Below are 107180 nucleotides of genomic sequence, written 5' to 3'. Positions count from 1 at the left end.
TGCTATGTTGTTGTCTTAGGTCTCTCTTTATGTAGTGTTGTGGTGTCTCTCTTGTCGTGATGTGTGTTTTGTCCTATATTTTTATTTTATTTATTTTTAATTCTAATCCCAGCCCCTGTCCCCGCAGGAGGCCTTTTGCCTTTTGGTAGGCCGTCATTGTAAATAAGAAGTTGTTCTTAACTGACTTGACTAGTTAAATAAAGGTGAAATAAATAAAAATAAAATATTCACTTGCGTTACTTCCTGTCCCACACTCTCTCCCTCTGCCCTTTATTCGTTTCAAATCTCTCTCAATTTATTCTTCCACCTTTCGTTCCGCCTTTTCCCATATAGCTTTTCTTTCTCTCTCTACTTTTCCCACAACTAGCCCTAAGTCACATTCCTCTTTCTTTTCATCTCTCAAGCCCCCTTTCCCCACCTTTTTCCACTAGAAAGCCTTTGGCTTTAACGTATAAATTCAGCATCACTGGGATATCGTTTTCTTTTCCCTTCTCCTCAGTCCCCCTCTATCTCAATACTCTGCTAGTCAGCAGGATCTATAATGCACCATGCTGCTTCTAGTGTGAAATTAGCTGTGTGAAAACACTCTAATGCGCACACACACAGACACACACACACACACATGCTCTTTATCGGTCTCTCGTACACACACACACACACATGCTCTTTATCTCTCTCTCGTACACACACAGACACACACACACACATGCTCTTTATCTCTCTCTCGTACACACACAGACACACACACACACATGCTCTTTATCTCTCTCTCGTACACACACAGACACACACACACACCCAACGTGTATATATCCAAGTGATCATTACTCACTGATGTATTTATATTACTTGTATTATTAAGTGTTATTACTTTTCTATTATTTCTCAATTTTCTTTCTCTCTGCATTGTTGGAAAAGGACCTGTATGTAAGCATTTCACTGTTGTTTACGGAGCATGTGACAAATAAAATGTGATTTGATTTGACAGACATATTTAGGAAGCATTACAATGACATTGGCTAATAAATACTTTATAACATATTCATATTCTATCAGGGTATGCACGCAATTATCGTCAATCATATATGCTGTCTTCTCCTAGCTGATAATTGTTTTTGTACTGCCAAGAGAGGACTGGCTCCTCCTATGCTTAGTGAGCAATTTCACCAATCTGATCTGTCTATTCTAAGCGTCTTAGCTAAAACCCAATGGTTAAAGTGCATGTTTTGTTTTATGGAGTCAAATCACATTTTCAAAGTCCCTTGGCTATACTTATTTAAAAATATTCAAAATTGCCATTTCTAATATTTGCATCTCTACTAGGCTTATATATCACAATATGGCATTGACCTGTTATGTGAGAGCAAGTGTCATACTATGGATTATGGATTTGTTGTATAAGCCTCCAGTCTGAACTCTCCTTCACCCGTCCCTTGTTATTGGGCGGCCCTGTGCTCTCTCAGGTGATAAGCTGTTTAATGACTGTCTAATTACAGTAAGGTAGCGGAAAGGTCAGGCGATTAACAACAGCTGTCACGGCCGATGAAAGAAGTGGACCAAAGCGCAGCGTGGTGAGCGTACATTTTCCTTTTTATTTAAAATGTCGCCAACAAAACAACAAACGAAAGAAACAACCGTGAAGCTTACAGGGCTTTAGTGCCACAAACAAAGTTAACTACCCACACTGAAAGGAGGGAAAAAGGGCTACATAAGTATGATTCCCAATCAGAGACAACTATAGACAGCTGTCCCTGATTGAGAACCATACCCGGCCAAAACATAGAAATAAAGAAACATAGAAAACAAAACATAGAATGCCCACCCCAAATCACACTCTGACCAAACCAACTAGAGACATAAAAAGGCTCTCTAAGGTCAGGGCATGACAACAGCCTCGTTAGGTCATCTTGACATCCTGCTACTGTCATCCACCCAGATATTACTGTCACAGGATGCATCCCAAGTGGCACCCTGTTCCAATGTAGCATAGTGCACTATAAAGGCCATAAGGTGCCATTTGGGATGCAGACACACTAACAGGAAGACAGGAAGATAGTCAGTGCCCCTGGCTGCAGACTGGCTGGCCTTTCCGAGGGGCCTTTCTGAGGGGCCATGGTGGTGAGGGGACAGACTGACAGACACAGCCTTCACTCACTTTCTTATCCATAGTTGTGAAAGTCAACCCATACCTCTGGTGCTCCCTGCCTTTCTCCACTCTCTATCTCCTCTCTCTCTGTTTTCTCTTCTCTTCTTCTCTCTCTGTTTTCTCTTCTCTCTCTCTGTTTTCTCTTCTCTTCTCCCTCTGCATCTTATTGTCTCCCCCCCTCCTCGACTACTCATTAATTCACTCTGACACAACCATAATGTCCTTCCCTCCTTCCCTCCACCACCCTAGACAGCAGATATGTTCTCCCCTCCTTCCTCCCATCTCTCTCTGTCCTCCTCTCCTCCATATCTGCGGTCAGGGGTGTACTCTGTCATGTTGAAGGGTCTTGGTTGAAATGTAATTAGCTTTACACATATTTCATAGCAATTCCTAATGAGAGTGGTAGGTTGATGTCATTAAATCACCGAGGATTGGACTAGAGAGTAGCCTAGTAACCATCTCCTCCTCCTCCTCCACTGTGAGATATGGATACCCAGTCACAGACTGGAAATAGACTGTGGTTAGGATCATTATCTTTCTATTAGAGAGGAAAACAAAGACAATCTATTCTGATTTTCCAGAATGGGGCTAGTATCGAACCGGGAAAGACAAGAACCCATAAAACAAAACAATGTCTCAGAGGTCCATCTTTGAGTACATCAGAAAGCACATCCGTGTTTTAATGAAGCACTGCCCTCCGATGCTCCCCGTTGTTTCTGATGTAACTGACCTTCCTATTGATTTTGTAATGATGTTATCTGAAGCTGCTCTTGGCCAAAACCACTTTAAGCTTGCTTCGCTATATTTTCAGTATTTCTCTCATGTCCTTAGAAACAACCACTATATCAAGCCTTATGCGTTTTGGTGTGTGTGTGTGTGTGTGTGTGTGTGTGTGTGTGTGTGTGTGTGTGTGTGTGTGTGTGTGTGTGTGTGTGTGTGTGTGTGTGTGTGTGTGTGTGTGTGAGAGATAGATAGATACTGTTATTGAAATTGACTGTACATACAAGAAAAATGTAGAAACCGAGCTTATGCTTAATCCATTCATGATCCCTCTTGAAAAATGAAAACACTCTTATGAAATCCTCACAGAGTTTTACCATAACCTAATAAAGCCAATAGACAGACGATATATTGATGAAAGATTATGGTAATGAATACTATAACTGCATATTCAGCAATGGAAAATGGAAAAAGCTATTTTAAGGTGAAAATGGCAGGATGTTCTGCGTCGCGTGAGTAGTCTTAGAGATAGGCACGTTAACAAAGAATGTCTATCAAATGCAACACTTGGAATTATGTTGTAATACATCAAATTGAAGCTGACCGCTCAACTATTCAAACAATATGGATTTGTTTAATAATTTATGAGTGGGTGGGAAATTATTTTATGCTACTGTTAATGCATAGATGCAGATTTAGTGGCTGCATTTAAAATGATACAAAATCTTTGGAGAATGTAACTACAGCCATTTTGTTGAATCATGGAACACTGTATCAGGACTGCTTGAGTAGTGCGTATGAGTCTGTGTGTCACTTGTGCTTCCTCTCCGGCCTCTAGGTCACCAGGCTGCTCGTTATGGCGAGCACACCTGTCACCATCATTACGCACACCTGTCACCATCATTATGCACACCTGTCACCATCATTACGCGCACCCACACGTCATCAGACTCCCCTGGACTCCATCACCTCCCTGATTACCTTCCCTATATATGTCACTCCCTTTGGTTCCTTCCGCAGGCGTTGTTGTTTCTGTGTCAGTTTCATATCTGTGCGTCGTTCGTGTTTCTTGTTTTGTATTATGTTACGTTTATTTATTAAAACACTCACTCCCTGAACTTGCTTCCCGACTCTCAGCGCACATCGTTACACTCTGGACCCTATTAATCTACAGTATGATTTTGGTGAATATTGTATCTCGTGGGTTGTTATGTAAACTTGTAAATCCAACAATATTAAATTCATTGTGTAAAACTTTATGGATTGAGGCTTATTTTCAATGGAAGACAATTGAACCCCCCCCCCCCCCCCCCCCGGTGTGACGCACAGCAATAAGACACAATCATCACTCATCAAACACTCTCAGATCTCCTGTTTTACAAGGACTACCACCACTGTCTTCCATAGTATTCCCTATGGCCCTAAAGACTTAGCAAGGCAGCAAAAGCAGTTCTATAAGTGAGGGGCTAGCCTTAAAGCAGAGGATCTAAGAATTACATAAGGACTGTACAGCTCTCAGAGTTATTATGACAGAGAGTCCAGTGGTCTTTTGGGAGATAATGTAGGCCTATATTGTCTCCCCCGGTTCCTCTGGTTATGTAAGGACTGTCTTGTTTACAATGGGTTAGAGTTGGGTCGGTTTTAGGGTCAGAGGAATACAAGATATGGAACCTGATATACAGTATGTAATCAGAACTTCATATTCAACTATGGACAATCTTTTTATTAATGTGACTAATTGTAAGATGCTATGTGTTTAGGTGTTTTTCTATCCTTTTGTTACCTTGTAGATGTGTAGCCTATAGTATCCCAGCCCTGCTCTAAGTGGTCCGTCCCCGGCCTTCACTGCTTGTCAGCCTGATGAATCTCTGCCACGTTGACATGCAGGGTGGCGTGCGGCGCTGAGGAGAGGGCCAGACATCGCCCGTGTCATGCCACTGCAACCTTGCCAACCCGTCAGCGTGTGTGAGAGGGGGCGAGGGCGCCAAGGAAGGCTGGTGTTTGGTGTGTGCTGCTAAGATCTGCTGCTTCCTATTAGGGCACACTTCACTTCCTCTCAGCCACCCCACAGCAACTGCCTCTGTCTCTCTTTCTCTGTCTCAGCCTCTCACTTGCACTTTCTTTGTCTCTCTCTTGCTTTCACTTTCTCTCTCTCTCGCCCTCTCCCTCTCCCTCTCCCCCCCCCCCCCTCCCTCTCTCTCTCTCTCTCTCTCTCTCTCTCTCTCTCTCTCCTGCTCAGTTTGTCTCCTCTCCTTTCTCCTCGGTCTCTTAATGACCATCTCACCGCTTCTACCTTTTATCATTTGCTCTCTTCTTTGCTTATCACCCTCAATGAAGTTACCCTTAACGCTCTTTGTTCTCCTCACCTCTTTCTCTCTCTCTGAACACCCTCTATTGGTTCCTGTAGTAGTGTCCCCTCCCCTTCCTCCCTCCTTCTCCCCTGTCTTGTGGCCCACCCCTCCCTGCTTCTCAGCTGCTCCCCTGAAGACAAGGCAGGAGCACTCAGGCAGAACATCCAGCTTGTTCCCAGCTCTGCAGCCCTCTAACCCTCTTCCTCCACCCCTCTCCTCCTCCTCCTCCTTCCCTGAGTTGTCCTTTAGCCCTCTACTGCATCCTCACACTGCCCCTTTCTTCTCTCCTCTACCCCTTCCTTTCTTCATCTGCTCACCCGTTACTTTCTTCCCCCATTCCTCTCCTCCTATTCCTTTAACCCTCTCTCCTCTTCAAACCGTCTTACCAGCAACCTCCTCCTCCCTCTCTCATCAGCACCAGGAAACATGTTTTGTTTTCATCAGGGTACATGTAACATTGATGGTTATGTACATGTTTGCACATATAGTTTTTGTTTCTCTTTGTTCTATGCACACATTTGATCATCCATATTAGATGCTGCCCTGCAGTGTGTTGCATCATATGTATTTTTTAAGATAGATGATAGATAAACCTAAATGGGCATATTACTGGGATAGTTGTAATGATTTGCCAGTTGGTGAATGTATTGATTGTTATTATGAAGATGTTTTTGATCATGGCGATGATGATGATGATTACGTTTGTGATGAATGACACGGTGATGGCGAGGATGATGATGATAATAAGGATGATGACGATGACAGAGATGTTTATGATGATACTAGTCTTGATGATGATGGGTATGGCAGTGATGATGAGGATGATGATGAAGATGACGAGATGGCTGCTGATGTTCATGATGATACTAGTCTTGGTGATAATGATGATGAGGACGAAGGCCATATTGCTGATGGTGATGACACTGGCTGTCACAGTGGTCAGGAAGTGATGGTGTCCCCCGGCCATCTGTCTACAGATTAATCCTTGCTGCGCATAGAGATATTACTGCCAGGCTTATCGCCGTGGCAACCGGCCCTCAATCCCAATTCAGCATGGCGATATCAGAGACACACACATACACACACAGACTGCACACACTTTCTCTGTTGACAGTGCTGCTGCTTAGTGCAACAGAAATGAAAGAGGAATACACACACACAAATGCACACACACACTCACACCGAGGTTATAATAGTTTTGTGTTTTTCTATTTTTTATTTAAGTTGACCAGAGCTAGCTGCTATCCCACTAGTGCCAATGCGAAAGCCATAGGATTTTGCCGAATATTAAAGGTTGTCCATAAAAACACACAGTAACTGTAGTACACAACAACCCCTCAACGTGACCAAAACTAAGGAGATGATTGTGGACTACAGGAAAAAGAGGACCGAGCACTCCCCCATTCTCATCGACAGGGCTGTAGTGGTGCAGGTTGAGAGCTTCAAGTTCCTTGGTGTCCACATCACCAACAAACTGTCATGGTCCAAGCACATCAAGACAGTCGTGAAAAGGCCACGACAAAACCTATTTGGCATGGGTCCTCAGATTCTCAAAAGGTTCTACAGCTGCACCATCGAGAGCATCCTGACTGGTTGCATCACTGCCTGGTATAGCAACTGCTCAGCCTCCGACCGCAAGGCACTACAGAGGGTAGTGCGAACGGCCCAGTACATCTATACCAGGTAGTGTCAGAGAAAGGCCCTGAAAATTGTCAAAGACTCCAGCCACCCTAGTCATAGACTGTTCTCTCTGCTACCACAAGTCTTCTCAAGTCTACCTACATGTACATACTACCTCAACTAACCGGTGCCCCCACACATTGACTATGTACCGGCACCCCCCTGTATATATTGTTATTTTTTACTGCTCCTCTTTAATTACTTGTTACTTTTATATCTTATTCTTATCCATATTGTTTTAAACTGCACTGTCGGTTAGGGGCTCGTAAGTAAGCATTTCACTGTAAGGTTGTATTCGGCACATGTGACTAATACAATTTGATTTGATTTGGGGGTAATTTTATGACAGGCTGGATGTGTTTTGAGCATTCTGAGCCCAAACTGACATCTTTCCAATAAGTAGAATAGTAGAAAAACAACTTTGTTTTAGTTGTCAAAGTGGCTGAAGCAGTCGTCTCTGCCTGCTGGTCGCTAGGCTACCCGAGAAAGCATGCTCATGGGAAAGGGGTAACGCCCACTTACACCGACCTGAACCGTGACCCTTTTTTTCAATGGGAAACTGCCTTTCTGCTTCATCTCAATTCCTCCATAATCTCTGGTGATATCTAGTGATAGTGATGCACAAACTAGATTCAGTAGTTTGAAAACCCCATTGAAAACCTAGATTGAAAGTTTAGGGGAAAAGACTAAAACTGAACATAATTCATATGCTTTTTATTGATAATAGTTTCAGTATAGTTTTAGTTTTTCCAAACTTGTTTGTTAATTATTTAAATTAATTTAGTTTACTAAATTGTTTTTTCACGATTCGTTTTTGTTTCAGTTTTAGTTTCCTTTAATAACCTTGGCCCGCACACACACACACAGCATTCTCTCCTCCCTTTCCCTCGCTATTATCACTGATGCCATTAGTGCGAGCAACGATTTGGAATTGTTATTATTTTTGGTCAGCTTTATCATTTCATCAGCAGCACATTTTGATGTGTCATTTGATATTATGCTTTTGTTTTTCGATTCCATTCACCTGGACATTCTGACATCTCAGTATCCCATCTCTCTCTCTGTCTCTCATACACACGAACACATACATTGTTCTAACATTTTGACACCAACATCCCTCCAGATAGGGCTGCACACTGTCAATCACCATAAGGTCAAGCTCAGCATGTGTAACATTCAAGGTTTTATTCAGTCTTCACATACAGTACACAAGTCAGAAACAATGGTTAAGAAGCCTTCAAATAAGGTCAGTTGGATATAAAATGAAATCTGCAGTCAAAACAACAGATTTTCCATTAAAAATCACAAACAAGTGTTTTTTTCAATTTCTTGGCATATTTTTTCACATCCATGTAGATGTTGGAGATATACAGAGCTATGATGAAACAATTAGATGTTCTTCTACAGCTAATATGTTTCCCTTTCTGCTCCTTAAGAACAAGTATACCTGACGTTCAGTCATTTTAGTACCCTGTGGTTGCAACTGAGCCAAATATAGACATTACCTGGTCCTCAACACACTCTCGTACCCGAACGCGTTCTTGGTATTATTTTTCATGACGGAACCGTAACAACCACTCCTGTAAGGTAGCCGAAGTTCATTTTACAGTGCAGCGGTGTTGTTGATCAAGAATCAAAAGCTTTTTGTAAATCGTTTGACTCTAGCTCGCTAACTATGCTACTTTATGACACAAAGGGCCACTGTGTCAGGTGAGGGGACTGCTGCGGTACACGTAGGCTATACGAATTAGTAGGCGTTTTCCCCACACTAAAGCTTCCCTTCTGAAAAACCTCACAGCCTTAGCCCCCTCCTCACTAGATCTAGTAGCTCTCGGTTGAATGAAATGACCTCATCACTATTGATATCATGAGAGATTAAAGGGTTGGAAATTGCCCCCATAAACGAAATAAATATGCCTAATCCAGCTCGATGTGGCTGTCTGTGTCGACTACATCAGCTCCGTGCATCGAGTGCACTTCTAGCACGTCGAAGCCTCGGACTCAGTGTGTGTCATGTCCTTCACATAAAAAGACAGAGCTGGCTTCATCATGGCTCCGACTCTCAGAGTGGAGAGTGGGATGCTAAAGGAATGTAACAAGTATCATCATTCGTGGGGGGACGTCATGTTTGCTGTTGCCTTGTGTACATATTCCTGAGCAAGAGTTCTGATGTGTTCGTCTTTCAGGCTAGTGAAGTTGACGGCACCGCGTATCACCCATTGGCACAAGGATAAAGGTTTGATTAAGTCCTTGAGCAACAAACATGGGTCACCACGTTCTCTTAGGGAGATAAATATTGGGATAGCGGTATGTTATGTTTTTGTTTCTATGGTGAAGGGGGATGAAGGAGACCAAGACACTGTCTGTGCTGAAACTATAAAGCCCTTGTTTATAAAACTTTCAACACAGCCGGTCTCGTTAAAATGTTTAGACGGGTCCCTTTGTCTCAAGAGTGAGCGGTGCCAGACTTGATGACGTAAACCTGGGTCTGTTACCTCTCCACACCCCCCATGCCACTGGTTTGATGCAGCCCTACATGTGAGGTTAGGACAGGTGGCGCTGGTGGTAGTAGTGCGCTAGAGTGACGGTACAGCAGGTATTTAAAAGTGTCACAACCTCCAGGGTTTGCTCTCTGCCACCACAGATGGTGTCCGTTCCTGCCAATTGGAAGAGTTGTGAGCTGTCTGTAGGTCCTTGCTTCCATCTCCTAGAAAATAGTTATCTGAACTTGCCTGGGAAATTACCTTCTTCCTTGTCACTGATTCAATACATCACAGGATGAGGGTAGATTAGCACCAATGTTTCAGGCTAGAGGGCTGGTTGAGGCTTGGATACAAGAAGTTATGTAATAATACTAATGTGTGTACTGATTGACAATACTTTATGTGCCCGTTTGAGCGAAAGGATGCAGGTGTTGTCTGATAGCGTTTAGAAAAGTTTGGTTGAATTAGTTGTAGAAATATGAATAAAAACCGAGTTTTAAAAGATTGCTAATCATTTAGAAGTGCATAATTCCTGAGACTGTCTGTATGATGTGCAGTAGCCCTCAATGTGTTGACCTGAAGCAGAGGGCTACACAGTCCCCATAATGTTACTGTGTCTTAGTGCTTCACTGATTCTTTCATCAGAGCTAATTAATTAGATCATAATTCATTTACATTATTCTGGAATGTTGTGTCCTCTATTTTGTCAATGTAGTGTTTATTTACCCTGAAACATTTGTCTTACAGTACACAAGTATAATTCAGAGTATCCACATCTTAAGTGTTGTTATTTAAAATATTTTTTATAGCAGGTAATTCAAAGTATCTCAAAATGGTGGTAAAAAAAACTGCAGGGCTGAACCCTACGCTATTCCGTTTAGAAATGACTAATTGAGTTGGTACTGACTTGTAAAAGAGTTGGAAATTAGAGATTCCTGACATCAAGACTTAATACACGTTTTATCTCAACAGCTTGGACAACGACTAAAAAACCTCTTCTTTTTTAAGATAGAGTTTTTAAAAACAGGCAGAAACATGCTTATTCTAGCCATTGTACATGCCTTAAAAAAGAATACATTTGAAACACCATGTCATTTGCATATCACTTTGGCAAGGGAAGGATACAACACTAGTGCATTACATCTCAACACACCGCCCCAGTTTGCACATTTCAAATGTTTTGTTCTTTACATAGGAAAAAAACTACTTTTTCGATTTGTCTTTCAATTACATCACTGTACAAAAAAAAAGAGCAACAGACAATAAAATGAATCCACAAGCCAGAAAAAAAAGGAAACAAATCAAGAAAATAAAATTGCATAATTTTCACATATAGACTGGAGACCATTGGACCGCTAGAACCCTGTGAAGTGTTCACTTTGGGAAGTATTCACTTTGGGAAGTGTCCTCATCCCAACCCTGTTATATACCCCTCAATGAGACCAGACAGGAGAGCAGTGGTGAGCAGCCAGAGAGCAGAGACACTTGGGGACTGGAGAGTCCTGTATATCCATACTATACTTCTGGTTAACCTTACCAAGCCCTTTCTTAAAGAGAAGGGCCCAGGGTCATTTAAAGAAAGCCCGGCCTTAACCTCTATTATTACACCCTCTCAGCGGTCTTCTAGGAACAAGGCTCCTCCTCATCCAATCCCACGGACATTCAACGAGCTCTGAAGAAGGGGACTAATTCTATACTAGAGATTACCGAATAGTATCAGAGGGTGAATCACAGACAAGACTGAATGAATAAAGAGTCTTCTTTGGCCACTTCACCAGTCACACCTCAATAAGACTATACCACTACGTCAGTAGTGTGCTCAGTGAGGATAGAGAGGAGGAGCATGGATAGCTGGACTCATACATAGAGATACAACTCAAGAGGCTGATTTCATAGAGCCCCAATGCTCTAGAAGGGAACAATTTGTCAGCCATCTTACATGGGGACAGTTCTGAACCGTTCTATCTCCATAAAGTTGTCTCTTGGTGTTTGTAATCCTCTGTAATTGAATGACTAGCAAGGCCTTTGTTTTTAGAGGCCTTTGCTCTGTCTGAGTGATGTCATGGCTTTCTGTTGTTCTGTTTAGGACATTGTTCATTTCCTGTTCTTTTCAAACAAATGTGCAACTAAAGGCTTTGTGGCTTTCCATATTCCACTGGTACTGACAGCCATATTTCCTCTCCCATGTCTGTTTTCTCTGCTTGGCTTGCGTCATCTAAATTTCGAGTGGTGTGAAATGCATGCTGGGACTGTTCCTCCCTGTCCTCCCCTCTCGGCTGGAGTTGGTTTGGCCCGTGCCCAGTCGGTGTCACTGTAAACCAAAACATCTCCAACCTGAGCAGTCTACTCTGTTTTATAGTGTACCCGACGCAAGTGCCAAAAGAACACGTAGTGTTGATGTCAATGTCTACCAGCAACTCCCCTCTCCCTCTTCTCTCTCCTGCTCCCTACAGAGTGTTTCAGAGATTACACACTCCAGGCTGTGTGTCCCTTGGCAGTGCTTGGGGTGACCCCCATTACAGGGTTCCCATATGATCCTAGGGTAGAACACCAGGAGAATATTCCGGCCCAAGCATTTCCACTCAAGCAGAACCATGCTGATGGGGATTCTCTCTCTGGATGGGACATAAACCAAGGAGCACACACGCATGCAAGCACACACACACAGGCACCGTGTACAGTATGGTGAAGCACCTCGCTGGTCATGTTTGGCCTTCTTATTATTTCATCGCCATGGACACTACTACTGCTTAGTGTACAAACCACTCCCTCAATATATCCACAACAAGGACCCCCCCCCCCCCCCCCCCCCCCCCCACCTCCACCTCCCATGTCTGGCCTCACTGCAGGGTCAAAGGCCATTGTGCTGTAAATGTGGGATCCCTTTTAGAGCGTACCACTATTGTAGAAAAGCTGAACCCTGTCTTAAGTGGCGTTGAGCGAGTGTGTTGGGCTTTTATTGCTGGTGCTACAGAGCTTTTCCCAACGAGAGTTCCTTTCTCTCTCCCGTCTGTCAAGGATCATGGTGCAGCGCTTATTGTCCTTGGTACTTTCCTCAATCTTTTCTTTGTCTCTTAAAGGCATGCCTGCTGATCACCACATATGAGAGAGATGCAGCACAAACCAGTAGATGAACATGTTCTCTGTCAGGAGTACAATTCATGACAACACTTTGTTGCTTCTAGAAGCACTGCTTGTGTACATGCCTTTTTCAAATACCTCATGCGATCCTCCTCTGACACAAATTTAGTTCCATCGATCGGAGGCAAAATGCTTTGAAATGAACCTAAACAAAGTACCCCCATGAAACCCAACCATGTTTTTTTTTGCCTCCCCTCCCTCCATGAAGACAAATACATCTATTTTGACATACTCTCTCAACTAAAAGAGGAAATACTATGCAGGAACTTTCAAACAAGAAGTAAATCCAAAGGATGGTACCAACTTTGTCACGAAGAGAATAAATCAACTCATAATAATGATATCATAAACATTTAAATTAGTAATACAATGATCTGGTTCTTCTCCACAGAGATTGCAAGGAGAAGGTTCCTCTTTTACTCTCTCTTATTCCCTATTTCTCTCCCTATTCCCTTTTATTTTTATCTTTATTTCAGTCAGTCACAAACACACGCAACACATTGGAATGCTGGAGAGGTGTTGGTGGGGGTGTTGGTGTGGAGGGGAACGGTTTGTGACTGTGGAGGTATCATTTATTCGTGACCTCCTTGGGTTTATCTCTAAAGTTTACACCGAGGAGAAGAGGAGAAGACATTACTGTCATCCACCCTCAGTCTCAATGGTGCAAGTGCCAGCAGTGGAGAAGTAGAGAAAAAATGTTTTCAGTATTCCTTCATGGTGTTTGTGTTAATAATTGTTTGCCAGGAGACAAAATGTAAACAGCAGTTTCTTCTGGCACCAGCTCCAGGAGTCCCGAACACTGGCTCTCTCTGTCATCGTAATCTTTGGAGACCAGCTTGAGAGGAACATCATTCTCTCTCCACACCAGCAAAGAGGGGATAGAAAGTCGCCACCGTGTGTGCTGCTTGTGGAGAGTCGGATCATCATTGCGACAGCTCTTCCGCTCCTTCTCAGTTAACGACCCCTCCTACTCTCTTCATCATGGATGACATAAGCCAGAACAGCATCATGACATAGCCTACCCTTCGGTCCCCTTCTCCACCCCACCGCCCCTGGCCCGGAAACCCTACAACAGCCAGAAGCCTCTCCTTAAAGACTTCCGTACAGCACTTTGGGAACGTCCCAATAAAAAAAAAATCATACACATGACAAGGTATGATAAGAACAGGTGCAGCTGGTCTCATAATAAATAAAAAAAATACAGCAAATATTCCTTGGCAGCTTTTTTTCACCGTCCTCCTCCTCCTCCTGTTTCCATTGAAACTGTAAAAAGAGAGAGTGGAATGGAGTGGTCGTCCCACTCGTTCCCTACCCTGCCCCTCACTTACCCAGCGTATAGCCCTGTCTCCATCAGACGTAGGCGGATTCGCTGGACTGGGTCCTGCCCATGTTGGGGGGCTGCGACATGTGGGTCATGTCCTTCTTGCGGATCTCGCAGATGGACTTCCGGCGGGCCTGCACGCCCCGGATGGCTGCCTTGATCTTCTTCCAGCCCAGATGGTTGAGCTCTGCCAGGTTGAGCAGCACGCAGATGCCGCTCACGGCGAACATGAAGACCAGGAAGACCGTCTTCTCGGTGGGCCGCGACACGTAGCACTCCACCTCCTTCACGCAGGGGTAGCGGTCGCACTCGAAGATGCCCGGCACGCTGAAGCCGTATAGGAAGTACTGTCCTACCAGAAAGCCGATCTCCAGTGCGTTACGGAACACCACCTGGATAATGTAGAAGCGCGAGATGCCCTCCTGCTGGCGCTGCTTGGACTTCTTGCCGTGTGTGAGCCCCCGCGGCGCGTTGGGGATCTCCTTCACCTCCATGCAGTCATGCTCGTCCTTCCCGCCACCGTCGCCGTGGTGCACCAGGATGCCGTTGATGTTACGAAGCTTCCTGGTGCCGCTTTGCCCGTAATCCGAACGCTCCAGCAGTGGGTAGAGGAAGGAGTAGCGTCTGTCACGCTGCTTGGCCGACTGGTGCACAGAGTAGGTGATGAAGCACAGGCTGGGCGTACACACCAGAATGATCTGGAAGACCCAGTAGCGGATGTGGGAGATGGGGAAGGCCTTGTCGTAGCAGGCCTGGTTGCAGCCCGGCTGCAGGGTGTTGCAGATGAACATGGTCTGCTCGTCCTCGTACACCGTCTCGCCAACGATGGCCACGATCAGGATCCGAAAGATCACCACCACAGTCAGAAGAATCCTGTATGAAAGAGGCACACACAGAGAGACAGAGAGCGACAGAGAGAGAGAGAATAGAAAATACATATGTGTTACAGTTAACAACTGGAGGGAGTGGTGAAGAGAGAACGGATAGTAGAAGACCAATAAAACATATTGGATTAAAGAGACTGAAGTAGCTTTGGGCACAGCAGGAGCAGGAGAGAGAGAGAACTTGGATAAGAGATGTGGAGTTGTGGGAACGATGAGTAGTGATAGTTAAGGATGCCACTGTTCCTTTAGATGAGGTAGAACAAGGGATTCATCTAGAGCACATTCATCTGCTGAGCACAATATCTACAGAGCATTCAGAAAGTATTCAGCCCCCATTTACTCTTTCCACATTTTGTTATGTTACAGCCTTATTCTAAATTGGATTAAATCGTTTTTTTTCTCCTCATCAATCTACACACTATACCCCATAAAGACAAAGAAAAAAGCAGGTAGATTGATGAAGAACAAAAATGATTTAATCAATTTTAGAATAAGGCTGTAAAGTAACAAAATGTGGAAAAAGTCAAGGGGACTGTAACGGGCTTCCTCCTTCTCTTCATCCGAAGAGGAGTAGCAAGGATTCGACCAAAATGCAGCGTTGGAGTTATACATATTATTTATTACAAGGAACAGACGAAGACGGAAAAACTCTTGAACAACAATACAAAACAACAAACGAAGTAGACAGACCTGGACTACGAACTTACACGTAACGAAGAACGAACGAACCAGTACTGACTACAAACAAAACGAACGAACGATACAGTCCCGTATGGTGCAACAAACACAGATACAGGAAACAACCACCCACAACAAACAATGTGAAAACACCTACCTTAATATGGCTCTCAATCAGAGGAAATGAAAACCACCTGCCTCTAATTGAGAACCATATCAGGTCACCCATTAACCAACACGAAACACATAACATAGACTGCCCACCCAAACTCACGCCCTGACCGACTAACACATACAAAATAACAGAAAACAGGTCAGGAACGTGACAGGGACTGAATACTTTCCGAATGCTTATAGTTGTCTATAACCTCTACTTCACTCTTCCTATTCAAGTTCAACCCATATCCTAAAGCATATCAAACCAGACTTTCCAGAACACTGCACTTTGTTCTCCCACCATCATTCACCTTTTGTGTACAGGAAGTAAGCACAGCATGTATGAAATACTGTTAAACCAACTTAAAATACAGTATCCAAAAGTATTGCTTTTGGCCAAGTGAATAATTTAAAAAATCTACTTTTACCGTCTATGTCAAGTTTTTTTGCTTTGTCATTATGGGGTATTTTGTGTAGATTGATGAGGGGGGAAAGAGTGTAATACATTTTACAATGAGGCTGTAACATAACAAAATGTGGAAAAAGTCAAGGTGTCTGCATACTTTCCGAATGCACTGTATATTAGAGAAATAACAATTATTACGTGAATATTTTTTCCGTGCTACTTCCAGTCATTTTATCTCCAGCGCAACAGTCATTTAAAACAGGGACATGACACATCACTCTGCTTCATGGTCTAATTTTAGCGTCAGGCTCATTTAACACGTAACCTTCATCTCAGTCCCTGCTACAGTGGATCTTGCTGTAATTAATTTTGTAACACACAATCTCTGTCTTCCCATTTTTCCTTTCCCCTTAGCAACCGATGACACTATGCACCTTGTCTGCGGTTTACGTGCTATTTCTGTGCGTGTGACAGAGGGGAGAGAGAGATTACTGTGGTAGTGGGGGTGTGAAGCAATTCACTATGATTTTTCAGTGGTGTGCTTAATGTGACATGTTGAGACGTATGTATACAAGTGTGTGCGCTGCTTTTCTATAGCGTAGGGCTACGATTTCATTTTGTGAGTGGGCTTCAGAGGCACCCTCCTTTTTCACTGTCAATTGAACTCAGACACTCTCACTCAAAGCTCTCTTCTCATTCATTTTTCATAAAAACACAGCAGGCATTTTTAACGCCAGCCTTTTGTGTGGCGTAGCCTGCAGCTCTCGAAGAGTTCAGAGCAATTCACACTTGAATTGAACCTGTATTATAAATGATCATTATTACTCCACGGGCGCAGGGCACAGATTTACCCACCTGCGTCTGACAATACCAATCCATTGGTCCTGGAACTCATTAACAATATTGTGATAACTTTTATGAAGTGATGACGACAATAGAACAAAGTGGGATTGTCACCTTAGTTGCCAAATAGTTCGATGCGGTTCGGCTGATGTGGGTGAATTGGTAACCTACCAATCGGAGCGGCTTTACTGGCCTGCACATGCCACAGCTGTGGTTTCAAGGGGCATATTTCATCTGACCCAAAGTCAGCGCTACTCACATGTAGGCCTACCTCTCATCATAGACAGAGACTGCAGAGGTTAAAAAAAATTATGCCCGGAAATAAATAATAATAATAATTTGAAATAGACATTCTCCCAATCCGCCCACCTGTAATCTGATGTGTCGGATGGAAATGCAGTAGAGAAAAAATGAAAATGCTTTTGCCCTTGTCGCCAGTTTAGGACTGAGTATTCACTATAGCAGTTCTAGAGCATTGTGCCAGCTAGCGCACTGTATCAGTCACAGGATGTGAAAAACTATTAGGTACAGAGGAAAAACATCAAATTACTGTCGAATTAGTTACAGACAGGGATTAAAAGTCACAAAAAAATGCAGGAGCTAGAGATTTCCTTGAATAAAATAAATGCCATGAGAGAACAAAATCTCATCAGGGAGAATGAATTATATAATGGCTTCCACAGGCAAACCCACAACCTTAATCTGCACCAGTGCCAATGTAGGATTCTTGCATTAGGCCTAGTAGTTTGTTTAATGCCATTGAATAGCTTTAGATTATCTATCCCATAACCCCCACCTGCTTCTTCTCCTCTTTTCCCTTTACTATCTCTCTTTCTGTCTTTTCTCCCTGTCTTTCTGTGCTCCTGCTCCTACCATCTAACTCCCTCCCTCCCTAACCCCCCTCTCTTTCCCTCCCTATCTCTGCCTGGCACTGCAACAGAATACGCTCCAAATAGAGACTATTTCTCTTTTTTTGGGGGAAGCAGTTTTGCTACCATTGTCAGCAGACTCTGTTTAACATGAAAAGGAAATCTCCTTTGTGAATCTTGCAAAAACGTCCAAAACTATCTGAGTAGTCCTCCTGTCCTCCCCCTCAACAGCCTGTATTTGTTTGTCGTTAAATGAACACCCTGTCTGTGTTTTCATCCAATCCCCAGGGATTACGTCAAAACATTATGCCCAGAACCCAAACTGCTTCTTTTAATTGGATCATGGTTTCTCTCTCAAAAGTTGATGACAAAAGCCATGGGGAGGTTTATTTGTATCTGCAGTGATCAGTAACTGACAGTGTGCACCAACATGTGAAATTATACATTCTTTTTCGGAGTGAAGTGTTGTCACAACCGTCCGCGCACAAACCACTGAGCGGCTTGCATCGTTTGCTTGCTGAGAAGAAAATACAGAGATGCCATTTGAAGTGATGCTGCTGTACCATTGTTGTTATGGAGGAAGAACAGCCCCTGTTATACCGTACGGTCATGAATGTCGCTCTTCCCAACAGTGATTCTTTATGTAACCCCTGGAGATAATATGTTGATTGAGGAAAGTGGGTACGAGAGGAAGGGGGGGGGGTCCCTGGTGCCTTTACCCGCAAACCCCCTCCCTCCCCTTCTCTCTCCCCTCGCACCCAACTTCCTCTGCCAGTTACCATGGCAACAGCCGATGGGAAGAAAAATGAGAGGTGCTCATGAGCTCTGATTCGAGCCGAGGACCAGCTAAAGTGAAGAAAGGCAACTTAACTACCCAGCATGAGAAAAAAACACCAGCAATAACAATGCTATCAAATCATACTGGAACTGTCTGCTGTCATCTGTGGATGGAAGCCAGATAACAATCATTCCACACCCAGGAGAGAACATCTCTCACAACCTGTTGTATAGAATGTTGCAGACATGGTTGATCTATGATGGAATCTTATTGATAACCACGAACACGACCGATATATACTAATATAAAAAGACACTAGAGAAGTGTATGTGTTCCATCTGTCTTATCCAATGCATAGGCTCCCGAGTGGCGCAGCGGTCTAAGGCACTGCATCTCAGTGCAAGAGGCGTCACTACAGTCCCTGGTTTGAATCCAGGCTGTATCACATCCGGCCGTGATTGGGAGTCCCATAGGGCGGCGCACAATTGGCCCAGCGTCGTCTGTGTTTGGCCGGTATAGGCTGTCATTGTAAATAAGAATGTGTTCTTAACTGACTTGCCTAGTTAAATAAATAAATTGGCTAGGTCATGTTATTAGAAAGTATTCCAGTCCTTTTCATGAGGTGATGGTTGAAAAAGCGATCCATACAAAAGAAGCTGTGAAGAGTCAAAGCTGGCTTGTTTGCCCTATGATTTAAGCGTTCCCCATGTGATACTGCCGTGTAATCCTCTTAAAGGGCTCCCTCTTTCCTGGCGTCTGCTGCTGCTTTACCTGGCCTCATCCCTTTAACTCTCTCTATAAAGTATTTCCCTGGCTTCCTCATGCCTGTCTTGTGTCAGGCTAACAAGGTTGAGCATCAATAGGACCTGGTTGACTTGACAGCAGGCCATTTGGCACCTAGCCCACAGCTACAGTACGTCTTGCTTCAGGTGAGGTCAGAATCTTGTCCGTTTAGCCAATAATGTATCGACTCTCCCCAGAGAATGTAGCCTATTTCCTCACACACACACACACACACACACACACACACACACAGTGTATGAAATCATACACACACATGCTTACACACGTACTGTATATAAAACATCACCATCAGCACAGACACACTTACATTAATACACAGCCACATACCAAGTCAAGCATACTTACGAAATACATGATGCAAATAGTTTGAAATAATGAATAGAGAGCACGGGAAGAATACAGGAATGTCAGACATTACAGACACAATCAGCTTTCTAACGCTCGGCAACAGCTGTGTGTGTGAGTGTCTTTGCGTTTCTGTTTGCTTGGGTGTGTCTGTTGGCTTGTGTGTGTTTGCGTGTGTGTGAGTGTGGATGGTACTCTTTTGGCAGGGGAGCGGTGCCCCTCTGCTCCTTCTGTCACCGACTGGAATGTGACAGAGATGGAGGAGGTCCAGGATAGCCCTCAAGACCGGAACACACCCTCTGTGACAGAGCCAGTACACACTGCTCAGTGCTAAGTGTGTGTGTGTGTGTGTGTGTGTGTGTGTGTGTGTGTGTGTGTGTGTGTGTGTGTGTGTGTGTGTGTGTGTGTGTGTGTGTGTGTGTGTGTGTGTGTCACTGGGTGTGGGTTTTTGTGTGGTTTGGTGTGAGAGATATAGAGCCAATACTGTATGTGTGTGTAGATGGGTAGAAGGTAATGATCCGTGTCTGTGTTTTTTGTGTGTCTATATAGGTCTAAAGTCTATGCCGTACGGATGTAAATCTCATTTGTAGACCTCTGACGTGAGACAGTACCACTATCCACTTCTCATTAAGTCCTACCACTGGCCTGAAAACAAACACAATATCCCTGTGCAGCTGATCAGTACTGAGAGACAGACTGGGGTCACGGCACACTGGTGTCCTCTCTCTATGGACACACACAAGGGCACTAGAGTGACTGGAGCTGCATTTTGTACTGATGATTTAATTATACACAGCACAGCCGTGATTAATCCCTATTTACCACACGAGTAGCTCCAAGTACACTCACAGTCTCACGGCAGTCCTTTACAGAGTCACAGAGACCTCCACTCCACAGTAATCAACTGATAACGGTATAGGTGTGCTGTAGGGCTGGTATCGTCATGGCAACACAGCCATCAGAGTAGAGTGCTGGGTTTGGGAAGGTCATGAGGTGTGAGCTGGGAAGAGAGCAACAGTCAGCGATCGGGATGGGAGCACGGCTATAATCCACATTTAATCTGCTGTTTTGGACAATCCAGTGTGGCCCATGCCAACGCCAAAACACAAATCACTCTCAGTCACACATGCTGGAAGCATTCTCCACTGACTCCCAGCCACACATGGTTAGCACACACTCCTCTATCGCTCCTAAATTTATTCTAAACATGTACAGTACAGAGAAGTACTATTAATATATTCTAAACATGTACAGTTGAAGTTGGAAGTATACATACACTTAGGTTGGGGTCATTAAAACTCGTTTTTCAACCACTCCCCAAATTTCTTGTTAACAAACTATAGTTTTGACAAGTAATTTTTATAACAATTGTTTACAGACAGATTATTTCACTTATAATTCACTGTATCACAATTCCAGTGGGTCAAAAATGTACATACACTACGTTGACTGTGCCTTTAAACAGCTTGGAATATTCCAGAAAATGTCATGGCTTCAGAAGCTTCTGATAGGCTAATTGACATAATTTGAGTCAATTGTAGGTATACCTGTGGATGTATTTCAAGGCCTACCTTCAAACTCAGTGCTTCTTTGCTTAACATCATGGGAAAATCAAAAGAAATCAGCCAAGATCTCAGAAAAAAATTGTAGACCTCCACAAGTTTGGTTCATCATTGGGAGCAATTTCCAAATGCCTGAAGGTACCGCGTTCATCTGTACAAACAATAGTACGCAAGTATAAACACCATGGGACCACGCAGCCATCATACCGCTCAGGAAGGAGACGCGTTCTGTCTCCTAGAGATGAACGTACTTTGATGCGAAAAGTGCAAATCAATCAGAACAACAGCAAAGGACCTTGTGAAGATGCTGGAGGAAACAGGTACAAAAGTATCTATAGCCACAGTAAAACGAGTCCTATATCGACATAACTTGAAAGGCCGCTCAGCAAGGAAGAAGCCACTGCTCCAAAACCTCCATAAAAAAGCCAGACTACAGTTTGCAACTGCACATGGGGACAAAGATCGTACTTGTTGGAGAAATGTCCTCTGGTCTGATGAAACAGAAATAGAACTGTTTGGTCATAATGACAATTGTTATGTTTGGAGGAAAAAGGGGGAGGATTGCAAGCCGAAGAACACCATCCCAACCGTGAAGCACGGGGGTGGCAGCATCATGTTGTGGGGGTGCTTTGCTGCAGGATGGACTGGTGCACTTCACAAAATAGATGGCATCATGAGGATGAAAGATTATGTGGATATATTGAAGCAACATCTCAAGACATCAGTCAGGAAGTTAAAGCTTGGTCGCAAATGGGTCTTCCAAATGGACAATGACCCCAAGCATACTTCCAAAGTTGTGGCAAAATGGCTTAAGGACAACAAAGTCACGGTATTGGAGTGGCCATCACAAAGCCCTGACCTCAATCCTATAGAACATTTGTGGGCAGAACTGAAAAAGCTTGTGCGAGCAAGGAGGCCTACAAACCTGACTCCTGAACCTTACACTAGCTCTGTCAGGAGGAATGGGCCAAAATTCACCCAACTTATTGTGGGAAGCTTGTGGAAGGCTACCCGAAAAGTTTGACCCAAGTCAAACAATTTAAAGGCAATACACTCAATTAGTATTTGGTAGCATGTAAACTTTTGACCCACTGGGAATGTGATGAAATAAATAAATAAAAGCTGAAATAAATCATTCTCTCTACTATTATGCTGACATTTCACATTCTTAAAATAAAGTGGGTATCCTAACTGACCTAAGACAGGGAATTTTTACTAGGATTAAATGTCAGGAATTGTGAAAAACTGAGTTTAAATGTATTTGGCTGAGGTGTATGTAAACTTCCGACTTTAACTGTACAATACAGAGAAGTATTCTAAACATGTACAGTACAGAGAAGTATTATTAATATATTCTAAACATATACAGTACAGAGAAGTATTATTAATATATTCTAAACATATACAGTACAGAGAAGTATTATTAATATATTCTAAACATATACAGTACAGAGAAGTATTATTAATATATTCTAAACATATACAGTACAGAGAAGTATTATTAATATATTCTAAACATATACAGTACAGAGAAGTATGCAAGGACCCCAGACATTATGATTCACGAGACATGTCACATCAAGATTGATGTGTACAGTTAGTGAATCAATGTAAAAAAATAACAAATTGCTAGTTGTGCAGTTCAGTGTGATGAACGTCGACATTTTTGGTGAAGGTTGTGCATTTTAATGCTTGTGTGTTTACCTGTTTATAGTTGGAGGGAGAGAGAGAGAAAGAGAGGGAAAGAGAAAAAGAGTGGAGGAGAGGTCAGTGACTGGCCGTTGAAGGGCTGTTAATGAGGGTTCAGTCCATGAGTCAGCGCTTATGACTTCCAGGGGTTATAAATGACCGTAAGACTCACAAGGAGAGAATAGAATAGACACAGTGTCCCAGACCACTCTTAATTATTATCTTATTAACGCATGTCAACAACTCAAACAGTCATGGAGCCATAGATTCAGAGAGACATACCATGGTTTGTCAAAGATTAAGTAAAGGCCTCATCGTTTAGGCCTCTCCACAATAGGACAGTGAGTTTTCTTTATCTTACTTAGCAAGAAGCATATGAAAGGTTGTATCAGTTTGTTAGGAGCCTTTTCCCTTTGTTCTAAGCTTCCATAGACTCATAATGAGATCCACTGACTATACAAAGGCATCAGCGCTCTCGCTCTATCTGTGAGAGTAAGATGGATGAAGTGTCTGTGGGTATTGATTTGCACCTGGTGCAGATCATATCTTTCCCATACATCTCTGACACATTGTCTTATACCGCCTCTCTCAATGTTTATCTATTTTAACAAGGTCTCTCTCTCTCTCTACGGATAGAACTAGAAGGCCTTGAGAGGGAGGGAGGGCGGAACTGAGACACAACCTGCATCTTATCATTCTGCTGCAATGTTTGGGCTATAGGCATGATGAGGGCATGGGGAGATATGGCATTAGTGTGTGTGTGTGTGTGTGTGTTTGTCCACTGTGTCCAACGTTGTCCCTCAGGGCTGACAGCAGCAGCTGCTGTGTGTGGTTGAGTCAAAGTGATAGAAGCTGATGAGAGAGCCAGACAGCTCACTCACACACACACACACACACACACACACACACACACACACACACACACACACACACACACACACACACACACACACACACACACACACACACACACACACACACACACACACACACACACACACACACACACACACAAATACATACTTATTCACGCACACAAACACCAGTGAAACACCTTACACAGACCAATAAGGGACAGACGCCACACTCCCTCCAACACAGATAGACAAACATAAACAGACACTTGTGAAACAGATCCTCATCTGACTCACAAGTTCGCCCCCCAACACACACACACAGTCATACAGCCAGATGGCCGGCCAAACATACAAACACAAGCGTAAGCAAATTGCAATGCGGATGCTATATTTACTCTTACACTCTCAGGCAAATGTTTACACTGCCAAAACTGAGTAAGTCACACACTGTTAGCAGCCAAATATGAATAACCGCATGCTAAATGTGACAATGACTTCACACTCCACCTAACACATGTTATCAAATTCACGTATCTTCCCATTAACTATTCAGCATTCAACTCACCATGCTGCAGAGAGAGAGGTCATTTGACTGGCAAGAATATACTGAATTGATTTCCACTCTTTCCAAGTAAATTGTGTTACAAACATTTGGGACATGTATTGCACACACACACACACACACACACACACACACACACACATACACACACACACACACACACACACACACACACACACACACACACACACACACACACACACACACACACACACACACACACACACACACACACACACACACACACACACACACACACTGGGAGAGAGCAGTGGTTCATGTGTCTGATCTCCTTAGGCCTCAGATGGGAGCATCACACCTTTTGTCATCACACCTTTTGTGTGCGTGTTTGTGTGCGTGATTAAGTGTGTGTGTGACTGAACTGTCTGGCTCACTCACACAGGCCTGACAGCTGCTGCTGTCAGCCCTGAGGGACAACGTTGGACACAGTGGACAAACACACACACACACACACTAATGCCATATCTCCCCATGCCCTCATCATGCCTATAGCCCAAACATTGCAGCAGAATGATAAGATGCAGGTTGTGTCTCAGTTCCGCCCTCCCTCCCTCTCAAGGTCTTCTAGTTCTATCTGTTTAGGGAACGAGAGAGAGAGAGAGAGAGAGAGAGAGAGAGAGACCTTATTAAAATAGATAAACATTGAGAGAGGCGGTATAAGGCAATGTGTCAGAGATGTATGGGAAAGATATGATCTGCACCAGGTGCAAATCAATACCCACAGACACTTCATCCATCTTACTCTCACAGATAGAGCGAGAGCGCTGGTGCCTTTGTACAGTCAGTGGATCTCATTATGAGTCTATGGAAGCTTAGAACAAAAGGAAAAGGCTCCTAACAAACTGATACAACCTTTCATATGCTTTTTGCTAAGTAAGATAAAGAAAACTCACTGTCCTATTGTGGAGAGCCCAACGCTAGTGTGAGGCCTAAACGACGAGGCCTTTACTTAATCTTTGACAAACCATGGTATGTCTCTCTCTGAATCTTTGGCTCCATGGCTGTTTGAGTTGTTGACATGCATTAATAAGATAATAATTAAGAGTGGCCTAAGAGTAGTCTGGGACACTGTGTCTATTCTATTCTCTCCTTGTGAGTCTTACGGTCAGTTATAACCCCTGGAAGTCATAAGCGCTGACTCATGGACTGAACCCTCATTAGCAGCCCTTCAACGGCCAGAGTCACTGACCTCTCCTCCACTCTTTTTCTCTAACCCCCCCCCCCCCTCTCTTAAGATTCCTAATCATCTGTTGATTGTTTACCCAGCTGTTTGGGGGTACAGTAAATAATCGAGTGGAGCCGTCACATCTGGATTAAGCCAGTCAGATAGAACCCCATTGAGAGAAAAACACTCAGTCTCTGAATGTAACAACTGTGTATAGGATATCTTTCGGCTTTTTCAAAGTGACATGGTTTATCCAAACACTCATCCATACACCCATACACAAAAGACAAGGGTTTATCTGTGTGGCTTTAACAGTGGTGACAGGGAGCTTAGCGTTAAAGGATCGTAAGGATGAGTAATTGGAATAATGGAAAGAAAATAAGAAACGGCGAGAGAGGAGGAATGGGTTGTGGGAGGAAAGGGTGAAAAGAGAGATGGGTGGGAGATATGGAAGGAGAACAGAAAACTGGAAAAATCAAGAAAGAAACATCCAGTGGAGAGGAGAATACGGGAAATGAGAATATATTTGCATCGAAATGCATTTGTACACATTTTTATACGCTGTGGTGCATGTTGATAGACACATTTATTGGCTGTAGGGCAGGGGTCAGCAACAGGTGTCCCGCGGAACCAAAACCGACCTGCATAAAAAGGTTGGTCCCCCAACGTTTTTTGGGGGGTGGATTTTATACTGAACAAAAATATAAAACGCAACATGTAAAGTGTTGGTCCCAAGTTTCATGAGCTGAAGTAAAAGATCCCAATACTTTTCCATACGCACAAAAAGCTTATTTCTCTCAGATTTTGTGCACAAATTTGTTTACGTCATTGTTAGTGAGCATTTCTCCTTTGCCAAGACAATCCATCCACCTGACAGGTGTGGCATATTAAGAAGCTAATTAAACAGCATGATTATTACACCTTGTGCTAGGGATAATAATAGACCACTCTAAAATGTGAAGTTTTGTCACACAACACAATAATACAGATGTCTCAAGTTTTGAGGGAGCATGCAATTGGCATGCTGACTGCAGGAATGTCCACCAGAGCTGATGCCATTGAATTTAATGTTAATTTCTCTACCATAAGCCACATCCAATGTTGTTTTAGAGATTTTGGTAGAACATCCAACTGGCCTCACAACCGCAGCCTAGGTGTAACCTAGCCCAGGACCTCCACATCCGGGTTCTTCACCTGCAGGATCGTCTTAGACCAGCCACCCGGACAGCGGATGAAACTGTGGGTTTGCACAACCAAAAAATTTCCACACAAACTGTCAGAAACAGTCTCAGGGAAGCTCATCTGCGTGCTCGGCGTCGTAACCGACTTTGGTGGGCCAATGCTCACCTTTGATGGCTACTGGCACGCTGAAGAAGTTGGCTCTTCACAGATGAATCCCGGTTTCAACTGCACCGGGCAGATGGCAGACATTGTGAACAGAGTGCCCCATTGTGGCGATGGGCTTATGATATGGGAAGGCATAAGCTACGGACAACGAACACAATCAGTTTAAATATTGCAGATAGATTGTAGCTTCCATCAATGTAATTGTCTGCATCATTTCCAATCCCCCATATACATTTTTTGTAAATATATATACAGTACATTTGGAAAAATATTCAGACCGCTTGACTTTTTCCACATTTTGTTACGTTACAGCTTTATTCTTAAACGGATTAAATAGTTTCTACACACAATATCCCAGAATGACAAAGCAAAAACTGTTTTGTTTTTTTACATTTTTGCAAATGTATATAAAATCTGAATCTGAAATATCACATTTACATAAGTATTCAGACCCTTTACTCAGTACTTTGTTGAAGCACCTTTGGCAGCGATTACAGCCTCAAGTCTTCTTGGGTATGACACTACAAGCTTGGCACACCTGTATTTGGGGAGTTTCTCCCGTTCTTCTCTGCAGATCCTCTCAAGCTCTGTCAGGTTGGATGGGGAGCATCGCTGCACAGCTACAGTTGAAGTCGGAAGTTTACATACACTTAGGTTGGAATAATTAAAACTAGTTTTTCAACAACTCCACAAATTTCTTGTTAACAAACTATAGTTTTGGCAAGTCGGTTAGGACATCTACTTTGTGCATGACACAAGTAATTTTCCCAACAATTGTTTACAGACAGATTATTTAACTTATAATTCACTGTATCACAATTCCAGTGGATCAGAAGTTTACATACACTAAGTTGACTGTGCCTTTAAACAGCTTGGAATATTCCAGAAAATGATCATGGCTTTAGAAGCTTCTCATTGACATAATTTGAGCCAATTGGAGGTGTACCTGTGGATGTATTTCAAGGTCTACCTTCAAACTCAGTGCCTCTTTGCTTGACATCATGGGAAAATCAAAAGAATTCAGCCAAGACCTCAGAAAATAAATTGTAGACCTCCACAAGTCTGGTTCATCATTGGGAGCAATTTCCAAATGCCTGAAGGTACCACGCTCATCTGTACAAACAATAGTACGCAAGTATAAACACCATGGGACCACGCAGCCGTCATACCGCTCAGGAAGGAGACGCGTTCTGTCTCCTAGAGATGAACGTACTTTGGTGCAAAAAGTGCAAATCAACAGCAAAGGACCTTGTGAAGATGCTGGAGGAAACCGGTATAAAAGTAGCTATATCCACAGTAAAACGAGTCCAATATCGACATAACCTGAAAGGCCGCTCAGCAAGGAAGAAACCACTGCTCCAAAACCGCCATTAAAAAGACGGACTACAGTTTGCAACTGCACATGGCGACAAAGATCGTACTTTTTGGAGAAATGTCCTCTGGTCGGATGAAACAAAAATAGAACTGTTTGGCCATAATGACCATCGTTATGTTTGGAGGGACAATGGGGAGGCTTGCAAGCCGAAGAACACCATCATGGCAGCATCATGTTGTGGGGGTGCTTTGCTGCAGGAGGGACTGGTGCACTTCACAAAATAGATGGCATCATGAGGATGAAAGATTATGTGGATATATTGAAGCAACATCTCAAGACATCAGTCAGGAAGTTAAAGCTTGGTCGCAAATGGGTCTTCCAAATGGACAATGACCCCAAGCATACTTCCAAAGTTGTGGAAAAATGGCTTAAGGACAACAAAGTCAAGGTATTGGAGTGGCCATCACAAAGCCCTGACCTCAATCCTATAGAACATTTGTGGGCAGAACTGAAAAAGCTTGTGCGAGCAAGGAGGCCTACAAACCTGACTCAGTTACACCAGCTCTGTCAGGAGGAATGGGCCAAAATTCACCAACTTATTGTGGGAAGCTTGTGGAAGGCTCCCGAAAAGTTTGACCCAAGTCAAACAATTTAAAGGCAATACACTCAATTAGTATTTGGTAGCATGTAAACTTTTGACCCACTGGGAATGTGATGAAAGAAATAAAAGCTGAAATAAATCATTCTCTCAACTATTATTATGACATTTCACATTCTTAAAATAAAGTGGTGATCCTAACTGACCTAAGAGAGGATTTTTTTACTGGGATTAAATGTCAGGAATTGTGAAAAACTGAGTTTAAATGTATTTGACTAAGGTGTATGTAAACTTCCGACTTCAACTGTATTTTCAGGTCTCTCCAGAGAAGTTCGATCGCGTTTAAGTCCAGCTCTGGCTGGGCCACTCAAGGACATTCAGAGACTTGTCCCGAAGCCACTGCAGCATTGTCTTGGCTGTGTGCTTAGGGTCGTTGTCTTGTTGGAAGGTGAACCTTCACCCCAGTCTGAGGTCCTGAGCACTCTTTAGCAAGTTTTCATCTAGGATCTTTCTGTTCTTTGGTTCGTTCATCGTTCCCTTGATCCTGACTAGTCTCCCAGTCCCTGCCGCTGAAAAACATGCCCACAGCATGATGCTGCCACCACCATGCTTCACTGTAGGAATGGTGCCAGGTTTCCTTCAGATGTGACACTTGGCATTCAGGCCAAAGAGTTCAATTGTGGTCTCATCAGACCAGAGAATCTTGTTTCTCATGGTCTGAAAGTCCTTTAGGTGCCTCTACTATAAAGGCCTGGTTTGGTGGAGTGCTGCAGAAATGGTTGTCCTTCTGCAAGGTTCTCCCATCTCCACAGAGGAACTCTGGAGCTTTGTCAGAGTTTAGCTGTGCAGCCAGCTCTAGGAAGAGTCTTGGTGGTTCCAAACTTTTTCCATTTAAGAATGATGGAGGCCACTGTGTTCTTGGGGACCTTCAATGCTGCAAAACTTTTTCGGATCCTTCCCCAGATCTGGGATCCCGAGTGGCGCAGCGGTCTAAGGCACTGCATCTCAGTGCTAGAGGGGTCACTACAGACCCTGGTTCGATTCCAGGCTGTATCACAACTGGCCGTGATTGGGTGGTGCACAACTGGCCCAGCGTCGTCTGGGTTAGGGTTTGGCCGGGGTAGGCCGTCGTTGTAAATAAGGATTTGTTCTTAACTGACTTGCCAAGTTAAATAAAATAAAATAAATAAAAAATGTGCCTCGATACACACCTGTTTCGGAGCTCTACGGACAATTCCTTCAACCTCATGGCTTGGTTTTTGCTCTGACATACACTGTCAACTGTGGGACCTGCCTTTCCAAATCATATCCATTCAATTGAATTTACCACAGGTGGACTCCAATCAAGTTATAGAAACATCTCATGGATGATCAATGGAAAACAGGATGCACCTGAGCACAATTTCGAGTCTCATAGCAAAGGGTCTGAATACTTATGTAAATAAGGTATTTCATCGTTTTTCAAAATTTTATTAATTTGCAAACCTTTCTAAAAACCTGTTTTCACTTTGTCATCATGGGGTATTGTGTGTAGATTGATGAGGGAAAAAGAGAATTTAATCAATTTTAAAATAAGGCTGTACCGTAACAAAATGTGGAAAAACTGAAGGGGTCTGAATACTTTCCAAACGCTCTGTATACATATATATAATATATATATAAAATAATAGTGAAGACATCAAAACTATGAAATAACATATATGGAATCATGTAGAAACCAAAAAAGTGTTAAACAAATCAAAATATATTTTAGATTCTTCAAAGTTGTCACAACGCTATTATCAAGGAAAAAGGTGGCTACTTTGAAGAATCTCAAATATAAAATATATTTTGATTTGTTCAACACTTTTTTGCTAACTACATGATTCCATGTGTTATTTCATAGTTTAGATGTCTTCACTATTATTCTACAATGTAGAAAATTGTAAAAATAAATCAAAACCCTTGAATGAGTAGGTGTGTCCAAAATGTTGACTGGTACTGTATATACACTGCTCAAAAAAATAAAGGGAACACTAAAATAACACATCCTAGATCTGAATGAATGAAATATTCTTATTAAATACTTTTTTCTTTACATAGTTGAATGTGCTGACAACAAAATCACACAAAAATTATCAATGGAAATCAAATTTATCAACGGAGGTCTGGATTTGGAGTCACACTCAAAATTAAAGTGGAAAACCACACTACAGGCTGATCCAACTTTGATGTAATGTCCTTAAAACAAGTCAAAATGAGGCTCAGTAGTGTGTGTGGCCTCCACGTGCCTGTATGACCTCCCTACAACGCCTGGGCATGCTCCTGATGAGGTGGCGGATGGTCTCCTGAGGGATCTCCTCCCAGACCTGGACTAAAGCATCCGCCAACTCCTGGACAGTCTGTGGTGCAACGTGGCGTTGGTGGATGGAGCGAGACATGATGTCCCAGATGTGCTCAATTGGATTCAGGTCTGGGGAACGGGCGGGCCAGTCCATAGCTTCAATGCCTTCCTCTTGCAGGAACTGCTGATACACTCCAGCCACATGAGGTCTAGCATTGTCTTGCATTAGGAGGAACCCAGGGCCAACCGCACCAGCATATGGTCTCACAAGGGGTCTGAGGATCTCATCTCGGTACCTAATGGCAGTCAGGCTACCTCTGGCGAGCACATGGAGGGCTGTGCGGCCCCCAAAGAAATGCCACCCCACACCATGACTGACCCACCGCCAAATCGGTCATGCTGGAGGATGTTGCAGGCAGCAGAACATTCTCCACGGCGTCTCCAGACTCTGTCACGTCTGTCACGTGCTCAGTGTGAACCTGCTTTCATCTTTGAAGAGCACAGGGCGCCAGTGGCGAATTTGCCAATCTTGGTGTTCTCTGGCAAATGCCAAACGTCCTGCACGGTGTTGGGCTGTAAGCACAACCCCCACCTGTGAACGTCGGGCCCTCATACCACCCTCATGGAGTCTGTTTCTGACCGTTTGAGCAGACACATGCACATTTGTGGCCTGCTGGAGGTCATTTTGCAGGGCTCTGGCAGTGCTCCACCTGCTCCTCCTTGCACAAAGGCGGAGGTAGCGGTCCTGCTGCTGGGTTGTTGCCCTCCTACGGCCTCCTCCACGTCTCCTGATGTACTGGCCTGTCTCCTGGTAGCGCCTCCATGCTCTGGACACTACGCTGACAGACACAGCAAACCTTCTTGCCACAGCTCGCATTGATGTGCCATCCTGGATGAGCTGCACTACCTGAGCCACTTGTGTGGGTTGTAGACTCCGTCTCATGCTACCACTAAAGTGAAAGCACCGCCAGCATTCAAAAGTGACCAAAACATCAGCCAGGAAGCATAGGAACTGAGAAGTGGTCTGTGGTCACCACCTGCAGAACCACTCCTTTATTGGGGGTGTCTTGCTAATTGCCTATAATTTCCACCTTTTGTCTATTCCATTTGCACAACAACATGTGAAATTTATTGTCAATCAGTGTTGCTTCCTAAGTGGACAGTTTTAATTTCACAGAAGTGTGATTGACTTGGAGTTACATTGTGTTGTTTAAGTGTTCCCTTTATTTTTTTGAGCAGTGTATATATATATATATATCAGTGGCAAGAATAAGTATGTGAACCCTTTGGAAATACCTGGTTTTCTGCATAAATTGTTCATAAAATTCGCTCTGATCTTCATCTAGGTCACAACAATAGACAAACACAGTCTGCTTAAACTAATAAGACACAAACAATTATACGTTTTCATGCTATTGAACACACAGTGTAAACATTCACAGTGCAGGGTGGGAAAAGTATGTGAACCCTTGGATTTAATAACTGGTTGACCCTCCTTTGGCAACAATAACCTCAAGCGAACGTTTACTGTAGTTGCAGCTCAGACCTGCACAACGGTCAGGAGGAATTTTGGACCATTCCTCTTTACAAAACTGTTTCAATTCAGCAATATTCTTGGGATGTCTGGTGTGAACTGCTCTCTTGAGGTCAGGCCACAGCATCTCAATCGGGTTGAGGTCAAGACTCTGACTGGGCCACTCCAGAAGGCGTATTTTCTTATGTTGAAGCCCTTCTGTTGTTGATTTACTTCTGTGTTTTGGGTCGTTGTCCTGTTGCATCACCCAACTTCTGTTGAGCGTCAATTGGCGGACAGACAGCCTTACATTCTCCTGCAAAATGTCTTGATAAACTTGGGAATTCATTTTTCCGTTGATGATAGCAAGCTGTCCAGGGCCTGAGGCAGCAAAGCAGCCCCAAGCCATGATGCTCCCTCCACCATACTTTACAGTTGGGATGAGGTTTTGATGTTGGTGTGCTGTGCCTTTTTTACCCCACACATAGTGTGGTGTGTTCCTTCCAAACAACTCAACTGTAGTTTAATCTGTCCACAGAATATTTTGCCAGAAGCGCTGTGGAACATCTAAGTGCTCTTTTGAGAAACTTCAGACGTGCAACAATGTTTTTATTGGACAGCAGTGGCTTCTTCCATGGTGTCCTCCTATGAACACCATTCTTGTTTAGTGTTTTACATGTATGGTACTCGTCAACAGAGATGTTAGCATGTTCCAGAGATTTCTGTAAGTCTTTAGCTGATACTCAAGGATTCTTCTTAACCTCATTGAGCATTCTGCACTGTGCTCTTGCAGTCATCTTTGCAGGACGGCCACTCTTAAGGAGAGTAGCAACAGTGCTGAACTTTCTCCATTTATAGACAATTTGTCTTACCGTGGACTTACCATGGACCGTGAACATCAAGGCTTTGAGATACTTTTGTAACCCTTTCCAGTTTAATGCAAATTAACAATTCTTAATCTTAATTTTGTTCGAGGCATGGTTCACATCAGGCAATGCTTCTTGTGAGTAGAAAACTCAAATTTTGTGAGTTTTTTTATAGGGCAGGGCAGCTCTAACCAACATCTCCAATCTCGTCTCATTGATTGGACTCCAGGTTAGCTGACACCTGACTCTAATTAGCTTTTGGAGAAATCATTAGCCTAGGAGTTCACATACTTTTTCCAACTTACACTGTGAATGTTTAAATTATGTATTCAATATAGACAAGAAAAATACAATAATTTGTGTGTTATTATTTGAAGCACACTGTGTTTGTCTATTGTTGTGATTTAGATGAAGATCAGATCAAATTTTATGACTCATTTATGCAGAAATCCAGGTAATTCCAAAGGGTTCACATACTTTTTCTTGCCACTGTATCTTTTAAAATATATATTCCTTTATTTTGTTCCCCTAACTGTAACAACCCATCCCCTAATTGGAGTAAACTAATGGACAACAACACCTAGGCTTCTACTTCCAGCTTATACATACTATATACATTTTATGGACATAATGTATTTTTCTCTTCTTTTTTTATCCCATCCTTCAGCTACCCTCATCCCCTCCCATCTATCGCTGAAGAGCATCCAGTTTTGCTTTCTAGTTGGCATATATGTTGACTGTGCTGTTTCACAAAAATTCTGAACCTCTATACATTTTACGGACCCAGTATATTTTACATTAGTTAACTTGTTGTTTTTAGTCCCACCCTTCAGCTCCACTCAACCCCTCCCATCCAGTTTTGATTTCTATTTGCCATATATTTTTCAACTGTCCTGTGATGTTTCACAAAAGTTCTGAACCTTTCCAATTGCATTTTATTGATGGCAATTTGATACCGGGACGAGATTCTGAGGCCCATTGTTAGGCCATTCATCCGCCGCCATCACCTCATGTTTCAGGATGATAATTCACGGCCCCATGTCACAAGGATCTGTACACAATTCCTGGAAGCTGAAAATGTCCCAGTTCTTCCAGATATGTCACCCATTGAGCATATTTGGGATGCTCTGGATCAATGTGTAAGACAGCGTGTCCTAGTTCCCACCAATATCCAGCTACTTTGCACAGACATTGAAGAGGAGTTGGACTACATTCCACAGGCCACAATCAATAGCCTGATCAACTCTATGCGAAGGAGATGTGTTGTGCTGCATGATATAAATGGTGGTCACACCAGATACCGACTGGTTTTCTGATCCACACCCCTATCTTTTCTTTAAGGTATCTGTGACCAATATGCATATCTGTATTCCCAGTCAATGTGAAATCTATAGATTAGGGCCTAATGAATATATTTCAAAGATTGATTTCCTATATGAACTGTAACTCAGTAAAATTAACAATAAAATATTTTAAACTGTTGCATGTTCCATTTATATTTTTGTTCAGTGTAGTTTTTGGTAAAAATAAGACCAGGAATTCAGCAGAAAAAATATGTAATTTAGGAAGTCTGTTCCCAAGTATTCCCACTAATACAAAAAAGAGACATATATATATAGTGTACAAATTATTATTATTTTCCAGCCCTCTGACCATGTCTCAATGTAATCAAGGTTTATGATTATGTATTTCAAAATAACAACCGACCATTCGCTCTGATCTAGTTGCCTACCCATGCTGTAAGGGGAATAAGCGACTGTAAACACTCTAGGGGCCAATGTATCTGAAATGAGGACGGTAATAAATAGACCTGTGGGGGACTCCGCAATGATATTACCCTGAGGCAAGGCACAGAGTATGCCATGCCATGTAGGCTTGCTCCTCTACCTACAGTGCTTTGCAAAAATGTTCATCCCCCTTGGTGTTTTTCCTATTTTGTTGCATTACAACCTGTAATTTAAATTGGTTTTTATTTGGATTTCATATAATGGACATACACAAAATAGTCCAAATTGGTGAAGTGAAAAAAAAAAAAAATTGTTTCAGAAAATTATTTAAAAATATTTTAAAAAGTGGTGCGTGCATATGTATTTTCTATGATGCCCCTAAATAAGATCTGGTGCAACCAATTACCTTCAGAAGTCACATAATTAGTTAGATTGCACACAGGTGGACTTTATTTATGTGTCACATGATCTGTCACATGATTTCAGTACATATACACCTGTTCTGAAAGGCCCCAGAGTCTGCAACACCATTAAGCAAGGGACACCACCAAGCAAGCGGCACCATGAAGACCAAGGAGCTCTCCAAACAGGTCAGGGACAAAGTTGTGGAGAAGTACAAAATGGGTTGGGTTATAAAAAAAATATCTGAAACTTTGAACATCCCACGGAGCACCATTAAATCCATTATTAAAAAATGTAAAGAATATGGCACCACAACAAACTTGCCAAGAGAGGGCCGCCCACCAAAACTCACGGACCAGGCAAGGAGGGCATTAATCAGAGAGGCAACAAAGAGACCAAAGATAACCCTGAAGGAGCTGCAAAGCTCCCCAGCGGAGATTGGAGTATCTGTCCATAGGACCACTTTAAGCTGTACTCTCCACCGAGCTGGGCTTTATGGAAGAGTGGCCAGAAAAAAGCCATTGCTTAAAGAAAAAAATAAGCAAACACGTTTGGTGTTCGCCAAAAGGCATGTGGGAGACTCCCCAAATATATGGAAGAAGGTACTCTGGTCAGATGAGACTAAAATTTAGCCTTTTGGCCATAAAGGAAAATGCTATGTTTGGCGCAAACCCAACACCTCTCATCACCCCGAGAACACAGTGAAGCATGGTGGTGGCAGAATCATGCTGTGGGGATGTTTTTCATCAGCAGGGACTAGGAAACTGGTCAGAATTGAAGGAATGATGGATGGCGCTAAATACAGGGAAATTCTTGAGGGAAACCTGTTTCAGTCTTCCAGAGATTTGAGACTGGGACGGAGGTTCACCTTCCAGCAGCACAATGACCCTGAGCATACTGCTAAAGCAACACTTGAGTGGTTTAAGGGGAAACATTTAAATGTCTTGGAATGGCCTAGTCAAAGCTCAGACCTCAATCCAATTGAGAATCTGTGGTATGACTTAAAGATTGCTGTACACCAGCAGAACCCATCCTACTTGAAGGAGCTGGAGCAATTTTGCCTTTAAGAATGGGCAAAAATCTCAGTGGCTAGATGTGCCAGCTCATAGAGACATACCACGAGACTTGCAGCTGTAATTGCTGCAAAAGGTGGCTCTGCAAAATATTGACTTGGGGGGGGGGGTGAATAGCTACACACACTCAAGTTTACTGTTTTTTTGTCTTATTTCTTGTTTGTTTCACAATAAAAAATATTTTGCATCTTCAAAGTGGTAGGCATGTTGTGTAAATCAAATGATACAACCCCCCCCCAAAATCCATTTTAATACCAGGTTTAATACCCGGCCATCCTACAATCTAAACTTGATGCCCTCAATCTCACACAAATGATCAATGAACCTACCAGGTACAACTCCAAATCCGTAAACACGGGCACCCTCATAGATGTCATCCTAACTAACTCGCCCTCCAAATACACCTCTGCTGATCTCAGCGATCACTGCCTCATTGCCTGCATCCGTAATGGGTCTGCGACCAAACGACCACCCCTCATCACTGTCAAACGCTCCCTAAAACACTTCTGCGAGCAGGCCTTTCTAATCGAGTAGATGAGTAGATGATGCCTGGCTATTCTTTAAAAGTGCCTTCCTCACCATCTTAAATAAGCATACGCCATTCAAAAATTTTAGAACTAGGAATAGATATAGTCCTTGGTTCACTCCAGACCTGTCTGCCCTTGACCAGCACAAAAACATCCTGTGGCGTTCTGCAATAGCATCAAATAGCCCCCGTGATATGCAACTTTTCAGGGACGTTAGGAACAAATATACACAGGCAGTTAGGAAAGCTAAGGCTAGCTTTTTCAAACAGAAATTTGGAATGTGGCATCGCTCCCGCGTGTGTTGATGCTAATGCAATTAATGTGATTCATGTTGAAAAGCAGCCAGTTTGTTTTCGTGTCGTCCTGAGGGAATGCACAGTGGCATCACCAGGGGGAATAAGGGAGCCATGATGCTTCCTTCCTTATTCCCTCGCATCTTCAGACAGTGACCAATGAGGAGCCCCACAGTATAAGGACCAATCAGGGACTTGTGCTCAGGGGATTTTCCAGTTTCCACAATGTTTCTAAACAGCAATGATGCCAAGGTCAGATGTCATGTCATGGAGAGCCATCACTGTCAACCGCGGCTGAACAATAGTGAAGGCAATTGCCAGATAACATGCCAGCTACTTACAGTACAATCTTAGAAAAAAGGGTTCCAAAGGGTTTTTCATTTGTACCTATAGGAGAACCCTTTTTGGTTCTAGGTAGAACCCTTTTGGGTTCCAAGTAGAACGCTCTGTGGAAAGGGTTCTACATCGAACCCAAAAGGGTTCTTCAAAGGTTTCTCCTATGGGGACAGGCAATGAACTCTTTTAGGTTCTAGATAGCACTTTTTTTTCTAAGTGTAACAGTGGATGATAAGCAAACATGACAAAATGAGTCAGCTACAAAATAGCTGCTTTAACTCGAACTCTAATACTCCTCTTGCTTATGTTTATATTACCATCTTACCCTTTCACACTATTGTCAGAGAGAGAGAGAGGACAGTTCTTACACTGATACTGTAACCATAGAAATAGAACTACTACAAGACACTAGAATGGGTAAATCAGAACATTACTTGAATATCGGATAACCATTCTAGTAATTACATTTCTATGACTGTAACCAGCCTCTTCAGACTGACGCGATGACGCCTGCCTCTGTCAGAGTGTGAATAACACTTTGCTCTCACTCCTTCTAGCGTGGGTGACTAATTCAGATGATCAGTGTGGATCATGAATGAGTAGGGGAGGTGTGATCCTTCATAGCATCACTACTGCTACCGGATACAGGTTGACTGGTCCGTCTCCTAATGGAAGCACAGATCCGTGGAAGCCAGGGGTCAGGCAGCTTTGGCACTATGCATAATATACTGTAATTCTGTAGCGCTAGTTCTGGAGGAACATTCATATAGACATAGCGATGGACACACTGATTATGATAGTGTTATGAATGTGTTATGAAGTCGTTATGTAGGTACCCTTCAAATAATGTGTCACCCTATAATGAATGTACTGAATAGTTGATAATGTAATGTATACACTCAAAGTATCTACTCTTGTATGACAAATTATGGACAGCTAGCTATATGGCCCAGTACTGTATTATGAGGTAGCCTACAGTCGATACTGGATGTTGGTTTTAATCTCTGTCTCTCTCTAGGCTTACAGTAGATTTGGCAAGACATGATTTTGTGATGAGAAAACATCAACAATGACTGACAGTGACAGCTCTTTTGTACTTCGCTGAGCTGCAGTTGCACTTTTAAGCCTCCACTGCATTAGGACAACCAATGACCTAAGAACCTTACAATTCATTTGTGATATAATTCAAAACATACACTACCGTTCAAAAGTTTGGGGTCACTGAGAAATGCCCTTGTTTTTGAAAGAAAAGCACATTTTGTGTCCATTAAAATATCATCAAATTGATTAGAAATACAGTGTAGACATTGTTAATGTTGTAAATGACTATTGTAGCTGGAAACAGCAGATTTTTTTATGGAATATTCACAAAGGCCCATTATCAGCAACCATCACTCCTGTGTTCCAATGGCATGTTGTGTTAGCTAATCCAAGTTTATCGTTTTAAAAGGCTAATTGATCATTAGAAAAACCTTTTGCAATTATGTTAGCACAGCTGAAAACTGTTGTTCTGCTTAAAGAAGCAATAAAACGGGCCTTTAGACTAGTTGAGTATCTGGAGCATCAGCATTTGTGGGTTCGATTACAGGCTCAAAATGGCCAGAAACAAATAACTTTCTTCTGAAACTCGTCAGTTTATTCTTGTTCTGAGATATGAAGGTTATTCCATGCGAGAAATTGCCAAGAAACTGAAGATCTCGTACGTTGTGTACTACTCCCTTCACAGAACAGCGCAAACTGTCTCTAACCAGAATAGAAAGAGGAGTGGGACGCCCCGGTGCACAACTGAGCAAGAGGACAAGTACATTAGAGTGTCTAGTTTGAGAAACAGACGCCTCACAAGTCCTCAACTGGCAGCTTCATTAAATAGTACCCACAAAACACCAGTCTCAACATCAACAGTGAAGAGGCGACTCCGGGAGTTGCAAAGAAAAAGCCATATCTCAGACTGGCCAATAAAAAGAAAAGATTAAGATGGGCAAAAGAACACAGACACTGGACAGAGTAACTCTGCCAAGAAGGCCAGCATCCAGGAGTCTATCAAAAACAAGGACATTTCTAAATTACCCCAAACTTTTGAACGGTAGTGTATATGTAATATAATTAAATAATAACTCAAAAGCTCAGATATGAAGGAGATTTCTCTTTACTGAGTAACAAAATGTACATCCCAAAATACACCCTATTCACTTGATAGTATACTACATTACTTATGACCATGGTCATACGTAGTGCACTATACACTGAGTGTACAAAACATTATGAACACCTGCTCTTTCCATGACATGAACTGGATCCAGGTGAAAGCTATGATCCCTTATTTATGTCACTTGTTAAATCCACTTCAATCAGTGTAGATGAAGGGAAGGAGAAAGGCGGGTTAAAGAAGGATTTTTAAGCTTTGAGACAAATGAGACATGGAGTGTGTATGTGTGCCATTCAGAGGGTGAATGGGCAAGACTAAAGAGTGAAGTGCCTTTGAATGGGGTATGGTAGTAGGTGCCAGGTGCTGTGGTTTGTGTCAAGAACTGCAACGCTGCTGGGTTTTTCCACGCTCAACAGTTTTCCGTGTGTATCAAGAATGGTCTTGACACAACTGTGGAATCAATGTGGGCCAGCATCCCTGTGGAACGCTTTCGACACCTTGTAAAGTCCATGCCCCAACGAACTGAGGCTGTTCTGAGGACAAAAGTGGTGGTTGCAACTCAATATTAGGAAGGTGTTCTTAATGTTTGGTATAGTCCGTGTGTAGGGAATAGGGAGACATTTGGGACGCACACAAAGCCAAATGAGCACACTTTCCACGGCAGTCTTGGAGCGTTCATTTATCTTTATGCAGATGTCAGGGAGGACCAGTGACCACACTGCCCATAATGAGGACACAACCAACCCCACAGCCTTCTGCAGAGACTTCCCAGAAGACACCATAGCAAAGGAGACCACTTTCTGCTGCATACAGCTCTGAGAAAACACGCTCTCTGATGCCTTCTACACTTAGGACATGACACGCTATCAAAGAGTAAGAGAGAAAGAGAAAGTGTGAGAGGGTGTGAGAGAGCAAGGGAGAGAGAGAGAGAATAGAGTGAGAGGAGAGAGTGAGAGGAATGGACTGGGCGAAAGTCAAATGAGGTCTCTGCATCCTCGTGCTGTTTCAAACTCTGACAGCTGAAGCCCCTTGGACCAATGGTATCTCTCCTCTCCCCGTTCTCCCCCCTACATTCTCCCCCTCCCTCCATCATACATCCCCTCACTTTGTCCACAGGATTAAAACAAAGCCTCTCAGCTTCTGATCAGCCACTTTGGACAGGAAGCCACAGACTCAATCAGACCATATTTGCAACACATAGAGATAACACACAGAGGGGAAGGTTCATTGAGAGCCTCAAACTGACCATGCAGAAGAGAATATCCTTGCAATAAGACCCCTATCCAATACCGAGCCTACAGTATATTCTAATCATCCCCATCAAAAGCGATGGAGGATAGATAGAGTGCCCTTTGCAGGCAACACCAGAGACATTTATTAACAATCTGCCCTTTTAAAATGGTAATGTAAGTTCTTATTTTATTTTTGTATAATTTTAATGTTATGACCATTGTGTTTGCGATTGAGCCTTCGGAATGGAATCCAAAGACAAAGTGAATGACATTAAAGCTTTTGAATGTAATGTAATTTAACCTCTAGATCAGGTAAATTCAAATCTGGACTTTGAAGCCAGTTCCACTACTGATTTTCAATATTTCCCTCTAACCAGGGACTGATAATGACCTGGGACACCAGGGTGCAATTCACTATCAGGTAAAACACAACCGGCAGTACACTGGACCTGCAGGCTCAGATTTGAATACCCCTGCTCTAGATATCAGTATGCTGCTTACCTTCCGATCATGGTGGAATGCTGCTGGACAGCAGCCTCCAGGAGGCGCTCCAGGATGGTCCACTCCCCCATGATGGCCGTGGTTCCTCCTCTGGGCACTGGAAACCCGCTGTAGGCCCTCCTTCGGGGCTTCGAGGTGCCCTAGGCTCACCTTCGTCTACCCACCGGAGGGGAAGCGAGAGTGCTGCTGCTGGGTGGGACTGGGGGCAGAGGGCGTCCTCTACTACAGCTCACTGGGCCCCCATGGCTGCCTGGTGGATATCCATGGACCCTGGCTCCACCCCCACCGCGCTGACCTGAGATGACTGGACCGGTGCCGGTTCTCTGTGTGCCGGTTCTCTGTGTGCCGCCGTGCAGACGCGCGCGCACGTACAAGCACTGTATCTGGTGGCAGAGTTGGTGTCCCTGTTTCACTTGTTCTGTCCTCACGTGGGTTCTCTCTCTCTGTGATCCTGCCCTCTAGGTGTACCTGGCCTTTCTACCTATCTCTGTCTCCAGCTGCCCTGCTGCTTTCACACACACACACACACACACACATACACACACCTGCTCGCTACCACAACACACATAGAAGAGCCTCACACTCTCTCCCCAGCTGTCGTAATCCCTCAGCCACTGTGCTGTGTCTGGTAAAACACAATGAAACCAGACTCACACACTCTAAACGCCCTGCCATGCACTGAGACTTACAGTGTGCAGGAACAGTGATCCATCGCACCCAGTCTCACAAGCACACTTCACGCTCACACGCTCGCACATTGTCCTCAACAGTCAAAGATCAGCGTCTGTCTTCTCTCTCCACTCCTCCCTCATCCTCCTCTTCCCTCCCTCCACTGTCTCTCCTCCGTCCTCTCTCTCTCCTTCCCTGTGGCTAGTCTTGTGCTTCTCTGCCTCTCTCTCCACCTCTCCTGAACAAGCTGCTACCTACCGCTCTCCCTCCACATTGTCTAGTTTTCTGCTTCACCCTCCCTCTCTCATCTCTCCTCGTTCTGTTCACACTGTCAGCAGAGTAGTGTACCTCTCTCTCTCTCTCGTTTACTCGCTCGCTCTCCCCCTCTCTCACTCTGGCAGAGAGCGAGAGTGAATTGCTGCTTCGCTTCTGCTCGTAAGGAAGGCTCCCCACTGGTTTCTCTCAGCGTGCTAGAGGAATAATAGCTCTTCTTCTTCTCCTCCCTCCCTCTGCCTTCATCTTGCTCCCCTCACAGTTTGACTTCACACTCTCTCCGTCTCCACCTGCCTACTCACTCTCTTACACTCTCGGTCTGTCTGCAGGCACACGGCTCGTGCGTGTCCAGAGGATTAGAGAGGAATCATCGCTCTGCTCCTCCCTCCATTGCTCTGTTTATCCCCTCCTCTCTCTCTCTCATCTCTCACTGTTCCACTCCAAATACAACACAACCGACACACCAACCATTTTCCATTATCACTCTCTTCCAGTCTTGCTTTTCATCCATCCCTCCATTTTTCCCACCTACTGGTGTGCTTGCTCTACCTCTCCTCTCACCTTCTGTGTGTACACAGAGCGTTCACATTGACAACTGTGTTTATTGGCACTGGCATGGTGTTGGCGGATGCAAATGTAGAAGACTTGTCATGGTTACCTTTGCTGTTATGGTCACTCTCAAATGCACAAACACTTGCTAATTCTCTGGTGGAAGACGAGGGAGACGAGATATAGCAGAGATATTCGACGTTTGGAGCAACGTGGGAAAAGTCGAATGCTGCAGTGACTGTGAGAGCCTGTTGGATTTAGAGTAATTTACTCAGGTGATGCACCCCCCTCTCTCTTCAGGATCCAGACCCGTATCCTCCCAGATGAATACAGACGTGGGACTGACTTGTAAGCTAATGTATTGTACACAGTTCATATCACTATGTTACCCATCCTCTCACATTCAAGAAAGCATCCACTGTGAGGTTCAGGTGAAGACCATAAATATCTCCCAAGAGGGTCTTTGACATAATCATGTCCTGAGCGAGTGACCTATGGTCAGTACCAGTGCAGTCAGTAGGGGAAGGGATGAGGTATTCACCTTCACTATTCATGTGTATTTGAGAAAGGACAGCTCGAAGACTGGTATATAGGACTATAGGTGAGAGGACTGATGGTTGCTGACTCAGCACATCGATGTGCTCAGGGAGCCGCGTCGAGACACACTATAATGAAGTGATGCAGGTGAGCAGTGGAGAGCGTTCATAATGTGTAACGCTCTGCTCCACTCACGGCACACCATTGTCATCTACCTCATGCTAATGCAATCTGGCTCCATCAACGGCTCGCACATGTAGTGAGGGAGAATAGGAGAAAAACATGAAAACCATCGCTCTCAAACACACACGGAAATCTGTACACTCAAAATGACTGAAGGTCATGGGGAACCAAGATGGCTGGTAGCATTGATAGATTAAACGAGAACATTATTGTCCATTGCATTGTGAAATAGCCATAACATAGATATGGTTTACTACAGGCACAGTCTCAGAGGCACCAGTGTGTTGAGTGTAACTACTGTGAGTAGGGGCAGGGCGATGTGGGCACCGGAGGTTGCCTGGCTGGAAGGCACAGGGATTAGCGGTGCGGGGAGGGATCAGAGGCGGGCGGTGGGCCACTCTTTAGGTAAAAGATTACATTTGCACCCCGTTTAAGGGATAAGCAGCTTTGTCGGAGCTCCAGGCACCCACGGGACACTTCCAAACTGCCTGGCCAGGGGTAATTAAGGTTTAAGTAATTAAGGTTTAAGGCCTCCCCTCCCTGTCTGTGTCCTCCTCCTCCCCAACTCCATATTAATGCCCATGATTTTGGAATGAAATGTTCAACAAGCCACATACTTTTGGCCATGTAGTCTAAATTATATGGACTCCGTGTGAAATAATAGTGGCTGACATGAGTTTTGAATGACTACCCCTTCCTCAGTCCCCCATACATCTGTAAGGTCCCTCAGTCAGGCATTGAATTTCAAGCAGATTCAAGTACAAAGACCAGGGAGCTTTTTGACAGCCTCAAAGATGGGCAGTGATTGGTAGATGGGTAACAATAAATCAGACATTGAATATCTCTTTAAGCATGGTCAAGTTAATAATTATGCTATGGGTGATGTATTAAACCACCCAGACACATCAAAGATGCAGTCGTCCTTTTGAACTGAGCTGCAGGACAGGAAGGAAAATGCTTAGGGATGTCGCCATGATGCCATTGGTGATTTTAAGAGTTGGCTGTGATGGAAAACTGAGAATGGATCAACATGTGTGACTCTACAATAATGACCAAAATGACAGTGAAAAATATACAGAATAAAAAAGATTCCAAAACATGCATATATATGTATGCAACAAGGCGCTAAAGTAATACTGACAACAAAAACAGCAAAGGAATACACTTTTTGGCCTAAATGCAAAGCCTCATGTTTGGGGCAAATCCAACACATTACTGAGTAACTGCCTCCATATTTTAAAGCATGGTGGTGGCTGCATCATGGTATGGGTATGCTTGACATTAGCAAAGACTGGGGAGTTTTTCAGGATGAAAAGAAACAGGATGGAGCTAAGCACAGGCAAAATCATAAAGGTAAACCTGCTTCTCACCAGACACTGGGAGATGAATTCACCTTTCAGCGCGACAACCTACAACACAAATCTACACAGGAGTTGCTGACCAAGACAGTGAATGTTTGTGGCCAGGTTACAGTTGGCTTAAATCTGCTTGAAAATCTATGGCCAGACTTCAATTTTGTAGGCAAGAATTTGGAAAAGAACTGCCAAATATTGCACAATACAGGTGCACAAATATCTTAAGAGACTTTTCCAAGACTCACAGCTGTAATCGCTGTTAAAAGGTGTTTCTAACATGTATTGACTGAGGGGGATGAATACTTACCTAATCAAGGTAGTTTTGTTTTTCATTCATCTTAAAAAATATATATTCACACTTTTACAGTATTTTGCGTCGACAATGGACAAAAATGTACAATAAAATCCATTTGAATCACACTATGTAACACAAAATGTGAAGAAATCCAAGGGCCGTGTACTTTCTACTGCCACTGAATAATAAGTTTGAGCCACTATTTTCGCAAAGGTCACACGACAACCAAGATATTTTCATATACCACAAGCACCATGGATACACTGTATGTAAACTAGACCCTTTTAAACATTGCTTACAAAAATATTTTACAATTTCAACAATGTATTGTTTTTTAAGCTGTTGAATAGACTTCTGGTGCCAAATTCAAATTTCATCTAGAGACTTATGCTTGTGGTCGAGAGACAATTTTAAGAAATCATACGAAACTTCTTTGCAATCATACTAGACACCTTAATGCATGACTTATTTGTTGAGAAGCACAAACAGATATAAATAGCATAATCAGAGTCAAAACAATTTCATTAATTAACTTGCTTTAATGAAATCAAGTCAGATTACAGCAAATAAAGTGATTTTGTACACAACAGATGTAACTGAAAGAACATACCCAAGTCCAAATCTTGACAAGTGGCTTTAAACGTTAGTCTGCCATTAACAGCCTTGTTATTCACTCAGGAATCCACTCCTTCTAATGAGGGCATTAATCTGGATGGTTTTGCAAGAACGAAAGACAAGATCACCAACTGGGAGAGAGCCCCCTTCTGAAGCCTTTAACATTCCCAACTGATGTTGACAGACCCAGAATCAGTGGATTTAAATATCCTGCAAATTAACTCAATTGACCTCCAAATGCATTAGAACTGACCCTGAATCTGACTGACGCTATCTGGATTGGGCTGGTTCGTGTTGCGTGAAAATATCAAGGCACGGCAAATAATGTTCCAAATCGTGGTGACTTGGATCTTCAATATTTTACAACACAGATTTAAAAGGGTGGCAAATCCATCACTGACTTAAAATGGGCTGAGTTGATTGGAGACATTTGAGGGGGCAAATAGTAGCTCTCTGGCTGGCTGTCGCCCAGTGGCGGTGGGTGCCGCTGTGTTGTGAGTGACATCACAGTCCTGAACAGTTCCATAGGTTGGTTTGGTCTCTAGGTGATCTCCTTGAAGGCCCTCTTCTCAACATACTTCACCTTGTGTCTCCTCTTGAACCTGTGGGAGGAGGCAGAGCGCACAATCAAAGCACTTCAATGGCTTATCAAATCAAAACCATATTCTCTTGTATAAGAAAAACAAAAGGAGATGTGGAGGGGAAGCAGCACGTTGCCCTCAGTTCCCAGGAGGCTGTTTACACAACAGCTCCCCGAGTTCCATGATTGTCTTCACATTTCCGGGGAAATACTGTGAGCGCAAGGATGGGTTCATCACTGGACATCGTCATGCTTAAGCTGACTGAACCAAAAAGGGGGATACTACAACACATGTTAGCCAGCTAACTTTGATAAAACAACTAAAGTAACTATTTTCTGGTTCATTAAGACAGCTAAATGTGTGTTTGGTTGTTGGGTCAATTAGACCAAGCCAATTTAAAGCTCATCTTTCTAAAAAAAAAAAAATCACAATATTATGGCTAACGCATAGATCCTGCTTTGTAGTATACCTCTCTGGAAACAGCCAATAATGCTAACAAATCTAGAATGTTCTACTATGAAAGTTATGAGTTAATGACATACACAAACTACTATGTATAAATATATACCTGACATGAGATGCTGTTTGTTTTACAGAAAGGGAGAGAATAACTTACTTGGCTCGTTCTCTGGGCTCAATCATGTTCCTCTTCTGCATACTCTTGAAGCGGTCCTTGAGGACACTGCCCTCTGGCTGCAGGACACATAATTACATGTGGAGAAGGGAAACATGTCAGTACACATCAGTAAATCCATATAAATAAATAGTGCTCTGATGAAGGACCTTGCTCCAAAACGGGTCAGCATGTGACATTGTGAATTAAGTTGCTATGCTGTAACTTTTTCAGCATTTCAGTTCCACATATATGTACATGGGTTCAAAAGGCCAGCCCAGTGTGAATGTATTGTAGACAGTGAGGGGGATAGTCAGTTAGTCACAAACCTTGAGTGTCCGCAGGGATCCAGGAATCTCATCACTCAGCTGGATCTCTAGATCCTGAGCCTGGAACCTGGGGAGATATGTGAGGGACCATTTCAGACAGAGTATGGAGATCACAGACAGGACAACGGCACAGACGAAACTCACACTAAGGGGAAAGCAGCACTATGGAAATCAGGCAAAATTATTTGGTTTGGAATGGGGTATAGGTTTTTCTGGAGCCCATCGTTACAGAAATGTCTAAGGCTTCTTCCAGTTCATACTAGGATGCGTTTGACCTGCTTTTCAAATTGGCCAGGAAGCTCTATGGAGGACCTGTTGCATCTCGCTCTAGATATAAATTGTAATAAATAACGAAGATGGTAGATGAGAATAGTGGCATTCCTGTGGAGGTACTGACTTGAGTCTGCCGAGACGTCGGGGCATGGACTTCTCTGCCTCCTGGTTGGCCTTCCGCTGGGCCACCCTCTCTCTGGTCCGCTGCTCCCGCCTCTTCAGGGTCGCCTGGATGGAGCGCAGCTGGAAGAGCTGCTGCTTCTTGTCAGTGAACGCCCTTGCCGCCTGCTTCTGTTGTGACTGCACAGCAAGAGACAGAGACACCGTCGGTCAGATCCTAAGCTAGCACATGGAGGGGAAAAGCTAGAGCACATTAGGGGGAAAAGGCTTTGTAGTCTTGCATGCCTTTATCTTGTCAGCTCGCTCTCTCTTCCTTTCTTTCTCGGTCTTTTTCTCCTGCTGCAAGCCACCACGAATAGAAACATCCTCTTCCTCCTCCTCCTCATCTTCCTCCTCTTCCACTAGCCCTTCCACTTGTTCCTGGAAGACTGTCTCCTGCAGAGAAACAACAGAGAGAAAGGTCAGGCAAAATGGAGCTGAAGGACCACATACTGTTCTGAATTGTGTAATGATGAACAGTGGGGGGGTTCTGTTGTCGTACCTCAGTGGCAGTATCTTCTTGTTTGACAGCCAGCTGTCTCTCTATTCTCAGCTCCGCTTTCTCCCTTTTCACCTCCACCTCATGGGCCTCTAGTAACAAGGCCTGGGAGAAAAAGGTCAGCACTTCCAATACATCAACCACGGCATTACTCAACATGAAGAGACAGAACACCACACATATCATGGGAGCAGAAACATTGATAAATTGGCATTGGCATTTAAATCACTGTTAAGTGTATTAAGTTACCTGATGGGAGAAGAAGTCTGGGTTGTAGGAGCCTCCAGGGGCTATGACCTCCACTGCCGGGAGAATAGAGGGCTTTGCGTTGAGCTTCTCTGGTCGCTAAGAGTGAACAAGACAGCGTTTAAAACTTCATGGTAAGACAAGAGTAAATATACAAACACTCCTATTTGCCTAAGTATCCCTTTTCACTATACAGCACATACAATACTAGAGACACTAGAAACTTTAAGGCAGTGACAATTCTGCATTCTCACCTTCACACGACTTTTCCCTGTTTGCTCAAGGTAGTAAGGATCTGCTGTCTCTTCGGCTGCAATATGAAGATGGTCACAAACACTGACAGAAGAACGCCAACAATTTATTTGACTTAGTTTAGCATTTTGAATAGCCAAACTTACCCTCTCCTCCCCACAAGTCATAATAGGGTCTGTCTGGGAAGTTGTTGGCTGCCGTCTTTGCCTTTGACGTTTTAGTTGCCGGTCTGCGGCTCAAGAGCCGTTTCTGTCTCCGTGGCAACACACCCATGGCCGCCAATTTCTCGGCATTCTCTGCAATGCGGCGGAGTTTCTTTGCGTTTGGTTGCTGGTGGGCCAAAACACTGGGGGGGAGAGGAGGGAACTGAATTTTAAGTAGTGTCCTAAAGACTTCAACAGTGTGTACAAACACAGCTTATTATGAGCAATAAGCTAACCAAAGTACACTTATCTAAATACAGCCTTGCTGCATGGCTCCAGTTTACAAAGTGGGGGGAAATCTGCGTAGTCTTAGTTTGTGCACACATTAGCAAAACCTTTCGCAACACAAAACAAAAACAAGTATTTCTTATTGGACAAGTTCAGGTGGTCCCTTCCCGTTTGTTTCCATTTCATTACTAGTAAATACGACCCAGTAGAGGGGAAACAGCACATTGCCCTCAGTTCCCAGGAGGCTGTTCACACAACAGCTCCCTGAGTTCCATGATTGTCTTCACATTCCCAAGGAAATACTGTGAGCGCAAGGATGGGTTCATCACTGGACATTGTGCCATGCGCAACCTGACTGAACCGGCCGAACCATCTCCAGCTAAGGGCCAGGGAAGGATGGGGGTGAGAGGGCAATTGTTAGGGTATATCAGAAAAACTCACTCTTTAGGCGGAGGGACAAGGGAGTCATGCTGCAGGATCAGGTCTATCCTCAGGGGCCGTGAATTTGACTTCTTCCCCTTCTTTCTCTCTTGGACTTCTAGCAGACACAGAAAACACAAACTTCAGTTATTTGACACTCCAAACATTAAAAGTTGAAGCAGAAAATATATTTTACGTAAACAGTGGTATTGCTTACCTGGCTGGACACCTTTTTTCTGCTCTCCGATGTCCACAAAGAACAGGGTATCATCTGGCTTCTCAGATACCAGTCCTCTGTCGAATAAATTATTAAAAGAAAATGTAAACTAGGCAATTAAATTTGAATCAAAATATGTAGCTAAGGCATAAAGCATGTGTTAAACTGTAAATATAAGTATTAATAACGTTAGCTAGCTAACGTTAGGTAACGTTACATAAAAGCAGCCGAATCATAAGACATTATAACGTTACTAGTAAACCGGTCAAGAAACGATTCAGTTTAGGTGTGTTGCGCAAGGTTGATAATTATGAGGGTGATTATAGTTAGGAATGTAGGTAGATTTTTATTTATTTTTAATTTAAACGTAGTTATCTAGCCAGCTCCCTTGGTTAACCAGCTTAGCTTGCTTGCTAATTAGAATAAACACATTAGCATTGCTAGCTAGCAAGGTACAACTTCCATTTTTGCAAGATGTTGACTTGGACTGATTGACATGCAAAACTAGCTTGCTAGAATAATCACAGATTTTTGATAATGTCGCAATACCTGCTAAATAATCGCTTATTAGCAGGTAATAACTAGCAAGACAGCTAGCTCTGTTGGCAAACATGCTGCTCACCCTGTAGCTCTTTCCTGAAGTCTCACGTCATCCAAAAACTCTTCAACATCTTGAATATCACTGTGTTTGTTCCAATTCTTTTTCTTATTCTTATTCACACGCTTTCTCCGGCCACTGTTCAAGTCATCTGATTCGGCCGACGATTTAAAAGATATGAATCCTGGCTGCAACGCTGCCACGCGTTTGAGTCTCTTAACCGCCGCCATGCTGGATCAGCCTTCTTTTCTTTCATGAGGTTTAACGGCAGTTGGCATCCAATAAATGTTGCATTACCGCCACCTACTAGACTGGAGTATAACTCCCTTAAACCTTGCTTGAAAAAAATACTAAATAAATACAACAAGTAGCCTACCATCTAACACTACTAAAAACATAATAATAATGTACAAATAAAATACCATACTCCACTATTTAATTCTATTTAGTCCTACTTCGGGCCAACAGCCTGAAAGGATGGGACACCACCACTTAACACACCCTGTAACTCTTCTGATGTCAAGTCTAGCACACTCAAATACTTATCTGCAGCTGACTCCACAACCTTTATTTTCTGGGACTTACATTCCATCCCTGCAGTACAGTTGATAACCATTGCTATAAATGCCAAAAATCCAATCTTACTGAAACTTATCTCACTTGTTGGTTTATCCCTATGTACTGGTACAGATCTACTACTCACACCACTCCTCTCAGGATCCCTCCCCCTTGACCCATCTTCCTCTACTTTCTTCACTGCCTCAGCATATAACAACTTCTGCACTACTCTAACCTTGGAAACCTCAACCTGCCTCTCTCACACAGGACATTTCTGATCCCCAGCCCAATGGGCACCCCTACAATTAACACATACCACTACTTTCCCCAATGCTACGTATTTATTTCTCTCATGCCCTTCTGCACACTTCTCACACCTAAAAACCTCCCTCCTACACACTGATGCCACATGCCCATAAGCTTGACACCTGTAACAACGTAAAGAATTCGGCACAATAGCTCGTAACGTCACTTTCTTGAGTGCAAAACATTTCTCATCCCTTGCCCCCATTCGTTTAACACAGAGCACCTGCTCCCTCTGACCAGCAGAAACACATACAATTATCACAAGAGGACTTCTGGTTATCTTCACCGATTCCACAGCACCCAACTCTGCTTTCATCCGCCCTGAGACCACTAATGGATCTGCCAAAAGGCAAGGGTCCACTTTTTCCAAAAACTTCACTCCTACGGTCACAGACTCATCTTTATCCTGACCCTCGGTGCAAGCCTCGGGCTCCGAGAACTTCACCACACCTACGATACTTTGCCCTCATTCACTTCCATTTCTCCTCCTCTCTTCAACTCACTCTGCTCACACTTTCTACCATTCTTCTTTAACAAAGAATCTCCCTTTTTTCCCGCCATTTTTAACCTACCTGTCTTAGACTTCCTCTGCCTCTCTTTTTCCCTCCATTCTTCCTCCGTATTCCAAGTATAAGTCTCCTTATGATAATACTGCACTTCTGCTGACATACACCTTGTTCTTGCCTTGTCAAGGGACGCCATTTAACCGGCTTTCACAATCTCCGTACAATCATGCTGGATCAGCGTCGTCTTCTGTGGGGATTATCGGCAGTTGGCATCCAACGTTATGGTGCATTACCGCCAGCTACTGTATTGGAGTGTGGGCCAGAAACAGACATTAACTAAATCCTACCTGCCAGGTCCGTTGCTCTTAAAAAAGACAACAAAATATTTGAGACTATATCTAATGACGTTCTACTCAATATACACTTTAAACTAATTTCCTGTATCCCCTTCTCCCTCATATTAGATCTCAGCCTCTCTCTTTCCCTCTGATACTTCCCACACTGTAGCAATACATGCTCCACGGTCTCTGTTTACTGGCAATAATGCTTTCCTATCACATTTAAGGACTTATTCAACTGACTGTGTCCCACCCTTAATCTTGTAAAAAATAGCCTCCTCTCTTCTGTCCCTTCCCGCCGTCTTCCCCTCTCTGACTTTCCTCGGTATGTGAATAAATTCCTGCCCTTAGTATCTCTATTCCACTACTCCTGCCATCTCTGCACCATCACTGTCCATATCAGGCTTTTTGCCTCTGCCTTGCTCATTGAAACTACAACATCAACACTACTAAGTGCTTGTTTCACCAGTACATCAACTGCCTCGTTCCCCTCCACCCCCACATGGGCTGGGACCCAAGTAAATTCTTATCTGTATACCCATCTGTCTAATCCTGCCATGGGTTTGTAGCACCTCATAAAGCAGGTCGTCTGCTACGTGACCTAAAGGACTGGAGACTCCTTAGCACAGCACATGAATCAGAGCGAATAACTACTCTGTCTGGCTTGACTTCCTCCACCCACTTCAAGGCCAACAGTATGGCCATCAGCTCCGCCGTATATACAGCCAGATGATCTGTAATGCGTTTCCTGACTCTCACCCCACATTCATGCACGACAAATGCTGAGCCAGTACGTCCTGTCCTCAGATCTTTTGAACCATCTGTGTATATGGCAACAAAATCCTGATACACAGTATCTAGACGTCTCTTAAACAAAACAGATCGATCACCCTCCCTATCTTTCTGTCGTCTCTCCAACACTTCTAGATTAACTACTGGAGGCGGGAGTAGCCATGGTGGATTTACAGAAATAGCTACCATTGGACTAAACTCCCTTCCATACAGTCCCATCTCCTTCGCCTGGGTATTACCCACTCACCCAAAGCTTGTGTTCTGTCTTCGCTCATGTTCCCAGCATGCCGGTAAAATCCCTTTTGCAGGATGAGACACCCCATGTCCCTGTAGGGTGACCCAATAATTAATTGCCAGCTGCTGTCTCCTAATCTGCAATGGCATTTCCCCCATCTCCACCTGTAGTGCAGCCTCTGGGAGATGTCCGAACAGCCGAACCTCTTCCTCAACGTGATCAAGACAATTGTGGACTACAGGAAAAGGAGGACTGAGCACACCCCCATTCTCATCGAAGGGGCTGTAGTGGAGCAGGTTGAGAGCTTCAAGTTCCTTGGTGTCCACATCACCAACAAACTAACATGGTCCAAGCACACCAAGACAGTCTTGAAGAGGGCATGACAAAACATATTCCCCCTCAGGAGACTGAAAAGATTTGGCATGGGTCCTCTGATTCTCAGTAGGTTCTACAGCTGCACCATCGAGAGCATCCTGACTGGTTGCATCACTGCCTGGTATGGCAACTGCTCGGCCTCCGACCGCAAGGCACTACTGAGGGTAGTGCGTACGGCCCAGTGCATCACTGGGGCCAAGCTTCCTGCCATCCAGGACCTCTATACCAGGAAGTGTCAGAGGAAGGCCCTAAAAATTGTCAAAGACTCCAGCCACCCTGGTCATAGACTGTTCTCTCTGCTACCGCATGGCAAGCGGTACCGGAGCACCAAGTCTAGGTCCAAGAGACTTCTAAACAGCTTCTACCCCAAACCATAAGACTCCTGAACATCTAATCAATTGGCTACCCAGACTATTTGCATTGCCCCCCCTTTTACGCTGCTGCTACTCTCTGTTTATTATCTATGCATAGACACTTTAATAACTCTACCTATATGTACATATTACCTCAATTACCTCGACTAACCGGTGCCCCCGCACATTGACTCTGTACCGGTACTCCCTGTATATAGCCTCGCTATTGTTATTTTACTGGTGCTCTTTAATTATTTGTTACTTTCTATTTCTTATTCTTTTTTTTAGGTATTTTTTCTTAAAACTGCATTTTTGGTTAAGGGCTTGTAAGTAAGCATTTCACTGTAAGATCTACACCTTTTGTATTCGGTGCATGTGACAAATAAAATTTGATTTGAATTGAAATGAAATATATGCATTAGGCCCTAATCTATGGATTTCACATGACTGGGAATACAAATATGTATGTTGGTCAAAGATACCTTATAAAAAAGGTAGGGGCGTGGATCAGAAAACCAGTCGGTATCTGGTGTGACCACCATTTTACTCACGCAGCACGACACATCTCCTTCGCATAGAGTTGATTTGGCTGTTGATTGTGGCCTGCGGAATGTTGCCCACTCATTTTCATTGGGTGTGTGAATTTGCTGGATATTGGCGGGCACTGGAACTCGCTGTCGTACACGTCAATCAAGAGCATCCCAAAAATGCTCAATGTGTGACATGTCTGGTGAGTATGCAGGCCATGGAAGAACTGGGACATTATCAGCTTCCAGGAATTGTCTACAGTTGGGGCAGTGCATCATCATGATGAAACATGAGGTGATGGCGGCGGATGAATGGCACGACAATGGGCCTCAGGATCTCGTCACGGTATCTCTTTGCATTCAAGTTGCCTTCAATAAAATGCAATTGTGTTTGTTGTCTGTAGCTTATGACTGCACATACAATAACCCCCCCGCCATCCTGAGGCACTCTGTTCACAACCTTGACATCAGCAAACCGCTCGCCCCCAGATAACACAATACATGCTGTCTGTCATCTGCCCGGTACAATTGAACCCGGAATGAAATAGTGAAGAGCACACTTCTCCAGCGTGCCAGCTGCCATTGAAGGTGAGCATTTGCCCACTGAAGTCGGTTACGACGCCGAACTGCAGTCAGGTCAAGACCCTGGTGAGGACAATAAGCACGCAGGTGAGCTTCCCTGAGACTGTTTCTGACAGTTTGTGCAGAAATTCTTCGGTTGTGCAAGCCCACAGTTTCATCAGCTGTCCGGGTGGCTGGTCTCAGACGATCCCGCAGGTGAAGAAGCCAGATGTGGAGGTCCTGGGCTGGCGTGGTTGCAGTTGTGAGGCCGGTTGGACGTACTGCCAAATTCTCTAAAACGACGTTGGAGGCGGCTTATGGTAAAGAAATTAACATTCAACTCTCTGGCAACAGCTCTGGTGGACATTCCTGCAGTCAGCATGCCAATTGCACGCGCCATTAAAACTTGAGACATCCGTGGCATTGTGTTGTGTGACAAAACTGCACATTTTAGAGTGGCCTTTTATTGTCCCCAGCACAAGGTGCACCTGTGTAATAATCATGCTGTTTAATCAGCTTCTTGATATGCCACACTTCTCACTAATAGGGGTGTAAACAAATGTGTGCAAAAAATTTGAGAGAAACAAGCGTTTAGTGTATATGGAAAATTTATGTGATCTTTTATTTCAGTATATGAAATATGGGACCAAGAGTTTACATTTTGATTTTATATTTTTGTTCAGTGTATATAGTGAAGAAAAAATAATAAAATAATAGCACATCTATCCAACTTTCTCTGATGTACTGTGTAGTGGTGCACTTCATCTCTAGGTACAGTGCATTCGGAAAGTATTCAGACCCCTTTACTTTTTCCACATTTGTTATGTTACAGCCTTATTCTAAAATGGATTATATACTAAATGTTCCTCATCAATCTATACACAATACCCTATAATGAGAAAGCAAAAACAGGTTTTTAGAAATGTTTTCAAATGTATTAAAAATAAAAAACAGAAATACCTTATTTACATAAGTATTCAGGCCCTTTGCTATGAGACTCTAAATTGAGCTCAGATGCATCCTGTTAACATTGATCATCCTTGAGATGTTTCTACAACTTGATTGGAGTCCACCTGTGGTAAATTTAATTGATCGGACATGATTTGGAAAGGCACACACCTGTCTATATAAGGTCCCACATTTGACAGTGCATGTCAGAACAAAAACCAAGCCATGAGGTCAAAGGAATTGTCCGTGCAGCGATGCGCCCCATCCAACCTGATAGCGTTTGAGAGCATCTGCAGAGAAGAATGGGAGAAACTCCTCAAATACAGGTGTACCAAGCTTGTAGCATCATACCCAAGAAAACCTGAGGCTGTAATCGCTGCCAAAGGTGCTTCAACAAAGTACTGAGTAAAACATTTTTTTTAACGTATTTTGCTTTCTTACAGTTTTTCCTCAGTCGCTTTGGTGCATTTTTCACATCATCCCTAACATGTGCAAAATAATAAGTGCATTTCTCAGAACAATTTGTACAAACTGCAATATACAATAGATATGTTTCTAAAGCTAGTCAGTCACTAAAAATCCTTAGTACATCTCTCAAAAGTAAATATTCATGCCAATGATCATGTCAGTGTCATCAGAATGATACGTCATTGAGTCATTGTTCACGAACAAGGTCGTCAAAATGTTTAGGCATGTTATCAATGTAACTGTGTACTTTGACAGTATTACCTGATGTAAACTTAGGCTACAGTTTGGATGACAGTTACTGTATTGAAAATGCACAAGGCTGCACTTCTATGGCATATATCAATTTCAACAGTACTATTTACATATTACTGTATGTGGGTTATTGATTGAAAGAGACTGGACAACACAAGGGGCACAAAGGAAAAAAAACTAAATTAGAAAGAAACACAGGAAACCACCCCTAAGGCACAACTTTGCCCGCAGCACTGTTGTGCTGTCTCTACACATCCAGACGTTCCTGTCTGTCGGCCCACATATTCTCATCCACATCACACCGGATATTTTCCCTTCCAATGCAACGTGGAAAGAATCTTTTGGAATGCCTTATCCATCCTCTGCAGGGGTCTACTGTGATGTCCTCACATGCTGCATCCATTGCAGCCAGCAGGGTCATCTGTGTGTGTGGCTGACGATCGTACACCTTCCACCTCCATGCTGAAAAGAACTCCTCAATTGGGTTAAGGAATGGTGAATAAGGTGGGAGGAATTCTATGAGCATCCTCGGGTGGGTCACAAACCATTGCCTTATGATGTTTGATCGATGGAAACTCACATTATCACAAATGACCACATACTTTGGCAAATCCTCTCTAAACAGACCCCTCTCATCATCAGGGATGAGAGCCCTGTAGAGAGTCTCTAAAAAGTTGAGTAGATGCTGGGTGTTGTATGGCCCTATAAGGGGGATATGGGTTAGGACACCATGCTCCGAAATAGCAGCACACATGCTGTTATTTCCTCCCCGTTGGCCTGGCAAATCCGCAGTAGCTCTGTGACCGATGATATTCCGACCCCGCCTTCGGTCAGGTTGAAGCCAGCCTCATCCACGTATACAAAGTTGTGAGAGGGTTCACGCTATATCCCAGAACACAGTTGAATTTGTTTTGGTAAGGAAGAGTGACATAAAATGTACATATATTGCATGTTCCTTCCACAGCAATGGAAATGTGTGCAGTTTATACTTACTGTACTATGTATCACTATAAAATGTTGCTGTAAAGTAGTTACATAGATATCTGTTTTACTGGTACCGTAGCTCCTTAACTCTGTCCTCATTCCTTTGGAATGGTACACGCTACAGCTGTTTCATACTCATCTGGTTTCTATGCAGCACCCTGTCGATGGTTGAGATACTAAACGTATGGATGTTTTCAAAGACATCGTTGTCTTCTATAATGGTCCTTTGTATTTCCCTGAGTCTCATGGCATTGTTTGCTCGGACCATGGTGCAAATAGCCTCCTCCTGTTGAGGTGTGAAAAGGCGTCCTCTGCCACCGGTTTGAGGTAATCTTGCAGTCCTATGTGGGGAAAAATGCAGTGATGCATCGCACACTTTCACATAGACAAAAACTATGCGAACACACATTTTACTGTAAAACATACAGGTGGGTGCATGTAAGGTGCAGTATGTATCTGTATAGAGTATATTTCTGTATGCTGTGAAATACAAGTGGACTACTGTAATATGAAGCATTGTAGGAAGTATACAGTATACTGCTTATATACAGTAACAGTGCACTGTACATTGGTGGACATACCTGTTCTCTCTTCGAAACGTTTGAACTATTGAGGACACGGTTGATCTCCCAATATTCGGCTGCACCCTTCGACCCGCCTCAGCCATTGTAAGGCCATGATTGACAACATGGTCTACAATAGTGGCCCTTATGTCATCAGATATGCGCCTATGTCCTCTTCTGCCTCTTCCTCTGTTTTGCCTTCCACCACGCATCCTTGCTCCTCTTCTTCCTCCTCTTGGCTGTTGACCCTGTTCGTTTCCTGGTCCATCCATTATTGGAAAATTGCAACTCTGTGTTGTGGTCTGTCTATATATGCTTGCCAATTGATTCTTCATGAGATGCACCTTTGAGCAATTTAGACAACTGGTTGATTGTTGGTTGAACTAACACTTTACATTCCATGAGTGAGGGTCAATTTCACCTGCACGATTCATCAATTCACGTTTTTGTACAAAAGGTCTAATAGAAATGTGTAAAACTATGCTTGACAGTTTATGACAAATAGTTCAACAATTTTGCATGTAATGGCTTATGCAAGGAACTAATGCCTAGATGTTTTGAGGGGTAAGACTATTCAACAGAGAACCATCTACTATATTTTGATCAACATGACATGAGCAATTGATAATGTGGAAAAAAGCTGACACTTGTACATTATCAATTGCAATTTGTTCAAAGGAATAAGAAATTGCTTTAATGATGTGCACAAGTGACTAGATGATTTGGAATTTGTACAAGTAGTATCAAGAATTGCACTTTTGATCTGAGAAATGCACCAAAGCGACTGAGAAAAACTGTATTATGGGGGTATTTAGTGTAGATTGATGAGGAAACATAACAATTTAATACATTTTAGAATAAGGCTGTAACCTAACAAAATGTGGAAAAAGTCAAGGGGTCTGAATATTTCCAAAGGTATTTATTTAATAAATGTATCTGCCTGCTTTTATATTGGTCTCTCCTGTCTGTAGAAGAATGCCTACTGTTGTGTGTTTATGCTGGTGTTAATCTGTATGGTAGCCATACGTACTGTATATATTTGAGTGTGCGTCTGTGTGTACAGATTGTCAGGTGTGGGACAGTAATTGACAAGGACGCTGATCCGGTGGCTAGATTAGGTCAGTGTGGGTGGAAACTAGGAATGAGGGACAGCTATTCCTGAACTGGAGAACATATATATAGACCAAGATTTTTCTGTCCTGCTGCCTGACCCACTCACACATAAATTGATGTACACAATAGATAATTACCCTAATTTACTTCAGAGGACAACAACCCTGTTAGGCATTTCTAATCAGGTGCTACTTTTTTATATTATTAGCAGATTTGTTTGCAGACTTGTTAAAATGAACAAGTCTGCAAACTACACCTACAATATAACAAATAGGTATGTGCATAGGAATTATGTGGACATCACCTGAATTACCATAATGAACAGGTTTCTACTAGTTTCCTGAACATGCTAAGCAACATGGTGGAAAACTTCAGACATACTTGTTCAGGGGGGAATTCTAAAAGTTGATTTGTCCTGTCCAGTGTCCACCCCTGTGAGAGATGTGCTATTCTGAGGCCCTTGCATGCTTGCAGCCTCAATCATATATTTTCACTTTAACTGTTCACTTCTAGCAGTTCATTAGGACAGACTTTCACAACTTTCACAATAAAACAGAATCTAAATTGGTGTGAATGTTGAAGAGAATGCAAGGGTCTCTGAGGCTGAGCCCAGTTGTTATGCTAGTGTTAATGTGGTTATCAATGTGATGACTGAACAAGTAAAGAAACAAAGCACTTTTTGAACATTCTCTATAGGGATGTTCTCTCTCTGATCTGAAGACTTCACATAAAAACAGGGACACATAGAATGACACTGTGCTCTACGCCAGACTTACCACAGCTGAGAACAAATATCTGATACAATGATGTTTCTGTAAGGTTTCAGTTTTATCCTTGATAGAGCAGCACAGCTCCAATGGTCTGAATACTGTTGAAGGGATACCTAAAATAATGTTTAGTATAGGGCTCTAAGGATACCCCTCCATCCATGGTCTTCACTTCATTCAGAGTATGGCTTGTCTATATGGCTCATTGTTCAAATGTGGTACTTTACTGCCCTCTATTGGTCGTTTTTTAGCTCCAAAAATTATTACGAGAACAAACCATGTTTCAATTTGTATTTATTATTTATGTCTTTCCATTGACTCAGCTCAGTACTGGACACTTTCTGTGTAACTCCTTTACACACGTATTTTTAAAATATATATAATCACACATATCTATTTTGTCCTTTATTTGAAACATTTGACTGAGATCGTTAACGCATTCAAAAACACCAGATTGTTCACAAGAATTTCGCTACACTCGCAATAACATCTGCTAAACATGTGTGTATATAACAAATAATATTTGATCAAATGTGTGCTTTTTACAGCTCTGGCCATAATATTAAATATCTATGTTAGTAGTAACTGATTCAGTCAATGAACTAAACAAAACTGACAGACGTGTAACATCCATTTATTACCACATATGAGAAATCTGGAAATTACAAACATTGTTTTATTTAAACATCTTAACATTTCAAATTCCAATTAAGAAACAAAAATTATTTAAGTTAAAAGGGTGACACATCAACCTGAGAAGCAAAGGGGAGGTCTAAATATCCGTGACCATTCCAATTACAGCTCACATAACATTAACATACATGATCACTTTACCAATTAGACTGTTTTTGGTTTGCAAGAGAGCATTGACCACCAGCTCCATAAACCTCACAAGGCCCCTCAGGAGTGATCACTAAGAACACTGGATTCGCTATTTGTTTGCAAAAGCCTTAAAATGTTGTCTCCAATTATTTATCGCAGAAGCCAAATTTGAGAATTCAAAGACAAAGGGAAAATAGTGCCAATCATATAAGAGGCAATGAAATGAGAATGAACAATCTAGAATCCCCTTGGACAGCCAAAACAAATCACAAGCTTCAACACCTGTAGAAACGATAGCTTACGTCGATTTTGTTTTCTGTACAAAATTTTATTTGAATCCACCTTCATTTCATTCACAAATATTTTTTCTATGAAAAATGTGCGTAAGCATAAAAAATAAAAGTAATACCCATGATAATGATCAATATTGTAATAATAAACAATTGCTCCAGAGAGGTTTTTGAATTGTATACAATTTGCTGTGCTGATCAGAATCTACACGCTCACACACAAAGGGTAGGGTCTGGACTCTCGTTCAGGTGTTGCCATGAAAGATACCAGCTCAGTCTCTATTTCACTGGAAGAGTGGGGAAGGAGGAAGGGGACTAGGGCAGTTGTTCTAGCACCCTGCAGAGAAAGAGGTACTCCCCTCTGCAGACAACCTAACCCCATCCTCCTGTGACCACAACCTATGTCAGATTCCCTGTCTTGTTTTATCTGATCTCTCCACACGGCATCATGACAATGGAACATCTGATTTGATGGTGTGGTGGTGGGGGATCTGACCAGCAACAAGCAGGTACATGCACAAAAAAGTACCCATAATAGTCTGCTGCCGAGAGTACTAAGAAAACACCACTATACACGTTATTCTTATCATAATCATTGTTTCTCTAAATCACTACCAACATAAGAGGAGAGGGTGAGGGAGGGGCAGGGAGAGGGAGGGATGGAAGGGCAGGGAGAGGTGGAGGAGGGGAGGGCAGGGAGAGGTGGAGGAGGGGAGGGCAGGGAGAGGTGGAGGAGGGGAGGGGAAGGGAGGGCAGACTGGTGAGGGGAGGAGAGGTAAATCAGGTAGGCGTCTAAGCACGCTCCCCACGGATACGACGTGCCAGCTGGATGTCTTTGGGCATGATGGTGACACGCTTGGCGTGGATGGCGCACAGGTTGGTGTCCTCAAACAGACCAACCAGGTAAGCCTCGCTGGCCTCCTGCAGACAACAAAGAACAGGTTGGAGAAATGGCTCACAACAACACACTTAAAAATGTGTGGACAATATCAACCTGTAAAATTATATTTTGTCATACATTCAGGCACATGATCGAAGCATTCCTCTTCAGTGTGTGATTTAAAAAAAGTCATAATGCAATTATTGTCCTCCTGCCTCAAACTTGAGATATGTGGTTTATGACAGCTTGTGTCCCTTAGTTGGGGTTAGCACTGACCTGCAGGGCTCCAATGGCTGCACTCTGGAAACGCAGGTCAGTCTTGAAGTCCTGAGCGATTTCTCTCACCAGGCGCTGGAAGGGCAGCTTGCGGATCAGCAGCTCAGTGGACTTCTGGTACCGACGGATCTCACGCAGGGCCACAGTACCAGGCCTGGAGTAAAACACAACACAGTTAGAACAATCCCATGACTAACACCACTGTATGGATTCATTACAAAAATCCAGAGTCAAACATGTCATCAAACTCTTTAGGCCTAAATCCTTCTCTCTTGCATCAGGTGGTGGAGTCATAATAAGGGCCATTAGTGTGGCTCAGGGACAGAGGGCAGCTTTGGCAAGACCTTTCAGCCTCTCTGTCACTCTCACCTGTAACGATGGGGCTTCTTGACCTCACCTGTAACGATGGGGCTTCTTGACCCCACCAGTAGAAGGGGCACTCTTGCGGGCAGCTTTGGTGGCCAGCTGCTTACGTGGGGCTTTGCCTCCAGTAGATTTACGGGCTGTCTGCTTGGTACGGGCCATGGCTCCTACAAATCACCTGAACAAAGGGGAGAACAACAATAATTACTATAGCTTAAACTTTTAGTCATTGCAATTATACCTGATAAGTAACTGCATTTTTATTCATCCATTACCTCGGCTGATTCAAAACTTTCACAAAATGTGAAAAGCCCTGTGAAACAAGATTATTTCTGTACAGTAATTGGGTGTTCCACTCACTGTCATTGAACACATCTAGAACCAAAAAAAGTGTTGAGAGGCGACAACATGAATCTTCCCAATCAAAGTCGACAGTGGGCCAATCAATCAATCAATGGGGGAAAACGACGGCATTGGTAGGTTAGTCAATCTAATTGTGTAAACATATGACTAAGACCAATCAGCGTGTGTTCTGTCACGAGGAGGCGCGATCTACAGCTCCTAGACCTTGTTGGTAGCGACCGCCCACTCCGCTGTGACGATGGCGGCTGCTTGATGCGCAACCGGGATAAAGACCAGAGGCAGAAGAGCAAAGGAGTACCACTAAAAACTTTGATATTTAAATAAACAGCTGTTTGACAATATCATCAAACAACTAATATACATAGAAGACATCTCAGAGAACTCGTATGTAGGCACAGAAAAGGAATTCGACCCCCAATGCCTGCGTACAACCGAAGCGAACCCGCGCATAATTTGAATTTTTTTAATCCAGTTGCACTAGCTGTAGAAAAGGCTGCAATTCTGTGCCGTTTCGACAGTGGGGTTTGTTATTTTCCTCTACAACGAAAACGAGATGGATCTCCAACAAAATAACACCACAATTGAAGCAATTTGAAACTTTTCAAATGTGAAGATCGTGTAAATTAAAAGCAGTCGAGTGTTTGACTTACCTACACCAAAAGTGGTTAAAAAGAATGTGAGAAGTGTTTAGCTTGTCTGGCGGTGTCAGTATTTTCTTCCTCGTATCCACAATGGGAACAACCGTCCAGCGGGAAAATGGCCGCTATGTCAATCATTTCTCCCAGAATGCCATAGTGTATACAAACATTTCTTGTTACGTTTCATTTTTGGCGCTTCAGACACATCTTTGGATATTTTTTTGTACGCCACTGAATGTTACTTTGTATCAGTCTCCAAATTTCATATGCGAACATAGTAGCCTACTTGCTATCAAGATGTTGTGGAAACGTTTTGGCTTTTCAATTTGCCATGCTCAAGAAAGCTATTATGCTGAAGTAATTGTGCATTTCTATATCATACAACCTTACTTTCACAAGTCTTGTGCAAATGTCAGCCTGCAATGTCAAAGGTCTGGTTTCCAATCAGTCGTGTAAAGTACTTAAGTAAAAATACGTAAGTACTACTTTAGTTTTTGGGGGTATCTGTGCTTTAATTATATTTTGGACAAAAAAAAGTTCACTCCACACATTATCCCTGACACCCAAAAGTACTCGTTACATTTTGAATGCTTAGCAGGACAGGAAAAGGTCAAATTCACGCACTTACCAAGAGAACAAGGTCATCCCTACTCCCTCTGATCAGGCACTCACTCCTCAAAAATCAGTCGCATACACATGTTTAGCAGATGTTATTGTGGGTAGCGATATGTGTTCCTAGCTCCAACAGTGCAGTAATATCTAAACAATTCACACATCTTAATTCCTTTAAGAAATATAATATTAAGACGAGCAAAGTCTGAATGTGATGTAAAGATTTTGGACATGCTTGTAAATGAAGCCCGAGTGCCCCTGGCTATCCGTAAAAAACAAAAGTTAAACGGTGCCGTGTGTTTAGTGAGGAATTTGAAATTATTTATACTGTAGTATTGTACTGGTGATGTTCACTCACCATTTTCTATTAAAATGTATCTTTACTTGTAGTCAAGTAAAACAAGTGGGTACTTCTTCCCCACCGCTGTTTCCAATGAATATGACAGTTCAAATAATATGAAACGGTTCAGTATTTAAAATATACAGTAAATCGATTTTAAAAAAAATACCATTGCCAGCAGCATACAACTTAGTACAGGCCAATCACTTCACTCAACCAGTTGTGGAACAGTAGTTTATCACCTTTGTATGAGAAGTCGGGATATTACAAAAATGTCTGCTTAAAAAATATAAACTAAATCAGTATGAAAAGGGTATCAACCTGAGAAAGGAACTAAAATATTATCTGGATAAAAACAAACATTTTGCTACATATAGGCCTATGCAATACTTTGAATCATGCAAAGTCATATTTTTATTGATCAATTTCAGAACAGAATTACCCATTTGTAAATGTATCATGTAAACAGTAGAAACACTAGTTGTAAAAAAAATTATAATAAAGGGTACATGTAAAAACACCATGTATATCAATTAGAAAACCAACCCTGTTATAATGTAATAGTATCAATAGTAGGAGGGAGAAATGCTTCCCCAAGATGCTTCATGCATGCACCCTTTGCTGTCCGGAGTTGCATACACATTAAAAGGTGTGACTCAGATCAGCTTCAAAACAGATACAAAGTACCCTAAAAGTCTGCTGCTATGAGAACTAAGGGGAACAAAACTACACACACACACTTCACTTGTGTCACATCATTACTCAAATCAAGCGCCTTATAAGGATAAGTGGAAGGGAGGAAAAGACAGACTGAGGTAAAAATATGGAGGCGTCTAAGCACGCTCCCCACGGATACGACGGGCCAGTTGGATGTCTTTGGGCATGATGGTGACACGCTTGGCGTGTATGGCGCACAAGTTGGTATCCTCAAACAGACCAACCAGGTAAGCCTCGCTGGCCTCCTGCAGACAAAAAACAAGTTAAATTCAGCTGACATGCATAAGCTCTAACTTGGTATGGACCAATGCCTTCTTTGAACATTTAGGGAGATAAAAGGTGGTGACCTACTGGCAGTTAAGGGATACTTTGGGATTTTGGCAATGAGTATCCACTTCCCCTGAGTCAGTATGAAGAAAGTTTCTTGAGCCAATGCTAACTAGCATTAGTGCAATGACTAAAAGTTTATGATATCTACGAGCATGCTAGCAGATACCCATAGACTTTCAGTCATTGCGCTAATACTAACTAGCATTAGCTCACAAACCTAACTAACTTTCTTCATACTGGACAGACATACAGCATTCAGTAAAAGATGATAAAGGGCCTCATTGACAAAATTACGAAGTTTGCCTTTGAGTGTACAGATTCCCGATAGGTCTGGCTTTAGTGTTATTTGGTGGGTTAACGAAAATCATAAACCCTGACCTGCAGGGCTCCAATGGCTGCACTCTGGAAACGCAGGTCAGTCTTGAAGTCCTGAGCGATTTCTCTCACCAGGCGCTGGAAGGGCAGCTTGCGGATCAGCAGCTCAGTGGACTTCTGGTACCGACGGATCTCACGCAGGGCCACAGTACCAGGCCTGGAGTAAAACACACAGAAATTAATTAACCACTGTGGTCCTTTACTCCATCTACACAAAATTATTAAAGGAGACCACAACACCAGGTGGGTCAAAGTCTGTTCAGGCACTATGTGTTTTGTCACTCTCCATCACCTGTAGCGATGGGGCTTCTTGACCCCACCAGTAGAAGGGGCACTCTTGCGGGCAGCTTTGGTGGCCAGCTGCTTACGTGGGGCTTTGCCTCCAGTAGATTTACGGGCTGTCTGCTTGGTACGGGCCATGGCTCCTACAAATTACCTGAATAAAGGCAAAATTGAGACAGGAATGTTAATGGAAGTGTAACCAACTAGATATCAAATTGCAGCATAAAACCAAGCCTGCTAAACGCCACGTGTCAACCTACTTCCAAATGCCAAGCTTTCATGAGGCATTTGATTTTAGGTGAGACACTTCAGCTTTATGAACCCATAAAAGTGCATTTTTAGTCTATTAATGATTCGATACACTATCCAATCAACGGGGAATAATTTGTTACATGTCATCTGATTACAAAGTTAACTAATGTTATGTTAGCAGCAAAAATATTGTCATCTGATTTGCTACTTTTGAAAAACAAGACAGATACATTTAGAAAGAATGTTATGACAAAATACATAGACACCTTTCAATTCATCATTGGAAGAAAATAAGAGGTACGTTTGAATTTGTTCCACCTGACCACAAGTAGAGACCACTAGGATGACACACCAAAAGCGTTCGATGGATCTTTTGTCTAACGATTCTAAAGGAAAATTAATCCAAATGTAAAAGGAAGTGATCAGATTACGTTAGTACGAGTTAGTACTGGCTAACCCAAAAATTATATTAAGAGTACAATTTGACAGGTAACTAGTAGCCGATACCACTTAAAGTAACCTACCAATCAACATGCTTACAATTTGATATTTGTTTACAACACTGATTGTACCCAAGCCTGTGGCTCAATTACGCAAAGATGTACATCAAATTGAGTGAATTACAGCGTAAAGGTTTCTTACAACTACCAATCGGGACTTGTTTAGCGATCTGATGGGCGGGATTTTCTTCCTTGTTCGCCAATGAGCAATGTTTTTCACCAAATAGGTCCCCGCCTCTTACGCATTGGAGACGATGGCTGCTGTAACAGGAACGTATTAACGGGAAGGAAAATTCGAATGTGTTTTACAAGAGGGTGACAATTAAAACGACATTTAAACGATGACATTGCCGCTTTATACTTATAAACACATTGAAGATTGTTCTAGACACCACTAGGAATCGATTGAAAAACTTCAGTACTCAGAAGATCACGCAGAACCGGTGCATAACCGTGTCAAATTCGACAGCAGTGCTTTGGTCTCTAGTTATTACAAGCAGATAATAGCTTGCTTTTTCGGTCGTCGAGCTTGGGTTTCCCTATGATTGCGGATTTAGTTGCAAAAAGATACTAACTAAAGAACAAAAAAGTGAAAATTCACAAATACACAATATATATTTTTTTATATTTCAAACGCGACACTTACCTTTGATACAACAGCTAATGTTTAAATGTGAAACTGGTCTCGTGTCCTTATTTATTGCGTTGTTCCCACAACAGAATGGAGTCCTATATTGGGTTAAAATGGCAGGTTACCCACAATGCATCTGCTGCGACAAGAGAGACCAACTTTTCTACATGTTTATCAATTTACCCATTCAATCAATTATCAATCATCTTAACTGAAAGACATGATCAATACATTCAGAAAAGCGTGATATACTACATAACGTGCGATGTTTTTGAAATGTCCATTTATTGCATTGGCAGATATTGACCATTTAAATGTATGACAATTATGGACTAATTGAAGGTGTTTTATGGAACACGTGATTCCACGTGAGTGCACGAGACAAAATGTCTATAATTACAAAATTAGCAATTACTGGATTTATGTTACCTAAAGTTGTTAATGTAAGAAATCAAACAACTTAGATCCTCAGATGACATTTCTTGGAAGGTTTGTGTATTGTGACAAACATTGCTTTAGTATTATATACAAGTTTTAAATCACAAAAGTATTAAAATACCTAGCAAAAATCTTATTATTTTATACATTTTGGGCCTACAAATATCTTATTTCCAGGGGTGGTATTTACACAAGCCCTCCTCGAGGTGGCGATAAAGGCCCATCAGCTCGTGCTGAACATTCTACAGCTGATCCAGCACAGCATGGACTGGAGACGTCGAAGGGCTACGCAGGAGCTCGTTGAACTCCCGGGTACTGTTCTGGTAAGTAGATTTGGCCAGAGAGGCTGAAAGCGGTGTTTAGCGGTTAATATTTGATAAACAAACAATCAAACTTTATTCGGTGTGGCGGCAGTTGGCACGGCTGTGCTGAGACTGGGTGAGATATGGTAAGAGATAGTGATGGAGAAGAAAGTGAAGCAAGTATGGAGTATAGAGGTCAGGAGGAGCATAAAGTGGTTCTGGAGTTTAGGGAGGACAGAGGAGTTGGGGAGATGAGTCCGATAAGGTTGACGGCTGTGATAAAGGAATTGATTGGGGAAGTTGTAATGCTAATGTGTTAAGAGATGGGAGCTTGTTGGTGTACTGTAAGGACATGGCGCAGAGGGAAGCAAATAGGGAAGTGTATGGTGGTGTCGAGCAGTTGGACTGATCAAGCAGGGAAGCAGTGGATTAAAGGGGTGATAACAGGAGTGCCTGTCAATGTTAGCACTAAAGAGGTAAGGGACAACTTGAGAGGAGACGTTCTAGTGAATGTTCAAAGATTGCAAGCGACAAGGGGTGGAGTTAGGATGGATGGAAATGGCCAAATTATGGAAAATCTGATAGAAATGAAAGATCTGGTGTGCCTGAATGATGGCTGAGAGACCAGGTTTGATGTCGTGCCACAGGGAAAGAGTCTGCCTTAGACCTCACTCTGGTATCTCGTGCGATGGCAGGAATCTGTGAGTGGGGGATAGATCTACTGCACAGATTCTGTGAGACCTGGGCCCTGACAGTCAATTTCAGTAAGACAAAAATAATGGTGTTCCAAAAAAGGTCCAGTTCTCAGGACCACGAATACCACAAATTCCATCTAGACACCGATGCCCTAGAGCAGTGGTTCCCAAACTTTTTATAGTCCCATATCCCTTCAAACATTCAATCTCCAGGTGCGTACCATCTCTAGCACCAGGGTCAGCGCACTCTCAAATGTTGTTTTTTGCCATCATTGTAAGCCTGCCACACACACACACTAACCTAAACATTTATTAAACATAAGAATGAGTGTGAGTTTGTCACAACCCGGCTCGTGGGAAGTGACAAAGAGCTCTTTTAGGACCAAATAATAATATAATAATAATCATACATTTTGCACTTAGCCATCTTACATAACTTTATTTGTTCATTGAAAATGATGAATAACTCACCACAGGTTATTAAGAAGGGTGTGCGTGAAAGGATGCACATAACTCTGCAATTTTGGGTTGTATTGGAGAGAGTCTCGGTCTTAAATAATTTTACACTCACAGTCTGTGCCTGTATTTAGTTTTCATGCTAGTGAGGGCCGAGAATCCACTCTCACATAGGTACGTGGTTGCAAAGGGCATCAGTGTCTTAACAGCACGATTTGCCATGGCAGGATACTCTGAGCGCAGCCCAATCCAGAAATCTGGTAGTGGCTTCTGATTTAAATTCAGTTTTCACAGAACAGCTTGTTGCAATTTCGATGAGGCTCTCTTGTTCAGATATAGGTAAGTGGACTGGAGGCAGGGCATGAAAGGGATAAAGAATCCAGTTGTTTGTGTCATCCGTTTCGGGAAAGTACCTGCGTAATTGCGCACCCAACTCACTCAGGTGATTTGCTATATCACATTTGACATTGTCCGTAAGCTTGGGTTCATTTGCACACAAAAAAATCATACAATGATGGAAAGACCTGTGTGTTGTCCTTGTTAATGCAGACAGATAAGAGCTCCTTCTTAATCATAGCCTCAATTTTGTCCCGCACATTGAATATAGTTGCGGAGTCCCTGTAATCCGAGATTCAGGCCAGTCGTGTCAGAAACTCGTCATCATGCAAGCGGTCAGACAACGGAAAATTATGGTCAGTAAAGAAAACTTTAAGCTTTTCTCTCAATTCAAAAAAACATGTCAATACTTTGCCCTTTGATAACCAGCGCACTTCTGTATGTTGTAAAAGCGTTACATGGTTACTGCCCATATCATTGCATAGTGCAGAAAATACACGAGAGTCCAAAATGTATTTCAAGCTGTCAGGCATTCCCTTGGCAGCAAGAGCCTCTCGGTGGATGCTGCAGTATACCCAAGTGGCGTTGGGAGCAACTGCTTGCATATACGTTACCACTTCACTATGTCTCCCTGTCATGGCTTTTGTGCCAACGCAAAACACCAAATAATGCATGCAGAGCAGAGTTAGGCCAATACCGACTAATGATCAAAATCCTGAAAAGAGCTGTTAAATTCTACAACCACCTAAAAGGAATCAATTCCCTAACCTTCCATAAAGCCATCATCTACAGAGAAATAAACCTGGAGAAGAGCCCCCTAAGCAAGCTGGTCCTGGGGCTCTGTTCACAAACACAAACAGAGCCCCAGGACAGCAACACAATTAGATCCAACCAAATCATGAGAAAACAAAAGATAATTACTTGACACATTGGAAAGAATTTACCAAAAAAACAGAGCAAACTAGAATGCTATTTGGCCCTAAACAGAGAGTACACAGTGGCAGAATACCTGACCACTGTGACTGACCAAAAATTAAGGAAGGCCGGAGGGAGGAGGAGATGTGTCAGTGGATGGAGTAGGCAGGTGGGTGTTTGGAAGGGCAAAGTGGGATCAGTTTCAGGAGCTGTGTGAGGAGGTGATGGCTCGGGTGGATAGTATGACTAACTGGGTGAGAACAGCGTTAGTGGGGGCAGCTACTGAGTCTATACCTAAGAGTTCAGGGAGGAGGAGTAGGAAAGCAGCCCCATGGTGGACGGAGGAGTGTGGGGAAATGGTGAGGAGTAGGAACAGGGCATTTAGACTACTGAAAAGGATGCATAACTTCCATCAGTCTGATTCAGTATAAACAGGCCCAGGCCCTGGTGAGGAGAACTATCCGTCAGTCTGATTCAGTATAAACAGGCCCAGGCCCTGGTGAGGAGAACTATCCGTCAGTCTGATTCAGTATAAACAGGCCCAGGCCCTGGTGAGGAGAACTATCCGTCAGTCTGATTCAGTATAAACAGGCTCAGGCCCTAGTGAGGAGAACTATCCGTCAGTCTGATTCAGTATAAACAGGCCCAGGCCCTGGTGAGGAGAAATATCTGTCAGTCTGATTCAGTATAAACAGGCCCAGGCCCTGGTGAGGAGAACTATCCGTCAGTCTGATTCAGTATAAACAGGCCCAGGCCCTGGTGAGGAGAACTATCCGTCAGTCTGATTCAGTATAAACAGGCCCAGGCCCTGGTGAGGAGAACTATCCATCAGTCTGATTCAGTATAAACAGGCTCAGGCCCTGGTGAGGAGAACTATCCGTCAGTCTGATTCAGTATAAACAGGCCCAGGCCCTGGTGAGGAGAACTATCCGTCAGTCTGATTCAGTATAAATAGGCCCAGGCCCTGGTGAGGAGAACTATCCGTCAGTCTGATTCAGTATAAACAGGCTCAGGCCCTGGTGAGGAGAACTATCCGTCAGTCTGATTCAGTATAAATAGGCCCAGGCCCTGGTGAGGAGAAATATCCGTCATGCAAAGAGGTCATGTTGGCGTCGGTTCTGTGACACCATTGGAAGTGCGACACCTGTGGAGGATGATTAAGAGGATGAGGGGAGTCAGAAGGAGGGGGAGAGAGAATGAGAGAGAAGCATCCTGCAAAGGGGCAAGGACTCAGAATATGTAGTGGGGCCCTGGCACCACACGGTCAGGTCTCTGACCTCCTCCCTATAGGCTGTCTCGTCGTTGTCGGTGATCTGGCCTACCACTGTTGTGTCATCGGCAAGTTTAATGATGGTGTTGGAGTCGTGCCTGGCCATGCAGTCATGAGTGAACAGGGAGTACAGGAGGGGACTGAGCACGCACCCCTGAGGGGCCCCCGTGTTGAGGATCAGCGTGGCAGATGTGTTGTTGCCTACCCTTACCACCTGGGTGCGGCCCGTCAGAAAGTCCAGGATCCAGTTGCAGAGGGAGGTGTTTAGTCCCAGGGTCCTTAGCTTAGTGATGAGTTTTGAGGGCACTTTGGTGTTGAACGCTGAATTGTAGTCAATGAATAGCATTCTCACATAGGTGTTCCTTTTGTCCAGATGTGAAAGGGCGGTGTAGAGTGCAATAGAGATGGCATCATCTGTGGATCTGTTGGGGCGGTATGCAAATTGGAGTGGGTCTAGGGTTTCTGGAATGATGGTGTTGATGTGATCCATGACCAGCCTTTCAAAGCACTTCATGGCTACAGATATGAGTGCTACGGGTCAGTAGTAATTTAGGCAGGTTACCTTAGTGTTCTTGGGCACAGGAAGTATGCTGGTTTGCTTGAAACATGTTGGTATTACAGACAGGGAGAGGTTGAAAATGTCAGTGAAGACACTTGCCAGTTGGTCAGCACATGCTTGGAGTACACGTCCTGGTAATCCATCTGGCTCTGCAGCCTTGTGAGTGTTGACCTGTTTAATGGTCTTACTCACATCGTCTATGGAGAGAGTGATCAAACAGTCGCTCGGAACAGTTGATGCTCTCATGCATGCTTCAGTGTTACTTGCCTCGAAGCGAGCATAGACGTAATTTAGCTCATCTGGTAGGCTTGTGTCACTGGGCAGCTCACGGCTGTGCTTCCCTTTGTAGTGCGTGATAGTTTGGAAGCCCTGCCACATCCGACGAGAGTCGGAACCGGTGTAGTACGATTAAAATCTAGTTCAGTATTGATGCTTTGCCTGTTTGATGGTTTGTCAGAGGGCATAGCAGGATTTCTTATAAGCTTCTGGGTTAGAGTCCCGCTCCTTGAAAGCGGCAGCTCTACCCTTTAGCTCAGTGTGGATGTTGCCTGGCTTCTGGTTGGGGTATGTACGTATGGTCACTGTGGGGACGACGTCATTGATGCACTTATCGATGAAGTCAGTGACTGATGTGGTGTTCCTTTTGTCCTTTTGTCTCAATGCCATCGGAAGAATCCCGGAACATATTCCAGTCTGTGATAGCAAAACAGTCCTGTGCTTCATCTGACCACTTTCTTATTGACCGAGTTACTGGTGCTTCCTGCTTTAGTTTTTGTTTGTAACCAGGAATCAGGAGGATAGAATTATGGTCAGATTTGCCAAATGGAGGGCGAGGGAGGGCTTTGTACGCTTCTCTGTGTGTGGAGTAAAGGTGGTCTAGAGTTTTTTTCCCTTTGGTTGCACATTTAACATGCTGGTAGAAATGAGGTAAAATGGAAATGTAACTCAGTAAGATCTTTGAAATTCTTGCATGTTGCGTTTATATTTTTGTTCAGTATAGTATATGAAGCGTAACCTGAGCATGGCTGGGTTTCAGCTTTATGTTGATAAATCCAAATGGTATTATTCACTTAATCTGATTCTTTATCTGTTTGCTTGTTTGCAGACAGTTAAATTAGGATTAACACTTCCGAAAGAAGCTTTGACAATTCATTCTAAGTAAGTGAGATCATTCTATGTGAGACCATGAGAAACCCCTGCATCCCCTCTCATCCAGGCCCTCTCTCCTAATTCATTGCAGCATTTTGATTCACTGTGAGCCGAGCGCAATGTCTTCATAGGCTTGTGGCTCTCTGGACCTTTCTGGGGTGCAGTGTTGGTAGAGACATTGACAGGACCTACAGGGAGACACAAAAGAGACCGATTTCAGCAACATGAGCATGTCTGACTCTCAAATGCATTCTCAGAGCACAGAGGATATATTGCTCACATAGTACCTGCAGAATAAACAAGAAAACAAATGCTTATCATTTGATATGACAAGAACAATAGAACCAGGATATCTGTGTTGTAGGAGGAAATTGTTATTTTAGTATGTGCGTCCTGGTCTCTTTAAATGCCTTCACTCCCTCTCTCTGTGCATCATACAACATACATTCTCCTAAACCATCTTATAGCATCACTACTATGCTAAACACTACTGAAGCCCACCCCAATTCTACCCAGCTGGCTCTTGTACCCCCTTTCCCCCCCTTGCGCCTCTCCCCTCCCCCCTGGCACAGAAGGTTGACCCTGCAGCTCGTGTCACCAAGTGCTGGGACCGGCCACCCGCCAGGGCCAATGGGCTGCCCGGTGTTGGTGTGCGGTGGCTGTGGGCGGGTGGCTGTGTGTGTGTCAGTGTTGGGTCACGGCGTGGGGATTAAGCAGGTGTGAGTGATTGGGGGTGACAGCGGTCTCAGCATTAGGGGCCTCGCGGGAGATTTCTCGGCCCTGTTTTAGACCCACTAAGCTGGGATTTGGACCGCAGTAGTGTGTCAGCAGTGATGCTGCCCTGCCCGGTCCTCCTTCAACCCACCCACCACCACCCGACATGTCCACCCTCCACCCCTGCCCCCCCCCCCCCCCCCTCTTCTTGTCTGACCTCCTCTCCTTCCACCCTTTTCTGTCTCATTCCTTTCCTCTCTACTACTCTTCTGCATCATTTAACCTGTGTATATATTTTTCATCTCACTCTTATTCTGTCCCTTCAGCTCTTGGCATCAGTACTGCCACCTCTATGTCACTGTACACACTTACACACATTCTACTCAGCATGACACCTGTCACTAGGCCCAGTGCTGACTGTGTCTGCTTCCAGCATGCCCTCAGTCTTGCACTTTAACCAGTGAACAGGTTTGGCTCTGGAAGGCCTTGTCATCATAAGCGTCTTTGGTGGTGCTGTTATCCTCATCAGGAAATGTTTTATCAGAGTCAGGCTGCATAGAATCCAGACATATTATAGAGTTGTTTTTTACTGTTCACACCCCGTTGCAGGTGAAGCAATGCATGACCTTAGTTGGATAGCTATAAAGGACGCTGTGAAGCACACAGCAAAATCTAGCAAACAGTAACTGGTTCATTGCTCATGCACTGAGGCCTAGTTTAGTGACGGCAAACACAACTTGTGACTCTATTGCCGGGCTGACAGGACTGTAAACCTTGAGCTCACTTTACTGAATCTCCATGGTAGATCTCGACGATCTACCATGGAGATTCAGTAAAGTGAGCTCAAGGTTTAGAGTCCTGGTCGCCAACAGTGAGCAAGACATCCAATAACATGACTTGTTGCCAGATAACGGCGTCTGATGTGCGTCTGAGGGACTGAGAGAGTGCGTGTTCTATTGAATGGTGTACCGTAGCTCATGATTATCTGTTTGTCATTGATCACATGTATTTAGATGTGCCTCTTCTCTTCTTCAAATTCCAAGGGTTCAACTGTCCTAGATGCTCTATTCGCTCATCAATATAAACGCATTGAATTACTGTCACTGACACCCCAAACTGACCTCATCATGGAAACCTGACGAGGTTGGAAACCTGGAAATGAAAATGATGATTATGAATGACTTTGTATGTGTGACTGTAACAGTCTACAGATTCTGCTATGTGTGTGTGTGTGTGTGTGTGTGTGTGTGTGTGTGTGTGTGTGTGTGTGTGTGTGTGTGTGTGTGTGTGTGTGTGTGTGTGTGTGTGTGTGTGTGTGTGTGTGTGTGTGTGTGTGTGTGTGTGTGTGTGTGTGCATGCGTGTGAGCGTGTGTGAGCGTGTGTGTGTGTGTGCGTGTGCGTGTGTGTTGGGGCATGGGAGGTGAGAGAGTGTGGTCTGAGATCCCCATTACAGCCAGTCTATTGTAATGCAGCATATTAAGATCCTCACCCGCCAGTGTGTACTAATTAGAGACATTCCACAGGATTAAACAGCCAATTAACAATAAGAGACCATTGTGAGAGTGTGACCTTGTGCGTCACCACAAAGGGGTTTGTGTGTGTGTGTCCGTGGGCGTGCATTGTGAGATTTGGTGGGTTAACAAGGTGTTTTGTGGTAAATTGAAAAAGTTTGTTAAAGTGTGTCGAAGTGTGTAAATGTGTCCCTGTGATTTAGTTGTGCATTGAATGAGGATAGACGTGTGTAGAAGATCATATGAGTGCGTGTGACAGCATGAATGACACCCTTGGTTCGTGTATCATTTCTCTGTTGTATTGTTTGTATATCGTTGTATTTTCAAATTGTGTGACTGTCCTTGTCTATCAGTGTATCAGTGTTCTGTTACTTGTCATGTTGTGGGTTTTTTGTGGACCCCAGGAAGAGGAGCTGACGCTTTAGCTAATGAGGATCCAAATAAATAGACAAACAATAATGTATGTGCCGATGTTTCATTGTGCTTGTTGTGACAGAGTGTGTACTCTATGTTGCTCTTTCGTGAGTGGTACCTGTGAATGTAGGGCAAGCATGGTAGAATGGAGTTGTTAAACAGTATGAGTGTTGTGTGAGTGAAGGGTGGCAGGTAGCCTAGCAGCTAACCGTGTTGTGCCAGTAACCGAAAGGTTGCTAGTTCAACTCCCAGAGTTGACTAGGTGAAGATTTTTTGTTGTTGTTATGTTCCCTTGAGCAAGGCACTTCATCCTAATTGCTTTTGTAAGTCGCTCTGGATAAGTGTCTGCTAAATGACAAAAATGTAAGAAAATTGTATTTTGTGAGTATGTGTTTTTAGATGTTTTGGATGTCAGTGATGTAGTGCTCATCTCTTCGTGTGCTTCTGTATGTGTACACATGTATGTGTGTACATGATGTGCATGTTTGCGTGCGTTTGTGTGTGTGTGTGCATGTGCGTGTGCGTGTGCATGCATCCAAGTGTATTTGTGTGGCGGGTGGTGTGAGCGTCAGCATGGCACGTGTCAGAGTGTGGTTAGGGATTATAAGGACTCAGGCCTGTTGCTCCACTTCCTTGATTACTACTGCTGTCTGCTGCCATATGGGCCGGGGGAGAGTGCCCAAGCCACTGTACACCCCCCCCCCTACCCCACTCAACCCCCCCACCCATCCAGGCCCACCAGCACACCACCACACACACATTCTGTCAGGACACATGGTCACACACACACACACACACACACTCCAACGTGCCCCAGCACAAACAATAAAGCTGATATGTGCATTCATGCGTGGTCTCATATGCAATGCCTTATGGAGAGCAGAGTGGTCCTACCCTACCCTAACCTACCTAACCTACCCTAACCTGGTCTGTGTCTGGTACCTGCAGCACAACCCTGCCAATCAGACAGGCTCAATTTCTAGCAAGCAGTTTGAATGAATGGTTAAATCTATGAATTTAGATTGAGTCTGTCTAATAATAACATAACTATCGATTTATATTCAGTAGTATTGTCAGAATTAGTGTAGTAGATGAGTTACTGATGTGTTCTAGAAATGTGAAAAGAAAGGAACATATCCTCACACTGTTTAGATGCTTAGTGTGCAGCTGTTCTCCTTTCTTTTACATGTCATGTCTTTAACCCGGTCTGTAACTGTGAAACCTGCTGAATCTGCAAATTGTGTATACACGTCACGCTGCATACCTTCATACATCCAGTTCAATCCAGTTGCATTTACTTTGTGAACACCAACCAGAGCTCTTCCTCCAAACACACTGACACAATTGAAACATCACTTCTCTTCAGAGGCGTCATGCCCATAGGGGGCAAAGGGGCATGTGCCCCCTCAGATTTGTCCTGGGGGGGGGGGGTTCCTCTGCAGTACTACTAGCTAGCCACCTAGCAATTCTTATGAAGTTGGCTTAAGTTAGCCCTGATAGGTTCCCAAACTCCCAACCTCATAACTAGATGCCAAGAAGCCATTTCAGGCTATAAATCAAGTTAGAGTAGCTAGCTTGTCTAACTAGCTTAGCTGGCATGCCTTAGCTGGCAGGGTTAGTAGACTTTAGAAAAGCAAGCAATAACTAAATGTACTGAATAAGACTCACATTCCTTTCAATCTTTTACCCAGATTTTAGCAGAGATGCAGAGAAGCATATTTTGTTTCTTTAAGAAAAGAACCACCAGTCAGGAGGATACAGACAACTCCAGAGGTATGCTTAGATATGCAGAAAAATATACATCTTTTTACATAGAATTAAGCATACTGATTATGGCTCTAGATTGCAGGAAAAAGCTGTTTCAGGTGTTTGAAAAATGCAAAATTCTCTAATTTACGTACCGGAGGCATGGCACCCATCTGGACCCCCCCCCTCCCCGAGCCATCCTCACGTACTTTGTGTCCTGCTTCTCTTATATTACGTCTGTCCTACTGCAGAGATGTTAACTCTAGCTCTGTCCACCACAGAATGCCCTCTCTAAATGGATGTACAGTACAAATACAAATACATGTTGTCCCCTGCTCCAAGGATGACTGAAATGGGAGACATACTTGGTCAATTTTGCAGCTCTTATTTCTTGAAGGGGTGGGGGGACTGGTGCAAATTATTAGCAATTCAGGGGGGGTCACAAAGTCATTTGACAGATTATACATATATGATAAATGCGCTACACCGTGATCTGTTTCACCTGTCTTGTGCTTGTATCCACCCCCCACCAGGTGTCTCCAATTTTACCACATTATCCCCTGTGTACTTATACCTGCGTTTTCTTTTGGTTTGTTGCCAGTTCGTCTTGTTTTGTCAGGTCGTCCCAGTGTGTTTCCTGTTATTCCCTGCTCTCCAGTGTTTGGTTTCTAGCCATTCCGGTTCTGACCTTTCTGCCTGCCCTGACCCTGAACCTGCCTGACGTTCTGTACCTGTCGGACTCTGACCTGGTTACAAAACTCTGCCTGTCCTCGACCTGCCCTTTGCCTGCCCCCTGTGTTATAATAAATAATCTGAGAACTGAACCATCCGCCTCCTGTGTCTGCATCTGGGTCATATCCCGAGTCGTGATAAAATGTATACTAATAAAAGATTGCATGAATTGATACTAATAAGTACACTTATGCTATGTGACATAGCAGCATAGGTTGAAATGTAGTGGATTTGACCAAAATATAATTTAAAAGGTCATTTGAAACATGGACTTTATGCCTGAGTGAAGGCCCAGTGTACGTTGAAGCAGCATGGCAGGTGTTAACCTGTGTAATCCCCAGACAGGACAGTGTGGTCCAGGGCAAGACAGGGTGTCTACTCTAAACGCCGGCCATTAGCACAGTTAAACTGCTGCCTGCCCTGCTGACTCACCCAGTCCCAGACCCCACCTGCTGCCGTCTGCACAGGATTAGGAATCTGCCCATCTGCCCTCAGACGCAGTCAGCAGCACACGCGTCGTGAGTGTGTGTGTGTGTGTGTGTGTTTTACAGAGTAGTGACATTGATTAAGACACAACCCAGACTGTGAGTATTGATTGCACACATACCGAGATTTAATAGACATTGACTGAGCCACAAATCCTGGCTGAGGACTGTGTATTAAACAACGACATGTTGCGTTCAGTCTGTGTCTCCTTCAATATCCAATATCTCTACTAAACTAACTTTAACAAGCCAGGAATATTGATAATACAATCAGCAACAAAACCTTTGCAAAAAGAGACAGATAACATCATCTAACCATGAACGCATGCAAACATGAAAACTTTGAAAGCATTATTTAATTACTTTTTTTTAGTATGTCTCATATTGATATACAGCATAGCACACATTATCAGAGTTTGGCAGGACTGATTAGATGCATAACCAACGGCCAGATTCATTTATGAGTAAATATCTTGGTGAGCAGCACCAGACCTGCACTTTATAATGAGAAGGCCCAATATTTTCACACAGAAGCAATAGAGATACTAATTCAAAGGTGTCTGGGCACAGGCCGTTTGTACTTTACAAACCCTACCCATCCGTCTTGTAAGAAACCCTACACAAGGCTTACTACATTGTAAATCTTTAACTTGCCCCATGCACATACAGTTTAAGTCGGAAGTTTACACACACCTTAGCCAAATACATTTAAACTCAGTTTTTCACAATTCCTGACATTTAATCCTAGTAAAAATTCCCTGTCTTAGGTCAGTTAGGATCACCACTTTATTTTAAGAATGTGAAATGTCAGAATAATAGTAGAGAGAATGATTTATTTCAGCTTTTATTTCTTTCATCACATTCCCAGTGGGTCAGAAGTTTACATACACTCAATTTGTATTTGGTAGCATTGCCTTTAAATTGTTTAACTTGGGTCAAACGTTTCGGGTAGACTTCCACAAACTTCCCACAATAAGTCGGGTGAATTTTGGCCCATTCCTCCTGACAGAGCTGGTGTAACTGAGTCAGGTTTGTAGAACTCTTTGCTCACACACACTTTTTCAGTTTTGCCCTCACATTTTCAATAGGATTGAGGTCAGAGCTTTGTGATGGCCACTCCAATACCTTGACTTTGTTGTCCCAAAGCCATTTTGCCACAACTTTGGGGTCATTGTCCATTTGGAAGACCCATTTGTGACCAAGCTTTAACTTCCTGAATGATGTCTTGAGATGTTGCTTCAATATATCCACATCATTTCCCTCCCTCATGATGCCATCTATTTTGTGAAGTGCACCAGTCCCCCCTGCAGCAAAGCACCCCCACAACATGATGCTGCCACCCCCGTGCTTCACAGTTGGGATGGTGTTCTTCAGCTTGCAAGCCTCCCCTTTTTCCTCCAAACATAATGATGGTCATTATGACCAAACAGTTCTATTTTTATTTCATCAGACCAGAGGACATTTCTCCAAAAAGTATGATCTTTGTCCCCATGTGCAGTGGCAAACTGTAGTCTGGCTTTTTTATGGCGGTTTTGGAGCAGTGGCTTCTTCCTTGCTGAGCGGCCTTTCAGGTTATGTCAATATAGGACTCGTTTTACTGTGGATATAGATACTTTTGTACCTGTTTCCTCCAGCATCTTCACAAGGTCCTTTGCTGTTGTTCTGGGATTGATTTGCACTTTTCACACCAAAGTACGTTCATCTCTAGGAGACAGAACGCGTTTCTTTCCTGAGCGGTATGACGGCTGCGTGGTCCCATGGTGTTTATACTTGCGTACTATTGTTTGTACAGATGAATATGGTACCTTCAGGGAATTTGGAAATTGCTCCCAAGGATGAACCAGACTTGTGGAGGTCTACAAGTTTTTTGCGGAGGCCTTGGCTGATTTCTTTTGATTTTCCCATGATGTCAAGCAAAGAGGCACTGAGTTTGAAGGTAGGCCTTGAAATACATTCACAGGTACACCTCCAATTGACTCAAATTATGTCAATTAGCCTATCAGAAGCTTCTGAAGCCATGACATCATTTTCTGGAAATTTCCAAGCTGTTTAAAGGCACAGTCAACTTAGTTAGTGTATGTAAACTTCTGACCCACTGGAATTGTGATACAGTGAATTATAAGTGAAATAATCTGCCTGTAAACAATTGTTGGAAAAATGACTTGTGTCATGCACAAAGTAGATGTCCTAACCGACTTGCCAAAACTATAGTTTGTTAACAAGAAATGTGTGGAGTGGTTGAAAAATGAGTTTTAATGACTCCAACCTAAGTGTATGTAAACTTCCGACTTCAACTGTACACTGTAGTAGACCCTATCCTAACAAATGTACCCAGACTGAATGGCCTGTGATTACAAATGGCAATCTGGGATTGGTACATCTATTTTTGCTTTGTTGTTGTTTGAATCACAGATTGCTCCTTTAATACATGTTCAAAATGAGAAGTGCTATGCTCCCATATCATTAACTCTAATTTATATTATACTGTATTATACATCAAACATTAAACAATGTATGTAACATAAAGCAGGAACCACTAATGCAAATATAAAGGGATGATATACACTGAGTGTACAAAACATTAGAAACACCTGCTCTTTACATGACAAATCAAAACAAAATGTATTTGTCTCATGCTCCGAATTCAACAGGTGTAGTAGACCTTACCTTGAAATGCTTACTTACAAGCCCTTAACCAACAATGTGGTTCAAAATATTTACTAAATAAACTAAAGTAAAAATAGTAAAATAAAACTAAAAAGTAACACAATAACAACAACGAGGCTATATACAGGGGGTACCGGTACCGAGTCAATGTGTGGGGGTACAGGTTAGTCAAGTTATTTTGTACATGGTCTACACCTGTTGTACTCGGTGCATGTGACAAATAACATTTTATTAGGTAAACAGCGTGTAGCAGCAGTGTAAAAACAATTTTAAATGTAACCTTTATTTAACTAGGCAAGTCAGTTAATAACAAAATTCTTATTTACAATGCCGGCCTACCGGGGAACAGTGGGTTAACTGCCTTGTTCAAGGGCAGAATGACAGATTTTTATCTTGTCAGCTCGGTGATTCAATCAAGCAACCTTTTGGTTCACTGGCCCAACGCTCTAACCACTAGGCTACCTGCCGCCCCAAACAAGGGGCAGCGTGTTAATGTAAGTAGTCCGGGTGGCTATTTGATTAATTGTTCAGCAGTCTTATGGCTTGGGGGTAGAAGCTGTTAAGGAGCTTTTTGGTTCTAGACTTGGCGCTCCGGTACTGCTTGCCGTGCGGTAGGAGAGAGTTGACTTGAGTGACTGGAGTCTTTGACTGAGACGGTGAATCCAGGTAAAATCTATGATCCCTTGTTGATGTCACTTGTTAAATCCACTTCAATCAGTGTAGATGAAGGGAAGGAGACAGGTTAAAGAAGGATTTTTAATCCTTGAGACAATTGAGACATGGATTGTGTATGTGAGCCATTCAGAGGGTGAATGGGCAAGACAAAAGATGTCAGTGCCTTTGAACGGGGTATGGTAGTAGGTGCCAGCACCGGTTTGAGCGTGTCAAGAACTGCAACGCTGCTGGGTTTTTCACGCTCAACAGTTTCCCATGTGTATCAAGAATAGTCCACCACCCAAAGGACATCCAGCCAACTTGACACAACTGTGGGAAGCATTGGAGTCAACGTGGGCCAGCATCCCTGTGGAACGCTTTTGACACCTTCTAGAGTCCATTTCCTGATGAACTGAGGCTATTCTGAGGGCAAAAAGGGTGCAACTCAATATTAGGAAGGTGTTCCAAATGTTTTGTATAGTCAGTGTATCTGTGCACACAGACTCACTACTGTCACTGCCTGGCTTAGTTACACAGCGTAATCCCTACATCAGTCTAATTTCATTATTAACACAGCCTGACCTTGATGCCACGACAACCACTGACATGGATGTTAACACTTCACCATTAACCGTGTACGATTAAATGGAAATGCCAGTATTTGCAAGATTTACACATAAGGACAATCACATACAAAAACACAATCACGCAAGACACATAAAGAAAACTATTGGAATTCAAATGTAAAACATAGCACAACAAAAGGGTTGAAACCACTAAACACACACCTGTATAAAGTATATAGCTATGCCGCTGATAATGTCTCTGTGGACAGGTCCTACCCCACGCCCCTCCCATTATACCCCTCCCTTCCTCTCTCTCTACTTCCTCTCGTTCTCTACACTCCTTCATCAGGAATCACACTATTATTTTTCCTTACAACTATAGAAAAGGCCCCCAGTGGGGTCCAAACACCCTCCCCTCCTCCTCGGGGGTTACCTGTTCATCCATCCATTCATCTATGTACGACGATGGTCCCTCCAGGTCCATCTGTCAATCATATCAGTGCCACAGAGATCTGTGTTCCTGGGTACAACACTTCCCCATTGTATTGGCGAGCAGGCCCCTATATCTTATCAGTCATCAATTCGTTCCAAACAGGTCCTTCATGTCCTCTCTATGGACTAGCGGACTCCCTCCATCCTCTCCCTTCCTCTGCCAATCTGACTACAAGCCCCACTATCCTCCCTTTATCCCGAGGTAAGATACTTACTTTTCAGATAAAGCATATTATGATAAATCGGCTGAACTCTGTGCGTGTGTGTGTGTGTTGGTGTTGGTGTCACAATGTGTGTATCGAACAAATTCCATGAAGTCAGGGCTCTAGCAGCTGCACACTAACACTGTTGGGGTTTTGGGGGTTTTGGAGGAGGGGGTTGTTGTGTTTGGTTTGTCTTTTTTGGCCCATGCTTAATGCAACCAATCACCAATGCTCTATATCGGTGACCTCTTAAACTTTGTAGTGATCATTGGGTAATCTCCTCTTTTCTGTGCTAACACAATCTCTCTCTCTCTCTCTCTCTCTCTCACACACACACACACACACACACACACACACACACACACACACACACACACACACATTCCCTGAGAGCCATAGCACTGTCACCCATGAGCATAGGCCCTGTCCATCCAAGGTATCACACACTCACATAAGTACACTCAAATTGTATATGTAACCAATCAAGGTTACATTGTCTTAACATGGCCTGGATGTTAAATAGATATTAATATCCCTCACTAATAAGTCACATCCTCACATTCATGACAGTTTTTTCAGTGGGTCCCTGAATATCCATAGGCCTCTGCTTGTTTTACAACAGAAGGCCCCTGGAGGGGAAACTGGCTCCACAAACTAATGTTTGACCCCAGTAAATATATCAAATCATGTATAGGCCGATTACTACGTGTCTGGTGCAAATATATATTTTTGCACATTTAGACATTGGTTTGGAAAGTAACATGTTTGCATTTTACCCGTTTTCTTTGTAGCCAGACAGGAAAAATATACATTGAAAGAGCTTACATATTTGGTAATTTAATTAGACAAGAGCAACCATGCAACATATGGCTGCAGTCTTCTGACAAAGTGGGAGAGAAGTCGGGGTCAACTAGGGAATAAAATAGTTTGGAGAAGATGAAAATGTTATCAAAATACAGCAGTTGTTATGCATGCCTCTGAGACTGATTGCATGCCAGTTTAAAATAATATGATGTTTCTAAGTGGTGTGTGTGTGTGTGTGTGTGTGTGTGTGTGTGTGTGTGTGTGTGTGTGTGTGTGTGTGTGTGTGTGTGTGTGTGTGTGTGTGTGTGTGTGTGTGTGTGTGATTAGATATGGTAAGCCTCTTATGTGGTGGTTGTGTTCTGAATTTGTATCTGCCCTGGGTCCTAGTGCAACCATAGTATAATTCATTGCACTGCACAGTAAATTTCCAAGACAAGCACCTCCTAAAATATCAATTCACAACTGTTATTACAGTTGTTATTGACAGCACAAAAGAACAACAGCAATACTTTCAGAAAATAAATGACCAGGTTACACTTTTCTGGAAGACTAGAAATATATTAATGACAGGCTATTGCCAAATGTCTCAAAATGCAGTGCTTCTTTATGAACAATTTGTAGGCTATATCTTTTTTTGTATTTAGAATGTCCTCCGTTTTAAACACAATTTTAGGATAAAGTGATGTAGACTAGGATGAAAAAGAATGAATGAAGAAATAAGCTAGTGTAGGTCAAACACAAACACCTTAACCGAGCGTGTGTCTTTAACTTTTATCGAATGAATTCGATAAACCAAATGCATAACATTTGCATTTTATGCAACAAAATCGTAAATAAAAACTAAAGAAATCAGAAAAAGTATGGAATTTTCAATGTTGGGCATGGAAATATGCCTAACCAAAAGTCAATAACTTACATGAATACAATTTGGTTGTCTTTGAAAATGCTACCGGTTTGATCATGGTAAAAATAATATAACAATCAGGAAATGCGTGGAAAAACGTACATCATTAATGTTAAATACTATATTTGAAAAGCTTTTGTACGGGCTAATTGTTTCTCCCAACGCATAAAAGCATATCCTAAAATTGTACTGAAGGAATGGTGAGAGAGCGAGACGTAGAAGCGCAGACGAGCAGGTGCACATATGAGTGCGCGTGTAGACCTACTCTGACACGCGCTCTTTGTTTTGCTCCTCAGAAAGTATGTCACACGTAGTTTTAAAGTCTTTAACCATCGACTGTTGCGCTTCTTGTCCTATTTACAAATAATAGGCTATTTCGATCGTCAGCTTTCGATATTATCTATATGAAATGTAAAGACGAAAACCATACCTGATAGCCCAGTTGAGCAGGTGATGTGGCCTCTTGAAACACATATTCCAAATTGGACGGTTAAAACAACACACATACTCACTTAAAACAACACACATACTCACGCTGTGCGCACCGGCAGATGCCGCAGGTAAAGACGTTTATTTGAGATTTAAAATGTTCAACATGCGGGTATAGTCTCTCTCTCTTTATATCTCCGCCGTGGCTTTAAAGATTCAGATAAACCCCTTATTCAGTTTGGGCAGTACATGGGTCTGTGTGGATTTTAAACTATAAGAAATCCGATTCAATTAACAAGAGCAGAGAATCGGCTTTGGACACTGTGAAATTGTCTGGCCACAGGGATAGGATGAGACACAGGCCAACAATCGCAGGATGGACAACAACTCATCGCATTTAAATAAATCACCAAGACTTTACAGACCATTTGCATCACCGGGTAGATTTCTACAACGAATAAAAACACTGGACAAAGTAACCGAAAGCAACGCAATGTTTTCAGTCCCAACTCAACAACAAGTGGCTTTGCAGTTTATTATAACTTTTTGGCCAATCTTAATGCTGTCTTTAACATTGTTTTACACCACAACCGACGAAACTATCAATCAAACCATTATGGTCATGATTTACAATTAAATGCGCTGAGGGACATGCGCTAACGAGTACAACTTAAATAGACTTCTGCAAGTTTGCCTATAATAATTCACCCACTTATTTGGAATGAAGTGCACCAAGAGACTATAAAAATTTATGGCTTTAAATTGCAATCATGACCATAATGTTGATATCATGTTACTATTTTGATAGACAATAATAAGATGCACTGTTATCCCTGTTAATTATAATATTACAACAAATAACATCATACCATTATTATTATTAATATCATAATTATAAGTATTAATATTGTTATTATTATTACTACAGAAAGATGAATAGTAAAAGAGGGAGTATGTTGGGGATCAGAGGGGGTTTAATAGAGAACAACGCGGCCTTTATGTCGTTTTAATCCTGCTTGTACACCCACCACACCCCCACCCCCAGCCCCTTCCATCCCTTGAATTTCCTCACTCAGACTACATCGCCCAATTACTTCTGTGTTTTAAAAGCGGTGTAAAATGTATGAAATGTGCTCTCCCCAAACAAGACAATAGATTCGATACGGATGTACTCTTCTGATAGCTATCAAGCTTTCCCTGACAGTGCGGCAATGTTATTCAACTCCTAAAGGTCCTCTTCGTCTCCAGGAAAATGACTTCAACAGAGTTGCTAGCTTGTCCTTTTGTCTTTAACAATTCAAAACGGACTCTTATAACACACCAAACGTATAGGCTACTCCGAAATATTGAGTGGCCCATCTATTTAATTTCACAATTGAACTTTCACGAATGAGTGTGCAATTGTATGTTTTGGTTAAGTGGATTGGTAGGCTATGCAGTTACTGTACGCTTTAATTCAAAATTGTTATACCAATGTTTCCCCTTTTAACTTGAATGTGGATAAAGGAGATTTGAAAAATAACCGTGTAACTCAGTTTGTCTCGCCAGTGTTCCATTTGGTTTGTGTCCACCTGTTTGTTCCTTATCCTACACATATCAAACTGTTGTTTCATTTGACTGGATGAATGTGCATCAAATCCAACAAAGTGCAAAGTGTGTGTCACGACATGGAGAGAGATAAAGAGAGAGCGAGAGATAAAGAGAGAGCGAGAGATAAAGAGAGAGAGATGGAGAGAGAGATAAAGAGAGAGATGTAGAGAGAGAGAGAGAGAGAGAGAGGGAGAGAAGAGAGAGGGAGGGGTCAGAGTCTACTCCGCGCAAAAACTTCACTCTAATTAGCCAACTTCTTTCTTGGTTCGCTCAGTTCCGCGTTCTCACCCCAGCTTATCGCCACTCACTGGAAGCACGACTCGATCCTCTTTGCTTCAACAGACAGGCTCGAGCTCAGTCCAGGGAACGCTAGATCTGACACGGGAAGAATAAGGAACAATACCTTCCCTTCTTGACGCCGATGCGCACTTCGAAAGCGCACGTCTTGGATTGAAAGGTTCATCACACTTAGAACGGCGATCATACCACTGGCTAGTGTGTTTAATTGTTGGTTTCAGGCTACTTTGTAAGTGAAATTGAAAGAATACACCGGCACCACAATACCTATTGAATAGATGTGCTTTGACAGAGCTTGATCAACAGGTGTGAAGGCAGCAGAACAAGGAGTACCGGCGCCCTGAACCTGCACTCCTTACCAGCGAGTATTACTGTAGCCTCAAAAGTTGGCAAAATACTGCGAGAGGGTCAGAGACAAAGGAGGAAAACAAAACAAAAAGCCGATCGGCATTTATAAAGAAAAAGAAGTGATAGAGAGAAAGAGAGAGAGGGAGGGACAGAGAGAGAGAGAGAGGAAGAGAGAGAGAGGGACAACCCTTGGAGAATAGCAGAAGACCCGGCCCCCGGCCTGAGTGTAAGAGAGAGAGAGGGCGAGGGAGCGTTTTAAAGCCGGCACAGGCATGATGTCCTACATTAAGCAGCCTCATTACGCCGTGAACGGGTTAACTCTGTCTGGTCCTGGCATGGATCTACTACACTCTGCCGTCGGATACCCAAGTAAGTCATATTTGTAACTTTTTCATGTTTTAGAACTGTTTGTCTCAACAATTGCCTGAATTCCAAGCGGTACTGATACATATCCATGAGCAACGAGTGCGTAAAGGGAACAGGGCACAACAAGCCCCCATTATGTTGTTTACGTTCTTGTTGTTAGACTTATGACAGCGAGTTGTGGATAATATATAGTCATACTGCGGACACCATGTCTTATTCTTAGCTGATGCCACATTTTGAGGGTCATCACTGAACTACATTGTTTCAAATGGAAATGTCTTATTGCGCACATACAACAAACCATGTTTGTATTTTTAAAGATATGGTCAACGTCCATAGTAACTTGTTTCAAGGGCCTTGGAGTAAAATGCCAGTTTTAAAATGAAATGACCTTTAAACTTCATGTGTAAGTGGTAACAACTATTTGTATGACAGAAAATGCAGATGTTTTATTTTTGATTGATCCAGGGCCATACGTTATAAACACCAGTCTAATTCACAAAGACCTGTAACTCTAGATATTTGAGGTTCCTGTCAGTTGTGTAATCAAGAGTTATAGAGCTCTACCTTCATGTGAAAACATTCATGTTTTATCAAGATACATTTCTTCCCTTTATCGGACATATTTTATTTAGTGTTTGTTTATGTTTTATAAAGCCACAGTGTTTAGCTGAATTAATGTATAATGTGAAGAGATAGGAGAAAAAGATAGAACACTCGAACATTAAATAAAACACATTTGTAATAAAGGGAAATATATATATATATATATATATATATATAGCCTATATATAGGCTAGAGACATATATTTATTTTCTATAACATTGGAAACAAAGCACTCATGAATATACAATACATGTTTTAATAGAGAACACCATATATGCCTCAGTATAAGTACTTATTAGTAACATTATATTACACGAAATTACACGAATTCAGTTCTAAATGAGCCTAATGAAATTTTGACTATTATTTAACTTGGCAATTTGACAACATTTTTACACCAAACAAGTGATTCACAGTTCGTTCTTCCGTTCTATTTTTCTCATGTTCCATTTGAAAGCATTTTGGCCAAGGGGGAAAAGGTTCACAAAACCAAATATACTATGAGTTAACGAAATATAATAAAAAAATAACTTTTGTGTGTGTGTGTGTATTTTAGACATCCCCAGAAAGCAGCGTCGGGAAAGGACCACGTTTACGCGCGCGCAGTTAGACATCTTGGAGGCACTGTTTTCCAAAACGCGCTACCCCGACATCTTCATGAGGGAAGAAGTGGCCCTCAAGATCAACCTACCAGAGTCTCGTGTACAGGTAATAAACAGGATATATATACTTTCATGCATAAATGCCCACCAGAATTGGTAAAATGATCTTGCAAAAATGAAAGTGTGGGTCAAATGTCTATTTACAAAACGTCAGTGATTGTTTGACCAGAATGGGAGCTGAGTTGTCTGAGAACTCACCACGTGCTCCTCCACAGGTATGGTTCAAGAACCGCCGTGCTAAATGCCGCCAGCAGGCGCAGCAGAGCACGGGCCAGTCTAAACCTCGTCCACCCAAGAAGAAGGCCTCTCCAGCCCGAGAGGCCAACTCTGAGGCCAGTGTCAACACCAACGGGTCCTACAGTCCAGTACCCCCTCCCCTTGGCACCGCCATCACCCCCAGCTCCAGCAGTGCCAACGCGACCGTGTCCATTTGGAGCCCTGCCTCCATCTCCCCGCTGCCAGACCCCCTGTCAGCCTCCACCACGCCCTGCATGCAGCGCTCCTCTGCCTACCCCATGACCTACACCCAGGCCCCGGCCTACACCCAGAGCTACGCAGGCTCGTCTTCCTACTTCACTGGCCTGGACTGCAGCTCCTACCTGTCTCCCATGCACTCACAGCTCTCCGCCACCGGGGGCGCCCTCAGCCCCATCACCTCCATGGGCGGGCACCTCGGCCAGTCCCCTGCCTCTCTGTCTTCGCAGGGCTACACAGCCGCCTCGCTAGGCTTCGGGGCCGTCGACTGCCTGGACTACAAGGACCAAGCTGCCTCCTGGAAACTCAACTTCAACGCAGCTGACTGCCTGGACTACAAAGACCAGAACTCCTGGAAGTTCCAGGTCTTGTAGGTGGGAGGAGGTAAGGAAGGGACCAGCCAGGAGAAGCTCCCATTCCATTCAGTGTTAAAGACTTGGACACATAGATGGTCAACTAATCATTTCAGTCCATGAACTCAATGACTGAGAAAATGTCATTATTTTTTGTGTTATGGAAAGCAATGTGGAAGCAGATCCACTGATGTTGGGCTTTGTGATTTTTGGGAAGGTGACAAGAAATGACTGACCACATCAATATTGTTAAATCAATGATATCCAATTAATACAGCATTATCAACGTGAGGATGCACAATCAATGGGACATTGACGTAATAAAGTTAGTCATATAGAAGTGATGACAAACAAATCGACGTGTAAAAAGATAACTGAGATACTAAAATTGAGAACTGATTTTAAAAAGGAATACATACCACACGATTGAAAGCAATACCTGTAGAATGAAATTGTATACATTTATAATTTGATGATTACATTTCGAAAAACAGCATAATTAACAAAGGTCCATTCTTGTATGCCATAATCAGGGTTTTGAGGACCAAATGAATAGAGATTTGCAATTTGAAGGCTGGATGAAGTATCAATTTGATGGAGAGAACGAACAATTGATTTTAAAAAAAGGAAAAAAAGGATATTAAATATTGGTTGCAATGGATCCCATTGGTCAGGTAGCTGATAGTCAACCCCAAGTTGATTTCTGAACAGATCTGTCACTCCTTTAGTGGTCTTGTTGTGCTTAATGGTAACTGAGAATTAGAAAGGAAAAGTGGAATTCCACCCCCAAGATGGGTGGGCTGGCCTTGACTTTAGACCAAATTGGATTCAGTGGTTATTTTTGTCATTACTTCAGGACAATTGAAAGTTGTGTACATTGTAATGAAGAAAATGACTCTGCCTTGAATTTGATATTGAACAAACAGAGGGATTTCCAGCAATAGGCGAAGCCTGACTCCAATGGGGACAATGTTGTTTTCTTTTTCCCTCTGTCATTTGTTTTATGGTTTATTTTTGTTATGAAGCTGCTTTTCATATTTGGTGAATTGAGAGATCCTGGAGCCAAACAGACACACAGACAGACAGACACACATACGTGCATGGGTGTCTCCATAAGCAAGAGGGGATGGGTAAAGCAAGGATAACCTTTGGTACTGTCAAGTAGAGACCATAGGCTATTGTTGTATCATTTTACCCAGTAGCTTTGAAGGGAGGGGACCCTCGGCAGACAGTGTGTTAGAGTGAAGGGGGTAAAGGAGGGGGGCTGGGTTAGGGTGATAGGGTCAGTAATAGATCTCTTAATCTTTGAGCACCAATCATGGAATGAATCACATCTGGGCACAAGGCATTCTGGGATATGCAAGGATGACAAATGTGTAGCCTTTGTGTTTTTATCCCACTCTTTGTTTGTTGGGCGGGTGGGTGGTGGGGGGGTTTGATGATTACTTCACCAGTACTTAAATACTACATTTCCCCTTAATGACTTAACTAACCCTGTTGCCGAATATACTGTTACAATGAGATATTTGCAGGAGAGAAGACTCAACAGTAGAAAGGGAAGGGTCTGGGCATGATTGCGCTACCCTTGCACAGAAAGCATGGAGCATCTCTCAGTTGTTACCTGTAAAGGAGCGAGGGCTACCATTTTGTGTTGATGTATCGTTTCATCTTTTTGTATTAGAGTATAACATATTATGTTTCTTTAAATTTGTGAGTCCTTTGAAGTAAAATTGTGGTAATTTGTTTGAAGTTAATATTATCATTATTACTATAATTATTATTATTATTAATTCTAAAGCTATTATGAATATTGCTACTATTCTGTTTATTTTGTTCTTTTTGTAAATATTAAACTTGACTTGAAAATGCAATCATGTCTGGTACCAACAATGTGTTACACAGACACACCACGCAAATTTCTAGAAGACTGGCCATTTTAATTGTATTTTTTTCTGTTTTCTGGTCTCTTCTTTTCTGAACAATGTTTTTCAAACTCAGGGGTTTATCCAATAAAGTTAGTGGTGATAGCATACAATGCTCTGTATACTTCCTGATCATCCACATTCATTATTTGCATTCTATGCTTTTATTTCTGATACGAATGACTCCCCCTCTTTAGTATTAGTATATCGGACATATCTCCTGTTTGTTTGCCCACCCCCGACTTCTACATGGGATAGCTATTGAGTTTTAAAACATTAAACAACTGAAGAAAATCTAAGTGGTCATTGTGTTTTGTGCCAGTACCCTGTTCCAGTACCCTGAGCCTCACAACAGGCTAAAAGACCAACTGGTGGTTGATGGATACAGTACTACTAGCAGGAGTACTATAACTTTATTATCCAAGAGAGAAATTGCTTTGCAGCGAAGAAAATAACATTTAATCAAAGACCAGTATAGTCAAATATTATCCCTATACAATGATTACATCTAGTTCATGTGCTGAAAAACTCATTCGCCACAGATCAAATCAAATATGCGACATTCCTCTTTTAAAACTGCTACATAAATGCTTGCATAATAACCACGTGCATAAAAATGGGCCCAACAAAGTAATAAGACAATCCTATCAGTGTGCAATGAACAGCAGCAGTCCAACTTCATTGTACACTTTAGTGGCACTTAATCATCCAACCAATAAGAATGAAGCAACTGCTATTATGCTTTTAAGATCGCATGCCTCTCCTAGATCCCTTTCCCACATGTGTTATCCTGTTGTATCCCTGTATCCCTGCAAAGAGAGCAGGAAGTAAAGTATCTATCGTACATACACAGAGTGGGATTGAAAAGTGACGTCCGGGGACACTACTCTAATCCATGCAAATGTTTGAGAGGGGAGATGTTGAGAGGAGAAAGAACAGAGTGGATGCAAGTTATGAAGATTAGAAGTAGGCCTAAATCTGTGGGGGCCCATTGATTAACCTCGTAAAACAGAGAGAGGTAGGGATTTGGATGGCTAACATATATTTCCATGTGTTTTATTAGTAAGTCAGCTATACCAGTGTTATGAAAAGTGCACTGGACAATAGGTTGTAAAAAGACCAATGCATGTTAAAAAAAGATCTGGGACCATATTCACAAAGCGTCTCAGAGTAGGAGTGCTGATCTAGGATCAGGGTCCTTCCTGTCCATATAATCTTATTAATTATTATCCAAGAGACCAAACCAATCCTAGACGAGCCTAAATAAAACTTTGCATAACCATCTAGAAGACTAATTCCGTACCTGTTTTATAAGTCTATTGTGATATTTCTTGATTTGTATAAAAAAATACTTCCACACTATCAACTGAGTACGGCATTGACATATTTGGGTCAAAGTTTGTTTTAGGACTGTAATGGCACAGCATCTCTGTTCAGATCTTTGCGTTTCAACATGATGTCCACAGAGGGAGTTACAAAGATTATATCATCTATGTAACTCCCTTTTATTTTTTGATTTTTTTAAGGAACTCAGTCCAGCTTTCAACTTACTCTTGAAAGTTGTAAAAGTAGAATGTACAAGGTGCCATTTCAAAATAGAGTAGTGCATCATCAGTTTTCTTCTTCTCGTGTCAGTCATTGTATACCTTACAGAGCTATTTATAACTTGTCAGAAATGTCCAGATCAACTAGCCCATGTCAGCAAAAAATTTTCGCCCAGAGATATTGTTGTAATGTTAAAGTCACTCAAATAACATATGAAAACACACATAAAAAATGGCAATATGTAGAATTGCAGAAAATTAGCTTTAAACCTGCAAAATGTTCTCTCTCACAGTCTGTGTCATGAACAGTGCTCGAATAACAAGAGGGAGCATTTTGTGTCACGAACCGTGCTTATTCCCATAGAAATAGATATGGCACACGGGCAGGGGGGGGGGGGGGGGGGATGTTCCCTTAATGCTAGAAGGGGGGCCTGAGTGAAACATCTTTGGAAACCCCTGACATAGATGGTAAGGATACCCAAAAGGAAAGGAGATATCTAGTCAGTTCCACAACTGAGTGCATCCTCTGATTCAGAGAGGTGCGATGCCTTAATCGACATCCTCAGAGCCCAGTGAGCAGTTGTTGTTGGAGGTTAACTGTTAACTTCAGTTACTGGTCCAATGATCTTAACCGCTAGGTTACCTGCCGCCCGTATTAATTTACATGTCTATAGTCAGGGAGCAGAGAGATGATCGATAGAGAGGCAAATAGGAGGGAGAGGAATAGAGAGAGGGATAAAGAGATATGAGAAATGAGAGACGAGGCAGGAGAGGAAAGAGAGATGAAAAGTAAGGAGAGGGATAAGAGACGAGAAAGAGGAGTAGAGCGATGGAGGAAACAGACGAGAGGACCAGAACCTCCCCCATGGTAATCCCTGGGAGCAGCATATGGACTAGTAAAGCACAGAGACAGAGTGGGACAGAGCAGGAGACAGATACACTTAGGACTTAAAAATATGATTCATTTCTTTGCCTCTAATCCCTGGCAAACAAGCTGGCCACCGGGCTGTTCTGTAAATACTGTAATCATCCTGCGGCCGGGCCGGCGGCCCTGCGAGACGTAGCCAGCCCTACAGTCCAATTTCCTCTTAATCGATTCCTAATCCTAACAACCCACCCACCAGTCCACCCCGACATTCTGCACGAGGGGGGTGGGTGTAAGGAATAAAAGTAAATGAAAAAGAAATCAAATTTCCCAATTCTGTTCTGTCCGAGGCATAGTTTCACAGTGATGAATTGGCGTCACGTAAGAGTTGAGTTGGGGGAACCATTGTTTGTGAGAACATGATGGCATGTAGGACGCTTAGGTTCTCTGGCTTTGTGTTCTAGACTACTCTCTGTGATAGGTTGGATGGAACTAGAAAGTGTGGGGGCAGGGATGGTGGTGGAGGGGTGTGTGTGTGTGTGTGTGTGTGTGTGTGTGTGTGTGTGTGTGTGTGTGTGTGTGTGGGGGGGGGGGGGTAAAGGTTAAAAAAAAATCACAATTATGCTCTGTTCTGCTCAGAGGCATAGTTTCACAGAGATAAATTGGGGTCACATAAGATTTGGGGGGAGGAACATTGTTTGTGAAAACGCGGTGGCATGCTTGGGTTCTTTTGGTTCAAGACTGGGTTCTAGGCAGGGTTCTAGACTGCTCTCAGGGATAGGTTGGATGGTTCTTTATCTACAATCGTTTGTCATTTATTGTTGGTTGAAACAACTGAGAGGTTATGTGAACAGAAAGGAGCCAATCAAAGGATACTGGATACCACATGTTTTGTTTGTGAATCAAGCTGATTAAAAGTAAATTCTAATTCTATAGGTGCAAAATGGATTTATTGGAAGGAGGAAAATCCAATTAATTTGTTCATCTCATGAAAGTGAAGTTTTAATCGTTTTTTTTCTACAAAATAAAGTCCAAAATAAGACTTAAAAGAGGAAGAAGACCGACACTGAGAGAGAAAGTTACATTTTGTAGATAAGAGAAGATGGAGACAATTTGTCTGCCTTTGTTTTAAATGCCATCTGTGATCATTTACAATCCCCAAAAGCCCGTATTCTCTATGACATAAAGCCTAATCCTAATATTCAATTGGTTGTAAATTTACATCTATATATGGCCAACATTAACAAATAGCTTATGTCTATCCCTGTCAAGCTTTATATATATTTCACTGTACGATTTTAATTAGCTATCTTCTTTTTTACATTTCATCTCCCTCTTGTTTTTGTTTCTTTGTTAGTACTTTTATTTTATGACGTGAAGCCCTTTGTTACTTGTATTAAGAAGTCCTACACGAATAAAGTTATTACTATTATTTTAGTGAAAATGTTCTGTGATTATTACTGTCATGATTCATCTAAGATAGAATTGTAACAGGAATGACCTAACTCCATCATTTGTTTAAAGGATAAGTACAGTATGCTCAATTCAACTTTATGTAGTAATAAGATCAGTATTATGGTTAGGTCTATCCCTGGATCAACACCTGACTGACAATCATGTTATATACTTTTACTAAGTCAATACTGGGGCTTAAAGTTTAACACCTAGTTATAATCGAGACTAAAAGTCAGTGTTCGGATCCAAGATTATTGTTAATGTCTTGGACTGAGATTATTGTCCGGATTAGACTTGTTTATGAGAGAAGTCTGATTTTGGCGTAGTCAGGGTTGGAGGAGGGAGGGAAAGAGGGTAGGTCAGCCTTAGAATTAGGGTTAAATTGAAGTAGAACTAACTAGGGGATTGTGGTTCCTTCTCTGACTTGGAGAGAAGTCTCAAACAGGAGCACTAGGCCAAGCTGTTCCGATGTCTGTCAGTAAACATGTCCACTATTATCCTTAGTCCCCCTCTCCCGTCCTGTCGCCCTGTCCTGGCCCCCTGGCCTGTGTCCAAGTGTCCACATGTCCACACTTCTTCTCAACTCTCCTTGCACTTTGTTATTTTTACTGATCTAATTTAGAGAATGTCCCAATCCTCTTAGTGTTTTGCCCCTTCAGCGCTTCGCTAAGTGAATTAGACAGGATTACAGTCCCTCTCTCTCTCTCTCTCTCTTCTTCCTCCTATCTCTCTCTCTTTCTCTCTTCTCCATGGTGTCTCTGTCTCTCCAGCCTTTCTTCCTCTCCATCTCCACGTGCATTATTCTCTTGACATCTTTCTCTCTCCTGGCAGGATTACTGTCCTTCTCTCTCCAGATGACAAATTGGTTCCAACATTACCCATGACAGCTGCCCTCGAAGCCCAGTGCATCCTGGGAAAAAGGATATTTAATGACATTTTGACCTGTAGTACATAAATGAGGGAAGAGAACGAGGCCTACATATTGGAACAAGAGTGGAATACAAATTAATTTGGGGAAAAACATGAAGAAAACTAGAATACCTAAAAATTACAGTAAAATACTTTCCATCACTATCATGTTTTCATATAGTATAGTGTTTTCTGTGTCTTCATGGCAAGGCTGGCCGTGTGCGACTTCTTCCAGTAGCCAGTCCCAGTCCTGCCAGGCCCTGCTGTGCCAGTCTCTCACAGACTAATCTGGAGAGTCTTGCTCAGAGGAATTCACTGGGTTATAGTAACAAGTCCTAGTCCGTTTAGGATTTCTATCTCACCTAAATTATATGTCTGACAACATACTGCAGATAGTGACTTCTGTTATGAACCTGTCTGATGTTATAGATTTAGACTGCTGTTATGAACCTGTCTGTTGTTATAGATTTAGACTGCTGTTATGAACCTGTCTGATGTTATAGATTTAGACTGCTGTTATGAACCTGTCTGATGTTATAGATTTAGACTGCTGTTATGAACCTGTCTGTTGTTATAGATTTAGACTGCTGTTATGAACCTGTCTGATGTTATAGATTTAGACTGCTGTTATGAACCTGTCTGATGTTATAGATTTAGACTGCTGTTATGAACCTGTCTGATGTTATAGATTTAGACTGCTGTTATGAACCTGTCTGATGTTATAGATTTAGACTGCTGTTATGAACCTGTCTGATGTTATAGATTTAGACTGCTGTTATGAACCTGTCTGATGTTATAGATTTAGACTGCTGTTATGAACCTGTCTGATGTTATAGATTTAGACTGCTGTTATGAACCTGTCTGATGTTATAGATTTAGACTGCTGTTATGAACCTGTCTGATGTTATAGATTTAGACTGCTGTTATGAACCTGTCTGATGTTATAGATTTAGACTGCTGTTATGAACCTGTCTGATGTTATAGATTTAGACTGCTGTTATGAACCTGTCTGATGTTATAGATTTAGACTTCTGTTATGAACCTGTCTGTTGTTATAGATTTAGACTGCTGTTATGAACCTGTGGCTCTTTGTTATCTCCCAATGTGTGTTGATATGGTATGTACTAGCGAAGGCTGTTAAGAAGCAGCTACCACTGACTGTTAGCATCACCGACCATCAATAACTCTTCTCCAAATGTAATCTCCTGAGAGATGGAGGGGGGAATAGAGAGGGAGGGGAGAGAACAGTGCAACAAGCAGGCGGAGAGGCCTGCCCATATGGCTTGATAAACACAACGTTATACAATGAATACATGAGAGAGTGGTCAACAGAGGAACAGAGCAGACAAGTAGAGACACAGTGGAGTGATCTCCAAAACAGTCAACCAATCATTTCACGGTGACCCCATTCCTGTGGGTCACACATCCTTCCTCCTCACTTATGTAGAAGACCATTATCTGTTATTATCTATCCTCTGATAACAAATGATTGTTCGAACTCTAACAGAGGTCAACTGCATGACCACACACAAACTGCACTTTAACCAAAGTATGGACATGGAATTTAAGATGCTTGCTTTGTACAATCCCCCTTTTTACATTAAGCCCTCTACTGTACAGAGACTCTTACTTCTCTCCCCTTTGTCCCTCTTTCTTCTTAATGCCACTCTCTCGCTCTGTACCCTCTGAACCCCCCTTCCTCCCGCCACTTCTCCCTCACTTTCAGTAATTCCACCGCTCTCCCAGCATCCTAATCCAGAGCTGACCTCAATCCAGTGATGTAATGGGTCATGTGATGCTGGCGTGGGGAACAGGGGAGGTAAAGTGGGGAAACATGTCTTAATCTGTGCTGCCGGGACGTGGTGACCAATCACAGGCGGCGAGGGTGTGTGTGGGGGGGTGTACGTATTTCCATTAAGTAAAAAAATATCAGAGTGGACCTTTTGGAACTTCAAGTCAACATGTTTATTCATGATGACTCCAATGATTCCATGAGACTCAATGTGTCTGTGTCTGTTGATTATTGATAACAAGTGTCAGGGTTAGACAAACAAGTACAGACACGGTATTCAGAACCAGGGCCCAGATTCACAAAACCTTCTTAAGAACACATTTCTTCTTAACTGCCATTTTCCCTTTAATTGTAGACTTAAGAAGAAAGTTAAGCAAAGTTGCTATTCCTCAGAAAGGTTATTGGATATTTTCTAGCGCAAATTCTTGAAAATAAAGTTCTTGGAAATGTTGTTGATTCCAAGATAGCTAAACCCTTGTCTTAAACTCAGGGCAGTGAGAGAAAACAGCTCATGAAAGCAATTGAACATGTTTAAGTCACTCAAACTTCACCTGAAAGTTTCAAAATGGAGTATCTTAAACTCAAGAACATGTTTTAGAACAGTAATTTAGGTGCGAAATATGTTAACATGATTGCCATTGCTAGCTAGATAGCTAAATTGGTTGCCTAGCAACATACATCTTAAGAAGATTCATAAGAAGATATTTGAGAAGTTCATAATAAAATCATTACATCTTACGATATTGTTGAGGAATTGCACTTACGAACTATCTTATGAACTTTTTTAATGAAAGTTTTTGTGTAAGAAGTGTTTTGTGAATCCGGTCCCTGTTCTCCATTTATACAGCACTAGGAGAACAAAAATAATACTTTATGTGACAGACTCTTCACTAAGCATTACCCTACCCCATTACCTACATTAGTTTGTCCATCCTTTGTGGATTTATTTCAACTACAGGAAAATGTTGGCAGAATACACAGAGATAGTTACATATATCCTTGTATAAAAAAGTTTAAATTAATTGCTTTTAGATTACCAAAGTAATCAACTTCTATTTGAGCAAAGAAAATATAGAATAGAATGAATTAATGACACAGGAACAACCTCATTCCAAATTGGGGAAATTGTTCTTTTGTGGATTTATTTACTACAGGAAAATGTTGGCAGAATATACAGAGATAGTTACCTACTATACTAAGCTTGTCCTGTATAGGCTATTGATCCGTTTTTACCACACGCCCGATCACAAATGGATAAATGTTCAATAATGACTTACTGGATACAATTGGCACTTTGAATGGCATGAGATTACTGACCAGTCAAGCCATTCTAAAAAAGAAAAACAGTTGCCAAGAAAATATAATTGGATAGAGCAAATTCAGGCTACAGTGGTGTTTGCACCTCAAACACATTCTCATGATATAAAACTAGTCACAAACGATGGGCTGTCAATTCTATTAGACCAATGATGGCCATGTAGTACTTACAGTGCATTTGGAAAGTATTCAGACCCCTTGACTTTTTACGCATTTTGTTACCTTACGTTTGTTACGTATTTTTTTCCCCCCTATCAATCTACACAAAATACCCCATAATGACAAAGCAAAAACAGGTTTATAGACATTTTGGCAAAAGTATATATAAAAAAATGAAATATCACATTTACATTAGTATTCAGACCCTTTACTCAGTACTTTGTTGAAGCACCTTTGGCAGCAATTACAGCCTTGAGTCTTCTTGGGTATGACACTACAAGCTTGGCACACCTGCATTTGGGGAGTTTCTCCCATTCTTCTCTGCAGATCCTCTTGAGCTCTGTCAGGTTGGATGGGGAGCGTCGCTGCACAGCTATTTTCAGGTCTCTCCAGAGATGTTCGATCGGGTTCAAGTCCAGGCTCTGGCTGGGCCACTCAAGGACATTCAGAGATTTGTCCCAAAGCCACTCCTGCGTTGTCTTGGCTGTGTGCTTTGGGTTGTTGTCCTGTTGGAAGGTGATCCTTCGCCCCAGTCTGAGGTCCTGAGCGCTCTGGAGCAGGTTTTCATCAAGGATCTCTCTGTACTTTGCTCTGTTCATCTTCCATCGATCCTGACTACTCTCTCAGTCCCTGCCGCTGAAAAACATCCCCACAGTATGTTGCTGCCACCACCATGCTTCACCGTAGGGATGGGACCAGGATTCCTCCAGACATGACGCTTGGCATTCAGGCCAAAGAGTTCAATCTTGGTTTCATCAGACCTGAGGATCTTGTTTCTCATGGTCTGAGAGTCCTTTAGGTGCCTTTTGGCTAACTTCAAGCGGGCTGTGGCTTCCATCTGGCCACTCTACCATAAAGCCCTGATTGGTGGAGTGCTGCAGAGATGTTTGTCCTTCTGGAAGGTTCTCCCATCTCCACAGAAGAACTCTGGAGCTCTGTCAGAGTGACCATCGTTTTTTTGGTCACCTCCCTGACTAAGGCCCTTTTCCCCCGATTGCTCAGTTTGGTCGGGCAGCCAGTTCTGGGTAGAGTCTAGGTGCTCCCAAACTTCTTCCATTTAAGAATTATGGAGGCCACTGTGTTCTTGGGGACCTTCAATGCTGCAGACAATTTTTGGTACCCTTCCCCAGATCTGTGCCTCGACACAATCCTGTCTCAGAGCTCTACGGACAATTCCTTCGATCTCATGGCTTGGTTTTTGCTCTGACGTGCACTATCAACTGTGGGACTTTATATAGACAGGTGTGTGCCTTTCCAAATCATATTTGGATGATTCAAATCAAATCAATTGAATTTATCGCAGGTGGACTCCAATCAATGTTGTAGAAACATCTTAAGGATGATCAATGGAAACAGGATGCACCTGAGCTGAATTTCGAGTCCCATAGCAAAGGGTCTGAATACTTATGTAAATAAGGTATTTCTGTTTTCGAAAAACCTGTTTTCGCTTTGTTATTATTGGATATTGTGTGTAGACTGATGAGGAAAATAATGAATTGAATCCATTTTGGAATAAGGCTGCAACGTAACAAAATGTGGAAAAAGTTAAGGGTTCTGAATACTTTCCGAATGCACTGTAGGTGCTATAACAACAGCAGTCAGTAGGGGGAGGCCTAGAGCAGAGTAGTCAATGACAGTGATGTGGTCAGAGTGCCAGACAGAGAGAGAAAGCAAGAGAAAGAGAGTGAGAGAGATAGAGAGAGAGCAGCTCTGAGTGTGTGCACAGGCTCCAGCTGAAAACTGGCACTTTTCCACCCCACTCCCTCCCCTCTGGCCTGGTCTAATACTGGAACAGTGAGACCTGAGGAACACATGTGTGAGGGCCAGTGTGAGGGCCAGTGTGAGGGCCAGTGTGAGGGCCAGTGTGAGGGCCAGTGTGAGGGTGTGAGGGCCAGTGTGAGGGCCAGTGTGAGGGCCAGTGTGAGGGCCAGTGTTAGGGCCAGTGTGAGGGCCAGGGTGAGGGCCAGTGTGAGGGCAAGTGTGAGGGCCAGTGTTAGGGCCAGTGTGAGGGCCAGTGTGAGAGCCAGTGTGAGGGCCAGTGTGAGGGCCAGTGTGAGGGCCAGGGTGAGGGCCAGTGTGAGGGCCAGTGTGAGGGTGTGAGGGCCAGTGTGAGGGCCAGTGTGAGGGCCAGTGTGAGGGCCATTGTGAGGGCCAGGGTGAGGGCCAGTGTGAGGGCCAGGGTGAGGGCTAGTGTGAGGGCCAGTGTGAGGAGCCTGAACAATAAGGCCCTCACTCTGTTACTGTACTCATATTCCAGCACATCTGATGACCATATTCAATCAAACCCGCAATAACAATGTTGACAGTGTATTTGTGTGCATGCACACACACGCACATGCACATCTACTTTTAAATAGGAAGCTGTGAGGGGAGCCTACCTGATTGGTAGTAGTAGTAGTTGTAGTAGTAGTATTAGTAGTACTAGTATGTGTAGTAGTAGTTGTAGTAGTGGTAGTAGTAATAGTTGTAGTAGTAGTAGTTGTGATATTAGTAGTAGTAGTAATAGTAGTAGTTGTAGTAGTAGTAGTAGTGCTAGTAGTAGTAGTTGTAGCAGTAGTAGTAGTAGTAATAGTAGTAGTCGTAGTTGCAGTAGTAGTGATATTAGTAGTAGTAATAGTAGTAGTAGTAGTGATATTAGTAGTAGTAATAGTAGTAGTAGTTGAAGTAGTAGTAGTAGTTGTAATAGTAGTAGTAGTTGTAGAAGTAGTTGTAGTATCAAATAAAAGTAGTATCAAGTTAGTCACATGTGCCAAATACAACTGGTGTAGACCTTACAGTGAATTGCTTACTTATGAGCCCCTAACCAACAATGCAGTTAAAAAAAAACATATATACATATATATATACATACATACATATATACATTTATATATACATACACACATACATACATATATATATATATAAATATGAATAAGAAATAAAAGTAACAAGTAATTAAAGAGCAGCAGAAAAATAACAATAGCGAAACTATATACAGGGGGATACCGGTACAGAGTCAATGTGCGGGGTCACCGGTTAGTCTAGGTAATTGAGGCAATATGTACATGTTGGTAGAGTTATTATAGTGACTATGCATAGATGATAACAACAGAGAGTAGCAGAGATGTAAAAGGGGGAGGGCAATGCAAATAGTCTGGGTAGCAATTTGATTAGATGTTCAGAAGTCTTATAGCTTGGGGGTAGAAGCTGTTTAGAAGTCTCTTGGACCTAGACTTGGTGCTACCGCTTGCCGAGCAGTAGCAGAGAGAACAGTCTATGACTATGGTGGCTGGAGTCTTTGACAATTTTTAGGGCCTTCCTCTGACACCACCTGGTACAGAGGTCCTGGGTAGTAGGAAGCTTTGCCCCAGTGATGTACTGGGCCGTACGCACTACCCTCTGTAGTGCCTTGCGGTCAGAGGCCGAGCAGTTGCCATACCAGGCAGTGATGCAACCAGTCAGGTATGCAAATTGAAGTGGGTCTGGGGTTTCTGGGATAATGATGTTGATGTGAGTCATGACCCACCTAGTAGTGATATTAGTATTAATAGTAGTAGTAGTAGTAGTAGTAATTGTAGTAGTAGTTCCGATAGGGTTGTTGTGTCAGCATGTTTCCAGTAAACTAGACTGTTCTGATTTAGTTATTGTAGTCTATATCGTAGCATGCAGAAGGATCATAAAATCTCAGAACACGTTGATTGATAATGTATCTGTGTACTTTAGCCTCAACCTGTTACATTTCAGTATAACATTACCAGTAGCACTTCAGTGTAATTGAGTGTGTGACATTTTAGTGTGCATGTCAATACGCTCTGAACTATACTATCATTGACTCTAGGTAAGACTAAGACCAGTCATAAAGTATGATGGGTTAATAATATATGCAGTATAATGTAGACTCGAGAATCAGGATGCTTCCCAAATGGCATCCTATTCCCTGTATAGTGCACTATAGAGTCCTATGGACCCTGTTCAAAAGTAGTCCACTCTATAGGGAACAGGGTGCCATTTGGAACGAGAACATGGTTGTTGTGGGGCCAGGTTGTGCTGTTGCTCGTGGCTGAACAAGGTTAATCTCCTGGCTCGGACCCCTCCTTCCTCCCCCCTCTTCCCCCATCATCTCTTTGTGCACTACGCCGTACTAATCTCTCCATGCCTCTCTGTGCTGCTCTAATCTGCCACCCCACACCCCCCGTCACCCCAGTCTCTGGCACTGCTCTGATAATCTCTCTCTATCTCCTCCCCTCCTCTCTCTCTCTCCCTGGTCCCTCACACCCACCACCCTTTCTGCTGCTGGTGGAGGCAGTGCTCTGCAGCTCCGTGCTAATCTGGGGTCTGTCCGTCAGCACTTTGAGAGGCAGACAGACGGATTGGGCTGTAATCCCCGGAGTGGCACAGATGGAGCGGCACTATGCAGACCTTGGGGAAGGTGAACACACACACACACACACTGCGTCCTGTTTCAGACCCACTAGGTCGATAGAGACCAACACACTACTACCAGGCACACACACAAACACACACAGTGTGCACACACCATTTACATTTACATTACATTTAAGTCATTTAGCAGACGCTCTTATCCAGAGCGACTTACAAATTGGTGCATTCACCTTATGATATCCAGTGGAACAGCCACTTTACAATAGTGCATCTAAATCTTTTAAGGGGGGGGGGGGGGGGGGGGGGGGGGGTTAGATGAAGACACCAGATGAAGATACTGATGAATTCTGTTATTCCCAATGCAGCCCAGATGTATAGGAGATACAGTTGAAGTTGTAAGTTTACATACACCTTAGCCAAATACATTTAAACTCAGTTGTTCACTTATTCCTGACATTTAATCCTAGTAAAAATTATCTGTATTAGGTCAGTTAGGATCACCACTTTATTTTAAGAATGTGAAATGTCAGAATAATAGTAGAGAGAATGATTTATTTCAGCTTTTATTTCTTTCATCACATTCTCAGTGGGTCAGAAGTTTACATACACTCAATAAGTATTTGGTAGCATTGCCTTTAAATTGGGTCAAACTTGGGTCAAACGTTTCGGGAGCCTTCCACAAGCTTCCCACAATAAATTGGGTGAATTTTGGCCCATTCCTCCTGACAGAGCTCGTGTAACTGAGTCAGGCGTGTAGGCCTCCTTGCTTGCACACACTTTTTCAGTTCTGCCCTCACATTTTCTATAGGATTGAGGTCAGGGCTTTGTGATGGCCACTCCAATACCTTGACTTTTTTGTCCTTAAGCCATTTTGCCACAACTTTGGAAATATGCTTGGGGTCATTGTCCATTTGGAAGACCCATTTGCGACCAATCCTTAACTTCCTGACTGATGTCTTGAGATGTTGCTTCAATATATCCACATAATTTCCCTTCCTCATGAGACCATCTATTTTGTGAAGTGCACCAGTCCCTCCTGCAGCAAAGTACCCCCACAACATGATGCTGCCACCCCCGTGCTTCACAGTTGGGATGGTGTTCTTCGCCTTGCAGCCTCCCCTTTTTCCTCCAAACATAACGATGGTCATTATGGCCAAACAGTTCTATTTCTGTTTCATCACACCAGAGAACATTTCTCCAAAAAGTACGATATTTGTCCCCATGTGCAGTGGCAAACCGTAGTCTGGCTTTTTTTATGGCAGTTTTGGAGCAGTGGCTTCTTCCTTGCTGAGCGGCCTTTCAGGTTATGTCAATATAGGACTCGTTTTACTGTGGATATAGATACGTTTGTACCTGTTTCCTCCAGCATCTTCACAAGGTCCTTTGCTGTTGTTCTGTTATTGATTTGCATTTTTTGCACCAAAGTATGTTCATCTCTAGGAGACAGAACGTGTCTCCTTCCTGAGCGGTATGATGGCTGCGTGGTCAAATGGTGTTTATACTTGCGTACTATTGTTTGTACAGGTGAACGTGGTACCTTCAGGCGTTTGGGAATTGCTCCCAAGGATAAACCAGACTTGTGGAGGTCTTGGCTGATTTCTATAGATTTTCCCATGATGTCAAGCAAAGAGGCACTGAGTTTG

At 42.9% G+C, this 107180-nt stretch overlaps 5 protein-coding genes across 7 annotated transcripts; 1 reads left to right on the top strand and 4 right to left on the bottom strand.

Moving 5' to 3' along the window:
• Positions 1-13871: 13871 nt before the first annotated feature.
• On the bottom strand, positions 13872-41731 carry LOC120028287 (gap junction delta-2 protein-like). Its single transcript, XM_038973471.1, has 2 exons — positions 41661-41731; positions 13872-14715 (listed from the first exon to the last, which is right to left on the bottom strand). The coding sequence occupies exons 1-2, from the start codon at positions 41729-41731 to the stop codon at positions 13872-13874; spliced, it is 915 nt and encodes a 304-aa protein (XP_038829399.1).
• A 4314-nt stretch (positions 41732-46045) lies between these two features.
• LOC120028366 (ribosome biogenesis protein NOP53-like) lies at positions 46046-50990 on the bottom strand. The gene is made up of 12 exons (XM_038973585.1): positions 50779-50990; positions 50157-50233; positions 49961-50057; positions 49235-49434; positions 49091-49146; positions 48840-48935; positions 48594-48695; positions 48338-48487; positions 48057-48232; positions 47660-47726; positions 47334-47410; positions 46046-46738 (listed from the first exon to the last, which is right to left on the bottom strand). The coding sequence occupies exons 1-12, from the start codon at positions 50982-50984 to the stop codon at positions 46678-46680; spliced, it is 1365 nt and encodes a 454-aa protein (XP_038829513.1). The 5' UTR covers positions 50985-50990; the 3' UTR covers positions 46046-46677.
• A 10023-nt stretch (positions 50991-61013) lies between these two features.
• LOC120028808 (histone H3.3A) lies at positions 61014-64176 on the bottom strand. Its single transcript, XM_038974048.1, has 4 exons — positions 64045-64176; positions 63066-63209; positions 62669-62822; positions 61014-62433 (listed from the first exon to the last, which is right to left on the bottom strand). Exons 2-4 carry the CDS (start codon positions 63191-63193, stop codon positions 62305-62307), a joined length of 411 nt encoding a protein of 136 aa, XP_038829976.1. The 5' UTR covers positions 63194-63209; positions 64045-64176; the 3' UTR covers positions 61014-62304.
• A 1185-nt stretch (positions 64177-65361) lies between these two features.
• LOC120028807 (histone H3.3A) lies at positions 65362-68194 on the bottom strand. Of its 3 annotated transcripts, none has more exons than XM_038974046.1 (5): positions 68087-68173; positions 67583-67701; positions 66699-66842; positions 66410-66563; positions 65362-65946 (listed from the first exon to the last, which is right to left on the bottom strand). In XM_038974046.1, exons 3-5 carry the CDS (start codon positions 66824-66826, stop codon positions 65818-65820), a joined length of 411 nt encoding a protein of 136 aa, XP_038829974.1. In that variant the 5' UTR covers positions 66827-66842; positions 67583-67701; positions 68087-68173; the 3' UTR covers positions 65362-65817. The 3 variants fall into 3 exon arrangements, with proteins under 3 accessions (XP_038829974.1, XP_038829975.1, XP_038829973.1); XM_038974047.1 differs by having other exon boundaries at positions 67589-67701; XM_038974045.1 differs by lacking the exon at positions 67583-67701 and having other exon boundaries at positions 68087-68194.
• Positions 68195-89019: 20825 nt separating this feature from the next.
• LOC120029051 (homeobox protein otx5-like) lies at positions 89020-91230 on the top strand. Its single transcript, XM_038974342.1, has 3 exons — positions 89020-89116; positions 90277-90428; positions 90598-91230. Exons 1-3 carry the CDS (start codon positions 89020-89022, stop codon positions 91228-91230), a joined length of 882 nt encoding a protein of 293 aa, XP_038830270.1.
• Positions 91231-107180: the final 15950 nt, after the last annotated feature.

Source organism: Salvelinus namaycush, chromosome 34 (assembly GCF_016432855.1).
Source record: "Salvelinus namaycush isolate Seneca chromosome 34, SaNama_1.0, whole genome shotgun sequence".
NCBI lineage: Eukaryota > Metazoa > Chordata > Actinopteri > Salmoniformes > Salmonidae > Salvelinus > Salvelinus namaycush.
This window is presented reverse-complemented; position numbering and strand designations above follow the sequence as displayed.

Coding starts and splice junctions, on each gene's coding strand:
- LOC120028287 (XM_038973471.1), bottom strand. CDS start 41,731: ATGGGGGAGTGGACCATCCTGGAGCGCCTCCTGGAGGCTGCTGTCCAG. Junction 14,716..41,660: donor CATTCCACCATGATCGGAAG/GTAAGCAGCATA, acceptor TCTTTCATACAG/GATTCTTCTGACTGTGGTGG.
- LOC120028807 (XM_038974045.1), bottom strand. CDS start 66,826: ATGGCCCGTACCAAGCAGACAGCCCGTAAATCTACTGGAGGCAAAGCC. Junction 66,564..66,698: donor AAGAAGCCCCATCGCTACAG/GTGATGGAGAGT, acceptor GTTTTACTCCAG/GCCTGGTACTGTGGCCCTGC. Junction 65,947..66,409: donor CAGCCATTGGAGCCCTGCAG/GTCAGGGTTTAT, acceptor TTTTGTCTGCAG/GAGGCCAGCGAGGCTTACCT.
- LOC120028366 (XM_038973585.1), bottom strand. CDS start 50,984: ATGGCGGCGGTTAAGAGACTCAAACGCGTGGCAGCGTTGCAGCCAGGA. Junction 47,727..48,056: donor CGACGTCTCGGCAGACTCAA/GTCAGTACCTCC, acceptor ATATCTCCCCAG/GTTCCAGGCTCAGGATCTAG. Junction 46,739..47,333: donor GAGCCCAGAGAACGAGCCAA/GTAAGTTATTCT, acceptor CTCCTCCCACAG/GTTCAAGAGGAGACACAAGG.
- LOC120028808 (XM_038974048.1), bottom strand. CDS start 63,193: ATGGCCCGTACCAAGCAGACAGCCCGTAAATCTACTGGAGGCAAAGCC. Junction 62,823..63,065: donor AAGAAGCCCCATCGTTACAG/GTGAGGTCAAGA, acceptor GTTTTACTCCAG/GCCTGGTACTGTGGCCCTGC. Junction 62,434..62,668: donor CAGCCATTGGAGCCCTGCAG/GTCAGTGCTAAC, acceptor TGTTGTCTGCAG/GAGGCCAGCGAGGCTTACCT.
- LOC120029051 (XM_038974342.1), top strand. CDS start 89,020: ATGATGTCCTACATTAAGCAGCCTCATTACGCCGTGAACGGGTTAACT. Junction 89,117..90,276: donor CTCTGCCGTCGGATACCCAA/GTAAGTCATATT, acceptor TGTGTATTTTAG/ACATCCCCAGAAAGCAGCGT. Junction 90,429..90,597: donor TACCAGAGTCTCGTGTACAG/GTAATAAACAGG, acceptor GCTCCTCCACAG/GTATGGTTCAAGAACCGCCG.